The sequence below is a fragment of the Dromaius novaehollandiae genome, chromosome 10, assembly GCF_036370855.1.
Source record: "Dromaius novaehollandiae isolate bDroNov1 chromosome 10, bDroNov1.hap1, whole genome shotgun sequence".
Taxonomy (NCBI): Eukaryota; Metazoa; Chordata; class Aves; order Casuariiformes; family Dromaiidae; genus Dromaius; species Dromaius novaehollandiae.
The window spans coordinates 15,772,410-15,877,811 of NC_088107.1; the positions used below are offsets into that span (position 1 = coordinate 15,772,410).

At 43.5% G+C, this 105,402-nt stretch overlaps 1 protein-coding gene and 1 long non-coding RNA gene across 2 annotated transcripts; one reads left to right on the forward strand and one right to left on the reverse strand.

Annotated features, from left to right (window-relative positions):
- Positions 1–7,726: 7,726 nt before the first annotated feature.
- On the reverse strand, positions 7,727–97,286 carry PRTG (protogenin). The gene is made up of 20 exons (XM_064517401.1): positions 97,165–97,286; positions 96,204–96,506; positions 61,440–61,584; positions 60,292–60,425; positions 59,868–60,005; positions 58,548–58,706; positions 57,730–57,889; positions 57,148–57,395; positions 53,102–53,266; positions 51,703–52,008; positions 50,315–50,503; positions 26,080–26,175; positions 25,345–25,531; positions 23,505–23,632; positions 22,515–22,685; positions 18,696–18,878; positions 17,375–17,495; positions 16,233–16,398; positions 15,082–15,186; positions 7,727–14,010 (listed from the first exon to the last, which is right to left on the reverse strand). Exons 1-20 carry the CDS (start codon positions 97,217–97,219, stop codon positions 13,621–13,623), a joined length of 3,549 nt encoding a protein of 1,182 aa, XP_064373471.1. The 5' UTR covers positions 97,220–97,286; the 3' UTR covers positions 7,727–13,620.
- On the forward strand, positions 97,156–99,950 carry LOC135329359 (uncharacterized). Its single transcript, XR_010390778.1, has 4 exons — positions 97,156–97,282; positions 98,089–98,224; positions 99,014–99,153; positions 99,413–99,950. It is a non-coding gene; the product is annotated as an uncharacterized LOC135329359 (long non-coding RNA).
- The last annotated feature ends 5,452 nt before the right edge of the window (positions 99,951–105,402 follow it).

A 105,402-nucleotide genomic window follows, 5' to 3' on the forward strand; every position in this document is an offset into this window, starting at 1 on the left:
TGCTAGACAAAACAGGTCTTGTGGCCTTACGATGTCTGTGCATGGTATCTTTCAGTGAGGTACAGCTAGATGCTGAATTATTTGCATTTTCTATGTGTCTTAGTGGTGCATTCTGGTGTAAATCACTATAATCTACAAGCAATAATCTAATCCACAACAGTATTTATGGCATTTAAGTAAAGCTAAAGAAGAGTTACTCTCAGCTTTCAGGCACAAACAATATAATAACTCTTTGTCAAACCTGAGCTTTGTTTACCTGATGTGCTAGCATGCAGATGTGTGCGGAGAGCAGCGTTCAAATCCTATCCCCTTCACCTCTGTGTGTGTTGAGGTGGGGAAGGTGAAGCCAATTCCTAGTACATTAATTACAGAGAAAATAGGACACTGCCACATGGACAGCAACAGCATTATAATCTACAGCTTCCCTCTTACTGGCAGAGGATATATTCAGTGTGCCCTACTGTCCAGCATTGTTCCTGAAACCATGTGCACAGATCAAGGAGGAAGGGGACTGGGCTGCACAGTGCCAACATGTATTAGAATTAAAATATGTGCATAGGTTAATCCTACTGATAACAAGTGTTTATGCACACCCAAACAGAAAACCCAATTAGATTTACTTGTAAATTTTCAGAAAAATAACTTGTTTAAGGAATAAATGTAAGGAAAATAGATGTAACAAAAAGCCTGGCTTTAGGTTCAAAGGAGATTCCATACCTGCAGTTGCCAGAGCACCAGATTTAGAGGAGAATCAGGCTGGTTTTAGTCATATATGCGTTCAGTTTAGGGCTTGGGGCATGCAGCTCCATTAAGGCATGGTGCTCTGTGCAGCAGAGGCAGCCAGTCCCGGTGACTCTGCTTCTTAACAGAGATGTCGCTTTTACCTGCTGAGTGAAAGGATAAGGACAGAGAGAGAAAGGGGAGGAGTTCATCCATGAACAACTGCTGCTCACCTGGCTCTGTACAAGGGATGTTTCATATACTGCAATGCTGATGTATTGCTACAGCCACAGGTGGAGAGAATCCTTTCCCTCTCTGGTCCCTGCCTTCCTGCCTGCTGGAGGCTGAGCAACCTGCAAAGTATGGCAGCGAGTTGGCCTTTGTATTCTGAAGTATTAGGCCTTTTCTCAAAAAAAAAAAAAAAAAAAAACAGCTAAGCGAAAACAGTGTCTTGATGTCTCTGATAAACTGAACAAAGAAATAACAACACTGTCATTTCAATTAATGTAGACATTCGATGCGAGTGGCCCACAGAGCTGAATGGGAGAGCTCACCTGTCTGAGGCTCAGATGCTCAGGCTGGTGGCAGACTGCAAGCAGGTGGTACAGCATCAGGTCACAGACCAAGGCTTCTCTTTGAAGCTTTTCTTTGCAATGATGACTCCTTGAAAGATGTGGGTTTATTATTTATTTAGTGCTAATGAGAATGAAGATTCTGGAGTGTAAAAATTAACCTGTACTGATCAGCAGTAACATAATCAGGAACTGCAGGTGGTTGCCGTTCTTCCTTAGAAAAGGAACAGCATCTGTGGTGGACTACATTAGTAGATGTTTCATATCACTGGACAGTCGAAGGCTGATTGCTCCCCAACTGTTAGAGCTGCTTTATTATGCTTTTATAAATTTAATACATTTGTTATATTTAACATTTATTCATTATTATAAATGCACTGTTAAGATTCTTTATTTTTTTCCAGCATGGGCCACATTTTCTCATTTACCTCTGAATAACTATATTTCAGTGTGCCTTTATTCACATGTACAGAAGGCTAAATTTTGGGTTAGAGCTTGTTTACAAACAGACACTACAGCTGGTGCTGTAATACTCCCAGGGATAACTGTCATATAAGCTACCCCACTACGTAGAACTGTTTTATAAGCAGACTCTGCAGATAAGAACAGCCGTGGTTCATAAAGAAGCAGTATAAGGCTTTTTAGATTTCCTTTGTCATCTGAGAGTTTAGAAGGAAAGAAAGACATCATGTCTTTAGTGTAGAATCCAGGGAGCCCAATTCACCAGCAGAAGATGCTGCCTGAGTGGGAAGGCTCCTTCCCTGGCTGCAGGCAGCGCTTAGCAGCTGCCCCGTAAGGGAAATACACTTCTTATCCTTGGAGATGTGCTACTCCGTAGGAAACATCTGCTCACTGGCACTTCCAAGAGGCATCAGTTCCCCAGGGAAATGTTTCTCTGGGTGTTGACACTGCCTTACCAGAGCCCTCTCTGCTGGACCCCTCAGGTTGACATAAATCCCACTTACAGCAGCAATGGTGAGGTGCAGTATTTGCCATAAAGTCAATATAATGGTGTTTCTAAGTAGAATAAAACTTGGAGGCCCTCTTAACCCTGTGGCCACAAGCCTGCACTGACTTTAGGCATACACACCTGGCCAAGGCAGTTCCCATCTTTATTTCTTCCTTGGTAGAGAGAGATTTGGATACTGTGGAAAGTATTAGTACAAGACTTTTTTCTACAGCTTTGGGGGCCTCTCCTACCAGCTGGCCAAGGTCCACTGATGCTTTCTGAAGTGGTGGCAGAGGAGGTGAAGAAGAAGGTTGGAGAAGGTAACTTTAAAGCCACAGTGACAGTGGGGCAGTGACTTTGCCACTTCAAGGGCTGGAACAACCTCTCTGCTATGTGGCTGCCTGCCTGGGACCTCCAGCACCAAACAGACAAGCAAGAATCATAAGGGTGACAGGATAATGCTGGTGATGTCCTGATGAATAGAACGAAGAACAGGAAAGAGAAGAGAGGCTCATCTGTTTTAAGTCTGGCCCAGCATCATATGTGTATCTGCAGCTTTAGTAAGATCATTAATCTCCATCTTATTCTCCATACATGTTGACTGAGGAGTTTGTGTTTTGCACTGCGGATGTTAATTAGTGGGTCTATAATGCCATGTGTGACTAGGTGGGAAATAGTTGTCAGTATTATTTCTGATTAATGTTTTGCATATTCCTGGAGTTTCTGGGTTCAGAGTGCATTTGGAAGGGTAGGATCACCTCATCGAGCACTCAAGAGAGCCAGTTTGGTAGCCATAAAGAGAATAACTGCCCAGGCAACAGCTCAGTTACATGGCCTTTCTGCCAAAGGGGTGGCTACAGAGATCAGAAGAAAAGGGCCAAGGGGAAGGTTACTAGACTGGCCCTGGGGAACAACTAAGGAAAAGTGTTATCAGGATACTGAGACTGACCACGGAGTGACCTTGTGCACCTGCAAATTAACCATCAAATTTGAAAAGATATAAACCAGTTTTACCTGAGTGTTGGATGGGGATGGTGAACTTCAGGCACAACTTGCCAAGAAAGATAAGGGGTTTCAGAAGACAGTTGGCAATGGACATAGCAAAACTGCACTTTCTCAAAGACTGTTACTACAAGCCAGGTACTTTCTCCTTGGGAAGGAGGAGGAGTTTGATTACCAGTAAGAAGAGTTATTTGGAATAAGAAGCCCATGTGCACATCTGCTCTGTGCCTTTCTTTTACTAAAGGCCACCCCGACGTAGGCCATAAAAGGTGCATCCATGTCCCGGTAAGGCCAAATTTGCTTGATGCAATCTTGGTTCCCTCTCAGCTGCAGGAACACCACATAGCCAGATGCTGGAAGGAGTTGGAGAACAGAAATGAATACATATGTGATAAGATGTTTGCAGAACTTTGATTACTGGGAAAAATAACCCCTTTTTCTGTTCAGGTGACACTCCACACATCCATTCACACCCTAGGTGATTCCAAGCAGTAACCATGCACAGTCACAACCCTCTCTAGTACATCTCAGAGTCCTTTGACACAAACGGTTGCTGTTGAACCATGCTACAAAGTACTGTATCAGCTCTAGACATACCTACACAATATGTAATATTAACAAAAATATAAGTGAAGCTCCAGTAAGGTGCTTGACAGGTAATAGGGATGGAGAGAATGAGACCGCTGATGTAGCTTGAGGAATGATGGAACATGGCCAGAGGAGACATGGAGTTCCACCTTAGTAGTTTCTTTGGAGACCTTAATGGAGTCTGCTATCCATTCTGACAACTCATTTTATTAAACAGGTCCATCAAAAAAACTTCTTGTTGGATCTGTCAGCTATCAACATGAACAGCCTTGAGGACTGCCTGTGGAAACAAAGAGAGTGCTGTTCATGTTGCGAGTATAAAGTACAGCCTCAGAACTAGAAATACAAAGTTTCAGAAGAAAATAGATGCAATAATTCTGGTGAAATTCAGAAACTATCTAGAGAAGAAAATTAGGAGGAGTGTTTTTGCAGAGACATTCTGTCCCAAGGAAGACTGGGGAAAGAAAGGTGCGTGGCTGGGTGAAGATTAGCCACATGGATGTGTGCGCCTCCCTCTTTCTTAACAGAAGCAATTCCTCCATCAGGAATAATACCTGAGAGGGCATGTTGCTTGGAGCAAAAAAGATGGTCCCATAAGAGGCTTAAATAACAAATCTTAAACAAATCTTAAAAAAGTTGTCAGGTCCCACTGAGAACTGACAGCTTCGAAGAAGCTGAAGTGATCCCTTAGGACCTTCATTACCATGGTGCAAGAGAACATAAAGGTTCCACTGTTGTACTACAGAGGGTAATTGGTGCTAATTAAACATTGATAGCACTGACTAAGTCCAGGTTCCTCTCGCTTCAATTGGAGTCTAGCACAAAAGACTGGAAAGAAGAGATTGACCTGTTTAATGTTGGACCAAGAACCAGGTAGAGCTGGTAGGTAGAGTTTCTTGGGCTTTTCCTGCTAAAAATAAAGATTTTTTTATGGAAAGAACACACTGGTGTTTTTATGAAAAGACAAGCTAGTGATGAGAACCAAGCAGCATCTAGGTCACAGGATTAGGCACAGTCAGACTGAAATGACATATTATTTCAGAGTTCTTCATAAGCAGGTCTAGGTGAAGAGGCAGACTCATCAAAGCTCCTCCAAAATGGACAAACTAGAGCCTGCAACCGTAAACACCCCTGACTATTGCTCAGTGACCACAGTAACTAGCTGTATCTGCTCTCACATTACTTTACCAGTATTGTAGGGAACAAAGGAGCTGGGAGAAGTATATATCCATTCTTCTGCCCGTGAGATCAGAATGTAGCCAAGAAGGACCAGAATACTTACTGTTTTACCCTGGCATGGCTGCACTCCTCACAGATGACCTCCAGGATGTTGGCTTGTATTTACCACTCAGTGCTGAGAACTTGAATTAGCTCAGCATATTCAGAGCGTGCCAGAGATGGATGAATACCACATAAATCTGATGATGCTCCAGTTCCACAGGTCAACTTGTTCCTCCCAAGAACTGAGAGGATTTTGCTACATTTTGCTTACTGATGTTGATAGTGTTGTCTGTCATCATGTGGGGGGGGGCTATCCTTCCAGATGTTGAAGCAACGCAAGGCATCCACAGTAACAGCTCTGCATGAAGGAATGAATTGGAGGAGGACTCCTCTGTAGACATTAGGTGACCCTGTCCCGAAAAGGACCCTCTCATAGCAAGAATATTGCCATTCATAGCCTGAGGAAGTGCCCGCTTGGAAATCATATTGTCTGAAGGCAGAGTGTAATCCTCAAACATGTCTGGAATGGTAAACTCTCTCATTATGGTGAGGAGACAAAACATCTAAGACAAAGATTCAAGCCCTGCAGGTCTGAAAGCTTCCTGGAGCAGGAGGGCCTTCACTGATTTGTCCCTTGGATGGCATGAGATGCAATAAAACTTCTAGAGACTTACCTGAGGACCTAGTTTTTCAAACACAGAAGTATTTGAACAGACTGAAAGAACTGTTTTGTCTGAAAGCCTCTTGGGAGCTGGTTATCCAGGTAAGGGATGAAAAGATGCCCTCCTCTGAGATCAGCTTCTCTTTCTGAGAGCATCATGGAAAAAATCATCAGTACTACAGAGACAGATCTTGTACTGGCATGGTCCTCACTGGGAAATGTAGATGTTTTCTGTGTCATGCACAAAGGAAAATATGAAAGTCATTGAGAAAAATGCATTAGTTCCCTTATGGCTAAGGTAGCGTTTTCCAATATCACCATCCCTCAATATGTAATTAAAGGTTTTTAGGTTTCTTAAATACAAGATAAAACATCCTCCACTTTTTGATACTGGAAAGCACATAAAACTCTTTGCAGTGTGCAGGAGCTGTTCCTGTAACACTCAGGTTCAATGGAGAGGGCGCTTCCTGTCTGCAGGAGGAAAGATTGATGGATGTTGCAAGAATTGGAAATATGCCCTTCACCGAAAAACTACAGGTTCACTTGGTCTGTGAAAGAGCTGCAGAAAGTAAACAACAGCTTCTGAAGAGGCTGTGAAATCACGGCTATAAATGGGACATAGGCTGGAAATGAGGACTCTCACTCCAAAGAAGTGCTCCAACAAAGGCCACGGAAAGGGAAGGAAAGAAGGGAGCGCCAGCAGTACGCCTGTCCCCTCTGCTCCCACTGCTGGTGGCAGGGAGAGGTGGGTCGCAGGCTGTGCTCCAGCGCAACGTGAACACTGCACTGAGAGTCGCCCAAGGATACAAAGTCGTATTTCTTGCAGGTGAGAAAATCCCACAGCCTGCTGGGCAGAAAGGACAAAGAACAGCATAATGGGGAGAGACTACATGCTCTGTTCCTTGTTTATGTAAAATATTTTAGATGTTTTTTAAAGCCAGCATTTTTCTATTAGTCCATATAATCATTTGTTTACCCATCCCAAAATACAATCAAAATAAGAAGTAAATGCATTCAAAAGTGGTCATTTCCTGGGCATACAAACAAGAACGAACATCTATTTTAAAATGCTCTTCAATTCTGAATACAATACTGTGATTTCAAAGCTTTGAAATACCCGTGAAGTGTCTTTTCTTTCCGTTTAAGAGAATTTAGTGCCAGTGAAGAGTGCCAATCTTCTATTCTGTCTAGAGAATAATGTAGATTAAAAGCCAAAGTCAGACCTACAGAAACATTGCAAGAGTTCAGTTTCCATTGCTGTTTTGTTTTCATCCTCTCTAGAGACCCTGTAAACAGCAGTAATTACTGTGGTTTCACTACCGGTAGTGTAAGATTTGCATGGGCACCACTACCCTAAATCCAACTCTGTCCACCAGACTCACTAAATAGCCTGGGCTCTGTTTCCGTTGCATTCAAGTGGCAATCAATAATCAATCTGCTAGCAATACAAATATTTAAATCCCTATAGAACACAATTTCCTTGCTAATTTAACCTAGTTTACTTTCATCTAGAATGTAGTCATCTGTGAAAATCGTAATTTGCCTTCTGACCAACAGCAATTGCATTTTCGGAGTCTTGTCGTTATGTCAATATACCAGGTTCAATAGCTAACAGGTGTAAAAATGCTGGGTGTAAAATGGTGCAGCTTTGTTAGCAGCTTTCCAAACTTTTACAAGAACAATTGTGCTTAGAACCACGTCCTTCACACCCTGTGAAAACAAGCCAAAACAGAGATCGTGAGTGGTTGCTGGACAGTGGTAGGATAGATACGTTTTTTTTCAGGTGGGAAATGATTCCAGGCACATCAATGGCATTCAAGTCCATGCTTGGGAAACTTGTAAGAATTTGTAATGATAAGGCATGTGCAGTTTACTCTCTACCTATTTTTCTGACTGACGTGCCACAGTTTCCATAACTGCTCAGCCTAAAATGGGGCACTATATTTATTATGGCTTCCTTGTTTTGAGCTATTAGTCAGAGACACTAAAAATAAAATACTTTTAAAGTAGCACTTTTACTAAGGAAAACTTTTATTTAAACTGTGCAATCAATCAGTATTCAGACAGCAGTTTCATAAACATTTGGCATTTAAACTTCTATTAATTTTTGGCATGACCTTGGGGTAGCATATAAACAACCCTGGAGGGGAAAAAAAGAACCAACACACTAGATAACATTCACTAAAATGCTATAAAGAGAAAAACAAATCCACATTATTAAACAAAATATTTTTTAAAAGACATTAAAAAGTTACATTCAAATCAGGGCAAACATTAGCCTCCCTCATGCAATGGAATTCACAGAGCTGATCCCCTGAGACAAATATAAAATTAATACAATTCAGCTCCATCCTCCATTAGCCAGTCAGCCATTGCTGCCCTTAGAAGAAAATGGCACACGGAGTGAAAGGATCCAGAACACCACAATATGAGATACATACCTGGCTCCTACACTGGCAATTCATTCACAACGTTAAAAAAAAAAAATCAAAAAACCACGAAAGTCAAACAATCAAAAAGCAACATTTTGTATAAGTAAGTTTTTCATATACAGTCAGTCTTTACTGAAAATACACCAGGCAGATGCAACGTAGGTATATGTAACAGTGGAAAGTCTGAAAAATTCCATAATGAGCTCAACTCACAATGGAACCAGAGGGCCCAATAAAGCAAAACATTAAACATGAGCTTATGTCCCCTTGGAGTAAATTAGGAGCAGTCTCAGTGTAAATCTAGTGAAATTCCACAGAAATAAAGTTAATCTTCATTTATATCAGAACTGAGAGCAGATTTTTACCCAAATTGAATTTGTGGTCTTTTAAGATGGACTTATATTAACAGAAAGTGATCATTTTAACAGAAAGTGATTTGGATTTTGGACTCACATTGAAGAACAGTGTTTTTTAACACAGCCTCCAAAATATGCATTTTCATGAAAAGTATATTTGTAATTATTGTTATTATAGAGAGGCGCTCAGTATTTCTTGGAGACAGTCAAATACCTCTCCATTAGGAATTACTCTGTATTGGCAGTGCTGCAGCAAGTAAAAACTAAAGATGAACTGCATTACAGTTATTTAAACTATGAAGTACCTCTTTAGCACTTACTGGGTGAAATTCTGCATTCAATTTTAACAGAATAAATCCAGTAAATTGACTTCTGTGAAATACCACCAGAGTTACATCTGGGCAGCTACCTTTTCAGTTGGTCTGAATGAGGTTTTGGGCTAAACCTACAGAACTGAAAATCATTCCCCTTGTAAGGAAAGGGACTTTTTCTCTCAGAACTTCACTCTGTAACAAATACAAAGAGCAAGAGCTCCTGCTCTTGCTCAGGGCTTACAAATTGCTTCAGATTTACACATTACCGAGACCCAGACAGTCCATCATAATTATTCTTATGCATGTTCAAGCTGCAGCAAATGTTAAGTAGTTCAAGTTGAGTTAGTTTGCACTGAAAAAGAGTTAAACTGACTTGAAATACTCAGTACTTGCTAGAGGCTAAGGCTGCATGCATACAGAGTTACAGTGGACTTCTGGTGCATGGTAACTTGTTATTCTGCAAAAACCTGTTTGCTAATCGGAGTTTTAACAATTAAGAATTCTGTCCTTTAAAAGTAGTAACACTGAGAAGATCTTAAAAAAAAAAAAAAAGTAACATCTGATTTTGTTTGTCCAGATCACACGAACTGAAATCAGCAGAACCCTATGTGGATCTCATCACTGAAATGAAAGTGAATTCTCCCACTGACTTTAAAAGAAAAAGGATGAGGACCCCAATTTGAACAAGGCAAATGAGATTTAGCTCATAGTCTAAAGCAAGGGATAAAACCAAAGAGGGAAGGAAGTATTAAATATAATAGAAACAGGTACAGGAATCTCTCAATACTCTTTTCTGTTAAAATCCAATAAATTAGGCAGAAAAAGGACAATTACTATGGAAAATTATTAAGTGATATGTAGATTTTCAAGTTTCTTTTATAAAAGCAGAGCTATTAAAAAAATCTACTGATATAGCCCAGGTCTGCATGGCATACACATTCCCAATTTTCCTAGCTAATTCCTGAAAGATGGGAATGCTATTTCCTTGTAAAACGTGAAGAAAATAAAAAGTGTAACTCTGGGCAGACTGAGCAGTTTGGTCTGGATCCAGACCCTGCAGAGCAGGCGTTACTGTTGTAATGGAAGGGCAATCAGAGTCCTCACTTGGAAACACAGTTGACCTGGAAAGCCAGTTTCAAGATTCCCTCTCTAAGTTTTGATGCTTTTCAAGTCACATCAACAGTAACATTTTTGTTTTGTTTTTGAAGTACAGGGGTTGCATATACGCTCATTACACCAGCCATGGCTCTTTAGCTCTTAATACAATTAAAAAAAATCAATTCACATAGTGTAACACTAAATTCCACATTTATGTTCATCTTCCAGAACATATTTAGTAAAATTCATAATTAGAAAATGATAATGTTTTCTCCAGGACCCAGTTACCACAGACATAACCAAGAAAAATTACTGGAAAACCCGTAACCATTTTGCCTGTTGAGCTCTGCCAGCTCTCTCTAGGCAAATGAAATGAATTAAGTTTACACATGAAAACCTGTGATTTCCTTAGTCTGCAACAGGTATAACTTTAAGAAACTTCATGCATTAATATCATACCTATAATTAGATGCTTTGGCCTCAATGATATGAAGCATTTAAACTTTAAGCCTGATTTTGCAGTGTTTCAATCAGGAGGAATTTTGCTGAGTTCAGTACAGACTATCAAATTATATACAGTTTTTCTGGAGATTTCTTTGCTCACATTGGTGGTCTTTTTAATAGTAAGACGATTTCTCGCAAAATATTGTGAAAAATTAATAATAGGCCAGAAATCTTTGATTAGATCATATTTTTTGTTCTGGAAGAAAAATGTAAATAAATCTAGAATTAACTGTATGACAAAGTAATGGGAAGCATATGAATGTGAACAGAGTTCTGAAGAAGCATATTATATTTGGTTAACATAAAAATAAAGAAAAAGAAACAGAATAATTAATGTCTAACTAAGCTTGCCTATATGCTGAGGTAACCTTAAATATCTTTGGTTTTCTTTATTTGCTGATAAAAAGTACTTTGAGAAAAAACATTAACTGACAAATAGAATTCTGGATGTACTGTTCTTTAATAAATTGAATATTTTGATCTCTTCGACTACTGAAAGTAGAGCATCTATTAGACTGATAAATGTTATGTGAAGTCTGTTCCTCTCAAATTATTCACAGGTTAAACTACAAAGTGTGTCTTTGGTACGAAAAAGTTTAGGATTTAGAATATTTACCTCTAATGAAGGGCAAAAAATTACCAATCAATTTAATCAATCAAGATATCAATTTATCAGTACTTACAGCAAACAAGTCTTTGGAGAAGCAAATAGTTACCATCTGCATATCAGCTCTTTCCCAATGAAACTAATAAAAGAGGCTAATCTGAAAGACGAAGTGTGAAACTTCATGCTACAGTTACACATTCTTAACCTAGTGTCAATTAATTCACACTTTACCTAACTAGAAACAGTACTCTGCTGTACACTAAACATTCTGCCTGATGAGACCAAAAATAAATCTTTGGTGAAAAGGTTTTCTTTTTCTTCAGCAAGTAGATAAAAAATGTTCAAAAATATTATATTTAATACTGTATTGTTGATCAACTACATGCTGAAGAAAAACATTACACTTGGAAGTCTTTGGAGATATCTGCTGGTAATATTATAACTTTCTTTAAAGGCTCTTGCAACAACAAGGTAGTTAAAAATTGTAGAAGCATACAACTCATCTATGCAAACAACTACTACAATCAATAGAAGCCCTATTGTTTTTGGTTAGTAACTACTTATACAATAAAATGTATTCAGCTCTTCAAACCTATAGTTTTTAACTAGTTCAATCATTTTTGGAAAATATGCAGCTTTCTTCCCTTCTACAGAAAATTCTTTGGTACAAGATTATTTTCAAAGCCTCTGAATCAACACTAGTATGAAAAGGTGGGCATGGACTGGCTGTTTTAGAACTAGCAAACAGCTACAAGCTGAAGATCTACAGTAACTACAGGCTGATTCATCGAAATAAAGCAGACAAAACAGTAGGGCTTATCGATGACTTCTGACCATCTTTCATAGGTAAGGAACAACACAAAAGTCAGCCTGCCTACCTTACGGTGACGTCTTGGCCCCAGTTAAGTCAGCAGGAGTTCTGACAGACCTAAATAGAGCCAGGAGTCCCTACAGTTGCTTTGTCGCAACGTCACACTTTAAACTTTTTAAGTAAAAACAAATGTCTATTTTTTTTTAATTTTTATTTTTTAAGTAAAATGGGGAAAGAGGAGGCAGCGAGAACAGGACTGTATATGCATATGGGCAAGTTTATAACATTGTATGAATCCAACCTCCTCTTTCCTATTAAAAAACAAAACAAGATACCCTGTCAGTTTGCTCCACATTTCTGTGAGGCAGCTCAAAAGTAACAAACTGTTCCCTGAGTACAGGAAAAAAAATAAAAAACACTCGAATAACTTTTAAAGGAGGTAGTATAAAACAGGAATTGTATGGGTTCAAGGCAGTAGCAATACTCACCTCCTTCAACAGACTCTTCAACTAAAGCTCTGGCTTTCTATTTCTCATGGTGGACTAATCAGAGTTTTAGACTGGCATGTGGGTGAAGTCACTCCCTGAGCTAAAATTCCTGGCTAAGAGCATAATAGGCAAAGGCAAGGAGCAGCGCTGCATCCCAACAACAGCTCCGAGACACACGGCAGTGCTAGCAGTACCTGCACTCAAGGCTGGGTAAAAATGAACTATAGACTTATGACACAGTTCACTTGATAACATCTAAGAAGCATTTAAGGCATCTTTCTGTACTCCAAAGCAACTTTATGAATACTAAAAAGGCATAAGGCAAATCAGTAATTTCATAATCTATAACGCAAGGCACCGTTGCTAAGAAGTACTGAGATACTGGAATACTCAGCACTACTATCTCTTCCATGACTCTCAAGCAGAGACAAACTGGCTGGAAATGCTAAATACTTCTTCGTTTTGCCATGCTTTTTAGCATTAACTGTCAACAGAGGCAATGTTTTGTCATTTTGGGGAACCCAACACATCCCAGAGCCCTAAGGATTTAGCATAGACCCTGTCAGCAGTTGCTGGCACAGGTTTTGGGGGGAAAGGCACTGTCCTAGGCTTACTGGGACTACGAGAAACCAAGAGGTACAAAAGATTTGATGTGGCTGCATACATGAAAACACCAACTCCAGTTTTCTCAGTTTTTAACTTCCTTTGAGTCAGCCACGTTGAATCATTACATTTTATACTCTGAGGTTTCCTTCTTTTTAAAGACAGAGCTTCAGCTAAACAATCTTGTTCATCTACCTATACAACTCCCTGATCACTGAGTGCGCACATGTGTGCGCGCGCACACACACACACACACACACACACACACACACACACACACTCTACATGCAACCAAAAAAAAAGAAACTCAAAATAAAACAACACTACTAGGAAGTATCATCAGTTCCATAGCTGAGACCAACTAGAACACAAATGAGGTAAAGCAGTTGTCATTCAGAGTTCACCTCTCGGCAAACTGAGGTAGATAGTCAGCAAAAAGGCCAACAGCCTTCCCTTTGCTCCAGTGATACATTTTTAACTCTAGTCAGAAATATTCACTGTCCTTTCACATTTGTTGACTACTGAACATTCAAAATGAGTGAGTTTTAAAAACAAAAAAGAAAAAAAAACATTCAACAGAAATATGGGATCACCTGCTAGGTTAGTCAGGCTTTCCACAAAAAACTTTGGCTTCCTGTTCATTGTCCTTCGAACAGACATATACTGGGAGGATGTCTGGCTGGCCCTAAGGATGTCAGTTGTGCACTGCAGACTGCATCTGAGCAGATGAGGTAGGAGTCTGGTCAGTAGCAAATGGCAGAGGACACTCTTTGCAGTTACTTAAGGCAGGGTTCATCACGTTCGTACCCAAGTCACTGCCTACAAAAGGACTGGTGGCGGGAGGCGTGTCACTTGTCACAGCAGAGAGGTGTATCTCATCGTTGGATTCATGAGAGAATCTCCCAGAGTCTCCAGTCTCGTGGCTTCCTTCACTATTGGCCGAATGCTCCGTATCGGCGACAACACCGAATGGCACCTGGAAATTCGACTGCTGGCTGGGGGAGCTGGGGGAGTCATCCTCACTGATCAGCACAGTGGTACCTGGCTGATATAGACACACTGCCTGGACAAATCTTCTCTGAGGCTGCAAAAAAAGTAGAGAGAAAAAGGTTGTTCAGTCTCTGTAAAGCTGAGCCATCAGTTGAGTTTTTACTGCACTTCCTATCCTATATTCTACCAGAGTGCCTACAACAGTGTTGGCTCCAAACAGGAGTCTGGGCTTTCCTACAGGAGGATAAAAAGAATCAATCTCAAGTCTTGCTCATACTTTTCTCTTTCATACTAGACAAAATAATCCCTTCCAGCCAAGCATGGCTAACCAAGAATGATTTCACTGGAGAGACCTGCCTGGTATTTTAAAAACACATTTTGGAGAGCTCTCTCCCATCTCCTCATGCATATTCTTTATGCATTACTCCTTGGATGGTAGCAAATATTTTGTTCAGAGAAGCACTGGAAGTATGCAGCTACTCCTGCAAATATTTTGAAATATGAATTCACAACATGGATATCAAGACTTCCTATTCCTTAAATATACAAGAGCACAATACAAGTTACAATTCAATAAACATAAGTTAGATGCCTAGTGGGTGTGAATTTGCATGATAATGTTCATGATTTGGTTTAACACTTCATTTTTAAACTGCTATATTTTTCATTCAAATAGCAGGTGCAGCCAGAGCAACAGTTTCAGAAGCCAGCCAGCTCTCGCTCAGATTCCAAAATCCTTCAATAGTTTGGGTAAATCATTTAATTTCCCTCTTTTGGTTTCTCTTCAACAAACTTAAGGTTATAGTTGTCAGAGTAGTGGGGAAGTCTTCACGTGTTTCTGTTTAATTTGTATTTAGAAATACATGTTTAAGCCATATATATATTAAGTCCCTGCAGATGTATACAGGAATCCTTTTGCTCACTGATAGAGCACAGGCAATCAGCTAACTGTGAAAAGCTACAATACCTGACAGCTTGAGGCAGAAAATGAAAAACTTCTCCATGTGATTTTGCTAGAAGATAGAACAACATTAACCTTAACACAACTGAAACTATCCCATTTAAGTTTAGGTGACTAATTATGCTTTTCAATAAATAGAAATCTAAGTATCCTTCTTTGCAAACACAGGATACTAGAGTAAACTCTGCCTGTTAAACCAATTACCTCCTCTGTTTTCACCTTCTTGGTATCTTGGAAGAACAGCCACCTTTTCTTGCAGCTGGCCTTTGTGACAGGCCCATAGCTGTTGATAATCAGATCAGATCCTCCCTATAATAGAGAAAGAGCAGTTTGTTTTAATAAACTAAATTTCTAAGATATATGAAAATATTTTTTTATTCCTACCCATCAGCTCCAAACCAAAAAGGGAGACAAGTGAAGTCTTAGTGCTCACTCAGTTTTTGTGGTCTAGTATTCATACCGATCTAGTATCCATCTACTGCTCAAGACAATTAAAAGACCAGACCCATTTAAGCTGGCAAACCCACAGGCCAGACACAATGGGTATGGTACTGCAAACATACCACAAAATATTCCCTCCACCATTGCTCCCACTCTACTATTTTGCATGTGACCATTCACAGACACGCTGTTTGTGTCTGTACTGGGGCTCTTTTCCACAGTTTTCCAGCTCTTGCAAATATCCCTAGGGAGCAGCTCCCTTCAGGTTTGCAGTGCATACAGAACATGCCTCAAATCAGTAGGTCTGCATGCAAAAGTAGGCCAGATTTGTGTTTTTATCACACTGGACACTTGGACTGTAAGATTCTACAGGAAGGGGCTACAGATCCACTGATATATCCTGCCATCTAGATTATATTACAATTTGACCAAATATGAGTTTATAAAATACAGCATTATCTTACTAATAAAAATACAGAGAAGATAATGACACTTTCTTTCATACCTGTTTAATGTCATACCTGACTAGACTGAACGGGCACTAACTGGACTAGGTGCTGAAAAGGACTCTCTCACCTATTTCCTGGTCTTAGAATAGAAAATCTTTGGACCGGCAGGGACCTCCTAACAGCCCCGAGCCTATGGAGTTTTATCCTTTGACACTGTGCCAGAGGCAGACTTGGCAATCTGCAGAGCACAGTGTAAAACAAATGTATTAAAGCAGATTTCTGGCTGAACTTTAAAATGAGTCTTGAAAATTTGACACTTGGGTTGCCACACTTGTGCCTGCCCCATTAATAAAGCTGCCGTTAATTTGCAGTTTACATATCTTAATTTTGGTAAGGACTCAGATGTAACAGCAATGAATTCTAAAGAAAGATATCTGTTTTGGGAATGAATAAAGCTCACAGTACCTTAGCATCGATGAAACTGTTTCCCACTATCATTGGCAATAAGGATTCTTCATTCTCTGCAATTCCTTCAATACTCTTCCCCACCTCATTAGCACTGGCTAATGAGATGCTGGTATGTGACAGCTGGTCAGTGCTTTGCTGCACAGGTTTAGGAGCAGATGTTTTCCTGCACAATGTTAAGCAGGAATAAAATTGACCCATAGGAAAAAACTGCATAAAATCAAGGCTAAAACATCAAGGCTATTATTAATCTAGTAATATTGGTATATTCTTGACATTTACATTTTACTATATGATAGTGCTAACTCTCTTGGAATTTAAATGTTATTGCTTGTGAAAAAAATAACATCTGCTTTCAGTTAATCATAAAGACTAGGCTACAAGCTTATGTGCAGATAGGAATTCTCATGATTAGTAATATTATTTGGAAGAAGTAGCCATTAATGACATTAAGTCTACCATGCTACACAGAGACCATCTCCCAACCCACACTTTCTCCTGCATGTGTGCTACAAAGCCCTTGTTATTAAAATATACTTTCAGGCAGTTTTATTTTTATTTTTTTCAAGTAACATATATTTGTTCTGATCCCCAAATTATGGGCAAAGTCACTGGACCAGTTTATGCTCCATAGCAGCTAATGACAAGGGAGAAAGAGAGGGGATTGCACCAGGGCAAAGAAACTGCATCATGGAACTGCTTCATGTCAAAGTTCCTCTCTTTCCTTCGCTGGAGGAAGCTCTTTTCCAGCAACGCCAAAGGGTTAACACCTTGCAAGCCAGGACTGGACAGGCTGGAGGGTTATGCGGGAAAAAACAGATGATGTAAAGCTGTAAAGCTCAGTGTTTATCTCACTTTAAAGGGTTTTTATTTGGAAGCATGCTGCATATTTAGTTGTCAAAGCACCACTGAGTCCCTTCTGTTGCTTCTTCCTTCTTTTCATTGTAGAGGGGGCTAAGATGGAGTAGGAAGAACCAAAAAAGCCTGGGCTTTTGTTACTATTTCTGATAAGAATAGGTGAAGAAATAGAGTGCTTCAGAGAACTTGGCACTTTCTGAGGAGAAGGCATGTCCCAAGTGACTTGTGCTCATACAGAAGCAAAACTTTGAGAAAGAGATCACTTTTCAAGAACAAAAACATACCTGGCTTTACTGCGATAAATTAAGATCAGGATGCAGATAAGGATGCAGGTCAAGGCTATGCACACTCCGACAACAATGCCAGTCATTGATTTCTGGTCCAGATGGTAATAGTCAGAATAAGCTACAGCAAAAAAGAACATGGAAAGGCTCAGTAAAGAAGAATAGTTATCCCCTGCTCCCTATCAGGAAATGAATGGGGTTACAGTCACAACCACACAGATAAATGCTTCCTTCTAATGAGATTTCCAGACCTTCTCTGTCATACATTTTGACAATTTTGAAAATAAAACTTGTAGCACAGACAGAGGAGTGTACGCAGCCATGGTGTGGGAGGGGAAGAAGGGACTGCCCCACACCACAGACTCTTTGTAGGTCACTACAGCATGCTCCAGCGGAGCTCTCTCCAGCCCCATCCTCAGGGGGTGCTACTAGAGAAAAAAGGGAGAAGGCTTGGAGAATTCCGGGCACTGTCCCCTAGGAGGGTTCAGTTGTTTTTATGCTTTGACTTCTTACGTCTACTGATCTAATCTTGAGGGCTTTACTTGGTTTGCTTATCCAGGCCTAAAATACCACTGAATTTCAGGAAGGAAGAGAACCCGAGTAAGAAAAATCCCTGTGTTTTACTCACAATTCAGTGTGTAGCAACAAAAAAAGGCTAAAAGGGTAATACACCTGAATAACTACTAGCTCTTCTGTCCCCAAACAGCTTTAAAATCAGTGAGAAGTCACCCAGATAAATCCCATTCTGTGACAGATAAAGGCAATTTGTCACTCCATTCTTACATGGAGAAACCACTGAAGTTATCTAAATTTACTCAAAGTAATACACAGTCTTCTCCAGAGAGCTGCAGGTGGGCTGACTTCGTCAGTGAAAACATGCTGGTAAATCACTGACAAGTCGGCTTGAGCTGCTTCAGGAACCAGCACATTTCAGCAATCCTATTTGAGATGCCATCTCATCTCTGCTGGGCTGTCTGGATCTAACTGACCAAGTGATACTACTATCTCAAGCCAAACAGGGGACCTGCTATAGCAAATATCTTAGCAGAGTGACTGCAAAGTTGGCATTGATGTAAGATTCAAAATAGTTAAATTTTCTCATTATAAAGGCAAATTTCAAACTTTGAGCAAAATAATTAAACCACTGTTGAGTTGTTCTGAGACATAAAGTTCCAAAATGGCTTCATTTAAGAAAAATCACTACACTGTTAGGACTGCCTCAAATAAAACAGAACAGTTTGTCCGGGAAACAGTTACAAAACCAACAGGGACCCTTTTTTCTGGTACTTGTGACAACAGTAACCAAAACATCGCTACTGACTTGTGGAATCTCCTGAATCCAAGCGTTTAGGCCTCTGATTAGACTCTGATGTCTCCTTTGGCAGGACAGCAAGTTCCACCGCATTTGAGAAGGGTCCTTCTCCCACTTCATTGGAGGCTGCTATTTTGACCAAGTAGACATTTCCTGCTACAAGGTTTTCCAGCAAAGCCATGGTCATTGCTCCTAGGAAAAGATTTAATAAGCAGTCCCAGTTAGACAAACCCTGTGGGCACAGACATATTCAGACACCGCGACCTACACTTCCTTTCCAGTGCCACCTCCAAATCTTGTCTGAAGACTGTGATCACTTTTGCATGTTCTAACCTGCCTCTGCGGGGTTAGCTGAGAAGGGCTGCTCGTCCCGTCAGGGGTCTTCCCTCTCCCTATTGCTTGAACACAGCACAGTGTAAAGAGGTGCTGGGATGGTGCAAAACCAAGAGTCAAGTATTTGCTACAGTACACAGCAACCTAACCCTAAATTTAGCCCTAGCTGCATTTCAGTGTGACAGTGTTAATGTTGTGATCGTGTGTGTAAGGAGGCGGCCCAGGAGTTAACCAGACTTTCAGGCACAGAAAGCAGAATGTTACGATCACTCATATATTAATCTATGTGCCTCCTAAATCCTCTTCTGCAATCGTACTGTACCATGAATGTGAATAAAAATTGTCATAACAAAATAATTAAGGTTTAGTTTATCAAATTTCAGGTCTATTTGGTAAAATGAACAGGACAGATTTGGAAAAGTACATTATACTGAGCTTTCAAAATAAAATTAAACTCTATTTAGACCTGTGTAGGCTTGTTTGATTACTGTGCATCTAAGCAGTGCTACTAAAAATATTATGGAAAATGTCCTTCTCACATGCTAAGGATTCATTTCCTTAAGTCCCTGAAGGCAAGAGAAACAGATTAGGAACATAAATAGGATTCACTCACACTGTCCTTACCCAGGCAAAACTCCTATAAAAGTCAATGAGAGTTTTGCCTGTCCAGGGACTGCAGATTGCTGCTTAAAATTCCAATTGCTTTCTAAAATGCCCATGTTTCTTCCTGCTATAGAAATATATTATTTTCTTTCCAAAATAGTGGCAGTTATAGGACCAAATCTATCCCCTATTCTCTTTCACATATTCTTTTCGCTTTCTCAGATTTAAGTCTAAATTTCAGGCTTTCAAATCATTTCCAGAAGCCAGGCTTTATAGAATCATGGGAGCATATAAAATATAAGGTTATTTTGCTGACAGAAAGGATTATACATTTGGCAAAAGGGAAGCTACTTCAAAAGCTATTTCAGCTCTTCCATAAAAAACACCCATTAGCTGAAAGCATTTGAAGTAAAATGTGAGGTATCTGTAACCAAAGGAGCTGTAATATTTAGCACCAGCAAGGGCGAAAGGTCATGTTTCAATATTAGAGGCTCTTCCCCAGCAGCTCCTTTCAAATCTGCTGCACTGCTACCGCAAGTAAGCGCTTTGCGCTGATTTACTGCACACCAAGTGTGTAAAGGCTGTAACTTCTGATCCACTTGAAGGGAGCTGGCAAAAAGGGGGAGGCGGAGGGAAGATAACTCACATCACAAATCAGCGACAAACTGCAGTTACATTTTAAATTCCTCCATGGCTAACACAAGCTCAGTCAAATTAGAGGGTTTTGTTTTTTAAGTTGGTGGATTGGTAGATGTCTCAATATATAATCTAAAGCGTAAGCTAGGATTTTTATAATTTTTTTTTTCTTGGTTTTAGGGCATCTTTATAAGTACAGGGGAGGAACGGGGTTAAGATTTCAGAAATATTCTGCAGGACAAGTTTAATGTCAAGATAAAGCAATGCCATTTATCACATAGGGTTAATTGATCTTGTCAGAATAAATGCATTAAAACAAAAAAACCCCCAAACCCTACTCCTATCTCAAATTAGCTATGAAAGGCCTGTCACAGGTCTGTTACAGTGTTTGCCCAATCCTCCCTCTACCCACCCATTTTCTTTCACTGGCATTCTACCTTCACTTTAACTCAGAGCACCACTGATTGTTCTAACGTGTCAAGATGCCTAAATTCCACACCGTGCCTCAATCCCTAATATATCTGTCAAAATACAAAATTAGTGACTCTAAAGTTGATAGACTTAGTAATACACCGAGACTTATAGCTTTCCATTTGCCCATTCCCTCCAACACTTTCAGTACGGGAACACATGAAAATGTTTATTGTTATTGCCATCTCCTCATTTGAAATACCTCTGGTAAAATATTATTTGAGATGATGTTCAGAGTTTCACAGTCATGGCTAAGCTGAACTACAAAGCTGAAACAACAATTCAACCACTGTGCTGCATACGACAAATACAGCATATCTTTGCTAAAATGACAGTATTTATTCTTCAAATACAAGCTCTCTGTGAATTTAAAATTAAATCTGCTATATTTTTAGTGCATAAGAGTTAATATTAAATGGGTCCTTTAATATGACAACTTGACATTAGGTTACTTTTTACTTGAATAATTCTAGTAGGGCAATACCATGAGCTTAATCTTCCCCTTGTAGTTAGAGCTCACTGATTTTTTAGGGACTAGTTAATTTTCATAAATTTCACTGAAGCAATTAATCATTTTGCTGTTATTTTTTATAGCTGGCAATTACTACTTGAGCAGAGCCAGATAAACAATATTCCACTCCAGCCAAGACAACGAGGAACTGCCACCTTTCAAAACAGCTGTGGCTCCTCATGTTCTCTTTAAGAGCAGCATAAGGGACAGCACCGTCTTTGAACTAAAACAGTTCACTCTCACTGAGAGCAAGGAGAATTTTCCTCCGTGAGTGCATTTTGAAAATCAGTAAGTTTTATGTATTTTCTATAAAGAAAATTTAAAGCATCACTCTCTGCTGACAAGTAAGATCTCAGCCATGAAACAGCAACAAAACAACAAAATTGTAATTCTTTCTAGGCAATCCTCTTAAGAAGCTACTCAGTACATGATTTTACTCTGTAATGCTGAGTTCCCCTCTCTGGTTTAACACATTAATGGAGTATTACTTATTCTGTACTGCTTCTGTGTATTTTGAATACCAATCTAAGAGTAAATGCCTTTTTCTTTTTTTTCTGGCTACAGTAGGAATCTGTTCTTCATGCAGCTCTTCAACTTGTAGCTTTATTCTAGGAAGTGCCTATAAGAATTTGGACTATGTCTATATCTAGTCAAAAAGATGTGACTGCAGTTCACATCAACATACCTGAGTTACTGTTAGATTAGCTAGCTAGGGTTCAGCGGTAGAACAGAGCCAGAGAACTAAATTGAATTTGCAGAGCTATTTACTGGGAGTAGGGGAAAGTTCATTAAGCAAACTGAGCTAACTAGATTGGCCATGATTGAAAGAAACATATAAACCCACACAGCCATATTTATAAATTTATTTCTGGAGAGCAAGGCACAGCCATATTTATAAATTTATTTCTGGAGAGCAAGGCATCTCAGAGACTTCAGATCTGAAGGACTGCATTTACAAAATGAAACCACCGCAATCACTGTTGCAACAGAACTAACATGGATGTAATTGGATATATGAGACATTTTAGTTCACATGTACCACTGAGCTCCAAAGCAATACAGACAGCTCCTCTCCCCTCACCTTCTGAGTATCAGCCGCTTTTTAATACGTTTTCATCACAACCCGGGGAATAATTCCAAACTAATTATAACTTTTATGTGAACATTTATATGATTTTCTTTTTTATTGTAGTCCAAGGAAGCTGAAGGTAACAGAGCATCTTATAAGTAACATCATTGTTTGTCCAGCTCCTATGTTTATGATCTTAGTTTACCTTCTCTGTGCAACACTTGCCATTCCCCAGCAATCCAAGACTTCCTGGATGCATAGAGGATAGTGTATCGTGTAACAACTGTTTCAGGACCGTCAGGTGGCTTCCAGGAAACCAAAGCAGTATCATCCTCTATCAAAGTCACCTTCACTCCCACTGGAGGGCCAGATGGTGCTGCGAGAACAGTAACACAATACTATTAGGTTAAACTAATTTATATGCAATTAAATTGCTCAAAAAGAAACTGATGTGCAGACCCAACGGCTACTGCTGCATCCCAGATAGACAAATACAAACACACAAACAGATACACTCTCCTGTTAACTCTGGTCTGGTCAATAGCTTAGACTTTGTAAATGTTCACATTTCCATAAATGATGATTTTGATCATTTTCATTTGTAAATGTTCAAATGTTTATAAAAGTTTCGTATTTTCCCTTCAACTACAGAGGAAAACAGTTACTGACAACAAAGAAACCTCATCCTTTTCCCATTAAAGGGTACACCCCAAATATTGCAATGCTGAGAATATGAAACTGAAGTTTTTGATTTTCATTGACCAGGCTGACAGAACAGCAAATCAGCAGCTACGGTAGTAGAAAGGAAGAGGCATGTGTAATAGTCTTACAGTTTCTAAAACTTCTGGTTTTAAAATATATTTTCATAGTGTATGCTTATGAATCAACTGTGCCTCCTTAATACATATTTTAAACTTCTTACTAAAGTTATATTCAGTTGTCGCTAATGGTGTAAGGGATATCACATTTTATATAAAAACAGTTGCTGATTTTAGGCTGATTTTAAAAATTTCACTGTTCCAGAACAGTGTGGATTTTCCTGAGAGCATTTTTGTATCTTACATTGAGAACAGCAATATCTATCTCAAAGGAAAGTATTTTTCTCTCCCACAGACAGCTTAAAAATTAATAAAGCAACACTTTTTTAGACCATTGGCTCACAGGACTTCTCTTTTAGAAGCAGCTGTGCCCATACCTTCTGGAAGAGTAGTATGGTAAACCACTGGACTCCACGGGCTAGAGAGCTGGTCCACATGCAGCCGAACTGCAAATTCATACATGGTTTTTGGCTCAAGACCTTGAACTAACATGTGAGTCTCTGACCTGTGCAGAAGAAGGAATAAAAGAAATTTAACAGCAGGAGTTGACTTCATGATCCCAAACTCATATGAGGTCTCTCAGTCATGGAGAGTGATTCCCACTGTCAGTTCAACACAAGACAAACCAGTTCAAGTCCAGGCACATAGCTCATCTGCATCGTCTACCTGAAAACATTCATTCATACTTGTGCTGACTCTGGAGCTCTCTGGAGGACACTATGTTTGATACGTTAACTTAAGCTCAAGTTTTTGGAAAGCTGAGGCATAAGTAAGTCCAAGAACGTTAAGGCCCAGAGAGCTAAGGTCTCCCAAACTCAGCTCTCTCCATTCATCCATAGGACACTATGTTTTAAGCTGGAGTAACACTTGAACTACAACTAGACCCACAGCTGAGAAGGCACATGCTGTCAGCTCTGCTGGCTATGCTTGGATCTGCTTTTCAGTTCACAGTACAGACAAAGGCTACGTGTGCAATTCCCCCTGGCACTTACAGCCTCTATCACCCCATGTTTAGGGGTTCTCTGTAGAATGTAAAAGCTCCCTACTCATCTTGTAGTCATTCACATTTGGTAATTTATAAATTGTAAAATTGATTAAGCTAATTCAACTACTGCAATTTAATATTTGCTCACAAAATCAATTGTAGATGTTCTGCTCTGTTTTAACTCTGGGGCAAAATGTTGGTTTCAGATATACCAGGGTGAATTTAAGGCAACAGTAGCTAAGCTGAGATTAAATCTCAATTTATAGTGGTGTTACTAAACACAGAACTTGCTTTATTAAATTTCATTCAGTATTTTCATCTATACAGCAAAGTCAGTCACCAATATTTGCAACAATTTCATCCCAACACAAAAAGTAGCATTCATTGCTATGCTATATGTTTCACACCAAGAACTTAACGTGGCAGTTGTACTGTGTCTCATCATTAAGTCAAGAGGTATACAGTATGGGATGTGTTCTTTGAAGAGAAAAACATCAGTACCAGGATGGGGGCTATCTTTTAATGCAGCATTTTTCTTCTTTAGAAGGCTTGAGTAAACCTGAGTATTGAGGGAGCTACATATATATGGATCCCCCCTGCAGCACCATGGCCCCCACCCACAGGCAGTTGCAACACAGCAAAGTCTTACATATTTGGATAATCAGGGTACAGATTTGAATGCTGAACTTGGGCAGAATTTCCTCCCTGTCCTGCTGTTCTGTGGCTCGTGCATCGCTTCTCTGAAGAGCAAGCTGTAGTTCCTCCTCAGCCTCCTCCTGGCAGGCCACCACACACTCAGGAACGTGTCACTCCCGCAAAGACACACTCATCCCTCAAAACTCAGAATTCTTGCTGCCAGTCCTACGATCCGATACTGGACTAAGCCCTGTCTTTGCCTATTTTATAGGTAGCTTGTTCTGGCAGTTTCTTTTGTTTGATCTAAGAGCTTAAAATTAAATTCAACTTAGAAAGCCAAGAAGCTGTTGAAAATTCAAGCGCTTGTCCAGGGATCCAGTCCAAGGACAACAGTAGAGAACTAAGGTGTTCTAAGAATATATCTTAAAATAACCCAAGAAACAGAACCAGCAGTCATGGGGTGAAACACACAGTCCTTGAAGGCAGATATACGTTGTTACAGTAAAAGGCAATTAAGAGATGCGAGGGAAACTGAAAACTGAGGAGGAGGTACCTGCAAATGGGAAAACAAGACTCATCTGTAGCACTGCACTTACGTTTGAAGGTAGAGAACCAGAGAAGCGTTCTGCAGCCCCACCGGGTTGCAGCGGATGGTGTAGTTAATGACTTGTGCAGACGTGAAGGCAGGCTTTCCCCAGTGAAGGTAGATAGAAGATGAAGTGTTAGCTTTGGCATAGAGGTGGTGAGGGGGTGGTGGCGGTGGCACCATCCGATCACGGACAGCTGTTTAAAACAAAAAAGAAGCATGAATTATTTAATGAACCATATACCTATGCTCACAAGATTAAGAGATAGGTCTGAACCCACAGGTTTAGCTCCAAATCTGCTCCTAACTCAGTATTGCCTGATACTCAGATCCAGGAATTTAGTTCAAGCTATTAGAGATCCCTACTAACACCTAATACAGGCTCATGTATTACTTTGGTAGTAGTCCCCTTTGTTTAGTTAAAAGAAAATCAGGACTATAAATAGGAACCAGGGACAGATACATAAAATACAACACTGATGAGACGATGCAGACAATCCAACAAGAGTGGAAAATGCTGCTTGGTAGCTCTCTTGTTTCCTTAGCTGCAGTTCATGAAGACAGGAGACTGCCTCAGAGATGCAGGATAACTAGGACGATGTTTGTCACAAATATGATCTTTCTCATTCTCTACTTTAAGTTGAAATAATTGATTATTTATAGGTTAAAAACACAAAAAAAGAGCTGCTGGGATCCTGAAACAGCTCAGGTCCTAATAAATTCTCTATGCAGGTACAACACTCACAGACACATCCCGGGGTGCTGACTGTTTGGTCTGCCTGATAACCTTCTTCCATACTGTTATATGCCAGCAGCCTTACATGATACTTTCTTCTGGGATCTGCAAAGACAGAAAAGGACTCAAGTCAAAACATATGGCTTTTCAGACTTCCAAAGATAGTCAAGAAACTTGATTCCACTGCGAGTTTGACTCAAAACTTGTCTGCTACGAGTGGACTGACGAATGGGCTGTGTGCCTGAAAACCTGTCTTTTTTCCCAGCTCTGTGAGTTTCCTGAATTTCTTCACAGACTGCACTGGAATTAGTCACATCTCCCAGTCTTGCTTCCAGTGGCCTGAATCAGAGTTTTGTGACAGATCTCAGTGGGAGCAGGATTAATGTCACGTTTCTATCCATAACAAATCCACACAAATTCACAGCTACAGAGCTGGGGTTTTTAGCAGTATTATTCAGCCCATCGAAAGTGCTTTCTGTGAGTCCGTAATGAAGGTCTGCGGAAGCAAACAGCAGAAGATAAGTTCCAGAGAAACCAACGTTTATTTCTCGAGAAACAGGCTGCAGTGAAGTAGGGCAAGGCTAAGGCATGGACCCAGTGCCCAGTCCACAGGACCCAGTGAAGGAACGGGAAATGTTTCAGTTCCAGCTTCCCAGAGAATATATTGTGAAATGACTTGTTTAACTGTGCTTGTTAATGTTGCCTCTGACTTGTAGCTGCCACTTCCAGGGGTTTTCCTGAAAGCCGTTTCTGGCATGCTTAGCGGGTCACCGTCCCCAGCTCCGGGGGTCTCTCTGTTGTCCCTCCTCTGGCCATGGTTTGGGTCCCCATATCGCATTTTGCTGCTGCCCTCGGTTTTGTTAAAGGTCAGTGCAGGGTGCAGCTCTGTGGCTTTGTTCTCAGTGAAAAATTAGTGCAGGGAGATGAGTTAGAAAGTGACTTGAGCTTTCCGCAAGTGAGGAGCCGGCACAGGCACCAGCCAGCGGCCTGGAGCGCAGACTACCAGGACTACCATGCTGCGCTGCCCGAGCCGGCCCGGCTGCAGCCTGCGCCCCGGGAGCCGTCTGCAGCAAACCCCTTCCACGCAAAGGCAGTCTGCGAGGCGGCACGGCTGCTGCGAGCACGGATAACCTCCTCCGGTAACCACTGATGCAGATTTTAGGACACGGTCTCTTCCACTGTCATGGCCACTGAATCTATTTCCTTCCATTAAGATTTTAAGATGGTCTGTGCAGATGTTATAAAGCAGTGTTGATCTTGTTTATTTTTTTCCTTGCCCTAAAATATCATAATATTATGCCTTCTCAAAATAAGCTATCTTCTTTCACATTTTATCCGGGATTTGACACGGCCTCTTTCATGGGATAAACATGAACGCAATTCCCTGACATTTCTTAACGCAAACAGGACTCCTGCTTGCGTGAGAGCGTTAGCTCCCTCTGCAGCCTCGGCACCAGCAGCACGATCCCAGGCTGAGCCTCATTTGCCGCTTCCCTGAAGATGGCACAGTGATTTCCTACTGCACTTGCTGTAACACGTTTTCATGTTCATTTTGAAAAATCTGTGTGCGCCACAGATTACCCACATAGGCTTTAAATGAGAAGTCAATGGTAGGTAAAGTTTACATTTAGATTTCATTTTTAAAAGATTATTTTATCAAAAATAGGTATCCAAAAGGGGCTCTTAAATTTGGATTTAAATACTTCTTTGATGTGTTTAATGATAGAATAGGCAAGAGAAGGCTATTCCCATTTTTCAAGTAGTCTTTAATGCTACAAGTAAACAATATATATAGCAAATCGACAAAAAAAATATTTTTCTTACACTAGGATAAAATTATCACTTCGTATGATTGTTTTGGAACTTTTTTCCACTTAACAACATCACCTTAACAACTTGTGAAGTCTCCTGCTTCCTGTCAATCACAATCAGAGAAAACAGGAAGATGAACACAAATACATAGAAAAATCTTAAGGGCAAAATAACATGAAATTTTAATGTGGAAAATTTAGATAGTAAGATATTATCTCTAAATCATTGCAATCTCTTAAAAATCTATAGAAAACATAACAGACACGTGGAAGGAGGGGGGCTGAGTGGCGCTGTAAAAGCACTGAGCCTGGTCAGAAAGACAAGCAAACCTCTGAAGTACCAAGTGATCTGAATGCAACAAAACAAAACTATAATAACTTACTGAGAGGAATTACAGAGTATGTCCCAGAAGAGTAGGAATATATACTTTCACATGTTCCTACTTCACCCATGTTGGGAATACATATATTTAGCACACAGCTCAAATCTTAGAAAACAAAGCCGAAGTTAAAAAGGGAGACCACCGGGACACCTTTCAAGATCGAGTTACAAGTATGCTTTGGAGGTGGTTATAGTAACCGAGTCTCCCATGCACTCTGAGAGAAATCTCGAATTCTAGTACTCTTTAGCAGACCTTAAAGAGATTCCGCAGAAACAAGCGGCATCCAGCCGACCAAGTGTCACCGCCGATCTTTCTTTCTTTGCAAGTTCCCGCAGAAGAGACCCTGCTGCATTTCCGCAAGACACAGGATGACAGACACGGCAATCTATCATCCTGCCGAGCACCTTCAAAAACTCCGTGCCCTTTGAAAGTGGTCACCCAGAACTGATCATCTTCACTGTGAAATGAAGAATAGCTGAGGTCTAGTGCCCTGCTGAGCTCAATGAGAAGCCTGTGAGGTCTGTTTATCCTCACTGCTTTTTTTTTTTTAAACCTGAATTCCTCATTAACACTTGATTGGGGAGGAGAGGAAGAATAATGGGACGTGGTAGAATGCCGGGAAAATTTAACTCCCACCAAAAAAAAAAAGTAATTTTTCAAATGTCCTCAAGGAAAATGCTCTTTTTGAACCTACTTTTCAAAATGTCTTTATTAATGCAACACATTTAGACAAAGCATAATACTGAATATCGTTTATCTTACTCTTGTATAATGCAAAAAGTTTTAAAAAATGGTCTTTATATAAAAGAACCTGTTTAAAAAATATGAAGTTTCTCAACTAGGCACTACCATTTAAAAAGCAAGGTTCTTTCCACTTTGCACTCAGGACACTACAGTTCACTTCGTAGCCAGACTAGTTTAATCTGAACGCAAAGTCACAATTTTTACCAAGCTGCCGTGCATTACTGCACCAGCCAAGCTCCTGCGGCTGAAAAACCATCTGCTGGGATGTGTAACGACTAGTAACTGAGGAGCGCTACATTACGTACTGGCCTAAATGTTATGGTAATCTAAAAGGAAAAGATAAAAAAATTAAGGAAAGACAGCATGCTGAGCAGCTAGGGATACTGATGTGAAACTCGCTTCATAGATTACATGTATAACATCAGTGAAGACCGATTCAAAATAGCTGCTGAGATGTTGCTGCTGTTGGTAACAACTTCACCATATGCAAAATAAAATTACTACTGCCTCCAGTTACACCAAATACTTGCACACCATTTGCTTTACGAAGTGGAGGAAAATATCTTTGCCTCTGTTTAGAATATTAACAGTTATTTGTTAGATTAGTTTACCGGCTTCCGATGTGATTTATTCCCAAACGGGAATCCCCGCGCAAGCCTGGCACGTACACTTTCATCTAGCAGGTCCCCAGCTGGATCAAACACCCAAAGCCAGACATCTCCGTACAGAGAAAACAAACTGACGGAGCGCCCTTATCTTAAGCCAGCGCAGGTATCCTGAAGAGTTTACACATAAATCACTGATAAAAGATTGGGGATGGCACGGCCACCCGGGGGCTGACAGCCTCAAATATTGCCCATGCCGCCCGCGCGCTACCCGGTGGCACTGCAGGCTCGGGAAGCCGGGACGCCAGCGCGGAGCCCGCTCCCGCTCCCGGGGCTCCTGCTCCCAGGGCTCCCGCTGCCGGGGCTCCCGCTCCCGCTCCCGCTAGGCCCGCGGCCGACTGCCCTCTCCGCAGAGGAGCGCTGCTGCCCGGCCGCGAGCGAGATTCGCTCAACTACTCAACGCAAAACTCAGTCTAAGTAAAAAACTTGAATCAAGATTTCACCTCTGCGTTTCGGTAACCTCTCCGAACAGCCCGGTAACACCACGCGCCGTTTCAATTAATTCAGCCGCAACTGCAATTGCTGGCGTTTGGGTAGCGGTTAAAGGTTTTTTCCCCAGACATGAGGTGCATAGGACTGATTTTCTAGCTTATTTACCAACAGGCTGAATTTTTTTTATGTTAATTTGTTTCTGTTGAATGTTTTTTATTAATGCTGCTGGCTAAATTATGATGTTGTAAAATTAAGTAAGTGTCACACCACCTACAGCTTTTTTATGGGCATTTTTATTGTTATTACGTAAATATAATTAGATCAGCTGGTGGAAAGGACACACAAACTGCCCTATTTGTACAAATCAAGAGGGCAGCGCTGATGCTGATGTACGCACGCTAGGGCTTGCTCACAAGCCTCGCTGTAGGAGAGCCGCTGGAGCGCACAGGCACCGTCTCCCAAGAGGCGGCACAGGCTGCACGGGAGAGGCGGGCGCAGCTCTGCAGAGCACAGTGCATCTGCTTCACCCGTTTTATACAGCCCAAACCTGCCAGCATTTAAAACAAATGAGTAATAGTTCAGCTAGAAGCACCAGTTTCACCGCTGGCAGTAACACTCCTATAAAATAAGCATTGGAAAAAGCTAGATATGACTTATGTTGATTAATTTAAAATGCTCAAAATAGGTACTGTCCCAAGCATGACTGTTAGACCCTTTTTTGCAGTCTCTGCGGGGAGCCATTAAGTGCCGCGAGGGCCTTCAGCAGCAAGGCACTCGGGGGAGCCTTCTCTGTCTTTTGGACACCTATGAGTAGATTCTACACCTATGACAGCAGTATGGCGAGGCTAAATACCACAAGTATGATGCAAAATTTTATGTTGAACTATCATTTAACACATGGATTACAACTTGGAAAAAACCATTAAAGTAGATGAAATTTGGTAAAAGTTCTGATGATGATGCTCTACTTCTGTATTTTACTATCTTACTACATCCCAGAGATGCAATCTTGGAGATTACGTTCAGTTTCTCCGAAAACAGACAGGAAGCTCACAGCAGATACCACTGTTAATGCTGTAAAAATAGATTCCTCAAGAAAAATATTAGAGTGCACCCAGATGTGCCAATCCTGTTTGTGGCAAGTCATCGCATTTCCCAGCATGGAGGGAGAACCACAGCTGCTTATCGCCCGGATGCGAGAAACAGAGTAATCGCAACAACATCACAAAGAACTGAGACCTGATTTACTGGCCCTTCCATTGCTCTGCAGCGCGCTGGAACGTCCACATCTGGCTGAACCAGCCCAGAGGTATTCAGTATTCTTTCCTGCTGTCATCAGCCCTGCTTTTATGGAAATCTTCCACTTTTTTTAGTAAGGGCAGAAGTTGCTACCGCAAAGCAACAGTTACCTAGAAACACTATATTCTGTTTTTCTCTTTTCCAAAACTTAATATTGAAAAATGTTCAAATTATATACATTGATCAGTTAAAAATGGTTTAGATGTACAGAGCCCAGTGTTCAAAGCATACAAATGATTTAGCAAACACATGCAGTAGTAGGTAAAAGCAATTACAAGTAATGAAGTTGATATGTTACCATGCCAGAACTAGCTTTAGTGTATATTGGCATATAATTCCATGGAATTTCATAGAGTTACTGTCTCTTAGTTCTTTGGTTTCTAAAACACTGAGACAAATATCAAAAAGCATGTAACATAATCTGGCATTGCTCCACAACAGAATAAATAGTGCTGCTGTTGACCCTTACAGGCCTCTGAAATATATCCATTGAAATCCTAGCTTTAGCTGGGGTGTTTTGCTGTAACAACTACCATTATTTGGAGGAAGGAAAAAAAAGGTCCTCTCTTTTGAAGACATTTCCCTAGTGATAAAGGTGACATGGAGAGCGGAAGGAACACCTCTCCAGCTAAGGCGGCTTATTCCCATCTGGCAGAGCTGTACCTCACTGCTGCCAGATGGTGTCCTCATGTACTGCCACTGAACACAGCTGGAAGGAGGGGAGGCATCAAAGATGTATTAGCAGCCAAACAAAGATGAAAATGCCAGCATTAGCAGTTAAACAACTAAAAGAAAAAAAAAAGTGCTTCTGGTCATTTTAGAGCTAGTGAAGTAATTTTTAAAGCTTTTTTAAAAATTTAAAATTTATAATTTTTATTTCACTATTCAGTTATCAAGATTGCACAAACTGAACTTACAAGAAAAAAAAAGTTACTAACAATAGAGTCAGTTCCATATTTACAATGAAACGAAGAAATTCCATTCTCAAGACATTTTATTACATAGCTGAAACCCTCTCAGTTTAAAGCAGCAAGCCACTAAGAACACAACCAATCAAAAATCCTAATCCACACATAAATCCATCGTCCCTTCTCAAAAGCATAGAAATGCATATTTCCTGCTTACATTTAACACGTCTTTGAATGAGTTTTGTGCAAAAGACCAAATTGCTTGTTGCATTCAGATTTTGATAATTTGTCTTCATATGATTCTTCTATCCCGAATGAATCTATGGCAGTAAGGATGGGCAAAAAATACCTAACGGCAGGTTCCATGATTCTGTTTCTACAGCAGACACACTCTGGGCAACTGTTCACTCAGCTGAAGCTAATATTAAAAAGAGAAGGAAGAATCCTAAATCAAGAGTGTTACAGAGCTGTGTTTGCTGATGTAAACACAGCCAAAATTTTGGCTTTCTGGAAAATGCATCATAGAAAGCATCTGTTTACAGTCTACTTAGCCAAGGTTACAAGAGAGTGTAATATTGCAACCCTAAAAACCCTGTCATTGTTTCCTTCAGCTGCTGCATGTTTGTGAAGCTCCGAAGGCCTTGAAAGGAGCCAGAGCAGAGCCAACAGGTCAGGGCTAGATAAAATTAAGAAAGAATCTGAGGTCAGACCATGAAAGAACTTTTTTTTTTTCCTTTTACCCCTCCAGAACAGCAAGTCCACCTCCAGCAGCCTTTCATTCAGTCCTGATAAGAAGAGAGAGACAGCACTCCACAATCTGGATTTCAGACTTTTTAAGTCCTCTTTGGGGAGAGCAAAAGATAAGGGAGTCCAAAGAAAACGGACGTTTTACTACCTTTTACTGTTGACTCATTAAGTTTGGATACTGAGCATACTTTCATACCTGTTTTGAACACCCTCGTTCTCAGCATTTTAAAAGCAAAATATTGACAGAAAGGAAAGTATTCGGGGCTTTGTTCTTGTTCCTAAGGGAATCAGAACTTCAGAGAATTTCTTAACAACAACAAAGGAGCTTGATGCTCTAAGTCCAGCTTAGTGAACAGAAACAAGTTCTTAAGTGACATCCAACATGGTGGTTCTAATAGCTGGGGAAGGCGGGGAGAAAATCATCTCGATTTTATTCTCGCTTGCCCACAAAATGTTAAATAATACTTTTTTCTTTCACTTGAAATGATCAAAACAGTATTGCACTCAAAAGGCTGGAAAAATGGTCGCTCTAAGGACAAAACTTATGTGGCCAATTGTCCATTTTTAATTTACTCTTTTGTGCTGCGGGACGTTTTGTGCCGGCCCGGCCCACCGTTGGGCAGCGGTCCGGCTGGCGGGCTCACTGGGTCGGCTCTGCGGCGACGGCGCGGCCCCCAGCCCGGCCCCGCCGCACAATAACCTCCAGATAATTATTCAAAGCAGAGGCCGGCAGCATGGGCCGCTCTGACATCGGGTCACGGCCTTTGACATCGGATCTGGGCTAGCCAAAGTCTGCTCCAAGCAACAGAGGTCCAGGGGAATTATTAAGGGGGAAGGGTGGGAAAGGAAGAGCACTGAGAAATACTATCCTTAAAAATGTACTTTTGAAGCAAAGCAATGTAAATACAGCAGAAACTTATTAGGAAAATAAGCAAATACTTTTCAAATATACTCAACAAAAGGGATGGAGAGGAGCGCATCAAGCCAAACAATAACCTAACGAAGCTGGAAAGCAGGAGGACGACACAAATCCAGGTCTGTGCCTCAGAAGGAGCCAGTCCCTCGCAGAGCTGCAGCGCTAGATTTTATTTCTATTTCCTAAAATATGCCCCTATACATTGCTTAGGTACATATGAGTAAGCAAATAAACAGAATTTAGTAATACTGTTCCATTACGCTTGTTTTTAAATCGTCTCTATGCTCTGGATAAATAATTTCTAAGCATTATTAGTAGTTTCATACAATAATATTTAATGGGATTTCTTTTTTCCAAAGGAGTTGGAATTCCATCAGGTCACACAGTTTAAATAAGGCTCTTCAATATCAGATTAAAATAGCTTCTGAGAGGTTACAAATTACCAACACTTTACATCTCATGTGGTTTGTTTTTCAACTTAAAGGTAACTTTAAACAGTTAGGAGGAACAAAGACTGCCTGTGATACCCATGTTTTCCTTTGCAAACCAAATAACTGAAAGTAGAACCCAAGCAATTTGTTCTTTGTACAACATCGCAGAAGTTTATTTTGGTAGAAACTAGAACATATGACATATGTGAATTGATTCAGCTAAACGCTCCGGCTTTCCTCGGCTTTGGATGGCTCTGGCTTATTTGTCTAGACCTGAAAAGGCTCAGTATCCCGTCCGTACCTTGCGCCAGCCCCGAGCGGGCCCCAGGACAAACACCCCCTCGCCCTCGCAGGGGAGCATCGCCGCTCCGCTGCCCACCAGCAGCACCGGCCGCGCCGTGCCCGCGTGCGGGGGGGCCTCGCGGGCAGCACGCTGCGGCTGGGGTCCTAGTGACCGCGGCAAGAGCAGAGCTACTTAAATGGCTCTAATCTTGTCAAAAGAAGTTAAGCGAGTCTCAAGGATTTTAAATTCGCTTTTGCTCCGTTTTCTTATGAGCTGTGCGATGTTACTGCTACGCTTGCAACGTTTCCGACCAGTCCCCGTGTTTCTCTTGTGCTCTGGAGAACTGTTAAATTGCACGAGCAACGAGCTCTCTCCCAATATTATTCTAACAACACACTCTAAAACTAGCAGACACCCTTATGTTAACTAGCTTGGCTCACAGTTTTCAAAGCGAGCCCTCAAAAGCTAACTTGAAAGCAATACCAGGGGCCTGGACAAACACCTAATTTTGATCTTTTGTGCTTGTCTTTTCTTCTGAGAGACCTTTTCTTTTGTTACTGCCCAGCGGAAAGCGCAGAGCTCATTGGTCCTGCTTTGAAAGCCGAGCGCGCTGCCCCCCAGCCCACCCCTCGGCGCACAATCGCTTTAATGGAATTATGTAGAGAGGCCATCTCTGCAGAGCAAGGGCCGGGGGAGGAGGGGCCCAGCCAGCCCCGGAGCCTTAATTGCCCCCAGTCCCTACCACAGATACGTCCTCCACGACGTCGCGCCGTGCTCCAAGCCGGGAGTGCCGCCCTGCAACAGGTACCCGCACACGGAGCTATCCGTGCGCGAGCGGCGACGGCTCTGTGCACAGCCAGCGAACTCAGGCGGTCAGCTAACAAAGTGGATGCTGTGTCAAGCACTCCCCAAAACTAGAGCAGTATAAAGTTCCTTTTACGCAAGGTGGAAGAGACTGAGAAGATCATCTCCCCAGTGAAGACCAACCTGCCTGTGTTACAGATAGGAAAGAAATTTAGATAATTTCTCTGACCTTCGTACGGAGAGGTATGCTTCCTCGAAACGCATTTAAACGCAACACAATAAGCACTCTACAAAGTTTGGCTTAACATCTGTTTAGGTACCAAGCACTAACATAGATGCACACCGACTGCCTGACATCCAGCATCACCTTACAAATGACACATTTTTATACACTGACAAAGGCAATCTATTCACAGCACCCAAACTTCCCCCTGAAGCTATGAAATAAATTTTCTTTCAGAACTAACATTTTCTGCCGGTCTGTCATGGACTCCCCCTGCCATTTTGACCCTTTTGTGCAACAAAATGAAAACACTATCTATCATTACTTGCAGCACAGTGACTTTCTAGGAGGTGCACAGTTTCATTGCAAAAACATCTGTGGTTTGGTGACTCATCTCAGGTCTCAAGCCCTGGGAGTTGTGCTGCTGCAAGCATGACTACAAGATGCAAAAGCTTCAGGTAGATCAACTGAAAACCAGCCTGGCTCTCTCCTCCTTGAGACGGCAGAGAGGAACTGTACTAAAATGCTTCCAAACTGCCAGATGCAGAACAAGTCAGTCACGACAGGAGAACTAGCAGTTATTTAAACACAAAATACGTGTAAGCAGAAACCACCACTATATTTTTATTAAGCCAAATATTAGTTACATAGTCCATACGCAGCTGCATATATAATTAGGGCCCAAACTTCAGCGGGAGTTCTGTTTTTGCAGGTGTCACGGGCCCCGGGTGCTCCTGCTCACACAGCACTCCCTTGTATCCGTCTCACGCCAGTCTGCGGCGACGCACCCACGAGACGGACACCTCACCCACGCTCTGCGTACGGGGGCTGGCCACCACGCACCACTGGGGCAGCGCCAAACATGTATACAGACATTTTGCAGGTATAAATAAAGCTACTGTTTCATGAAACTCAAAATTTGGCACTCATTTGCTGGATACGGTGTGGAGGGGGAGGTTAATCCAGAAGGCAGACAAGTTTTACAGTGAATTTGCTAGACTGATGCATTTGTCATAGACTAACAGCCTGACACACATTTACCGCCTTTAGTATGGCAGCTCTCATACTTCATTTGCTCAAGTTAAATCCAGATGCATTAAAAATGGCTTAAAAGAAAAGGCTGGCATCAAGTTGCCTTTGCACACTACTTGTAATGCAAAATTCTCATCGAAACTTTGGCATATAATGCAAAACATTTTCCAATTACCCAAGTTAATAAACCAAGAAGCAAAGCAGCCACCTAATATCACCTGTTAAGGGCTCAACTCACGTGTCTCTGCTCAGCAGGTAATTTCACCTTAGCCGTGGCGGCATGAGGACGCCGGCCTCAATTTCCGCAACCGTGAAATTCATCCCAGCATCTGTCTCCATACCTGAGCATGGCTGTTGCGTTCCCTTACCGTCCTCTTAGCTGCCTCATTTTCTACAGACTCCTCTGACTGGTTGCATGTCTTTGACATTTAACAAGGGTATTCATTTTAATTACATTTAGATTATGCTGAACAACCTCCCCAGTGGTTTGGCACAGCAGGGTTATTTTTAGCTTTTACATTTTCATACAGCAACGTCCTGGACTTCTAAAATATGCCCTGAAGGAAATTTCCATTTGTAATCATCAGAAAAGTACCCAGGACTCTACATAATGTCCTTGGTGCTAATATGTACTAGCGTTATATTCAATGGCACACTGGCATGTGCTATTCATAGGAGTTTTGTGGTGGAATTTGCAGAAAAGTTAATTAAAAAAATATAGTAAGTGACAACTTGTCACCAGGCAAGGAAGCCGGATATACTACATACTCTCATTGCTTCCTGAGCACGTTCAGTAAGCATGTGTTTGGTACACATATTCATCTGGAAGACCAGGAGAGTTTGCTCCTTATCCGTAAGAACTGCACTAACTTCCCATCCCCACACTGATCCCCCCTAAAGCCACACTGCGATGACATCCTGTTCCCAGTCTTGCCAAGGCTGAGCTCTGCTCCTCTCAGCTTATTCACCAGCAGGGTTACTGAATCTCTATTAGCAGCAGCAGCTGGGCAACTTAATGCTGTTGTTGCTTTTGGTTAAATAGATGATGTTAGTGGTTTATTTGAAGACTTTAATTAGGACCAAAACTCTGGAACAGTCTTCTCGAAAGCGCCACAGGCTGACCTCGCAGCTGGTATAAAGGGGTCGGCCTGCTCGCGCGCACTCTGGATTTGGTCCTAATATTCTCAAGAGCTCAAGTCCTCGACTCAACAGCAGGATTTCATTCCCTGAACTACGTTCCGAGTGCCGACACCTCCTACTAAATGTTGTTTACTGTCTGTACAGAAAAGCATCAACACAAGAGGAGCTTGAATGACTGTAGCTACCCGAAACTTCTGAAAATCTTTTTGTTCTGGCTGACAACCCAGTACTACTATTTCTTTAATCTCTGTGGTGTTATAATGACAAATATATATTTTCCCCCATTTGGAAATGGATTACAATATGTTTTAATGTAAATACTACTTACTGCAGGTAAATACCACTGTACTTCAAAGGATGCTCAAAGTATAGCACAGAAAAGCGGTAACATGGAAAAGGAAATTCCAACTTTACAGTATCTGGAATGTTTAAAGTGTTTTCCATAATTACATACACTGGAATTTGGCCTAGCTGAAATTTTCCCTTCAAAATGTTTTTCTTTCATTTTTTTTTAAACAAATTGCTCTTTTAATGGGAAGCAATGTTGTCAAAATGTTTGATCGCAGACCAGCTGGAGTTTAAATCTTTCATCATACCTGCTGTATTTTTTTAATGAGTTAATTTTGTGAAGAACAAGTGTTGAATACATGTCAAACATTGTATTAACAAGCTGAAAGTTAGAGACGATAGATTGGGAGGCTAATCCTAATCAGAGTTCTTTTTGTTATCTCTCCTAATGCAGTCTAGGTTTAAATCCAAGCTACGTTAGTATCTTGATTGAAAAAGGGAGGGGAGAAAAATATCTTGATGTAATTCCTCTGCATATGAAGTTTATACAACACTTAGAAAATGGAAAGCAGTCTGACTGATTGATTACTTAAGTAAAATAAACATACAGCTACTTAACTCTTAGCTAGCTATCCGCCTTTGTGCAATTAAAAGGGTTTCCCATCATTAATTCAGTTTTACGCACGCTAAATGGAGCCTGCGGTTCGATGAGCGCTCGGAGGCAGCGTCGCCGCCGCGGCTGACGGAGGCCAGCCTGCCGCCCTCCCCGCTGGCCCCGCGCGGCCCCCGAGCCCCGGCTGCACCCGGGCCGAGGCCGGCTTAGTGGTTTTTCACCCCGGTGAAACCCTCCCCCACGCTGCCCCCGCAGAAGGGCCGTGGCTGGTGGAGGCGCCTGGCGGCTGCACGGCCCAGAGACGCTTCCCTCAAGGGGGAGCCGCCAGCTAACGGACCCAGCACGGCGCTGGGGGCCTCCGGACCTCCGCTCTGCCCCCCATTTTAGGGGTCTGGTGCCCGCCGGGTTTAAGCATCGGCGCCCAGGCGACTCGGTGAATGTGGCCCTCGTGCTGCCGGGGCACGGCGCGGGCCGCCGGCGGAAATGGCGGCAGCAAGGGAAGGCACAACCGGGCACTCCTGCCCCGGTCCTCGGACCGCGGGGAAGCGAAGAGGACCCAAAGGCGGGCGAGGGCCTCAAGGGAGGCAGGGAGAAGGCCAAAAGACATCGGTGGAGAGGAGAGGCGAGGCTGGCCCAACTGAGCCGTTATCACGCCAGTAGAAACTAATACAAAGAAACGATACTGTAAGAGGCACGTTGTAGATGGAGAAGAAACGCTAAGCTAGACCGAAAGAGGAAGGATGAGGAGCAGAGAGGTCCCGACAGCTGCTATGCACACGCGCGAGTGCAGACCCGTGACAGGGAGCCGGGCGGCGGGGTGCGAGCACAGCCGTCCCCGCCGTCACACACGCAGCGGCGGGAGCGATGGCAGATGGACGCGCGGCCGCAGCACGCGCTTGCCCGCCCGCCTCCCTCTCGGCCGGCCGTGTCCCAGCGTCTCCTCCTGCCCGGCTGCCTCAAGGAGAGCCCCGGGCTCGGGCACCCAGGCACACTTCCAGCGTGCATTCGGGTGCAATACTCCGTGTCCGATCCTTGGTCTGTGCCAACCCCACATTCGTCATCCGGACAGCCGCAGGGCACATAACTGGGGCGTGCAAGGGGCAGAAACCTGAGTCGTTCACTGGCCAATAACCCGGGATCAAGAATATATTTCCCTGTCCTAACTTCTAAAAACATATGTGCATTAACTCTAAGTATCTTTGTTTTGTAACACTAACCAGTTTGAGGCAGGACATAATATTCTACCACGAGAATGGCAAAAATACTGTAGAGGGTGGTATAAATGCTGAAATACCACTTTTTGTACAAAACTTATTACTAAACTTTGTTTTCCAGATGCAAAAAAATCAAAGGTTGGGAAGAGAGGTTTCATGGCAAGAATTTCTTCTTACAACAAAAGAGTGATTTTCCCCACTTCCCACACACCCTCCCTGCATTTGCCACAAAAATGCAACTCCAGGCAGCCTGAAAAAACACCGGCTTTTGCACAATTGCATCTTTTACCAAAAAATAAAACAGTTTCAGGTAACAATAATGCCCTCGCGACAAATATGCTCTAAACCAGGTATTACTCAAGGCAGGAAAGCTACCAGGAAGCATATCACCTCAACTTTAGAAGTGCATTTACTTACTTCTAACGCAGAATTTGCAAAACGGCCCTGCTATTAACTTTCCCATGTAACTTTATCACGTGGTCACATGACCCAAAAGAGTAACAAAAACTCAGGCGAAATTAATCACTTCAGTTAACGTTTTGATCACAACATCTGGATTTTTGTTAAACAAATGAAGAAAATAAAAAAAACACAGGAAAAAAATTAAGAAATGTAACTAGCCCTGTACAGCAAATGTTTTCTTCTGTCCACTCTGAAGTCTCTTTCATGTGCTAATGGTGGCATTTTTTTAAACTCTTCCCCTTTGACTTACTCAGACCTTTAAGGACCTCACACATCTAATGGTTCCTCACATTCACCAAGAACAATCAAGAGAGGTCTGGGGGTTGACATGCAGTATGATTAATGGACAATGTTGATTTAATTTCCTATAACAGGACTTTTCTCTAAGCCTTCTCCAAGGAGCAGTTTCTTTGCAATCCAGGACTTAAGTATTTTACTAATGAAGTCCAATAAATAGCAAATTAAATAATGCTGCCTTCCAGAGACATAGCCTCCCCTTTTAGAAAAAAGGCTCCTGCCATTTCAACTGCTTGGTTTTTTTTCTTTAAAAGGGGAGTAGGAGTTAAGTTAAAGGTGTACCGTAAGAAATTAAAATTTATTGGTCATTTTTACAAAATATCTACTAAAATACTCATTGTAATGCTTAGAAACATATCCAAAAACAACTTTGAGGTTAATTTAAAAAATAAAGAAAATTGTAAATGTTTTTAAATGACGATCAGTATGTGCTTTCCATGAAGCGAATTTAACTCTCAGCTCCAGCAAATGCACAGTGAAACGCTATTTGCATACTCCCTATGTGTCTGAACTGTTACTCAATCAACACGACACAATTTCCCAACCACATTCCTACACAGGTTTAGTTTTAAACGGGGCACTTTGGGCCCCAAGAACGCAAAGAGCATTTCCTGCAAGATTCTAATCGCTTTTCCACCGCTGAAAGTTTTACTTTTAAATACTTTAAGATGACACAGTTTGCTTTTCTAGAGGCTGGCAAATTATCTTGACACAAGCAAATAGCCTCTCCCTCCAACACCCTCAGTTCCAGGTCTCAGAGCAGTTGCTATGCAATTAGCCCCTTGTCCCTACAGAAACAACTGGGTCCGACCTCAGCTGTGGGGACAGTTGACAAAGAGGCAGAAAGTCTACCCCAAAACAGGCAACAGCCCTTCATGCTGCTGGAACAGCCCCATGGAAGATAACCGCTACCGTTCCCTTAGCAAAGCCTGTAACTTTACATTTTTATCCTTAAAATTGTGACAAGGCATCGTCCCAGGAAATAGTGAAGCTTCCTTCCTCCGGACCACTCATGCTCCCTCTTTGGAGAGCCAGGCTCAACTGGTCTCAACACTCGGTTTTGTTTTTTGAAGTACAGTACCTTCAATCTTCATTCTGTGCTCGGGTATCTTTCCTCGCCTTGTCCTTCCCCCTTAAAGGGCAGCTAGCCCGGGAAGTTAAAATGAACTACCGCAAAAGTCCAGGCATGTTTAAAGGACGGTGCTGGGACTATTTTTTTCCCAGATCAATGGATTCGAACTGCACAAGCTCAGACAGAATATTCAGGAAGGCTTTTTATAAAAGAAAAAATTAGGCAATTCTTCCAATAGACAATCTGCCTCTTCTGGAAAGATCTTTACCGTCTATCTAAGGGAGCAGACATGCAGCTTTCTGACCGAAGATTAGTGCTGCACATGTAAACAGTTTAATAATTTTCCATCAGGTTTAAAGCCATTTCACAACTCTGCATTTAATCCAAAGAAACCTACAGCTTACTCTTATGGAAACAGCTTGTCACATTTGGTCACATGTCACACTTTAATCAATATCAAAACAGATATGTTGTTCATGTAGATGTTACAGATTTCAGTATTTCAATGCCTATTAAAGTTGATTACTGGCTAAATCAGTAATTTGTAGAGAGGCTTGATGGTATAATTTAAAATTGACAAATACATTAAACTTCAACTAAAGCTTTCCATTACAAATGAACTACGCGAAAATGAAACAAAAACATGGGCAGATGTGTTTGTTTAAAAACACAAAAAACTGATAAATCTGAAACTTCTTGAACAGAAGCAAACAAATAGTGTCAGAAAGAGTATGTGATGTCCAAAGTAAACAATGTTTTTTTCTAACACCATTAACAAAAGTTAAGGTAAAAATGTGTAATTTGGAGCCAAATCCATGACAGTGCTCAGTGTAACAGACAACATAATTACAGAACTACACAGGAAGGAAGGCACTAGGCTTTTACAGATGTGGCACTTGAACTGCATAGTAAGTATGCAGCATTAGCAGCTGATAGTTAACTGCCCTCTCTTGAGCAAATCTGCTCAAAACAAGCTGATATTTATCTAAGATTCCCACTCTGACACGTACGAGAGAGCTTAAATAAAGCCAAGGCAGAGACAGTGGTTATAATGGATGCCACGCCAACACGCTCCAACAAAGGGACACGGAGCTAAACACAAGCTTCAGTTTTGCTCAGTAAGAATTCAATTTACAACCTGAATGAATCAATTTTTCATCTGAAGAGAGCAGTTTAATATTTTTCTTCTATAAGGGAGGCACAAATGGGTGGGTCTGCAAATCAGCCTGTCTGGTCACCTTGCGACAGTGCATTTGCACCGTGCAACCTCCCGACATTCTCCCCTCGCTCGTCCTGGTGCCCACTGAGCTGCGGGTGTGCCAAGAGCTGCCCACCCAAACACGCCACGCAAGGCAGAGGTCCGATTCCTTCCCTGCCTCCACCACCCGGCCTAAGCTTTGCATATCCAAGAACAGTGAATCTGAATCTAAAAGGAGATACCCACTACAGAAAAATCACCATCACTGAAATGCATCCGAAAAAAGACATAACGCACCAGTTAGCAAATTCCAACCACAAAACTCAAACAGAAAATCCGGTCTCTTTTTACACTTACAACCTGTAGAATGTAATATATCTCCTTATATAAAGGGGTAAAAGCTTATTAAAGCAGCATTTGCTCTGATATTTTGCAGGTAAGAAAAAAAACAAAACAAACCCACAGTGTAACAAACCTCCCCCTCCCCTTGTCAGTCCCCCTTAATCTCTAGGGTCCTTTTTTCTTTTAAACCCTGGAGGGAAAAAAAATCTGAAAAAAAAAAAAAAGAGAGAGAGATAGGCAGATAGGCCATGTCTGCCTTTGGAGACAGGCTCGCTGGAAGTGGTGACAGGTTGCCTTTCACGATTACGCAGCAAGGAATGCGCGTCCCCGTGTTACTGCCGTGCCATGGAAGTGTACTACCGTATCGGGGCTTGCCTGACAGCTTGGGCTTGTTAAACACGCGTATACATACACTGCTGCTTCTGCTAAAGAGTAAGAACCCACCGTTAGCTGAGGGAAAAGGCTGCTTTTCAACATGCCCAATCTACTTCGAGGCTTTTGGTTTTATTGCTATGCAATAGGATCAATTCCTCCGCCCCCACTCCGCAAATCCCTCATTTCAGCTGATAAGCAGTAGTAGCGTGCCTGTTGTACACAATCAGGAGAACTGACAGATAAGAGGTTTAGTTTAAGGATGTAATCAGCATGAGTAAACACTACACTGACCCAGCTGTAAACAGTGGTAATAAATGGTAATATTTGCCCTGGTCACCTACTGAGCTATTAGACACACTTTTCACTATGTAACAACACAAATATAATGCCTTCCCAAGGCCTACAGTATATACAGCATACAATACTGTCACATGGTCTTATAAACAGCAGTGCTAAGGCTTTTTTGTTCATCTTTATTAAGAACTCATCATTTCCCAACTACTGGTTTTTTTTTTTTAGCACAGCCGTAGTTTATTTAAATCAACAGTTTCACTGACTGTGTCTGACTCAACACAAAATATCTCAAGCAAAGATAAAGGAGCTCCGTAATTACTGGATCCTATTTTACTGAATGGCTTTTGGGAACATTAACTGTGTTGAGTGTGGAGGGAGAAGGTCTGTTTCGGTTGTTTTGTTTTGGCTTTTTTTTTTTTTTAATTCCTTGGAAATATATGGGACACAATTTTTGGAAGGCAAAAGGATACGGAAGTGATGCTCCTGGATTTCAGTACTGTGCATATTAAAAACGCTTTCTTTATGATTATATTTTCAGCTGATAGGGAAGCTGGTTTGCTAACCTGACATGTTATCTCAAGAAGCTGTACAAATGTTTGGTTCATTGAAACTGTACAGGAATCCCAAGCTGAAATTTCATAGTAACTTATAATGATACAGCAGTATCAATCTCCATACACACAGTTTGGGATATCCCAGACGTGAGACTACACTGACATCCATGAAACCTGGGATCCAGCTGAAATTATAGCCCTAATTATCAGAAATAACTACATTAACATACTCATAATCATGGAATAAAAAATAAGGAAAAACCCCTTATAGTATGCCTTCTAAATATTACAATATTTGGAGTTCTTAAAGAGAAAGACGTATCAAAGCTAAGTTTCAAACATTCTTTGAAAGTTTGCAGCACACACACTTGCAATATGGTGAAAAGCAAACCACTACGCTATATCTGACCATAGTATCGATTAAAAAAAAAAATTCATAAACACTTTTACTGAGTTCCTTCAAAAGACACTTGGGTGATACGCATCAGGCAGCTTCACCCCTGAGAAACTCTTTGTGTTGTCTCGTCTCACACACTTCTACTCCATTGCCTACAGACCGCAGAAGCACCTCGCTGTCTTTGCTGCCCTAGAATAACGCCTCGCTATAACCGTACTGATAAAGAGGTATCAACAGATCCGGGGAAATCGAAGAGCCGGAGGCCAAGTCTCGGGGGGAACGCCAACTGTAGGAGGTAGCTGGCTATTTCTTTGGCAAGCTCCCTTTTCAGAGGCGGGTGCCACAGTCCCAGGATATGACGTTGTGTCATTCAAACTCCTCACGAAACCCCTTGGAAGTTTCTTCGGTTTTGGCCTGAGAGGAGGAAAAGGCATTTTTTCCTTTCCCTCGTTCTTCCCACTCCTTAACAAAAGAGGTGGGACAGCAAAGAGTTCCCAGACGAGGACGTTTTTCTCATTCAGACAAAACTTTTTGAGAACATGCAGTGAACTGCATAAAGATTATTAAAAATGAACCTGACAGAACCTGAGTATTTCCCCAAAAGAATGGGGGGGGGGGGGGGAAGGGGAACCACCTCCACTTGAAAGTAGTATGACAAAACTCCTTCAGCCAGACCTCTGGTTTGTGGTAATGCAGAAGCAGAGCAGGAGAAGCAGCGAGGGGCAGGGATGCCTCTCGGGCTCGACGGCGGCGCCGGCAGCAGCGGGTACGGCAGCTTCCCAGGGAGGCTCGCGGCCTCACGGGAATCGCCAGCCACGCTCCGAGGGGAGCAGGCGGGCTCCCTGTCCCAGCCCCCAGCCCCGGCAGGCCGTGCCCAGCTGCAGCCCGCGGGGAGCCCGGTGGTGCGAGCCGCTGCCCCGCGCGGCCGCGCAGTCGGCAGGACAGGAATTTCCGGCGGCTCTCCCGGGGGTCCCGCGTCACGGAAAGGTTAAGGTATGCGGTCTCGGATGCCCAAAGCGCTTTCACCAGAGCTAACAGACCAGTTCTTCCATCCCCTAGGGGTCTGGCTGAAAACGGTTAGGTAGGATGCTATCGTCCTGCATGCAAAAGGGCACAAAAAGGGCACCTAAGCTGTGCACAACTCTGCCACAACCCATTTGCCCCGGGCTTTTGTGTGCGTTTAGTAAGAGCGTACATCAGCCTCGCCACCGAAGCCCGGCGCTCGGAGATCCTCGCTGCAGCTGCCACGGCCCCGGCGGCAGAGCTCCCAGGCGGCAGCAGCGGACGCAGCAGCCAGCAGCGCGACTGCCTCCTCGGCACGAGCCTGCTCTGCCTTTCCCCGCCACCAACAGCACCGAGCTCACTGCTTCCATTTGCAAAACTATTGCTGTTACTAGCATGCTTTTTGGTAAAGGCACCCAACCTGGAACTATACACATGAGAACTAAAACACAACCCAAGAGAGGGAGAGTGCCTATCGCAGGCAGCTTGAAGAGCAGTGTCCTTGCATTGCTCCGCATCGTAACAGATCATCTTTTCCTGAGTTTGTAATCAAGAAGCCAAATTTCATTTTTCTCCTCCAGATACAGGTTGCAGGATGGGATTTCCACCAGCATTTCCACCTCGCTATAAAGAAGTTCCTGACTCCAATAAACCAGAGAAGGTTAAAATGGGCTCTCCTGAGCCACTACTCTTCTTCTATAGCTTCTAGCCCTCCTCTGGGCCATATAGGTGCAAACCCAGCTAGCTGAGACAGGCATACAGTACAGATGCATATGCATATGTCTAAAATGCTTTTTGAAAACTACTTCAAAGGCATAAAATGGCAAAAATGAGCTTCTCTGACATTTCCTTTTTTTTTTAACTTTCAAGCTTTGCCAATCCCTCTGATGCTGCAGGCAGGGAAGGTTCCCAAACAAACCCTTCCACCACGCAAACTCGCTTTGACTTCTCAACACACGTCCTGAATCGCTACAGCAGCAGAAGCTGTACCAGTCAGTCCGTGAAGGCTCACAGTACGGGAGTATGTCAGTGAGAGTCAGAACTTTCTAGAGCAAGAGGAAGCAAAGGCGGAATTAAAAATAGAGGCAAAAATGCATGGTATGCACCCAAGGGTCTGCTCCCGTGGCAAATCCAAGCGACAACGTTGATGGAATTTTACACTGGACTAGGAAGTGGCCTGCTGTTGAAAAATAAATGCCAAGACCTTTAACACAAACAAACGTCTATGTGAAACTGGGGTATTTATTTTGAGAATGGCAGCCCTAAATCTGATCAGAGCATTTAACTCTATTTACATGGTGACTATCACGCTAAATAATCCAGTGAAAAATACACAGAAGTAACTGGGTAGACCTACAGTGGAGTGAGAGAGGCCAGGTCTGAAAAATACAAGCAGGAACCAATAGGAGATTAAAACACACAGCATAATATTCAAATTGCTGTATTTAATGTCCATTCATGGTAACCTCTTTTACACTAGCCCTGTTGTTTCTGCTTTGTCTATCAGCCTTGTCCTTCCATCAAAAGTCCTGCAGCCATTTGCAAGTCATTTGCTGTTCAACAGTGGTTTCAGGAGAGTTTGGAAGCCAGGTAACTTCAGTGGCAACAGATAACACATGAAAAACTACTCCATTTTTGCTAATGGGAATCACCTAATACCATCAGTGTATTCTTCCATATTAGGAATAATCTTTTGTGCTTTTTTGACTGTAATATCCAACATGTATGAAACTGAAAATCCTTAATAAACCTTTCTCCTTTAGATCTCACACTTCCAGTATTCTACTAATGCCTGTAGCTCATAATGAAGATACTAAAGGTCTTTTAAGCTACTGATTTATTGACAGCCTCTTTAAAATAATGTCCTCAGGAGAGGCAAATGCATGACAAAACATTAGTGCTCAAAGCCTCTGCCTAGTTCACTAAGTCTTTTTTTTTTCTTTAACCATAGTCAGAAAATCTAGAGATGGCTTGCCTTGTTTTGTCTCAACTTCTGCCATGTACAGCCAGTTCCTATTAAGTAATATTTTAATTAGAAACATGCAAGTCAAACAGCCTTGTCCAGAATGATTTAAGTTACTCATGAGAAATCAAAAGAAAAGCAAATTGGTCCCTAATTACTAATGTGTGGATCTTGCTACATTCTCTGCAGCTGTATGTTACATGTAATTTTATCTGCTCTATTCTCCACATGTGCACCTGCTATGGGCAGAGAAAGGCTGGCCAGGTACTGTTTTCAAGGAAATAATAGAGCACGGACAAGCACTTCAGACAGCTTCTCAATGGGCAAATAAAGTAGTCAAGCAGGTAGTATCACTATCAGAAGTCTGTGTGAACTTCCCAGGCTTCAACATGTGTAGTCATCTTAGCAGCGGAAAGTCAGGACATCATAAAATTTCCTGTGCCAAATAAGATCCTTCTGAAGGTTTAGTAATGAATGTCTTTTTCCTTACATGTTATTAAGCAAGAAAAAACAAGATACTCGTAAAGAAACTTATATAGGAAAATTCCCCATATTTGATAACCACAATCAAAAAACTAATCAATACATAAAAACAACCCCCCCCCCTCCAAAAAACAACCCCCAGATGATTTCTAATGAAGTTACTTGAAAAAAATGCTCTTCGGTGGATCTATCCTATGGCATCATAAATTACACACCTGTGAGAAAAATATAAAGGATGGCGATGAGATTATATGAGACATATCCTGTTTTGGACTCAGAATTATGATGAGGAATACTCAAAACACCACATGCAACATGACTGCATGGATAATAGCATATGAGCTTTTCCATACTCACACTTCTTAAAATTTGGATGACAATATGACCACATGAAAGTGTTAATTCCCCAGACTTGCTCTGCTTTTGTATTCTCCTCTGCCTACACACTTAACCAGTAAGAAAAACAGTAAAACACATGGATAAAATACATATTTTGACATAATTCTGTGAAACAAGATTTTGATCTGGGGAGGGATTTATGTACTGAGAAAACCCACATGTTGGGGGTCACACAGTTAAGAAGTTTGCATGTGTCTGGAATTGTTGTTTTGTAACTGCATAATGAGAAAACAGAAAAATATATATATACATGTATGTCCTAGGATAGAGACACCACCTCCTTCCAGCCCACTGCTCTTTTGTCTCACAGCTCTGTTAAAACAGTCAGCTGCTGCCAGATGCTCTGGCTAGGAATGGTCACAGATGGTCAGTTGTCCAGTTAACAGAGCTGAATGCTACCCTCAAATCTCCCTTAAAATAGTATCTGAACTATATGCAGCAGATGAGAATATCTGAGCATGGTCAAGAGGCCATTTGACCCAGTTAAGACTGCAGGTCAGTTTTGATAATTTAGTCAAGATTAGATCTCCACACTACCCCCAAGTAAACTATCTTGACACATTTCAAACACTCAGTGTCAAGTCCTATATTATTTTTGCTGATTCCATTACAGATCACATACTTCTATAAAAAAAAAAAAATCTCAGTTACATATGCAAACAGAAACACCTTCCACCTAGGGGTGATACCAACATATCTGAACTGCCATGGATTGCAAGAGCCTCAGGAGGAATCAGAGTCCAATGATCAATAGAAAGACCCCAGTGGGATTCAGCAAGCTCTGTGCCCTAATCTTCGTGCTCAGTCCTGCAAATATTTACCAGTAATCCTTAAAATATTAACGGGATAATAACATGCACAGGGGCTACTAGCTGCTACACCATGCATCTTACCATCCCATTAATATTTTAAGGTATTTGTAATTGATTTTTACCTTGGTATCCCAGTAATATTTTAAGGAATTTGTAGTAATGTATCCTATGGCCATATAGTGGTGAGCAAGCTGACAGTGCTCGAAGTGTGCTGTAGCTGTGACAAAAGGCATAGCTAGAAATAACAGAGAAAACCCTTTGGTATTTTGCAACCTTTTTTCACTGTTATTAGACCAGGCACAAATACAAAAAAGTTGAAAACATTGAGCATTAAATTGAGTATTAAAAAAGAGAAAGACTTGGGTCCTTTACTAGCAGTATTTACTACCTACTAGTTCTAGGTCTTGTGATAGGTCATCGGGTGTCCTTCTTCCAATTTATATAAAATTTGCAAGATCTGGTCATCTAAGTGTTGTGCAACATCTCTAAGGCTAGGATTATCCCATCAACAACATAGCTCACACTTGCATAGTTTACTGATGGTAAAATAGCCAAACCTAACATTTTTGCCTTACAGGTCTCAAGAAAGATTTAAGTTTCTTAAGATATCCTTTGACTTTATTTTCTTCCAGAACAGTTAAAAAGTATTTTATATACTCACCTAAACCACTGACAGTATATTCAAGATCACTGGCATCCAACAGAATTGGTCCATTCTCCTGTTGACCTTCTTCCTTGTAATATAACTTGTACCCTTGAATAGCTGCAGTGTCCTCGGAGTCCTGCTGCCACTGTACTGTTATGGTTGTACAGTTCATCGGCTCCAAACGCAGCTCAGGAGACTTTGGTGCTGTTTTAGAGGAATACACATAATATTTTTATATTCTGGAAACAAATAACTTCCATGTTCCATCTGGATTTCCATCACTCCAAAGTTCACTCAGAGGTTTGATTCCAGCTCATCTGTGTACTTCCATTATTATTTCTTTATGATATAGGCTGGCCTTACTTTTATAACTAATCTAAAAGCTTAATATAGGATAAGTCAGAAAAGAACCACTCTGGAATTCAGCATCCTTTTCTTTTCTTCTTCTTCTTTTTTTTTTTGAACAGAGAGAACAATTTATAAGGAAAATGAAAGCAATGCAAAAGATGATTATCAAATTATCTCCTGCTTTAAAATAAGCCAGAGCAAATATGATTAGTAATAACATCCCACTTCCCTAAGTGCTAATAATTCACTACACAAGTCACAGCTCAATGAAATCCAAACTAGATGGATATGGACTAAAGCTAAGAAGCAAAGCTACAAACTCAAATCTATATCTTTAAGGCATTCTCCCGAAGTTGAATGCTCTCCTGCATAACATTACTAAATAATAATAATAATGTAAGCCAAATCAATTATAACAACTTAAAAGCAGACTTTAAATATAAAGTCAAAAAATATGTGCATTTTGCTTGTAATACACACATATATGCATCAGCTCAGCTCCTTTAAGTAAATGCTCACACAGCCAACATGTTTAATGTCCTAATTTACAGAAATGGGTTTTACATTGAACAACAATGCATTTTTTAGCTAAAATATGCAGAACATAAGAAAAGACTGCACTATCATTGGAAATGAGGATAAAACCTTACAAACAAGATTTGAGCAGCTTATGAACAAAAATTAAAGCTTCCTACTACTGTGTCAAATATGAGAACATTAACACGGGGAAATAACCAAAGATAACACAAAATAATACACCCGCTTTTGCTTCTACTGTTACATATAAGATCTTGCACAAGACAGATTAGGTCCTCTTCAATTTGTGATCCTGAAACTGTGTATTAACTGCATTTAATTTATTATAGCAACCACAAGTTTGTGCAGATTATATACAGAATGATGGTTAGAACACTATTTTCTAGATCGCCAAAGTGAGTATGTGTAACAGGAAAATTTATTTCAAATTCTTGCACTATTTGTCAGAAAAAATTGTAGCCTGCAGATAAAGCCTGCAATCGACCCCATCGCCAGGCGGACAGTAACATAAGAATTACCTTTCACACTTGTAGCTTTGGGAGTCCGGTGGGAAGTCCACAGAGACGCTTCTCCCCAGCCAATCCTTGTTGCGGCAGTGATACGAACCAAGTAGACACTGTCAGGCCTCAGGCCTTCGAGGAGATACTCATCTGAAGTCCCGGGAAGCTCCAAGACTTGGATTTTGCTCTCAGTGCTGAGACGGAAAGACAGACGGTACAAGACCACTTGGCCTCGCCTATATTTTGCTGGGATTGGCAGCCAAGAAATGAGAATATCTGTAGGACTCCGGCTTGTCAAGCTAATTTCAGGAGCTCTCAAGGGAACTAAAAAGAAAAAGGACAGTTTTTCAGCTTAGGGGAAAGAGGGATGTAAAATTTTCATCTGATACCTTAACCTATGCTGAGGTACCAGTAACATATGAGTATTGCCCAAGAAGTTTGTAGACTCTTGTTTATCTGAGGGATAATGTAATGCAGCTTGTAATTCTTGCCTTCTGCATACAATACAGATTTAGCAAACTCCGTCTTGTAAGACCCTCAACACCATCCTCCAACTGCTGCCAGCAGTAATTGATGGAACCAGCACCTTACTGTTCCGACTGACTGTCAAAGTTACGATGCCATAGCTTAAATTGGGAGGCTGGACAACAACCTGTGGTGTTGAAGAGTCACCGCATTTTTCCTTATGCCAACCGTATTACAAGGGTAGTAACTCCTGGCAAAGAGACAGGTGGACAACTGGAACTGGTAACGTTTCACCCTGCCAAAGCTCAGCCCTGACACAACTTGTTAATCAGTTCTAACATACTGTACCGAACAGTTTGTTGTTGGCACTATGTTCCGGTTAGCCAAATCGCTGCGCAGAAATAGGTTAATACAATCTTTCTGAAATTCTGGTTTCAGTAATATGTACAAACAGACCAAAAAATAAAATACCTTAACTTTTTGGTATGTCAAGTTGCTGTGCCAAATTTTCCTTCAGAAGCTGAAGAAAATGTAGTGGGGGTGCAGTTTAACTCACATTTCAGATGTCCGAGAACACCACATACATCTATGCACAAGCAATGAAGCTTTCTGCTAGCAGAGTTAAAAAGGTTTTAATTTGTCTACTATTAAAAATTCATTGAGCAAAATCCTAGACTATGAGCAAATTTTTAAAGATATAGAGTAGTTAAATGATTTAATGAGATATTCTTTCAATGTGAAAGAGACACTATATAACACACAACGTTGTCCTGCCAGAATGTTGCTTTATTCCCATGCCTTTCACCAGCTGGCTCAGCTTCCCATCGTGTGTAGCCGGAAGTCTCACCCATGTCAGTGGAATTTGGGATCCTCAAAAGCTGTTAGCACTGGATTGCACATCTCAGTGCAAATAAAAATGCTCATTTTAGTCCATGGTATTTGTTCGTCTTACCATCTTCGAGGGTGTGCTGAGTCACATGATCTGACATCTGACTGGCTCCCAGAGGCATATAAGCTACGATATAAAAGGTATAGTTGCTGGCGGGCTCCAAGTCATCAATAATGTAATGGGTTGTATCATTTCCAATGACCACTTGGTACTCTTCATTGTTTAAACCTGGCATTAAACAAGGGTTAAACAAAAAAAAAAATTGCTGACAATCTTTAAACATCAGAGTATCCTGCCTTTGAGATCCTATAACGTTATTTCATGTTCTTCCCCAACCTACCTCTCACTACTTTTTCAGCCCTACAAAGTAGAAGCTCTTTTATGCACAGGAGTAACTGTGTCTTGCTGTGGTGTAGATTATGGTGTTTCGGGATTTTCCTGAATAAGGGATGATGAATGCAATTCTAAAACCCTTTTTAGAATCAGTCACAACAAACTGTGCCCAATGTACAGTAACACAACAGACAAGCTCTAATAGCCTTATCATTCATAGCAAACCTTTAAATCTATTTGTTTAGAGTCAGGGCTTTTTTTCAAAACCTATTTACAGAGCCCTCCTATAGCAGACTGGGAGGAATGCGAGGGCTCCACTCTGTCAAAAACAAAAAACAAACAAAACAAACAGAAAGAAGTTGTTCAGCAAAAGGATCTCATTTTAGCCCTGCAAATTCTATTGCGTTTGATTGACGTGGTTTTTTCTTTAATTCAGAGAGGGGGCAATAGGAACAGCCCAGAATGAGCTTCAAAAATGTTTTGCTCCTTAATGAGTTGTTAAAAAAAAAAAAAATCTCAGCAATTCACATTAAGATATGCATAGCAATGTATGCAGCAGTCCTTGTCTTTGTTGGCCTTTATCCCTATAGAGGAAGGCTATAAAGTGGAATAAGTGTGGTGAAAGCTGCTGTGTTAACGAACAATTCACACCAAATGCATGTCAACTTAATCAAAACTCTGTAAGAGCCAGCTCCTCCTCTTCACGACTGAATTTATAAACAAAACGAAAGGCAAATTCCACCATTAAGTTTTCCCACATTTATGAATTAACTTGATAGCATTTTAATTAGACAAGATTACGAGCATCTCACAACAGACTAGTTAATGGCTTGTTAATTAGGAATTGCAAGGCACGATTTCTGACCTGCTAAACAAGATCCTTGAGCTCAAATTAAAAGGCCTTGTTCTCTCGTTGAAAGGATTGCTAGGCCTCATGCAGAGGCCCTAATGAAACAGCCATAATAGAGAACAAGGCTGCCCTTCCACCACAATCAGCGTCCCCTTTGTGCCTCCCCTAAATCACTAACAAGGAATTAACACACTCCAACATGCACGCTCATCAGACCCTTATTCTTCTTGCTACCATGACCCTGATTCAAATGTAAAATATTCTGCTTAAAGAAAAAAAAGCAAAAAACAAAAAACCACCTGTTAGTTTCTTCAACCAACTTTATTAAAACACTAACTTTTTTATAGGGATGAGGGCCTGAACCTGTTTTTACAGTGAAGCCATCTGAATACTTGAGTTGTGAAATTAAATGATAAATGATGGTATCTTTTGTATTCAAAGCACCTACCACATGCGAGCTTCAGAGAAAAATCTCTGGAACTGTGTATGATGAATGCTTTATCCAAATTTCCTTTCTGTTTAAAGATTATGGCATCAGAGGCATCAGTATAACTCAGGAGATTTAGCAAGCACTGGTTTAGTTTTTCTTTTACAATAAAATGTTGCTTACTCATTTATATTGACAAATGAGGTTTCTAAATAAAATGTGAGTAATACATCAATATAAAAATATAAAGAAAAAGGTTACATGTACTACAAACTTTAAGCAAGTCAAATATAGTTCAGTCAGATACATCTGAAATCCTTTGTGACACCAAGATATAAATTAATATTCATTAGGGACTGAAACAAATTGTGAGGGTAGACAGGGGAAAGGTAGGCTGAAGGGAATAGTGACAGCAATACATTCACGCAGACTGTTTACATGAATACATAGTTATCCAGAATTCTTACAGAGTAAGGAAGGTGCTGACGATGTCAGCAGTCTGTGCTAGCACCAGGCGATGGTGCAAATGTCATCTTATTACGGAAAAACTTTTGAATCAATATTTAATTTGCATTTCCTTAAACATAGCTGGTTCTGCATTTAACATTTCAGAACTGACTCGTATGATACTGCTGAACAAAGGCATGCTTTCTAGCTTTTCCACAATGCCTCTGACATGTGGCTAACACCCTCAAAAATGTTCACAGCCTACCACTTAGAAAACAATTATTTTTGCAGATGCAGTCCACTAGTCTTTGAACCCTGACATTTTTTCAGTAATACAAAACACGACAAAAGTGTTTTTATGTCCTGATGCAGATCTGCTGGTGCTACCCAATCATGTTATCAAAGTAAAAATGCACAAAAATGCTACATTTTGATTTCCAGCACTGGAATTACTCCACATAACACTAGCCCTCCCCACTCCTCCAGTGTGGAATTCTTTACTGATGTGAAAGGATGCACAACTGCCTTACATAAAATAAAAGTAAATATTGCAAGACAGTCTGGAAAGATGAAAAATGGGTATTTGAGACAACAAGCTCAAATAACTCAGGGTTTGGGTTGTTCCAAGAGAAGCTACAATCTCACTGCACAAGATAAAACCTTTGATAAACAAGGAAGTGAAGCAGGGGCTGAGTAATAATTTTGCAGAATACAAATTTTCAGAAGATATCGCCTTTTCCCCACTGTGCAGGAGTATTTCCTTCCCTCAGGACAGTCACCCGGTTTCCTTTGAAGTTACCCCGGCTCTGCTCACTACGCTGGCACCAGACATACAATTACCCAGATAGCTTATCTAGTGTGACTTTATTCATATTAGCTTTGAGTGGGGGCTGTGAGCACAATACCTCAGTGACTGGAAGTGTAGGGGGTAATTTCCCGCACCTCTTGTCCTCATTATCTGTTAAAACTCTTTCCTTCCTTCCCTCAAACAAAATTCTCTTGTGTCCTGAAAAATCCCACTTGCAAAAGCAAAGGCAGCTATTCCTGCATCAGCATTAGAGTAATTAAGCTGTCCTTCCTGTCCTCTGCTTAGCAGATGGCAGGCTGGTATTTCACGCTGAGAGCTGAGCATCTGCAGCCCTGTCCTTGAATAAACTAGTTACTGAATAGAGATGGAAAAAAGCAATCACTTCTCCCAGAAAACAGAGCTGTGGCTCAGAGATGTGTCTCCTCTCTTTAAACCATGCACCTAACAAATTTCAAAGTCATTTCACAGTCACTTCTTTCGCTTATGAAATATGCCAGCTTTCTATCACCTTAAAGATTTCCTTAATTTAAAGATATGACATAATACTAAATGTGATTTAAAATTTTTAATTACTCATTTTTATCCTAGTTAACTATTTCCTTTTATACAGAAAAGTACATAACATTTCAGAGACTAGGACAAAGTGTTCATGGCTATTTCAGCATATTTAAAAATCTGAGTACATTCTTTGATTATATAAGTGAAAGGGGCAAAAGCAGCGAAAAATTTTCTCATTTAGCTAACAGTCTAAGAGACAAAGGTTAAGCCAATGAGGTATCAATTGCTCTACCTTCAAATATATGAAAAGTCACAAGAATTCAGGGATCTAGGCAAAAAAGCTGAATCCAGTGAAAAGTTCAACTCTGAACTGTCAGGACTCTGCACTTCCCGGCCAAGCACACACGTGGAAGAGAGAGCAGACGCTCCTGCTGAGGACAGAGAGGGAAATCCGGGCAGGAATACAGAGGTCCCAGGTTTTAGAGCGCATTCCCCACTCCAAAATCTGCTCACCGGAGAGATCAGACAAGGGTGCGGTGGAGGAACACTCAGCTCCACAGAGGAGATGATTTGGCAAAAGCATATTTCCTCAAGCGAGTTTACTGGACACCGCATGGCTTTTTATGTAGGTGTGGCCTGATGCAGCCCTGGCCGCTCAAATTTGCCAGGCTTTGCAATGTCATACAAGTTCTTATCACATATAAGAAAAAAATACACAGACACACTTTAAATCAAGCACTGCTTACCTTCTGCTTTCATGTAGTGTACGGAGTACGCAATCACTTTGTCTGAATTATACAGGGGCCTCTCCCATGCTAGCAGGATCGCTGAACTTGACATCGTTTCAGCATGGACGTTATAGGGTGCACTGGGTCTGTCTTCTGACATAACTACGGTAAGCCTGGCCCTGGACAGAATAGACCCCTGGCTATTCTCAGCCATGCACTGATAGATGGCATCATCTTCAGGAATGATCTGGTTAATCACCAATTTACTGAATCCAAAAGGAAGAAAGAGGGGAGGAAAAAAAAAAAGGTCAAGTCTTGCAAAAACTCAGCCCAACGTAACACAACCACAATTATGTTTTTGTCTCTGCTTCGTAAGTTTATTCTAGATGACGCACACTCTACTTATGTTTCTTTTCAGTTAGAAACGGATGTGCGGTTGTGAAATTTAGCAACCTGAAGTGTTCTTCAGAGCCTGCCATGTCAGCATGCATGTTTGTGCCTGCAAAGCCAGGCAGATGAAAACAAACCTATAAATCTATTTCTCCCTTGCAAAAAGCACAACCTCATAGCACAGCTCTCATACAGTGATAATAACCTTACCTGTTGTACATTTTTATTCTACCATTGGAGTGTATTCTCCTTCCATTTTTCAGCCATGAAATTTTGGGGGCAGGAATTCCTTCCGCCTGACAGGCAAAACGAGCAGTACCAGCTCGAGGCCTTGTTAAACTTTCCGGCCATTCGACAAACGAAGGGGGAGCTACAGGTAAGGAACAAGCAAAAAATCAAGCCCACACAAATATAAGGACAGTCAGACGACTAAATAAAGAATTTTCCACACACAAGCCTCTCTGCTCAGGCCACCTGAAGAACACAGGGATATATCCATGCAAAAAGCACATATGCTTCATGTAGACAGAGTGGCTTTTAAAAATACGTATTATCTGCCCAGAAAGTAACATTTCTACACATTTTTGTTCATGCAGTTATGAAGACATACAAATAATCATAAATTCCAGCCTCCGACACACTGCTCACAAAGCATGTGTGTATATTACATATCTATATATTCTATCATAGGATCCCTTTGCTTGTTGAAAAATCTGTCCTCCCAGAGCAAACATTGCACCCAGCTATCTCTGAGTGCAAACAAACCGCTAGTTCATAACTCCCAAATGTTGAGTATTTGACACTTATCACCTAAGTCAACAGACAGAAGGCAGCCACATTTCTGTGATCCATTTCATCTCCTCGACCTCCCTACAGCCCTTGGTGCATTACGCTTGACACTTTAATAAATAAATAAATAAACAAACTAACCAAATAAAAAAGAAATTAAAATATCGACCTAGCGCAGAACACAGCTGGAGAGAGAAGCAGGGTGTGTGAGCACCCTGTGGGACTCAAAGCAAGCTCACCCAGCACAGAGAGAGTTGCCATCGCGACCGTGAAGTTTCGTGTGCCTGGAATAGTGGCTCGACAGATGTACACTCCTGCATGCTGCACTTTCACGTCCGAGATCATGAGGTTCCCATTTCCGAGGACACGGGTATTGAAGACATCGATGGATTTATGGTCTATTTGAAAAAGTGGGAGAAGTGTGGTTACGAGGTTGCTAGATGTATCTAAATAGCCTATCTAAATATGGTTGCCTATATGGCAACGGCATGGATTAGGGTTTAAAAGTCAAAAGATACAAAGGGAAATCACAGACGAATTTTCAGAGGTTTACATTTTGCATTTGCTTTGCCTTCACTGTACTTATCTGGCCATTCCCATGGGTAGGCCCTATCACTTCATAAGTAGTTTATATCTGAAATTCACCATGACAGCTAAAAACTAGGGCCATTTTCCCAGCAAGCCTCCCACGGCTGCCTTCAGCTAAGACTCAGTTCATCACTACCAATGTCCACATCATCCTTACAAACAAGGATAATTCATCTCCTTCTGGGATAAAATGAATGCATTTGATTACTATACACTTTCTTTAAATCTCACAGCAAATTCTCTATGGAAGGGTCCTTAGGCTGACTGTTATGCTACTTTTTTCCTACTTCTTTGTCTAGAAGAGTCATTGAATCAACCGGGAAACACACATGTATTTTTCCTACTTTCAGAATAAAATGTAGGAAGACATTTGATGGTTTGCTTCTACAGGTACAGCCCTGACTTTCACATCTAGGTATACATCAGGAGAATAAAAATTGAGGTAATTTTCACAGAATAATGTGATGTGCTGATCAATGCTATTATTCTTACTGCATGTCCTCTCTTTGCTCTTCTACTCAGACTGCTAGGGGTCTGACTATGGCTATCAGAAGACCAAATGGCCCATTAATACAGGGTCCAAATCCTATTTACATGCTGCTAAGAAGAACAGAGGGAGAAACGTTTACAGGATCGTTTTGTAGGATGCAACCACTCCAACCTGCCTTAATTCACCATGGATTCTACCTCGAGTCACTGTCCCACCCAGCATCGTGCGGACATCGTGCTGGGCGCAGCACAGGACTGACAGCAGGACGCATGCGAGTCCAAAGCACCAGAAACCTCAGGGCTTCTGAACATCAGCATGGCAGGATGCTACCAAACGGGTTTCACTTATCCTGTGCTAACCTACTAATCGCGACCTACTGCATGGAGCCTCAGAACAGTAACCTAATTGCTGAAATCCTTTCTTTCCAGTTTTACTTCCTTTCCACAGGCTGAAGGCTGCATGCTACAATTTTAAGACCTACCTAACCGGCTCCATGAGATGATCGGCTTTGGATTCCCTGTGGCAACACACTCCAGTATGATAGTTTGATGAAGAGACGCTGTAATGTTTTGAGGACCAGCTATTATAGCTGGCTTGTGAAAAGGCTTCAAGTCGGATGCTTTGAAAAAATCAAAAATTAAACAAAAAACATTAATTAAACTTGAAATAAAATGTGACAATTTTTTAAAGGATGCTTAAAATTAAATTTACAAAAAAACCTTATTTCTTTAATTCTGATAACTTATACTGAGTAATTTTTTAACAGCAAGATACAAGGAAGCAAAATTATTATTTCCAAAGTGAATGTGTCACAGAACAGTTAGAGCTTTTCACTGCATGTAAACATTTTTATTGTATTATAAAGAAGACTATAATGCCATGGAAATAGCTCATATGCTGGGTACCTGGAATAACACTTAGAGCTGCCTCAGTACTTTTACGTCTATTGGCTATCGTTGTAGCAACACATCGATAATTCCCAGCATCTCTCTGTTCAACGCCATAGATTTGAAGAACTCCTGTCGGTAGAGCAGTTACCCTGCCACGGAAACAGAAAAGAAACGTAGATAAATGTTCAACCAGTGAACACAATCATGGAAGGGAATACTTGATTTACAAACAGCCACTGCTACACTGATCTTGAACAGCAGGCTGGAGTCTCTCAAAAGCATTCTCTGCACATGACTCACCTCCCTGCATTTCCCCCCTCCATGAAGGCACAAGAATTTACTTCTAACCAGCAGATCTTTTTTTATCCTCAGAAGCAACCATCCCAACCTTCTTTAGCCAGCTAATTCAGTCACATTACTCAGGCTGGCTCATTTTTCGGCAGTGATTTCTGATATACTGGCAAAATTGGTATATGATTCTACCCCCAAAAAATGTATGGTTTCAATTTTATGCTTTTCTTTTTACCTTCTGTTGCACGCTAGGTATCTTGGACATATTCAACAAAAGTTGCATGTGGAGAAGGAAAGGAGTAGATTCAGTTAATACAGTCTGGACAGGGAGAGAACCTAGCAGGGAGCAGGCTGCACACTTCCAAGTTAATTGATTCAAGAGAGAAGTCCCTCTAGCGAATGTCCCTAGTATTAAGAGTTTCAGCTCCATTTTCTGTACATTTAATTCTTTATCAGACCTCTAAAGAAAAATATGTTCAGCATCAATTGTACTACATTGTCCCTGTGAAAACATACCACTAGTTCAAACTGTCTCCACAGGCAAAATCCACCTATTCTGTATCTCACAGCACTCCCACCTCCCTGAGAAAGATCTGCATGTAAAATTGTCCCTTTACAATCCACAGGTCAACATACTCATTGCATATACAACTGTGGCTGATTCTGGTCTGCACTCACAACACCTATTTAAAATTCAATAAAATTCATTAACGACAACTATTATTAGTTATTTGGAGCATAAATAGTTGACAAACTATACATGTACAACCATTTTTAAGTAATGGCACTGCAAGTATTGAGATCATCTTCTCATAGCAGGCTCAAAGTTATCACAGAAAATAGATGGCACTAAAATGTGCAGATCTACATACCTGTCTGTGACTAAAGGTAAAGCTGTTCGATTCACTTCCCACGTGATGATAGCAGGAGGGTTTGCTGTTATTTTACAGGCAAATCGAGCTACCCCACCTTCTTGCACCTCAGTTGAAAGTGGCTGGACTTCAAATGCAGAAATGGCTAAAAAAGGAGAGAATGGAGAATTCAAAGGACTAATGTGAAGAAAAATTTCCTGGCTAAATCAAACTCCAGATCATAGACCAACTTGTAAAATTACCCAGAAATATCCCACATAGTTCTCTTTTCTGCATTTAAAGAAAGAAATATTGGTCTAATGACCTTGTAGACTTTGTCTAGAGCATAATTCCACTGGTTGAAGTAAAGGTGCATTTAGAATAATTTTGCTTTAGTTAATTTGGTTTAAAATGTTTCAAGCAAAATTAAAATGACTTGCTCAAATAGAATTAAGCATACAGATTGACTGTCAGGTAGCTAGAAAGCATACCAATTATTAATCACTGCAATTCATGTCAATACATCTGGTTTGGGGCTGGGTCTTGATAAATTTGACTGAAATGGAAAATTTGCAAAACAACATTTGGTTCCTGACAGTCATATTTTAGTCTTTTAATAATGCTCAGTTCAGCAAAAGCATTTGCAGAGTTGTACAATTTTATCTTTGATGGAAAAAGAAAAGAAAAAACCCAAACCACAAAACCAAAAGACTTCAAAAGAATTTTAAACATGTAAGAAGACTTTCCCCCACCAGTCGCAGCAGGGACCATGACGCCCGACACACAGAGCTTCCCGATATAATTTCACACATTTGCAACCTCAGGAATTAACACAACTGAACCACCTGAAGTGGCAGATCAATAAATACCTTCCAGCCAATGGACACCTAAGAAACGGATCAGTAGTTGGATTTCTTTGCTCAGGAAATAAAAGCCAAAGGGAAAGGACTAAAAAAGTCTCTAATTAATTACTCTGCTTACTGCTACTCACGACACAACTAACCAACGAGCAACTCTTCAGAGACAGCCCATTCTGGGTAACTCGTGACATGGATGAGTCCACACCTTCCCCCCTCCATCTCCCCGTTGCAACCGGGCAGAGAACAGTCTGACGTGCGTCTGATTTTTGCCTCATTTTACTGTCTGATTTGTGTTCAAAATCAGGTTTCAAACAGATTTTCGCTTTTGTAAAAATTATACAAAAACACAATGTCATAGACCAATGTTAGTAAGTTACCTGTCTCTCAACATTCAAGCTTTGTGTTGAAAGAATTCCTCTGTGTTACCTGTTTCCTAATCCGAACGGACTCGCATGCTGTCTGCTGCAAGATGTCCTCAGTAACGTCCTCCTAGGGAAGGCACACGCAGAGCACCATCGTACACTGTGCTCTTCCCCCCACTGTATCACCCCTGCATGGCACCAGTAAATTAATTTTATAGCAAAACGTAAATCTCCTGGTTGCTTTCCTCTCCATATACTAATATAACTCCTAACACGGACCTAACTATGCAAGTATAAAAATTCCTATTATTAGTATAGCTATCGCACTCCCCAGGTCAGCTTTTTTTTTTTTTTTTTTTTTGCATTGCATTGCATTGCATTGCGTTGCATCAGTAGAGTTGCATGAGCCCTACAGAAACACGTGTCCCCAAGCACGCGCCCCGTGGCCCCGGCGCACCTCGCGGGCCCCCGCGCAGGCAGGGCTAGATCCCCCACCGGCAAAATTCAGCCCAGCGGCCTCGGCCCCACTTTTCCGTGTTTTGTTCATTCTGTGTGCAGTGTCCGCCTTGTGCACCTCACTGCTACGGCCTAGGTAAGCGTACCTTAGGAAAACAAACCAACCAACCAATAAATAAAAAAAAACAAAAAAAACCCAGCACACCACACTACATAAAAACACAGCAGCAGGAGCCTTGCTTTTCAAGCCTGTTCCGGGGGGGTTACAGGAACACAGCTCGAATTTTCTCCCCCAGAACGTGGATTTTCTTGGTTTGTAAAAGCATCATCAGAAGGAAGAGACACCGCATGGTCCTGCGTCTGCACCCAGAAGTTCGGCCTCCCCAGACCGAACGCGTGGCGGGCGACGCGGGAGCCCCCGGCCAGCCCAGCAGCCCCGCCGCCTCCGTCGCAGAGCGGCAAACCCCACGCGCCAGCCTCGTCTCCTGCCCCTGCCTTTGCTCCCCCCGGCCGTGCCAGCAGCACACGAAGAAAAAGCAGTGCTCTGGATTCACCACCTCTTTGCCGAAAGCCTGGTGTTGCAGCAAGCTAGGCACGTTTGCTTAGCTTTCAGAACGAAACCTCTAGGAATGTTGTAAAGGCACAGACAATACTAAAGACAACACAAATCAACGTGGTGCAAAGACGTTTTGGAGCCACCCCGTAGCACCGCCGTCCGGCACAGCCGCGGCCGGACCAAGCCCTGCGTCCCACAGCAGCGATGAGGCACGGCCTGCTCGCGGCAGAGCTCCCGCAGGCCTCCCAAAGCCCGGTCTCCGTGGGAGCCGCGGTCACCCCCCAATTTCCTTGGAGTGATGAGATCATTCGAACGGCCACAGTCAGAACGCAGAAACCGAACGTTCAGTTTTCAGGAAAATATACATAAATAAAAGGATTGATTCCCATGCGTCCTGCACATTACAGAGAAGATGAAAAGACAGAGGTGAGACTCTCAAGAACCACAAAAGAAACTCAGAAAAATCAGTAATTAACAGAAAACAAAATGTCACCATAAGAGTAAGCTAGAGCAGATTCAGTTACACTATTTAGAAAATCCAGGGAAAGTTATTAATTGAAGCTGATTTTTTAAAAAAACATTTTTATGCCTGAGCAGGAACGAGATATTTCCTCCGAAATTTAATCTTCAAGATAGCAAAAGTCAGAATTACAGAGAACTGCACAAAATCTTCAGAAAAAAATCATTAATGCCACTAAGTGTGGTTTTAGAAACTGAGGGGAGGGGAAAAAAAAAAACCTTGTTTATCTCCCAAGCCATCTCAATTTATACACTGTTTGTCAGTTCAGCTGAATACTTGCTCCTTCTGTAGCTTGTTTCTTTACGCGAATCTCTGGTTTCTTCTTAATTCTGACTTTATTTGTGCCAGTAAAATCTGTTTTTACAAGTCTATCGCTGCCTTGTGAAACCTGACCTCTTTGTAACAGGCTTGTTTTCATGGCAAGCGCCGATACCCGCTCAGAACCCCAAAACCAAGTCATTAAAGCAGCGCTGTTAAGAGGCCAGAGCTCTATAAAATGGATAAGAAACGAAGTCTCAAGAGGCGTGCGTTGTTCCCAAAAACAACCCTGCAAAATGCAATAAATGTAAGTGCCTTTTTATTTGAGGTTTCCCCCTCTTCTCTAGTCTATTTAATCATTTTGCTCTCAGATTTACAGCTAAAAGAAAACAATTAACATTACTCCAAAAAGCTGATGCTCCCACCATTTCTAACTTGTAAAATACAGAACGCTGCTCATGGAGCAATGAAACCATAGTTATGAACTGCATTCACTCTTACAAATTCCTGTAATTCATGCTGTGGGACCACGTGCCTGCACGGCCACTTCTGAGTATGAGTGTCTGTGAAGGCGTAAGACACGCTCACATCTGCTGGGGTGTTATCCGTACGCAGAGACTCAGCCGTGGTACGAGCTCCCTCACCCGCCGCTGCGGCAGATGTCCTCCGGCTCCAAAAGCAGACGATCGCTTGCTGTCACACCCCAGTTACATATTAGAGAAACACGGCTGGCGTCTACTGTAACATGCACTGATGGAAAACTATGCTGCACGAATGCAGGAAAACTTGGTGCATCTACACAGGCTTACAGAGATTGCAGATTAAATAACCAAAGACTAAAACACGTAGGAAGCTCATCCCTCACACCTGTTTGTTTAAATACGGCAGTCCTTTACTCTCTTTCCCATCCCCTAACTTCCTTCACTCCTGAAGCGAGGTCCTGAAGCTCTTCCAAACCCAAGCCCAGGCGACCAGGGCTGCGGCCATACCTGCTGCACTTCCTCCCCGTTCACTAAAACCGCAGGCTAGGGCAGGTCCCGGCCGTCTTGCGCAGTGTCACTGATTTTCTGAATGAGCTCTTTCTTAAGAGGCAAGAGAAATTCAACAACCTACATATTTACTACTGTTAAATCCTGCTGGTTTCATCACACAGGCCAGCTGAGACTAGGCAAGCGTCGTCTGCAATTATACAATAAAGAAATCAGAAGAATGGAAGATAAAACCACTGAACTGGAATTACTCCCTGACCTGAAGTAGCAGCACAGAATTAGTTTCACCTGAGCAGACTGCAGCAAATATTGTGAAACTCCCCGCCACAGGATACCAACCACTTAAGTATTTCTCAAGAGATAATGGCCGCTCAGGAGATGAGCTGCTCAGGTGGAAAGAACAAAAGTGCAGAATGCCATTTGGAGAACTCCTTTATTAATGCCACGAGACTTGCACAATAACCCTAACCCTTCAAATGAAACCAAGAATCTTTTCTTCATTCTCACGTGAAGAGGTTTCACTTGAGAAAATAAGTCTGTACATTAACGAAAAGCTATGGCTGTTTCAACGCAATGGGTTTCAGTACAGCACGTGACAAATTTAATGTCAAATTTTCTCTTTTTTGATCTAGTTTTCATGATAGTAGCTCTCAAACAGTGTTTAAGCATACCACAAATACACACGCTCCTTAGACTGTTTTAGCACTGAAGCCAACTCGCACAGATTTTCTTTGAGTTCAGAGAGATCCCCTGCACATCTGTTTTTACAGGGCTGAGGCTTAACACTGGTTATGAAAGGGGCTCTGCCATGCCTGTCGGCTGCACGGAAGCAAGTTTCCAAAGCACTTGCCGCTCGAATGGCACGCTGTGGGCTGGACCCGGACCGAGGGCGACCCGCGCGGGAGCATTGCCAGCCGCCGACGGCACCGTCCGGCCGTCCTCCCACTCCCGCGGCAGCAGCTGGGGCGTGCAGAGCTGGAGCCGGTGCCAAGCCATCTAATGGGTGGATCTTTATTGAATTACCCAGGAGATGCTGGTGGAAATTAAATAAACAGAGTATCCAGGAGCTCAGGTTCTGCTAAGTACTCACAGTTCAGAGGTGACTTTCACACAAATGGTGCAACGTGCATTACGTTATTCATAACCACAAGTGAAAAGGGATCGTCGTGGTGGGGGTCCTGTACGCACTACCCACAGGCACGGTGATTTCTTTCCTCCACCCTCAAACCAAACTTAATTAAGTGTTGGGAGCTGCAATTATTATTTCTAAAGAGACAGATAAAGACCAATTCAAACGTGAGGCACAAAAATGAGAGGTTTCAGGAGAAAACAGAACCTGACCCACAAGGACAGATTAAGAGAGTTGGGACCTGATCAGCTTAGAGAAAGGAAACTGAGGAGAGAAATGACTGGCTTACAAACATACAGAAGAATTATTAGAAAGGACAAGGAGGAATGAGTCTCATTAATCAGCGCGAGCAGAAAGCAGCAATGGGCTTTAGCTGTAGCCGGGGGCGTTCAGCGAGGTCGCTGGATGGAGACGTATCAGCCAGCAGCGATGCGTGCCGAGGAACAGGCAAGCACGGGAGGCGAGAGGCTCGCCAGGTAGAGGGGTGCCGGGGTGTCACCTACCTACCCCGGGCAGCAACACCAGTCCTGCCACGACCTCGCAGCAAACGCCACCAAAGGGAATCGTTCTGTCTTTCAGAAACCTCCAGAATCCGTCAGGCTTTTTCCCCCAAGCAAAAAGACAATTCGTACGAAGAGCCTTGAATAAATGATTCTCCATTCCCAACCCTCGCCCCCAGCACTCCTCTTTCACTCTTCTTTGCTCTTCAGAGTTTTATCAGCATATTGCGTTTTACATCGATGGGCCCTAAAAACTGTGGAGATAAGATAATGCAGTTAGCACATAAACAAAAGGATATCTAAGAAAGAGACCATGCCAGAAGCCTCCTTCTCCGGGACAAAAGTGTCAGCAAATGATATCCTAAGACATAAAGGACAATTAAGGTGTGTCGTGCTCGCAAAACAACCTGGAGCTCCTGCTGTCGGACAGCTATTTGTACACTCTTGTTATTCAACAGCTAATGTATTTGAGTAGTTTTAGCAGTGTCCTTACACATCTACATTCTTTTCAACCCAACTGAATCAATAAACTTACTGAAGAGAAAAAAGTGACAAGATGATCAACAGCCCCGGAAGGCAGCCTCTCTAGTGCACTAACATCTGTTCAGTTACACTGGGAAGGGGAGGGTGTCTTTACTGACATATAAATATAAAATATCAACCTACTTATTTAAAATGTAGCTGTATGCAAGATTTGGAAATGAGCTGAATTTGATATGTTTTACAGCAACAGAAACTTACATCTTTCAGTTCAAAAAAAAAATCTCTAACCAGTACAGCCAGTCCACAAAAGAGTGCTGCTTTTGCAGGGAGACGTCTGTGCAGCGAGCACAACTCAGTGCAAGCAGAGAAGGAAAATCCCCAAACCTTCAAAGTAAAACACTATTGGCTCCTTTTTAATTACAAAGCCAGTTATAATACGTTATGTTTCAATAAGTTGTTCATGGTCTTATTAAAAAACAAAAACAAAAACAACTCCCCCCCCCCAAACCTAACATTCGCATACAAATAGAGTCCCATACTAAATCACTGCCAGGTTTCCAGGATGCAGGTAGAGGACAGACCTTGAAGCATTTGAAATGCCATGTTTTCAGTAAGCAGCTATGGAAGCAGCTTATACATCAACTGACTCAGACAACATTTACAGTCTATGCGCTCCTAGGAGGATGTGTATTTTGCTCAGGGGCTGGGGACTTGCTACTCCCAGCTCACCAGGACACATGGCTACGGGTCTGATTTCAGTTACAACTTGAATTCTGGATACGGGACATATAGACCTCTCCTCATATAGACTCCAAAGTACGAAGAATTTCTCAAGAGACTCTGAACATCTTCAGTCACCTCTGAAATTAATATAAAATAGCTGATGTTCATGCTCACAGAAAGTACGAACACTAGACAACCCCAAATTCTAGCAGGGACTTGATCTAACCTGTCCTTACCAACTCACTTTGCCATGATGCCCTCAAGAAACTCAGTTACTATTAGGCTGCTAGACCAAGACCAAATACATTGACCAGTATAATTTCCTCAGAGCCGCCTTCTGTCTGAATCTGTTTATTTCTTTGTACTGAAATTGTGAATTTCTTAGTACAGCGACTGCTCTTTTTTCTGCACTTGCTCAATTACAAGCATTTTAATTGACAGTATGTGATCATCTGCATTAACCTGAGGCCTTATCTCAATTTGCAACAGTCTTAAATCCATTAACAAGGAAGCTGGATTTCTCTTTCCCTCAGGCTCTCTCTTTCCGTATATATTTTTTTAAAGTATCCTTTTCCGGTTTTCCTTCATTAATGCACATATTACTCAGTGGAACTACCATACTGAACACAGGAACTATGCTTGCTTCTCCTTGTGGATTCCTATTGATTTTTTGTCCAGTTTACATTTGTTTTCAGCAAAAACTGCTGTGGACAGTTGCCTGGAATACAGCATTCATCACCCACTCAGCATCTGGAACTCAACATCACCAGCACAGTCTGCTCAGCAAAAACCCAGAACGTGTAGCGTTGTGGGTTGGCTGGATGGTGGAATAGGACCAAGATTTATATGAAGAAACTTGCGAAGTGTCAGGCAGACTTCACCCAATGAAAAATTTTCCTCTCTTAAAAAAAAAATGGAGGGGAGAAGGCGAGAGTGAAAAAGAGGAAAATAATTTGAAAGTAGTATTATGACTATGTTGATTACTGTAGCTAATTAGACCACTTACACAGAAAAAGCAACTCTTTGCAAACACGGACAAGCAGATCCATAACTGGGAAGTCATTTGAGACAGCAACTGCACAATCAGCTGGCATCACAGCGGAGGCATTGCCATAGCTGTAGCAGCAGGAAAGGAGACCAAGAGGAGAAAGCTGCAAGTGGCATTATACTGATGGTCAGATGAAGACAGCTGCTCCATACTGAAGAAGGTATGTTTTCATATAAATATGAGCTAAACATTTGGGGAGGAGACTATGTGATACCCTCTTCATCAAGCTGGATAAAATCCAGCATAAATGGAAATATGCCAAAGACAAAGAAGTATTAAAAAAAAAGAGGAAATTATTTGTTGGAATTCATTTTCTTGCTTTCAGTTGTCCTTCTCTAACTCCAATGGTTAGACTCCATTGTATCTTGCTTCTCTCTGAAATGTGACAGGATAGGGATATCTTAATTTGGGACCAAGATATTTCAGTCCTTGAGTCCTCGTGACCACATGAGGCACCAGAAAGCTTTCTTTTTGAACCACGGACCTTTGGCAGCTCAGCTCTGGAAAGCAAACATCTGCAAAGACTTTCTCTTCCTTCAGTCTCACTCATTGTTCATAGAAACAGATTCTTTCCTTCTCTTAATGGCTATTACTTAAGACGAACAACTGAGAGATGGCAAGTTCCTTCTATAAAAGGAAGTGATATCATCCAGAACACATTTGGCTCTACTTGTAGGCATGGAGGAAAAGCGCCAGTTTGGTCTGACTGCTATAAAACAGTAAAGAGAAAAAGATTTTAATTTCAACAGCGCACTGGCAATGGCATTCTTCTTGTAAATTACCAGAGATTTAACTTCTTCAATAAACTGCAATCATGGCTTTTCCCTCTGAAGTCAGCCATTATTTTTAATTTCTGCCAGAGTGGTCCAAAAAGTAAGCTTACCCAATATATACTTTTTCTATATCCTTGCAGTTTTGATGAAATATTCTGAAAGTACATAGTTTTGTACGAGTATTGCTTAAAGCTGCTGTAGCTAAACACGTTTGGTTTCTATTAATAATCAAAGATGTATGCAATGCTGACCAGCTGAAAATTCTTAAAAAAGGAAAAAAAGTTAGTTTAAGAAAAACTATTTTCTTTTTTTTTTAAGTCAACAGAATAAAAAGCAAATAAAAAGTCACAGAATAAAAAGCAACTGATAGCAAAACATATATTTAACTGGGGTCTTTTTGTTTGTTTTGTTTGTTTGTTTTTCAACTGCCAGGGACGTTCCTGAGGTTGCAGCTGGAAGAGTGCTCAGGAAAGCAGTCAGAATTACTGCTCCATGTACTTAGTTGCCCTTCGTGAACTGCGACGCTTTAACTGACTATGCATCAACTTATGTCACAACCGAACTGGTCAAATGCAGACCACAAGTGTTTTTCGGGCTACAACAACCCAAGTCTGGCAGTGAGGTTCGTATCTTAGTGAGAAGACAGAAGGCACTTAAATCACACAGGCTGCTAACGTAATGGTCATGGTAGACCTCAACATCCAAGATGTTAAGAACTCATTGTGAAAATTCTGGACAACACATAACTTTTTACAGTAGAAATTTAAAACCAACTACAATTTTTTTCTCTGTATTAATCCCTGGCAGTAGATACTTTCACATATTGATATATTAATGAGCTAAGTTGCTGAGAGCAATAAAACAACCAACCAATCCTTCTCTCCTTTCCCAAAACCTAACAACATGGAGAGGACTGCAGGGTCCATAAACTCATCCTATGTCTCTTCTCCTGTTAACTAAAAAACAGAATTACATTCATAAATACATAACATATAGGCCAAGCCTATTTAGGACTGCCAAGATGTTTGTTCTTCTCATTTGCACCTTTAGAAACACTTCTGGAGAATGAAAGGAGGAAACAGGAACGCAGAGCCCTGTTGTACCTCCCGGCACCCACCGCACATGCTGCGATACCCCTCCGGGCTTGCAAGGGAGGAGGGCAGAACAGCGCATGTCATGCTTAGCTGATGCACACTGCCTGCCACACCAGGATCCACAGATTTTAATATCCTTGGACTAACTAGAACCCTACCACACTTCCAGTCCCAGAAAGGCAGTATGGACCTCTAACTCCAATTGCTTTCGCACTTCAATCGGGCTTTTCCAGATCGTTTCACTTCCAAAGACAACATATGCCACAAAGGATTACTGAACCAGTTTATCACCATTTTAAAATCCATACAGAGAAATTAGTATAACTGGGACAGTCAGAGAAGCCACAGCCTTTGAACCACCCCACTTTACTTCACTGATACTTTGGCAGTAGCTTTGCTAGAATAGCACCTTATACCCTCTAATCCCAAATTAAACTAAATCCTTTTAATGTGCAATGACGAGATTGCTGCTATTAATCCTTGTTTTTTAATGAGGCATTAACACTGCACTGTTAGACACGACTTTAAATCAGTGTTCTTTCTGTTGAACAGCTGGGAGACGTGGCTATGCCGGGTCCCTGTTCAGGGTATTCCTTTTGCCTTTCTGCTCTGTTTTCCAGCTTCACATTTTAGCCTTAATTTCTGCGTCTCCTTTGCCCCATCAAGACAGCTACATCAGGTGATGGAAATATGCTAGTTTGCCATTAGTGGATATAGCATTTAATTTCCCAGTAAGAAAAACAAAATCACTTTACCTGGAAAATCTAGAGGTTGCACATCAAAAATGAGGGCAGGGGGAGTGGAAGGACTTGATTCAGATATCACATAAAAGAAAGCGATTATTTTAAAGAAGAAAGAAAAACAAGAAGAAATGAGAATAAAAAGGAGAGAGAGAGCGAGCGCACGTGCATGAGGGAATGAATCAAACACAGTATTGTTACATAAATAAAATAGAAGGATTCCTCAAACCACAGTATCTTGTCAGTTCAAAAGTCCTTGTAACCAGGTATTTTTTTTGTTTGTTACTTTTATTGCCACAAAACAAGGCTTGTTTTGCACCTAAGTCAGTATTCCTATATTTCACTACTTTTCAGGTTCTCCAGTAATACCTCCCTTCAGAAACACCTGAACATGCAGGTTAATAAGCAGAGACTTTTTTGACGTGACAAAGAGCATATGTATGTGTTTGTTCTAAATATACTGCAGAAGTAAGAACTACCATGCTGTCAGGAAGAAAATTACGAGGAAAAACACCCCCAAAGCCCTAACTGTGCATTTAGCCCTAAATCTTTACTGCCAGTACCTCAGAAATATCAGGATGTTTTCCTCAAGAATAGCTTTGAAAAAATGCCTCTGTAATCACTTCAAGTAGCAAAGGACTTTTTTTTAAAAAAAAATCTTATACTTTGACTTACTGAAACTAAGTCTGAGGAGGAAAAAAATCTTTCTCTTAGTCACTACGCAAAAGGATGCGAGTTTAAATTCATCACCGCTTTTTCAGGAAAAAGACTAGATTGAGACAAAAGTGGAATTCACCAAAAGAGAACGGTAGTCCAGAAGTCCAGAGAGCATGGCCGCCTCCGCGGCGGCGTCCCTCTGCCGCCTGCAGCCACACGTCGAGAAGCTCCGCAGCCCGCTGCGTAAGCTGGAAATATCAGCAAGCGGAGTAACACTCAGCCTATCTCACTCCATTTGTGAAAGAGATTACAGTGTGTATTTGCACAGATATTTCCCGAGGTAAACATATTTCCAGGATAAAGCTAACAAAACAATTTTCCTAAAAGGAGAGTGAAAGATAAAGAAACATCTACCGATACCAAGAGAGCCTAGGACCGTGATAGTATGAACGCCGCAGCAGCAGCTGCGAAGGAGACAATTTGCAGTCGCACTGGAAAGGAAGCCCAGTCTCAAGCAACGACCTCGGTGTATTACAATTAACTAATAGGGAGGTTAATTGAGATGAAAGCTGCTGCATTGACTTGGCTCTATCAATAACTGATATGGGGCACTTTTTTTTTGTTTATCCCAAGGATTTTTTTAGCCATTTACCTTCCCAATCTCCTAGCAGGTACTGTATTAATATCTTAAAGAAGGGGAATCAGCATTACAGCTTGTCCAGAATCCAACCATATTTGACACTGATCGTTATTATTCTGATGCGCTGGAAAAGCCCGTAGAATGGGAAAAGCCAGAGCTGCATTTTTGGAGCCATTAGCTTAGTACTACAGCCTGGGTTCCTCCTCCCCTCCCACTGCGCTTTTTCTAAGGCAAAGGATAGATTTTATCAAAATGGGGTGACAAATCTGGTAGCTACTGAAGCAGCTTATTAGTGTCCACGAAAGCTATATTCACAAATCAAGGCAGAATGGGCACCAGACATTTAAGAATGGTGACAGATATTTCTTTTTTTTCTAGTTTGTTGATGTCCATAGGGAGTCTTACCTTGAGTTCAATGGGCTTTGAGTCAGGGCCTTATCTTAAAGATAACAGACCCTTTATTAAGAAAATATTGTATTTCCAATCTACTCTGTAGATGAAGTGCACACGATGCCAGAAGTCTGGCATATATTGCTTCACTGAGATCAGGAGGGAAAAGGGACAACTGCAAGGGGAAAGTGGTTGTTTTCCTTTGTTTTATAATCTTTAAAAAGATTTTTTTGAGTGTAAACTTGGCCAATTCTTCAACTGAGAGCACAAACCTAGAAAATAAAATTTATAAAGCTCTAAACATTGAAAAAAAGTAGCAAGATTAGAAACTTCATTTCTACAGAGTGAGAATCATGTAAGCATACCTAATGAGCCAGGGCTGGCAGATCTGACATTCCCTATAGAAAAAACGGATCCTTCACACGACGTGCTCCTCACACGCTGCATTTCGAGGAACACAGTATTTGTGCTGGCATCACCACTCGGGAGCCATTCGGTGCTCGTGCAGACTCCAACAGCACTGGCAGCTCGTAAGCAAGCAGCACATCTTTCCGAGGCGTTAGTCTGCAAGACCCTTCCAAAAAATCACGTTTTGAGTTTTGGAAGCACCAAAATCTGCTCTGCATATAGGCGTAATTAGAGACAGCTTTCACCGACAAATACCGAGGGGACCCCAGATGAGATAATGAGTGAGGATTTGGGCCATCTGCCCTTTCTGCTGTCCTCGATTCATCACCTCTGCCCCAGCCAAACCTTCGCCGGGGCCCCGATCGCTAAGCCGAAGGGCGAGCTCCTTCGCAGAGCTTGCTGCAGCTTTGCCTCCAACAAACTGCAGTCACTTACATCTGGGCAACAGTCTGCTCTGCTAAAGCTTATGGTCACCTTATTGCAAAAACATTTACATCTAGCTCACATAAACGTAGTTCTGCCACATATTAAACTAAACAAGGAGATGAAGGTGCAATAGAGGAATGGGAGAAGGAAGAAACAACCTAAATCCAAGTTTACCATTACATTTCATATCCGCTTCTTACATTTTAACCAATTGAGATCCCTGTTTGCATGACTGAGCAGCATCAAGAAACTTAAATAGCATAAAAAACTCAGACCCTCCATTAAAAGTATGTTTTTTAAATGCGTAGGCGTAATAAAGGAATGGTGTTATCTATTAACAGCATCTCCAGAAATAATCTTGTGCCAATGCAGCAGCTATAGCAAAAAAGGAAAAACTTATGAAACAAACATTAGAAAAATAATGGATTAAACTAAAAGGTGATGGACAAAATACCAGAGCCCCATGCACCAAGACTGGGTTATTTTCTGTTAGTTAATGCCAGTCCAAATGCAGGTACACGCATTCAGTAAATAAATATATTTAAAAAAAGGCAAACTAAAGCCATGAAAATGATTTTTCCCTCTGACTTTCAAAGGACTGGTAGAAAAAGAAGGAAAGACAGCCTCTCCTGAAACACTGAAGGCTCTTCACATATGGCTCCATAGGATCAATACTTCCCAGCTCTGTATGCATACTTCTTAATTAATTTTTTAATTCTGGCTAATATTTTTACCTTATACTAAGCCAACTGTATTTTAATTGTTCCTCTCTCTTATTCTGAGCAACCTGCTAACAGATATTTAAGGAGTATAATTTTATATAGTTATTTCAAAACAAATATACAGACCACTAGGAATTACTCTCCATTCTCTGATGGGGAGGGGGAAGGAAAGAAATCATTAACCTCATATAGAATATTGTTTTGCAATACAATGCAAACCAGTTGCTTTATGCATTAAAATCTCTGCACAACAATGTCCATGGATTTTTTATTATTATTATTTTTTAAGTAGCACTTGCTCTATTCCAAACTAGTTGCTAGTTTTCTGGTACTGAAGAATGCTATAATCTAAAGGCAACGAAATGGAGAAGCAAAGAGGTCAACAGCCTGAGCACCCTTGAACAAAAGTTCCCTTGGAGATGTCAGCTGCAATCTCATTTGTTTCCTCTAACACTTTCAGGTCCCCCTGCTCCTTTCTTTAAAGCTCCTAATTCAGTGGCTGACAAATGATCACTTTAAAAATCTCTGTACAGGAATAACCGAGCCTGGATATGTCCCCTGAAGATCACTAAGCTCTCCACAATTAGCAGCGGGGCTAGATTTTGTAAAACTGTTTCTGGAGAGACACACACACACACACGCTTTGCACCATCAGCTTCTCAAAATCAAACCAATATGAATTTTCATATGTGGTATCTTCTTTTCCTGAAAACTGAAGTCAACTGGACTACTCTGGACTAGGTATCTAGGGAAATGCATGCATAATTTGTTCTCTCTTTCCTGCTCTTTTTTTTTCAGAATATTAGAAAGTCTGGAAGTATGCTGTCTTTTCCACATCCAGACTGGAAACTGTGTGTTGAGAGCAAGTTTCCTGACATACCCAGGGCAGAAAGTCAAGAGAAGAGATTCAGATGGAGGCACAGCAAAGACAGTTCGCAGGAAAGGAGAAGAGACTTGCTGAGGTGAGAGAAAGAAAGGAAATCTCTTCCTCCCCTCCCAGCATGAATTGAGAATGGCCTTTTTCTTCTATGATGTGACTCTCCCTAAGGTTTCTGTCTTGTTTTATTTTTTAAACTTTCTTCCCCTCTGCAAGGGTTTTTGAGGAGTGCCAGAGCTGGAGACAAGGTCTCAAGCAGAGTACCATCTTCAGCTGCTCCAGCGAAAAACCAGCAGCAGAACAATGAGGCGTGGGGTTGGGGAACAGCCTCCCACCGGTGAGGCACCTCTGAACATGCAGCCCCTTCCTGCACACATGGACATCCCTGAAGGCAGAAGCAAGCTCTGCCTCTGCCATTTATCCAATGCCTCACAAGCGTCAGTCCTCTAAATCGTTTTCTTCGGGGCATAGGACAAATCAACTGGCACACCAAGCTCTCAACATCTAAACGTGGGGCTGCCTGTCTAAGCTTTTCTTTTTGGATAACACTGTGAGCTCAAAATTATCATAAGCATCAAAATGGACCAGGAATCTCCAAGATATCCATTTTTCAACAACAAAAGCAATCATCTGATCACAGGACATTTGTGATATTATGAAAGATACTCTTTCCTTCTGCCAAATAGGGGCATATATTCCCCATAGATTTTGGAAATCAGCATCAGAAAGAATTCATAATTAACATGCCTGCTGTATGTTAAGAAAACTATCAAAACATTTAAAGAAATTTGGCTCCTCAGAAGATGCTAACTGCCCTTTAGAAAGATCTCTTAAATGCAGAAATGGGCATGCAACAAGAGAAAAGTACAATTTGACAAAGCTGCTGTTAGACTGCACTATTTCCTCCTCACCTCTTCACACCACTGGGACAGACAGACAGCTTGTTATTCATGATATATTAACATAACTGTGACAATAAATGGGATCCGAGGCAGCACCGATGTGCTAGAGAAAACAACAGGGTCCTGACATACTACCAGCTCGGGAAAGAGCCTTGTTCTCCTGTTCTCCTGCCCGTCAGGCGCTCTCAGAGCCAGACTGAGGTGATGATCCAGGAGGATCGCAGAGCAGGGACACACATCAGCACTCCCAGTCTGTGAAGAAACAGAGTACAGGCACACCAGTCTTCCCTTTCTACTCTGCTCAAAGCAGCTAGTGATAACTGCAACAACAGCGCTTTCCAGCTCCTGCAACTCTGTGCAAGCTACTCATGTAACTACATATCTTGCATTACCGCACCTGTAACATTAAATAAGCGGCAAGATATATACCACTACCACCCTTCCTGATGAAACCAGGCGTATATGTATCACCTTAGGAGCTATCACCTGTGCTGCTTTCAAGGTAGTAAAAGGTGGATGCTTAGAAATATGTGATTCTGTATATTCAACAGTTTATTGGCTGTATAACTGATATACCCTACTGAATCATGTAAACAAGTGCGAGAGATTTGATGTTCTCACTTTTGAAGGCACCCCAGCTGGGGTCTTCCCTTCCCAGCTTATCTGTCCTCCAGGCAACAGTGTGTGGTCACAGGAGGGCACAGTAAATGCTAATGCACTTATCAAGGAATTCCCCTCTGCTCTTCTGCAGACAAGAAATGCAGGAAATAGTACAGAAAAGGCACACAGTAAGCCACATTAACCAGCTTCAAAGCTGTTCAACTTGTGTGGCTGCTTGCATTCAGGAGAAAGAACACACCACTTTTTCCCTCGCAAGGGTTGCTTTTCCTTCAAGCAGTTTGCCAAGCGATTGCCTTCTAGTGTCTATGCTTAATCCTACAGATGCCTTTCTTTGGAGTTGTTGCTATTCTGTGAAGAATTAGTTCTGCTTAATAGCCCAACTGTTGCATGGGGAACATCCAGCACAGTTTTGCACTTTGCAACATGAAGAGAAGGATCAGAACACAAGCAGGGCTGTGCAACAACAGACACGTCCCTTCACAACTATCCTAACTGGGCATCAAAAAAAAAAATCTCCAAAGAAAAACAGTAGCTGAAAATTAAAAATTGACTGCTATGACTTAAAGGTTCCCTGAAAGAAGAACCAAAAAAAGAACAAGGAAACCTAAGTGAGAATCACTGAATGAAACAAAAAGGCAATTTCAGCACTAGGCAACAAGGACCTCCAGGGCTGCAAGCTCAGAAGCTGCCCCATTCTGATCAGAGAATTTCATGCAGATGCCAGCAGAAGGGTAAGACCTCTACTTATCAGTTATGTACCTTCAAAAATAAATAAATGCCATTCCTGACCAAAAAAAAAAAAAAGAAAAAATCACACAAGACTCTCTAAGTAGAGCGTAATGCCCGCTTTTCACATCACCCTGCCTAGCTCATCAATCAGGGAGAGCACGGCGGAGAGCATCCCCGGACGGAGGGGGCCCCACACATTCCTGCGCCGCTGCCCGCCGCCACGCCGGCCCTCACATCTGGGGGGAGGCGGAGGAAGAGGCTTCATTCCTTACAGTGGCAAACCGACACCATCCACGTATGAATGAGTGTAAGCTGATACCATGGTGTTTTAAGTCTTCAGACAGGCAGAAACACTATCCCTGAGTGATATGAGCACTGTCCATTTCTTACAACGTTACAGAATCGGTGTTCTGGGATGAAACACACGGTTTCGCTGCAAAATGCAGGGGAGAGACGCTGGGAATTCAAGCCCTTCCGCCCCCTCTCTCCAAATGTCAACATTGCTGCTTTCCCTTGGGGGAAGGAAAGAAGAGATGCCTCCACACTCAAGGGCCAAATGCCTTTAAGTCATTTCCCTGTTGCCAAATGCCCCCCTACCATATTCCACCACCCTGGTAATGCTCTTTCTACACCATGTAGCAGCTAACAGCAAAATTCAGAACTTCCAAAAGTCTGAGAGCAGCAAAAGGAAAACAGAAATAAGATTCACATGAAAAAACAAGTAACAGAAGTATTTTTCAGTATTGCTTATGTATTGAAAACTACTTAAACCCTCTAATTAAATATTTATCTGCAAAATTTCTGGGGGTGGGGGGAAGGGGAGTTTACAATTTTTGCAATTTTTATATAAAACAAATCAGCAATGTACCTTCCAGATGAAAAACCACATTCCCCTCAATGTTATGGAAATCCCTGTATTTTTTCCCAAGTATCTTTCTCACACCCTCTAACAGGTCTGGAAAATGACCTGCAAATTTATTCTGAATGCACCATAAAAGTCCCCATAGCAAAGGAAAATAGAAGAAACTAAAAAAATCTGTCTTCAAAGAAAGTCTTTTTCAAGGAAACTCCATTATTTTGGGCTGCTAGCTATGGCTGATGACTGCCGGGGGGGGCACAACAGGCGGACTTCCAGTTTGCCCAGTCACAGTGCCAGTAGCCATGTTCTACTACTTAGGTAACGCATCCGGTTGTTAGATTACTTGCACGCTCTAATACACAACGGAAAACCAAACCACCATTTTTATTCTGCAATTTTATTGCAAGGAAAAATCTGCAGCACAATGAAACCCCCCACGAACCAAGTCTGACTATGTCTAATGAAAGATTTCCACCATTTTCCTTTTCCCTGATTTTTAAAGCCTTGCTATTTATCTCCAACTCAAGGCCCCACACTGAAGCTACCAGAAAGGTCCCCAGGTAGCACTACCCGGAGCTGGATACTGGCACAGAGGTGCCAGTATCTCCAGCCCCAAACGAACACATTCTGATAAAGAGGACTGATACCTGCAGACGACGAATACCTGGGAAATGCAGCTTCAGACATAAACACAAGATCACCGAGCCTCCATGAAAGAATACGCGCAAGTGATAAAGGAGGCCGATTCGACAGATGTTGTGCTCGTCCCAGATTTCTGACACACATATGGAAGCATATCATAACGGAGGAGAGCTAAGCAAGGTTAGATTATCTGAGTTCCTTCCTCCCTTGTGCTCTTAAGATAGTTAAGCCGCTCATTTATCTTAACAAACACAGAATTCTCCCTTTTCCCTTCAAAAAGCGGGAGAGGAAGGATTACAGCAGACCAAGTCACTCTGCATTTTCTTCTAAATTACGCACTTGTACTCCAACCAGCAGAAGTGTAACACCTTGGCCTGCAGCCAGTCAGAAATCCCTCATAATGCGTTCAATAAGCCAAATCAAAACAATACATAGTTTATATGAGTGGGGTAAAGAAACTTGAAGGTCATATTTCATCTGCTGCAGCTCATCATGTTCATTCAAACAGAGGCAGGAGGTTAACTGGCGGGATCTGCTGTTTAATGCCTGTTATTTCCAGTGGAAGGAGCCAAGCAGCGAGGCGCTTTCCCCCTCGGCGCTTCACGAGGAGGACCAGCAAAATGGCCTCAGCGCGGAGGGAAGCTGGAGGGAAGCCGGCCCAGGCGAAGGGCAGGGCGGGAGGAGGGCCTGGCCACACCTCCCCAGCCCAGCCCAGCGTTGCTTTTCGGGTGCGTTAGTTATAAAATGACAAACGTGATTAAAGTTTTGTACAGCAACACCTCCCTCTGTTAAAAAAAAGGGGATCCTGTAACAGCATTAGACAAGTGGACAGGTGGCACTTCTGTGCACTTGGAAAATGCTGGATTTATACAAAAAAAAGCTGTTTATCGGGTGCAAATGGGGACTGGATGGAGGGAGATCCTAGGTCCTGTCCTCGGCTTCACTGCTGCCTGTGTCATCTGTAGGAAAGAAATTTATCAGCCTGGTCCCACAGAATTTATTCTCTTCTCAGTTTTCTGCACGGTAAATAGAGGTAAGACAGCGACCTTCTTACAGGCACTCCAGGCTTCTCTGGATGGCTTATCACCACAGACACGAGAGGTGTTGGGAGCACCAATATTGATACTCTCTGTATTTTAAAATTAAGTGTTAGATTAATAGAAATGAATGTTCTTAACCCTGTCATATCAGCTAATCACAGAAAATTTATGGATTTGTTGGCATATAATCCACTGGACCACGTGACACCGCCCTTGCCTCGCCGGGGAACCACGGCCCTCCGCGGGGGCCGCAAGCGGGGCAGTTACGCGAACCCGTCGCCGGGCCAGGCCAGCAGGGCCGGGGCGGTGGTGGCCGCAGGGCCCGGAGCGGTGGCCACAGGGCCCAGAGGTCACCCCGCCGCCCTGGAAACCTGCCCCGATGGGTATTTGCGGTCCCCCAGCTGCTCTGCGGCAGTTGAGAAGTCTTATAAACCGTATATTCACTGGTCAGTAAAGCTGGATCTACACCTTGCTAATAATTTTGTAATAAAATGCAATGATAAAAGGACTATTAAAGCTATTGTTAAATATGTGCTTACACGCTGGTCCACGTTCTGGCTGAATAAAGCAGTTCTGATAAACTTCTGTTTAACTTGTCTATAAGCTGTCACAGTGGCCCCTGTCATGTCACGAGTCGTCTCCTGGCACCTGCCTGTGTAAGCTGATACGTGAATGAAACTATTTCATTTCGTGTTGCATTACATGCCCCTTAGATAAAAGAAGCTAGCCCAAGAACTTCCCCACTAACGTAGCACACAGTGTATTCACCCCGTATGCACACCCACGCACACCACTGACGTGCTAAACCTGAACGCTCAGGATTTCGGGAACCGGAGAACTGCAGCTCTGTACCAACTGATCCAACTGCGTCACCGCCTTTCCCCACGACTCACGGCACCCCGTGAGCAGTGCTCACGCAATGAGCATCCATCCGCTGTTTTGTTCTCCCTCCTCTGTTCAGCGTGTGGCCTCGTTCCTTATCGACTGCGCTCCGTTAAGCGCTGCCCCGACGGCAGGGTTATTAACTCCCCTCCGGCCCTTCCTGCCGGGCCACGCTGCAGCTCTTCACAGATGTTAACGCATCTACTTTCACAGCACCTCGAGGAGATGAGGATCTGTTACTATTTCAATTTTACTGTCAGGTATGGACAAACAGTGGGATGATGGCCCAAAATATTGGCTGATTTTGGTGTCTGGGAGATGGGCTGCTCCAACGAGCATGCCTCGGTCTGCCATTTCTCTTGAGCCAGACTGTGCCGGCCTCTCGGTCCTCTCCCATCCCATCCTTGCGCCGTGGCAATTTCCAAACTTCGCCAGCCCTAGGTATCACTCCGCAGGTTTTTCCTTAGTCCTAGTCTCTTCCCACCGACACGCTTCTCTTCCCCTCCCTGACCTCTAGACACATGCGACCCCTCACACCTCCACCTCACTGGCTTCCCATCCCAAACTTCCTCTCCATGTAATTAGACCATTGGTTTCACTTACTTCAGCTTTCTGTCCCAGCTGGTTTCTCCAGGCAGTGTTAAATCACACTTCAGCTCCTCATTAATTCAGAACAGGAAAAAAAGGCAAGGCCACAGTGGCCTGGGACTGCTCAGAGGGAAAGCCCAGCTCAGCCTCAGAGACAACACGCTCCGCGCAAATGGCGACTTCTGTCACTCCAGCAAGTCACGCTGAGCAAGTCTACGCTGAACGTGTGCAAAATCAAGCTTTTCCCTCAAAATTTATAGAACAAATTTGGAAATATATGAAGAGGGACAGATACTGCCATGAAAGATTTTTTTCCAAATGATGAACATGCCAAAAAGTTAGCAACGGCAGTCTCGCCATGTAAATTCTTCGTAAATTTAACAGCAGATAGTGCCACCAACCCCCCTAGAATAAGATCATCACTTGCAGAAAACAACAGAGCAGAAAAAGTGACCACTCGTATTTTTTGCAAGATTTTTTTGCATGATTAAAAGCATCAACAGGCTTCATCTCTACTGTGTAAAAATAAAGTTTTGCAGACAACTTTCTTTTGGGTGGAGGGGAAGAAGTTTTTTTGATATAATTCATTAAAAAAAAAAAGTTGCAGGGCCAGGCCCTGCTAACAGTTCAAAACTATTTCACTTTACATGGCACAGGCATTTTCATGATTTTTTAATTAAAGTAAGACCTCAGTGAAGTTACAAGAAACAGTCAGCATGTCAGACCTTCACATTTCTGTTTCTTGAGACGGTCAGAGCTCATCTAAGTGTTAGCAGTTCCAAAAACTGAAGACAAGCTCTCCCAGATTGCCCCAAATTCCCACCACTGCCGCTTACCTCCCGCCCGCTCTTCTCGTACCTGTCCGACCACAGAGGGAGCCAGTTCAGCTCACCACCGCTAACCAGGTTCGCCAGGTAGCCAAAAAGGTACTGTTTCTGCACCACGGGCTGCCCAAGGGATGTGGCATTTACTAATCCTATCCTTCACTTTCAGAACCACAAAACCGGTGTCTGCCACATTATGGTTAAAGCATAATTTATTACACTCTCTTCGCAAGCACTTGGGCTGATTAAACTTCGTTATATTCCATTGCAGTTTCTTTTTTTAATAGCTTCATGATTATGTCACCAGTAGATTTTCATATCTAGTCCCGACCCAAAATCCCACAGCCTACCACTAATGGAAAGCATTAAAGTAAATGTTGACCTTTTAAAGGCTCAGCTAAATGCGAGGCACAGGTTTTGAACGTGTTTCGTTCTCTCAGAAGGAGCTACCTCCAATATTACTTCTGGTGCACAAGGTGTAATATTTCTTTACATGGCTCAAAAAGAAAACACTGTATCTAAGTTGAAGTAAAATGAAATTCTTCATTAGAAATGTTTATTATATTCTTAAGATGGACTATTTTCAATAAAATCTATGACCATAGGAGAGCCTAATACACTCTCTTATCTCTCTCAATGATAGCTATCAGCAGCTTAGATACTCCTCCTTTGTGCAGAGAAATAATTCCCTACAGTTAATTTATGATAGATAAGTATAGGGGTTGTTTTTAGTGTAGACATGCTTTAGGGTTTTTTTGTTTGTTTGTTTGTTTTTTCTTTTGAAGTCATACAATCCCAGTAATTCTATACATGGAAGGGGAAAAAAAAAAGCACTGTGTGGATTTCAGGGATTCACCATCTGAAAGCTTTTATTCTTCCACAGCAAAGGAAAGTTATGACCTCTGACATGTGGCTATGGTGCCAAAGAAACTGCTCATAAATGTGTGTCAGTAAAGAAGCAGAAATCAATAAATTCATTTAATCCAGTGAACTGTTATGTAGTGGGACACAATATATTTTAAAGAGCCAACTGTTCTTTCTTGAAAAAGAAGAACATTTTACCTAATGGATTTTTGGATACTCCAGTTTTGGAAGGTTTTAAAATCTGAACATTATATTTGGCCCATTAACAATTATTTTAGTTGTTTATGTTACAAATTACCAGTACTTTCATGCCCGATCTGAAAGATATCGCAAATACCGCTGGACTCAGGTAGCACAATAGGGACACTAGCAGGTGGGCAGATACCCTATCAAGCCTCCACCATCATGAGAGATAGCTACCCACAAGAATCAAACACAGGCAGGTGCTACAAGGGCATGTTTTTCCATGGGTGCTCAAGAGCAAGATGAATGAGATATTGTCCATCATTCCTAACATACTAATTTTAAAAGACCAAATAAATCACTGCCCTACAACAAATATTGCAAAGCCTTTCGGCAAAGCATTTGGTCACCTACCATATCATTTTTTGTCAACCAGCAATAAGCAATATCAGGTAAAGATGATGACCATTAACAATAAGGACGCAAAGCAACGTGCTGGGAATATCACAAAACTCCCATGAACGTTACAAAGAAACCCACAGTCAGTTTCTTGTTCACTGTATCAATACTTGCCTCCTCCGGCTTTCAGCGTATCCAAGAATTCCAAACATTAGAAAACATAATTACTGCTGGAAATAAGGTTCACACCCTAAGAAAAAGAAGTTACTAACTGGATTAAACAAAAATTGTCTACCAATGAGAAACAAAAACAAACCAAAAAAATCCCCATACCCCAATATGTCTCCTTTTCTTAAACAAACAAAACATGAAGTTTGAGAGCGCAGGGTGACGCACCAGCGTACAAACTCGAACACACGGGTTGCGCTGGCCGCGGTGCACGGAGCAGGATGGATCGGTATTACGCCCACTTTTACAACAGTGTGGTTGCGTGATGCAACTGCGCTGCCTGCCTGGCACAGGCGGGCTGAGCTAATAAGAAAAGTATCCGCTTTCAACCTCTATTGAAGATCAATGATAAATCTGCTTGCAAATTGTGGGCTGTTTGCATAAATGAGCATTAAAAGGCAGAAGAAAAAAGCGCTAGTCGTATGCTCTTTGACGCTTTTTGGGGAGGGGGAGTGGGAAGGAAGTTTCACCCTTGTAATTTGGGACACACTACATACAAAGTTTCTCTCTCCTCAGGCAAAATGACCGAGTCGTGCCAGAACTCCCAGAGACTATTTCCAGTTAACATCAATTTGCCGGATGTCACAGACAAGTTTAATGAACAAAATGATAAATGTCCATCAATGGCTTCATAAAGTCAATGAATTCTAGCTACAAAGAGCATACATAATGCACAGCTCTGCCTGAGGCATATGTTACAGTTATTAGAGGTTTACCAAAGACCTTGATGCGGACAGTGAAATGGTAATTTAACAATTTACACTAGTTAATCTACTGATAAATTACCTAATAATTACTAATATATTGAAGATCATAAGAGCAAAAGTAAGCACAAAAGTTATTTACAACTCCTTTCAAAGACCCTGAGTTTGATTTTAAAACTTCTTTGAAAAGAAAATGTCTTGATAAATTCCAGTTGTAACAAGATGTAAAACAAAAAACAATACTGGGTAACATTCAGCCCTTTTTAATGTATAATGCAAGGGCTCTCAAAACAGCCTTTCCTTAATCGTAATTATTACCTGATTCTGAAATGACAGCCAGACCACTTGAGCAAGATGTTACACTGCTGTCCAATCAGTTTTACCTAATCTAAATTTGGGGTCAAAAGTAACCTCAAAATATCTTATGACACTTCCCTCCTCAGCCACAGCTGTGAAAATAAGCTCCCCTGGTAAACGGGACCTCCTTCCAGTCACTAAACATAGTGGATGAACAAGAAGGGGAGGCTACTGGGAACAGTTTTGAAAATCCAGAGCAAGAATATACCAGATATGACACTTAATTTGTAAAGGGAAAAAGAAAAACCCTGACTATGTGCAGCAGAAACAACGTGCACCTGACGTGAGAACTAGGAGCATGTGCCAACACTGGAAAGGGCACAAACAAAGAGGGATTTTGAACATCAGGACTGATCAGCAAATAAAGGACAAGCTTTTCCATTTGGTACTTTTTCCTCTGTAAGTTATTTTAAGGTGCCTGGGAAGCGAGCGTCTCACAATACCACTTGAAAGAACTGACAATCTCACTCCAACAGACCGACGGACAGCCTTAGAGTTTGGGGGTGAGGAAAGCAGGCTGACCACCGCTACTTCACGTGAGAAACTTGTGCTGCAAAGGCTGACGAGACACAGAGGAGAAAGTTATTTTTCTCATCTGATTTTCTCTTGTGTTGTCTTCAATCTGGCAAGACCCAAAGGAGAGCTAAAAATCAAAATCAATCTCTTGACTGGAAGATTCGGAAAGATCTTTGGTGCAACGCAAGACTTAGAAAGTGAGCCATGTGTATCTATCAGGACATCTAAGGCAGATTAGATATTACAATGCAGTAAAATCCTACTGATCAGTCAACAATCCAACCTTTTCTCTCCTTTTATAATTCTATCAATTTACCAGTGATACCATTAAGACCTGGGGATTTTGCACAGGAGAAATTTGGCTCGAACAAAGCGAGAACAAACGATGCCATCAATCAGCATGCTCAGGAATCTCATCTGAAGTTACAGAGCTGCTTCTGTTCGCAGAATCCCCCTCAGTTTCCACCATTCATGCATCCATGTATGTGAGATATCCATCACAAGCTGTAAAGACTTAGTTTAACTGCCCCCTAGTAGCTATGTATTAGAAGAACACCAGATGACATATTTAATGCTTGTAATAACTTTTGCATACCCCTTACCCTGGTCAATCAGGCTGATTATTCCTTTCAAATCTGTCTCTCATACTCAGATCACTTCAGAAGGGAACTACCACAGCGAAGATCTAAGGAGCAAATTCCCATTTCACGCACTTCTCGCATAACGCAAAGCACTGCTATCATGAAGATCAAAAGCAGAATTTGAGCACGTTCTAGAACAAGACGAGTATTAAATGTTTGTGGACTAGGTAAGGATTGCTCCTTTTGCAGCAGTATACCACTTAGCGTAGCCTGTAATTAGAGATAAACTCTTCCCTCCTTTCCGAAGTATTCCATTCATGCCTTCTGCAGCTGTGATCCAGAAAAGCAGGCCGGTTTGGGACAGCACGCTGAAGCTGTGCAGCACGGAAGCTGCCGCCCACCCCAGCACCTACTGAAGTGTGCGCCTGACAGAGATATTCCCCACCTGAATACAAATCTAGTGAAATGCAATGTTTTGAGATGAGACCCATCCCACCAGGCCCATTACACTGGCCAGTACGTAGAAAGTTTTCTTCATAAGACTCTATAGACGGGAAAAGCATGTCAAAGACCCTCTCTGTGGTTAGGTTCGTGCTTTCCACAACAGCTTTCTGTCATAATTCAGAAGCAAAAAAATCCTATTCCTTGTTGTCCAGGAGAATCTTACCAGGGCTCTCATGGGGGTCACCATGTTCAAGCACAGCTCTTCTCAAAGGCTGGACGGTTAGTTTGTTCAATATTCTCCCACTATTACAAAATATTAGTAAAATAGAGGTCAAGCATAACTATAAAGTCTTGAAAGGAAAAGTGCTGATCACTGTATCTACAGAAGGGTCTGCTGAGATTTTTTTTTTTTTTACTGACTAAACGAGCAGATGGCTCAACTGCATTTTCCCTTGCAGCAATGTCTCTTCAAAAATGGCCATCAAAAAAGTTGCTTAGTGTCTACCGAACTATCCAAAGCCAGGACTACCACGCTCGTACATTATAAATCATCTGTGCACATTTTTGTAAAACAGAAGTCTTAGCTCCACCACTTGCTCTTTGGTTCTTCAGTTTTCCAAGTTGTTGTTAAGGGTTTTTTTTTCTCTTTTTTCTGGTAGAGAAAAAGATTCTTTGGTCTATGTTACACAAGGTCAAATTAGATAACCTGGTTGTTTCTTACGCATGCTTATTGTTTTAAGCCAATCCCTAGATTCAGTGTCAGGAAGGACTATCTTCCCAGATAGAAACATTACAGTTGTATTTGTTTTCTACTTTCCTTTCATTTCTCAAGATCACGTGAGACAAACAAACTCCCCACAGCCACAGAGATGTAGGACACGGATGGCCCCCTCGCTCCCTCATGCTCTTTCCGGCATTAACCATCGCGAGATCGGGGCAGCGGGCGCACCACGTGCCCTGGGACCCTCGCAAGTCTCCACGTCCAGGACTGCAGGAAACTCAACGTACGGACGTTTCACCCTTTTTCCAGTTCTGTACTGAAACTTCTTGTCTGTTCTCAGTTCTGCGGGGACTTCGCAATCAGCACATCACTCATTTCCATTTATTCCATGTTCCAGAAGTCATTTCTCTCCTCAAGACATTGCTTACTTGCAGAAACAAACTCGTAAGATCATTTTCGTATAACTTAGGGCAACAAGTGTTCTCACTGCTTCAATCAGAAGGGGAAATCAGCTCATGTAGCTGCAAACCTGGGGACCAGCGTTACAAAAGATTAAACAACTGTACTCCTTGGTGGTTTTCCCCCTCCCCAGTGCTGACTCACTCCTCCCCAATAACCCTTCCAAAAGCGTCAAGTAGCATCTTGCTACTTTACAACTTTTGCTTCAAATTAATGATAAAATTCAGGTAACATTTGGCGTTGGATATAAGGCTTGTTTTCACCATTCCCCTGTCTTTTGTAACATGCTTATTTTCAGTATTTCATTTCTCACGTTGCTCTCACACCAGTAAACGAGAAAGTCCTCACTGAATACTATCGACATTGCGACAGTAAGTGACCCGGGCTAAAAGCGAGCACTACTTCCTCAGCAGTTTAACTGCTGCAAAACTGGCAGAGGGAGCGCTCCGCCAGCCAGCCGCAGACCCGCGCGGCCCCCCGACCTCCGCAGCAGCGTTGAAAGCCTTGGAGTGCAACAGCGGCACCGAAAGACTCCGTCACCCTGAAATCCCTCCCCCGTGAAACACAAACATGGCAAACTCCGTCGTTTTGGGGTTGCAATGACGAGAAGAATCGAGGTGACCCTCCAAAGCACGTGTCGGGCCTCGGGGCAGCCGGAGGGGCGCGACATGCGATCGTGCTGCCCCGTGCTGCGGATGCACCCAACACCACCTTCCAGCAGCCCGGCAGACAGGCAGCCAGGAACAGGCGTTTGGGGACCGGGCTTCAGGATGATAATTGTATTATCCAGATGTCACTTGGTTTATTTTGCCGCCGTGAATGTTCACATTGTTAAAAAGAAAAGGGGCAAAACCTCACAAAGAAAAAGGCACTTCCCCTCCCCTGAGGAGATCAAATTCTATTTCATTGAAAAAAATAACCAGAATTAGCTTCTGAGTTAGGAAACATCGAAATAACAAAAGCAGTATAGAAAATCTCTTTGTCTCGTACTGCTTATTTACATTTTCCTCCAACATATAAGGAAGGCCACCTCCCTCTGAATCTTTTATATATAGAAAAAAACAAAACATAAAAGGATGTTATGATAATTTCATTAATTAAACCATAGATAAACCCTCCCACACTGTGGTGGTTTCATGTCCATCTCCTTCCTGCATCTCCTGTTTATCTCTCTGCATAAAAAAGTAACAATTTTACCCACAGGAGGGAGAAAAGGCAAAAACTGTTTCCAGTGCAGACGCAGGATTTTTAAGACTGACCAAACTGCCCAACGCAGATTACCTAGTTTGATTTTTTTTCTCCCTAACTCAATTGTTGAGACAATCAACTTAAAAACACAGATAAGCTGCTGCTTAAAAGCTGCCTAGAGGCTGGCCCTAGTAACTAATGCTGACCATACAACCCACACTTGCTCAACAAAATGTGGAGACTTGACGTTGTTGATTACTTTTTCACTTAGGTGGTGATTACCAGTTATAAAGACTGGAAGTAATCAATCCCAATTTAACAGCTGGGCCTATTGATGGAACAGAAAAAAAAAGAAAAAGAAAAAGAAAACAATGCAAAACTAAACAACAGATTACATCCAGAATTTTGGAGATAAGATGTAGAAAAAATTAGAAATGCTGAGGAAAACACCCAAAAACTAAACACAAAAGTGTCCAGCAACGGAAATGACCATGTCTCTGTAGGAAAATGCTTAGTAACTTTTAAATTCTTCCTCCAAGATTCTCTTTTGTCATTGTCTTAAATTGTTCTGCACACCATCAATAGCCACAGCTGTTAAATTGTGAAGACGTGACAACAAGTCTCTAGGCAAACAACTGCTCAGAGTGAGATCCTTTTCTTTGGGATAATCAGAGCTGGCTGACAAAAGGGGGCCTTGCTGAATGCCCTTTCAACAATTTCTACACTAAGAAATGCAGGGAGAGGGAGGGGAGAGGCAGGGAGGCGAAAGCACCACATTGCAAAACCGGAGCAGCATCCTTCGCTGCAGCACATTGCTCTGCAAGCAGGAAAAAAAATCTCATAGTTTAGTGCAACAACCACACGTACCGAAGGCGACGAGAGTGCCTCTCCCCCAGCTTCCAGCACGGCACCGTGCTTTCCTGCAACATTTCTCCGGGAGGTGAAGGCTTTACTAGCTACAGAGCACGCTGCCAATAGCAGGCAGTGCTCCTTTAAAAAAAGAAGCTGGTAAAACTTTATACATTATAAAGTTAAGGTGATAAAAAGCAGTAAAAAAAAAAAAAACCCTAACAGCTTTGGCCTTACTAAGAAGAAAAGCAAGGGCATAAAACAGCTCAGTTTGGCATTACGGTTAACACAAATTTGAAACTGAAGTGTTGAGGAAACCCATAAAAAGCTCACTTCTCTGGTGACCAGGTAGTAGAAACAAACACCGGTCGTGTGCACTACCTAGAGTTTCACACACTTTTTGGTCCTGGCAAGGATACAAATCCCAACCCTTCGCCTGTGAAAGAGCTGCAACATCACTGCTGAACGACGGGGAATGTTCTAGTGAAAAAAATTAACTGGTGATTACATAAAAGGATGCTGAAAATTTCTTCTGTAAATGTGACGCAGGGGTTCAGGGCAAAGACTGTCCGGGGAGGCTCTAGAAGGAAATTCTAGAAGAAAAAAGAAAAAAAAGGGGGGGGGAAGCAAACATCTCCCTGTTTTCTTACTTCTTCAGCGTATCTCAGTTAAAGAACAAAAACTGTACTGCTCTTCTTTATTGTTATCAATTGGCGTTGCCAGCTGGGACACCCAATTTCATCCTCCTGCTTTAAATACCGGAATCAAACGCTCCGAGCACCGGCCACCCGGACCCGCAGCTCACACGGGGCCTCTCCTGCCAGGGCGCTCGCATCCACCGAGCGAAGCCGCAGCAGTGAGGCAGCACGTAAAACCCAAAACGAGAGCTCCCTCGGGGCCGGTGACCACACCAGCCGTGCGTCGCTGCTAATGCAAGACCACCGTCTCCAACAGCCATTTGCTTCCACCTCAGCCAGGAAACCCTGCTGCCTCCCTCCCTCCCTCCCTCCCTCCCGCCCGCTTCCAGCTCCTAACGACCCCGTTACTTTTTAACATAAACATATTATGGAGCTCTATAAACATCTGGAGGATACCTGAAGCGACGGATTCCATACAAAACGAAAACTATGGTGGGTTATGCCGCAGCTAGTAATCCCTTCATTAAAAAAAAAAAAAAATCTAAGATTCTTTTGTAAAAACATGTAGCGTAAGGGTGACATTTCTGCGTAGAGGCATGGTCCATAAAGGCCGTAGCTTGATGAACCCGTTTCTGCGGCAGCCTTGCCCGGTGCCCCCGCGCCTGCCCACCCCCACGGCGCTGCTCGCAGTCCCGCCGGCACAATCAATGCCGCATCAGGGAGCTCCTTTGGGTTAACACCATCTTTTGTTTTAATTCTATTATTTTAACCCGGCTCAGTTCCCCGTTCAGTTAGCCACACGTGCAGCTGTGCCCACACAGGCCAGGGGACGCGCAGAAGTGCGAGCAAACAGCTGGAGCGAGCACGGCCCAGTGCTAAAAAAGTGATTGGCACATTGCAGCATAAGGCTCAGCTGGATGCACTCTTAAGTCATCAAATATTAAAAACCACAGCAAAAGATGTGATTAGGGTATCAAAATATAAATGTTACCAATTGTTGACCCTGTAACGGGACCGGAGGAAGGTAAAGTCACATCACTGCTGCAGCAGGTAAGCGAAAGCACAAACCCGCCACACAGTACACTCTGCTTTGTGCAGAAACCCCCGCGCCTCAGGGACTGCGATGCAGCGTACAAACAGCTTCTCTCCCAGGAGCACGTTAACAGCTCCCGGTCCCAGGAAACCTTCTGCTTGCATAACCTTTCATTCCTGCCTAATGCAGAGACCTGTGCGTGAGAGATCGGGCTTGTGTTTCCTGTACTTTGAAAACCAAACATTCAGATCAATTCAGCCAAGCCAGGAGAGGAGAAAGGGTTATCTAGGAATGTCCCTACCAGCTGCATATATCCCATCCATCCATCTTAAGGCTTCAATTTCCACTTTTTGTGGAAAGGAAATAAACAGTGAGCATCCTGTCCAATCACTACCCAAAGCCGGCGTTACTCGCCTCAGAACATCATCCCTCCTTCCCGTTTTTTCTTAATTCTAGTTTATTGGAAGTCCAGCTTCACTTTTAGACAGTCTAAACTTTTATTCCCAATTCAAAAATGCAGAAGTACGAAAGTCTCAGAGTATTCATTTTTGGCTGACTCAAAGTTGTACCACAAATGCTCAGACTTTCTCCATATTCCACTTTCCTTCTATATTCTGGTAAGAGAGACCTCTTTTAGCAGCAGCGGCAGCAAGAAGTTGAATTTTGAATAAGTCATTTTCTCTCCACTAGCAGCGTTTTACCCCCACATGGGGCCTTACAAAGAGTCGCCCGGGAACCTCCTCCTCTGCCCCCCAGGTCAATTAGCCAGCTTTGGAAGCAGCTACAAGCGCGTACTGAAACTAATATTTATTTTTACCTAAGTAATGCCTCAGCTCCACAGTTTTCTTTAAAAAAGTAGGGGGATCTTACGGAGGGGGGGGGGAAGCCCTAAATTAGTCAAATTCTTTTGTGCATGGATGAACAACAGGAAAGCAAAGCCTTGGGGCCTCTGGGGAGGAACCCTGTCCCTGCAGACCTACTCTGATGTGCTCGGGAGATAAGGCTCCATAGTGACACTTAAGGAAAGGCCTGCTCACATTTGAATTTCTGCATTCCTCAAGAACAATTCATGGCAATCACTAACTTTGCAGAGGAGCTACATAAAAGCTTTGGCCAATGAATGAGGGTCATCTGCTCTTTATCACAAGGGTAAACCTCATCCTGGCCAGTTTCTAACCTTTTAACCCTGTGAATTCTTAATTTGCACATGAATAATGGAATTCTTGCCAAGAGTGCAACCTTCAGCTTCCAGTTCCTAACTTTAGAAACCAAGACCCGATCTCCTTGTGTGCTCAAATCTTCAACTCTTCGACAGATTAAAGTTTTTGGTTTCCAAATGCAACACTAAACATGACAATTCCGAAGCAAAAGATAAGCTTCCTGGCAAAAGCTCTGACCAGGCAAAGTAAAAGCACATCCTCGCACCCTGCTGCTACCAGGGACTGAAGGGAGCATTTGTTTTTTTTCTCCAAAGAAAGAATGCCCATTTAATGCCTATTCTCCACCTGTTTAATATGTATAGTTCCTTCTGCACCCTGGCCACAAGGTAAATTGCCTCTGCAGCAACAGACAACAGCTTCTACACAAAATCATAAGCCTAAAAAATCCCCACAGACTTTAATTTCATTCAGTTAAAATGTCTGCAAAGTTCAGTCAGCTCATGATAGGAGGGAGAACAACTGTAGAAAATAGAATACAAAACTGATGTTGCATCTCTGTTTTGTGGGCTTCAAAATCTGACTGTACCACTCGCTGCCTTACTTCGGAGCTGTACAGGAAAGACGGGACATTCGGAGCCTGATCTGACTCGAGCACGACCAAAAGGAAGCGGCTGCCGCGCAGGCTAACTTCACGTTTGGTCACTATTTAACCACTTAATCTCTAAGTCAGCAACACCTACTGTGATCATGATGGATCCACTATCTCTGCCAGTTTTCTCCAACAGAAATAGGAAACCTTTTAAGTATTCAAAGGAGGGGAAAAAAAAAAGAAGCCTTTTGTCACAGTCTTGCAGGAAAAATACCCCACAGAGGCTGCGAAACCAGGATGTCATCCCACAATTTGCAATCCATTGGTCACAACTCTCCCTTTGTGAAAATCTTTCATTAACATTTATCCCCCCAAAATAAAACATCCCCCAAAGCAAAACAACACCAGCTTTCTGGTGAAATAATGTTTACGTGAGGAACAAACAGTTAGAAAAGCTCAGTAGTGTCTGAATAAAAACAGATGGTGCAAGTTTATTACTGTGCTGCACCACTCCGGCGTTCCGCGCTGTTCCAGTTCTCCGACACCTAGAACGCAGAACCGTCCTACAACGCCTCAAATACGGCATGTCCCTGAATTTCCTCTGCTCAAAGAGTTTTACACACAGAATCCATCCTCCACTGCTTTGCTTTATACTTTTAAAAAACGAGATTGCTATCCTCCTAAGAAAGGCTTTCTTCGGTCTGTTTATTAATGGTGTTGACACTCTGAAACCTGATGACGACAATTTAAGTGTCAGCATTATTAATACACCATTTCTTAGCATTTAGTCAGAAATATCCAAGAACTGTCTGGTCTGTTCACCCTGTACGTGAATAAGATGCCACAGTACGAAGTGATAAATAGCCAGTGTTTAGAAACGGAGAATTCAGCAATCCTGCCGCCTCTTGCAGCATGTGAAACCTCATCCCTTATTCAGAGCCACCTGCTTCCAAACTGGTTTTCGACGGTCCAAAGCTCTGGCTCACTGAACAAGGCATTTCACACCTCCCTGTGACACCTTATGGACAGTTACTATAACCTGTCCGGACACACACGGAGAGTACTAACATTCAGACATTTTCAAGGAGAGTGACCGTGCCAACCGTGTTGGCTAGTTTCAGACTGAATTTGGTAAAACCTGCAGTTTACAGCTCACGTCAAGCTTCCACAGAGGTGCCACAGTCCAGCACAACTCGCCCCCAAGGACCAGGTTGAGGAGGTCAAAGGAAACCTTCTCCTATTAGATTAAGTCGAGTCCCACTAGAGAGGGAGCACCAGAGGACCACGTGAACTGCGTACGCCCTGTGTCACGTTCCTCCTCGGAAACGACCCAGGCTGCTTTTGGAGGGGGAAAGGACCAGCGCCGCAGGACCAGCCCCGGGCGAAGGCCCATGGCACCACGGCGGCAGGCGTTCAGCTCCCGCACGCACGGCTCGCTCCCGCCCCAGAGGATGCTGGGAGGACCGAGGGCAAGGCACGCCGGGGCACCCCGTCACAGCCTCGAGGGCGCTTACGGGAGCTGCTTTACTCGCCGTTCCTCTAGCTGCAGGCGCCCGCGCTGCCTTACAAACGTGACTCCCACTCGTAGAGGCACCAAGTAACAGACCCTGACGGTTGGGTGCAGAGAACCGTGAAACGGTTCCCGAAGGACCAGCACCCACCGCCGCCTGGCCGAAGGCCGCGGCAGAAGAGCGAGGACTTGGCAGCCTAATCCTCGGCTGGCCAGAAACCCTTTCCCCCTCCCGAAGGCAGCAGTCTCCACCATCGTGCTGCTCCGGCTCGCGATAGCCCCGAGACTGATCAGCACAACACTAAGCTACTGAGCGAGGAAAGAAGAAACAACGTTTTTTGGATGAGATTTGGAGATGGCCCTCGTCAGGCTGCAAGACCAGCACGGCTGAGAACGCGGGCAACGTCGCGCAGGGCGTCCGCCGCGTCGGTGCGGCCGGGTGCCACCGCCCTGCGCCCGGGGACCGGCCCACGAGGCGCTGCCCGCTGGCGTCGGCGGGCCCGGCAGCTCCCGCTCGCCTTCCCGACGCGCTCGCCGAGGAACGAGCCGTCGGCAGAGCCGGCCGCTCTTCGCTTTCGTGGTTCGTCTGCTCAGATACGCGACCGACACAACAGGCGGCCGTGTGCTGGTGGGAGCCGCTGCCCCGCTGGGGAGCTGCACTTACTTGCTAGCGTGAGGTGGCTTTTCTGACTGAGAATGGCCCCGTGCTTGTTGAGAGCCAAGCACTGGTAAAATCCTTCATCGGACGGCTCTCCCTTCTTTCCTTCCGCCTCGCTGATGTACAACGAGCCGTTGGACAAGGTGTAGATCCGCTCGTTTTCAGACACTTTGCCTCCGTTTTTCAGCCACGTGATAGTTATCGGCGCTTCGCCGCGGGCCTGGCAGTCTAAGACCACCGGATCCTTCCTGGAGACCGTCACGTCCTGCGGCTCCTTCGCAAAGAAGAGCTCGCTGAAGCACCACACTCCTGCGGGGCAGAGGGGAGCCGCGTGAGCGCCCCGAGCCGCGGGCACCGCCGCGGGGGCACCCACCTGCGCCCGGCCCCGCCGCGCCTGCAGCGGCAGGCGAAACCCTCCTCTGCGGGGCCTCCCAGCTCCGCGGAGAACGGGGCCGCAGCCCGCCCTGCCCTCGCAACCGGGTCCCCCCCGGGGGCCGCGGCCCGGCGGCGGAGGCACCGTCGGGGCCGCCGCGGCGCCCGAGCCGCCCGCTGGTTTTCCGGGCCCGCCAGGGGAGCGGGAGCGGGAGCGGGAGCGGGGCGAGCCGCGGAGGCTGATCTTCACGGGGAGCCCGCAGCGAAGCGCCCTCCGTCCCGCCACCGACGGGGCTGCCGCGGCCCCCGGACGGCCCCGGCCCCCCGGCTCCGCGCCGGTCAGCGGTCGCGCGCTGCCCCGTGGGGGGGGGGGGGAGGGGGTGATTAACCGGCGCGCGCCCCCCCCGGGCTCCCCGGGGCCGCCCGCCCCGTCGCGGCGCCGCCGCGCGAACAAAGCGCCGCGCGGGGCCGGGCCGGGCCGGGCCGAGCGGGGCTCCCGCGCCGCCGCCGCCGCATCCCCGAAAGCACGTGCGGCCGCGGGGCAGGGACGCGGCGCCCGGCCCGGCCCGGCCCGGCCCGGCCCGGCGGGACTCACCTGGCAGGGGGAGGAGCAGCGCCCAGAGCGGCGCCCGGCGGGGGAGCGGCGCCATCAGCGGGACGCGCCGGGCATGCTCGGCCGCCGGCGGGGACGCGGCGCGGGGCGAGCCGAGGCGGTCAGCGGGCGAGGGGAGGGGACAGCGCCGCGCAGGGGGCGGACGGAGCGGCCGCGGCGCGCCCGTCCCGGCCCCGCTCGCCGCATCCCGCCTCCATTGGCCCCGGGGAGGCGAGGGGCGAGGGGCCGGGCCGCCGGGGGCAGGGCCGCGCCGGACGGGGCGGGCCGCGGGGCGGGCGGCGGCGGCGGACAATGCCCCGCCGGGCCGGGCCGGGCCGGGCCGCGGCGGGGGGGCCGGCGCCATCTGGGCCGGGCGCGGGGGGGGGGGGGGGGGGGCCGGCCCCGCGCCCCCTCCGCGCGGGCGCTGCCCCCGGGCGGCAGCTCCCCCGACGGCGCTGCCCCTCCGCGCCGAGCGCCGGGGCCCCCGGCTGAGCCCCCGGGCCGCGGCAGGCGCTGCTAGGCCCCCGGGAACACCTTGTCCACAAAACGCCAAGTTGGGCAAAACTTCCCCCAAAGTTTGTGCCCAAAATACCGACAGTCGCTGTGCTTCACGTCCCCCCGCCCCCTTCTAGCGGGGGGAAACGAGAGGGGTCCGGCCCCCGGCCTGGGGCTCGGGCTGGCACCGCGGCGCGTCCCGCTGCCCCTTCTGCGCCTGCCGCAGCCTGCGACCGCCACTAATGACAAATAAAGCAGCGCGCGGCCCTGCCTCCTTCCAGCAGCGCCTCGCTGCGGGGCGCGGGGCTGAGCCCGGCCCGGCGACGGGCACCGCGGCCAAGGCAGGTGCACGGAGCGGCTTCGCCAGAGCATCCCCTGCGCGCCGGCTGAGCTGGGGCGAGCCGCGACGGCCCTTTTGTCTGCGCTCCGCAGCCCCGGCATCGCTGAAACCACTTCCAGATGGCCACGTCGCGGCGGCGGAGCGCCCGGCCCCTCGCAGCCGCCCCCCGCGCTGCCCCCGCTCCAGCCTGCCGCGTGCTGAAACGCCAAGACCCTGCGAACAAGTTGGGTAGGAAACGCCGTAAAGCCACAGGCTGTCATTAGCACTGAAACTTTCAGATTCACCCATCGTTTCACGCCGCGCTCGCGGTGCGTTTGAAAGCGCGGTCCCCTGGCTCTAAGCTCCTTTTTGTCTGCGTAGAGCGGAGCTCTGGTCTCTAAAGTCATCGTGTAAAAAGGCACCTTCTTACTCAGCACATTTGCCCCCTGTTTGCGTTCATTGTGAGAGCTGCTGACTTCAGTGACGAGCAAGTTTTTACTGCTTTTTGTTCCTGCCACCGCTGCAAAGCTCACGGCCCCGGGAGCCCGCGAGCGGCCCTGCCCTAGCGACGCAGCACCGCCGGGACCACCGCCACCCCACGCCGGGGCCCCACCGAGCCCGCGGGGGAGCTCGGGGTGCGCACGGCCTGAGCCGGAGTGGGACCGGCATCACCCTCCCCGTGTGCCGTAATAACCGAGCAGAACTGAGCTTGTTCTGACCTGAGCGTGAGTTTTCGGGAAGGGTAGTTCAGACCGACTGGCTTCATGTGCAAATCGTAGTGACCAGCCAGGCAGTCCTGGCGGCTCCACAGTCACTTTGCAGGGCAGAACTGCACGTCCACCACTTCGTTGCCCAAATAAGAGCAAATGTAGCAACAGGACCAACTTAGCCCAGTATTTATGAAGTTTCCTCAATATCGTGTTTTATTCAGTCACAAAAGACAAAGTGTGAGCAATGAAAAAAGTATCACTTACTAGTACTCAAAAATAATCTAAGCAAAATTGCTTGTGATTAAATGTGTGGTTTTTTTGCTTGTAGGAAACTCACCGTTTCCATCTGCAGCTCATCCCCGCGCTCTCCTGTTGCACCCTGGCTGATCGGAGCGACCCAAGTCGGAGATTTCCGGTGACCTCAGCGTCTCGAGGAAGCGTGTCGAGGACCTGCAGCGTCTCCGGCTGGTAGGAGATGTCCCCTGTTGGGCCCCACGGGCTGCGCCAGCCCCGCGTCCCGCGTCCCGCTCTGGGCCGCCAGCCTGGGCTGGTGAAACGGCACCGCTCGTGTCCAGGGCACACCAAGAACCGGGCTCTAGGTTAAACACAAATAATAATTCAATACATTTTTATCTGTAACTTTCTCTTCTAATAGGGATCTTAAAATAGGTGTTGTCTGTAAGATAGATTATCTGGGGTACATCCAAAGATTTTTTCTTCTTCTCAGAAGCTGATGACTGCAATGCAGCGGGATGCTCCAGGAGGGCGCTGGACCTCGCAGTGGGAGTACAGGGAACCGTGCGAAGCCACGTGGCTGTTAAGCAGAGCACTCCCAAGTCACGCTAATAGCACGTGCAAGTGTCATTTAATATTTCTGCAATTCTCATCTCTTAATCTGAAAAAATAGTATTAAGAACATGCTAATTTGAGGCATTTAAGGTTGCATAAAAATGAATAGATAAAAACAGTGTTTATGAGACTTTCAAACAGTAACACAAAACAACAACTTAAAATGCGTCTCAGGATCTGGATGAGCTGCATCCCCTTGCGAGATCCCTTTGGATAGATGCCAAACGTTTCATGGCAGCACCTTACCAAGGCAAATCTCACCAAAGACAGAGACCTGCATCTTCCCCAGTCACATTACTGGGACTGCTACCAATTAAATAAGTCTAAGAGTACCAGATGTTTATGCCGTGATAAAGAAGTGCAGTCATCTTTAATAAATAATTACCAAATAAACCTTTATCAGTTGGCTTGATTTTTTGTGTGGATTCCTGACGACTGGATGCAGTTTGAGAAACAGCTCTGATCTGTTGTGGTTTGATGCGCCGTCACACGGCGTTTTCACTAGGGGAAAATCAAAAGCTGCAGTCTGAGGCCTCCCACCTCCGTCCCCCTCCCCGCACTGGGTGCTGCTGGGGGGAGCGGGGGCACCGCCCCGAGCCGGGGGCTGCAGGACCGGGGGGCAGCGCGGGGCTGCTGGGGGGGCCCCTCCGCCACGCCGCTCGCCGCGAGTTCGAAGAGGGCCGCGGAGGGGGACGGCTGCTCTTCAAAGGCTCCGGCGGGGAGGCCTGGCCCCTCGGCAGCGGTCACGCCGCTCGCAGCCACGGCCACACCGACGGGGTGAAACCGCCGCTCGCGTCGGGGAGGGCAGGTCCCCGCCGAGGGCCGCTCGCACGGGCCTGGGCGTCCCCGCGACGCTGCCCTCCGAGACCTCGTGTCCTGCGTCTGCAGGACGTGCGCCGTTCGTCGGAGAGCAGCGTTTCAGAGAGCGGAGGCTGCTCCCGACCGTCAGCTTATTTCAGCCTCGGAGGCGCCCGCCCTGCGCCGTAGCTCAGGTTAACTCGCCAGGGCCAACACTCACTAAGGATTCCCCGTTGCAACGTGTCTGCACGCTCTTTTTCAAAAAATATGAATAAATAAAATAAAAAGCTTGAAGAAAAAGTTGCTACCTGCTCCTCAGGGCCGGCGCCGCGCAGCCGGGAGCAGCACAGATACCCCGCTTCCACGTTCCTGTTGAGCAGAGCAAACACCCACGTCAGAACGGAGCAGCGCTCGGACTAGACCAGCCCAGACGCCGGCTCCCTCGTTTGCCAGACGTCATTATTTTAACACACTCGCCAGTAATTAATTGGATTGGAGATAGTGCAGGCTCGTGATAACGTATCTAAATTCACACTTTGCCGCGAGCTGATAAACCCATTGAGGCACAGTTTAAAGGCACTGACAACCGTAACCTTGCCAAATGCACCGTGTTGGTAAATATGGAGCCAACAAACACCATCACCTGCTTGGTTAATGGTCTTAGAGCAGCGTTATCTCGAGAGAGCCGGAACGACGGTCCAGGACGAGGACGAGACTCTGCCAGCCAACGTCAGCCTCTCTAGGCCTATTTTGCTCCAGGGCAGCATTTTTTCTCCTGCCACCCACACACACTTGAGTATCACTTGACTTGATCTCTATTTTTGGCGTATGTGGGAAGCTCCACAAACATCCCCAGTGCTCCCGTTCTTTTTGAATCCATGTAACCCCTTTTCTACGCTTTTTCTTGGATTTCTGGGTCTGTAAATGAGTTTCACAGATCTTTCAAAGACATAACAATCCGTGGTACTTTAGCCATCACCCTCCTGATGCCTTGCAGCCCAAGCGAGTACTAAGCGCTCCCTGAAGCGCTGCCAACAGCTGGGATAACGGTGCTGCCTGGGTGCAGCCCGTCAATAACCTGTTCAGCTTCTGCTGCATTCACCCTCCGCCTTAGCCCTGGCCACCACAGTTCACACGTCCTGAAAACGAGGGATTTTTAAAAATCAGATTGACATGAACATAATCTAGCGCAGGGCCTTCTTCCCCTGCGCACGTGGGGTGGCAGCTGACACATCCATCCAGGGCTGCTAAGCTCGGCTCGAGACACGAAATCCAGCATTTTGGCCATGTTACGAACGAGGAAGGAGAGAGGGGGATTTTACCTGGGTACAGACAGCAGCATCGCTTTCACCCCCCGGCCCCTTCGCGGCCTCGGCGCTGCGGCGCAGGGAACGGCACAGCCCTGCTCCTTCCAGGGCGGCTGCGGCAACGCAGGGCAGCTCAGCTCTGCCTTCGGCCGCCGCGTCCCCGTTCGCTCGGGCAGGCGCAGGCAGCACCGACGAGCCTCCCCGCGCGGGGAACGGGTGCCGCCTTCGCAGGGGCTTCGGATGGTTATAAACCAACCAACGCCAAAGTGGAAGAAACAAAATTATTTGCCAAACTAGCACTCCCCTGGCTTCAGGGCTGCTCCGCCGAGGCCGCATGCCAAAATGCACCCGGTAACTTCACCGCACACTTATGTGCAAGTGGAAATTGCACAGACTGGACAGGAATGGAGAAGAGCTGCCCACAAAGTGCTTTCGCAATACATATATTTGTTTTAATTGGCTCCACACAGTCCCCTCCCACCAACCCTCTCCCCAGCAGGAAAACCAAACCAGACCCTGAGGATGCTGCAGTACTGAAGGCTGCTGTCGTCCGCCATAAACCAAAATACACTGGGTCAATAAAATAAGTATCAGTCTAAAGATAACTGAACAAAAATAATCTCCTAGGTTGCCACTTCCTACGTTTGACTGTACAAAGGAATCTCTCCAATCTTGCAGCAAGAGGTACCTTTCTGCTAGTGGCTTTCGTGAAGATCGTGACGCCCCACCGTCCTGCTGCGGTGTCCTTGGCAGCAGGCACGAAGAACGCTCTCTTCGCCCGTGTGCAAGTTACCTCCGGCCTGATGCCGCAGCAGGAAAAACGCAGGTTATTTCTGACTCTTCTCCAGGGGGCTGGCGCAAGCGGCCAAGCAAGGAGCGGGCTCGGAGCGCTGCTCCTGGCGGGCGCCACGCGGGCGGGGGACGCGAGCTACCTTTCGGCGGGACGCAGCCCTGATCCGTCTGCCACCGAGTGACATGTTGTTTGTTTTCCTAATTCAGATTTACTTATGTATGTGGAAAAAATTTGACTTGATCTCTTTTCTCTCTTAAAAAATTGTAAATGCTTATATAAGTGACAATCAGATTTTAGAGTGGTTTACAGTCTTGACAGAATTCTTGACTAGGGACGACAGTAAAGAGGAATTATTTTGATAAATGACAATTTTTAGCCAAACATTAATAGAGCTCGATGATACTATTTTTGCCTTGGACAAAGCAGCAGCTCCCATTCTCATAGCTAACTTCTAACGACGCTAACAGAACAGCGCTTATAGCCTTCTGACAAGGCAGGGAGTTATTTTTGCTGACCTACGAAGTACTAAATCTGAGAGCCCTCAGCACAGGACATACAGGATTGTTCACTACGCTCGCACAGGATGCCCCTAACTGTTGGGCTGGGACTCGACCCACGAATGAACAGCTCCCTGAGCCGCTCTTCTCGGGGCTGTTTCTGTAAGCCTGAACAGACAGGAAGGCATTTATTTAAAACTCTGCATTAGAGCAAGCAATAGTGCCCGAACAACCAGGAATTAAACTATCAAGGATGGACAACTAACAGCTGGACAGCAGCTCATAGGACAGGGGGACCTGTAACTCCTTCAAACACTTGCCCATCTGAATTCATCATATAATGTATCATAACTAGATAATAACGTGCTATAGCTATTCAAAGTAAAGGAAATACATCGTACTGGCAGAAACGCCACAGCTTCAGGTGAAGAGTCGCTTCCAAGCTCTTCTCTGCAGCAAGCACCCAGCCGGGCGGTCACCCGAGCGGAGGAAGCGAGCAGCCGCCTGGGTTCAGGCCGAAGGGATGGCACGGTGCGGCGAGGGCGGCCGCCGCGAAAATGGCATAGTTTGTCATATCTGACAACCCACTGAAGAAAGTTATCACCAGTTCAGGGCCTGACCCCGCATTCCTCAAGCGGACAAAAAATCCCTTTGAAGTCAATGAAGCGTTCTGCTCAGATAACTATATCAGGATCTGGCAATCAATGGAAACTTTTAATTTCTTAAGCAGGATTATAAGAACTTCTCCCTGAAAAGCAAAGCACTGCGTGCGCCTCGCCGCAGCTCCTCGCCAGCGGGGTCTGTCTGCCGGAGCCCTCGCGGCACCGCCGCTGCGGCCTCTGCACTTCGTCCTAGGAACCACCAAAAGTCAGAACCACATTGTTTTCTGTTCACATTGATCTGCCTTAAGTGTTCTTCTCTAGCTGATGCCTAGTTGAAGGTTTTGACAGCTTTGCCTTCAAAAGGTCAGTAATCAGTCCTCGGGGCAATTTGATTTAAACCTTCAGCATTTTGCACACTCCCGAGCAGCAGTGCACAGCCGGACGTGTGCGCCCACAGCCTCCCAAAGGTCACACTTGGCAGCCCTCAAAACAAAATCTGGGTCAGAAATATTTTGACCTGTGGAAAATACTAGAAAAGCTGTTAGACAATTATTAAAATATTTTCCATTCAATTAAATTTTTGCGCAAGAGGATATAAAAAAGAACAATTATGATGCATTTTTTAGGCTGCGATGCATTTAAACAGAAACTTTTACATTCTGCCACGTTTAGGAAGGCTCTTAAACACCTTTCCTTAAGAGCTATGCTCACTTACTGTTTGTTCGGGTTTTCCCAGCTGCTTTGTTATTTTTTTTTTTTAATCCCAAGCCTCTCTCTGGGATGAAAACCTGAAACCTTCAATGCACAATTTGTTTGAAGTCTCATTAAGCAAGAAACTTCAAATTAAGGACAGCTCAGCAAAACAAAACATTTTTCTACAGAGTCACGTGAATGTAAACCAAGCATTACACGGACAGTCTGCCTAATTATCCCCTTTGCTAGTTGTCTGCACTCTAATCAGAGTGCTAATGGTATATGTTCCACATAGAAAAAGCAATTAAGTCTCTTTTACAAAATTATTTTTCTTTGAAGCAGAGTACCAAGTATGTGCTTGTATCTTGCACTGGTTTTGGGACGAGGTAGAGCAACAGGGCAGCTTTCAAGTGCAGCATTCCCATTCCTAACACTGGAGGAAGGTAGGTGTTGGGCACGTTTTAAACATACGGACATTTCAATACGGTGCTTGTTTGGGACCAGAGGTGTGGATTTTTGTTGGAGGTGGTGGTCTGACTGCAGGTAAACAAGTGAGTGCCTTTCAGTTCACATCAGAAGAACTGCATGCTTATTCCTTTAAAGAAATGGATCATCAGAAAGGGGAGGTATTAAAATAAATAGACTGCCCTAAGAAAGCAGAATCTCAGAGAAAATCATTTGATAAAACCCTGTGTGAAGAGTCCACCGCCACAACAAACTGATTAATGAGAAGCAGAAAGGAAAACACAAATAAATGAACAGCATGAAGAACGACAGACAAAAGAGGCTAGTCTTCTGTTTTAACCAGCTACATTATTTTTTATCGCAAGAAATGAATAAAAAGCTATTTAAAAATACATCTCTCCAGTATTAACTATTTCGTATGTCTTTCAGCATGTTCTCATTCTAATTATATAATTTCCACTCTGGGGCCTTGAAAAGTCCCCAGAATGGAAATGATGCATGTGCTAAATAAATTCACACCAACATTTAAGTTGCACTGAAAAAAAGTACAAAAGAAAAAAAGGCAATCTGGGCTGAAACAGGTCACATTTCATGCTGAAGCTATGCTGGAGGCTTCTGTGGGTACCAGTGAGAGAGAGACAGATTTTTGTAAAAACAATTAATTAGTGAAACAGCACCAAAACTGAGTTATGTATTGACAGGACAAATCAAAC

Coding starts and splice junctions, on each gene's coding strand:
- PRTG (XM_064517401.1), bottom strand. CDS start 97,219: ATGGCGCCGCTCCCCCGCCGGGCGCCGCTCTGGGCGCTGCTCCTCCCC. Junction 60,426..61,439: donor TTACCTTTAGTCACAGACAG/GTATGTAGATCT, acceptor TTTCCGTGGCAG/GGTAACTGCTCTACCGACAG. Junction 16,399..17,374: donor ATTTATCGCAGTAAAGCCAG/GTATGTTTTTGT, acceptor AACATTGTGCAG/GAAAACATCTGCTCCTAAAC.